General features: G+C 41.4%; 6 protein-coding genes, 1 non-coding gene and 6 pseudogenes across 8 annotated transcripts in view; 7 read left to right on the top strand and 6 right to left on the bottom strand.

The window, feature by feature from the left end:
- SLC2A3 (solute carrier family 2 member 3) overlaps window positions 1–7,667 on the top strand; it is a 12,556-nt gene extending 4,889 nt beyond the window's left edge. Inside the window, exons 4-10 of the mRNA XM_016221870.2 lie at window positions 93–333; window positions 1,028–1,190; window positions 1,461–1,648; window positions 2,817–2,921; window positions 3,200–3,301; window positions 4,264–4,467; window positions 5,221–7,667. Coding sequence (XP_016077356.1) covers window positions 93–333; window positions 1,028–1,190; window positions 1,461–1,648; window positions 2,817–2,921; window positions 3,200–3,301; window positions 4,264–4,467; window positions 5,221–5,439 — 1,222 coding nt within the window. The 3' untranslated portion in view covers window positions 5,440–7,667. The remainder of the gene's footprint in view (window positions 1–92; window positions 334–1,027; window positions 1,191–1,460; window positions 1,649–2,816; window positions 2,922–3,199; window positions 3,302–4,263; window positions 4,468–5,220) is intronic.
- A 5,825-nt stretch (window positions 7,668–13,492) lies between these two features.
- On the top strand, window positions 13,493–15,806 carry LOC107543979 (large ribosomal subunit protein eL6 pseudogene; annotated as a pseudogene).
- A 10,070-nt stretch (window positions 15,807–25,876) lies between these two features.
- NANOG (Nanog homeobox) lies at window positions 25,877–31,036 on the bottom strand. The gene is made up of 4 exons (XM_016221721.2): window positions 30,886–31,036; window positions 27,992–28,251; window positions 26,440–26,526; window positions 25,877–26,302 (listed from the first exon to the last, which is right to left on the bottom strand). Exons 1-4 carry the CDS (start codon window positions 31,034–31,036, stop codon window positions 25,877–25,879), a joined length of 924 nt encoding a protein of 307 aa, XP_016077207.2.
- Window positions 31,037–35,670: 4,634 nt separating this feature from the next.
- Window positions 35,671–37,159, top strand: LOC107543981 (elongation factor 1-alpha 1 pseudogene; annotated as a pseudogene).
- Window positions 37,160–43,117: 5,958 nt separating this feature from the next.
- Window positions 43,118–43,636, bottom strand: LOC107543983 (ubiquitin-conjugating enzyme E2 N pseudogene; annotated as a pseudogene).
- A 497-nt stretch (window positions 43,637–44,133) lies between these two features.
- Window positions 44,134–45,168, top strand: LOC107543984 (GA-binding protein subunit beta-1 pseudogene; annotated as a pseudogene).
- Window positions 45,169–47,332: 2,164 nt separating this feature from the next.
- Window positions 47,333–47,988, bottom strand: LOC107544032 (vesicle-associated membrane protein 7-like; annotated as a pseudogene).
- A 10,117-nt stretch (window positions 47,989–58,105) lies between these two features.
- Window positions 58,106–59,454, bottom strand: NANOGNB (NANOG neighbor homeobox). The gene is made up of 4 exons (XM_087813794.1): window positions 59,442–59,454; window positions 59,027–59,358; window positions 58,823–58,902; window positions 58,106–58,112 (listed from the first exon to the last, which is right to left on the bottom strand). Exons 1-4 carry the CDS (start codon window positions 59,452–59,454, stop codon window positions 58,106–58,108), a joined length of 432 nt encoding a protein of 143 aa, XP_087669920.1.
- Window positions 59,455–74,950: 15,496 nt separating this feature from the next.
- LOC107543985 (putative deoxyribonuclease TATDN3 pseudogene) lies at window positions 74,951–91,461 on the bottom strand (annotated as a pseudogene).
- Window positions 91,462–92,146: 685 nt separating this feature from the next.
- Window positions 92,147–98,994, bottom strand: DPPA3 (developmental pluripotency associated 3). The gene is made up of 5 exons (XM_087813793.1): window positions 98,953–98,994; window positions 95,742–95,934; window positions 93,615–93,874; window positions 93,365–93,397; window positions 92,147–92,254 (listed from the first exon to the last, which is right to left on the bottom strand). Exons 1-5 carry the CDS (start codon window positions 98,992–98,994, stop codon window positions 92,147–92,149), a joined length of 636 nt encoding a protein of 211 aa, XP_087669919.1.
- Window positions 98,995–109,137: 10,143 nt separating this feature from the next.
- Window positions 109,138–116,516, top strand: GDF3 (growth differentiation factor 3). Its single transcript, XM_016221761.2, has 2 exons — window positions 109,138–109,405; window positions 115,687–116,516. The coding sequence occupies exons 1-2, from the start codon at window positions 109,138–109,140 to the stop codon at window positions 116,514–116,516; spliced, it is 1,098 nt and encodes a 365-aa protein (XP_016077247.2).
- On the top strand, window positions 114,934–115,037 carry LOC148093912 (U6 spliceosomal RNA). The gene has a single exon (XR_015714190.1). It is a non-coding gene; the product is annotated as a U6 spliceosomal RNA (small nuclear RNA).
- Window positions 116,517–123,971: 7,455 nt separating the features above from the next.
- On the top strand, window positions 123,972–129,499 carry APOBEC1 (apolipoprotein B mRNA editing enzyme catalytic subunit 1). Of its 2 annotated transcripts, none has more exons than XM_016221724.2 (5): window positions 123,972–124,002; window positions 126,368–126,395; window positions 127,900–128,297; window positions 128,769–128,887; window positions 129,350–129,499. In XM_016221724.2, the coding sequence occupies exons 1-5, from the start codon at window positions 123,987–123,989 to the stop codon at window positions 129,497–129,499; spliced, it is 711 nt and encodes a 236-aa protein (XP_016077210.2). In that variant the 5' UTR covers window positions 123,972–123,986. The 2 variants fall into 2 exon arrangements, with proteins under 2 accessions (XP_016077210.2, XP_087670089.1); XM_087813963.1 differs by having other exon boundaries at window positions 123,987–124,023.
- Window positions 129,500–143,340: the final 13,841 nt, after the last annotated feature.

The following is a 143,340-nucleotide window of genomic DNA, read 5'->3' as shown; positions in this document are numbered from 1 at the left end:
TTTAAAGAGAGAAGATGTATGAGCTTGAGGGGACAGTATAATGGGTAAAGATAGGGATGGTTTTGCTAACTTGTCTTTGTTTACACTTTCAGACGCAACTCAATGCTTATTGTCAATCTACTGGCTATCATTGGTGGCTGCCTTATGGGATTCTGCAAATTAGCTGAGTCAGTTACAATGCTGATCCTGGGCCGGTTGGTTATTGGCATCTTCTGCGGGCTCTGCACAGGTTTTGTGCCCATGTACATTGGAGAGATCTCTCCTACTGCCTTGCGGGGAGCCTTTGGCACTCTCAACCAGCTGGGCATCGTGATCGGGATTCTGGTGGCCCAGGTACTCTAGAACTTAAACTTAATGAGTGTTAGTTTCAGGGCTCATTAAAAGAATTAATGTAGCTCAATGGTTGAGCATGGACCTATGAACCAGCAGTTTACCGATTTGGGCACATGTCTGGGTTGTGGGCTTGGTCCCCAGTGGGGGGGGGGGGGGTGCAGGAGGCAGCTGATCAACGACTCACCATTGACGTTTCTCTCTCTCTCAAATCAATTTAAAAAAAGAAATCTTTAAAAAAAGAATTAACATAGCCCTAGCTGGTGTGGCTCAGTTGGTTGGGTGTTGTCCTGTGCACCAAAAGGTTGCCAGTTCGATTCCCGGTCAGGGCATATGCCCGAGGTGTGGGCTCAGTCCCCAATAGGGGGCATGCAAGAGGTAGCTCTCACATTGATATTTCTCTATCCCTCTCCCTTCCTCTCTCTCTCTAAAAATGAATTTAAAAATAAAAATTTAGAAAAAAAAATAAAGTACTCAAAAGAATATCTGGCACATATTTGTATTCAGCTGTGTGTAAGCTTCAGGTGTTATCGCTCGCAGACAGCTGAAGAAGCTAGCAGGCAGAGTAGAGAAAGGAAAAGAAACATGTATCTTTTCCTGTGGTAAAAGAAGGGGTAATTTTCTGAACTTTTCTGTTTGTTTCACTCAACTGTGGCCTATAAAGTATGGGATTTATAATATTATCTTTGGTTTCTAGATCTTTGGTCTGAAAGTCATCTTGGGGACTGAAGAACTTTGGCCTGTGCTATTGGGCTTCACCATCCTGCCAGCTCTCCTACAAAGCATAGCCCTTCCATTTTGCCCAGAAAGTCCTAGATTCTTGCTCATTAACAAAAAAGAAGAGGACAATGCTAGGAAGAGTGAGTACCCTTCACATCCTCACTACGGGAACTGTAGGGTGTGGTTTCTTTTAGGGTGAGGATATTGGATCTGTTGTTTGTCATCTCCTCTCCCTGCTCCTCAGAACCCAAGTGAAGTGTTTTCTGACTACTATTAAGTCAGGAACTTTCAACCCCTAAAGAGCCATGTCCAGGGCTTACCTCTGGTGGCTTCTCCCTAGCTGTCCTATGAGGAAAATGGAGTTCAGACAGCACCTTATCTTTCTTCTTTCCTATTGTTCTCCTCACCAGCCCTCCAGCATTTGTGGGGCACCCAGGATGTGACTGAGGACATCCAGGAGATGAAAGATGAGAGTGCTAGGATGGCCCAAGAAAAGCAAGCCACTGTGCTGGAGCTCTTTAGATCACGGAGCTACCAGCAGCCCATCATGATTTCCATCATGCTTCAGCTCTCTCAGCAGCTCTCTGGAATCAACGCTGTGAGTATCAGCTTGGTGTCCACGGTGTCCTCCAATGTCTCATTTAAAACACCTGACCAGAGGTAAATAGCTCACCTTCCTGCACAGAGTCCCTCACAATACTTGCCATGTAGCAGCCACTCAGGAAATGTTGATTATCCAGGTTTGATTTGGTTTTGGTTTTATTTCTCAAAATTATATTTATAGTACGTTTTCCATGTGGGAAAATGAGAAAGTAAATAAAAATGAAAACTCTGTCACCCTTAGTCTTGGAACAGATGGTTAATAATTGTCCTCTTTAGACTTTTTTCAATATGTAGGACAACACAAATTTTTTGACCACTCATTTTTTATTTCCAGCCCTCTCTAACTCTCATCTAACTTCTATGATATCATCAGTGATGATGTAAGCCAAACAACCAGAGTAGATACCTGAGGATTTCTATGCCTTGGCTTTTCTCTAGGACTTGACATTCTAAAATCAGTGTAAAGCCCTGGAGAACAAGTAGGAAATCAAGAGGTCTGGGTGCACACTGGCAACTTCAGACTGAGGCGGCCTTACCATTGTATATACTTTTTACAACTAGGATAGAGACTGTGATAGTTGAGAATGGGGGCACGAAATGGGAAGCTAGTGATTGGCAGGTGGCCCTTATATTCTATGGCAATAGCTTCCTGCTTTTGAGTCTTGGTTGTGGGAAGAGAGTATATTATTATACCTTCTATCCATTTGCAAATAAAGCATTTGGATGGGAAGAACGCCCCGTCCTACCTCTTTATTTTTCTTTTTTATTTTTCTTTATTGATTTCAGAGAGAGGAAGGGAGGGGGGAGAGAGACAGAAACATCAATGATGAGTCGTCGCCGATCGGCTGCCTCCTGCACGCCCCCGACTGGGGATGGAGTCCGAAACCCAGGCATGTGCCCTGATGGAATAAAACTGCGATCTCCTGGATCCTAGGTCGATGCTCAACCACTGAGCCATGCCTGGCCAGGCTGTCCTCCCTCTCTAAATACTGATTCATTCCCTGACAGTTTCTCATCAGTCTTTGATTGATATGATGAAATCATTTTGTTGCAAAGTATTTTGCAAAACACACTGGATACTCAAAATAGTAAGTTGGTCCTGTTTTTCCACTGCCATGCACAATTGCTGTTTCAAAGTTGCATCTTCTTCTGTTTCCTCCTAGGTGTTCTATTACTCAACAGGAATCTTCCAAGATGCGGGCGTTAAGGAGCCAATCTATCCCACCATTGGTGCGGGTGTGGTTAATACCATCTTTACTGTAGTGTCTGTAAGTTGGATGGTTTGATCATTTTGTGGGGACAGAAGTTAGGGGGAAGAGATATTGAATGGTGGGTATAAGTGGTTTTCACTTTTTTCAAAAATATGGAATAGATGGGAGAGAGGGAGGTTATAGAAGGGCTTATATAGGATATATTAAACTTCGAACTGGAGAAGGGGAAGTGTGACTGTAACAAGTACCCTGCTGTTTTAGGGCAGATTCAGCTAGCTCATGCAGTGTTTTCATGAAAAGGAAAGCAGAAGTGTCATGTTATATTCTTCTTTTAGCTGTTTCTGGTGGAAAGGGCTGGAAGGAGGACTCTACATATGATTGGCCTTGGAGGGATGGCATTTTGTTCCATCCTCATGACTATTTCCTTGTTATTAAAGGTGAGTGCTCTTTGATTGAAGAAAAGGGAGGGGAGAGGGGAGGAGACATTAGAGTTGATGCTCTGTGACGGGTGAATAGTTGAGACTGGAGATTGCGTAAGTCAGATTTGGGAGAAGCAGCATGCCCAGAGTTTTAAGAAAAGTAGATCACTATAGATGGGTAATTAAATTGCTATAATCCTTACATCTATATAACATATAGCTTGTAAAATACATTATGTAATTTAATTCTTTTTGTTTGTTTGTTTTTGCTTTGTTTTTATTGATTTCAGAGAGAGGAAGGGAGAGAGGGAGAGAGAGATAGAAACATCAATGATGAGAGAGAATCATTGACCAACTGCCTCCTTCACATCCTGTATTGGGGACTGAGCCCGCAACCCTGACATGTGCCCTGACCCGGAATCGAACCATGACCTTCAAGTTCATGGGTTGATCAACCACTGAGCCACACCAGTCAGGTTGTAGTTTAATTCTCAAAATAATATTGAGACAATTATTTCCATTTTACAATGGATGAAATGATCTCAGTAAAAATGATATGTATGTAATCACATAGCTAGCATTAAAAAAACCCAACATTTTTTACTCTAAATCCAGTAACTCCATTATACCCCAAGACAGAAGAAGCCTTTCCGTTCAGTCAGTACTCATCTCTGAGAAGCTGGGTCCTGCCTAGGTCATGCTGTCTTTAATATAGGTCATGCTGTGCCCCGCTGGCATTGCTCAGCTGTTGAGCATCAACCTATGATCCAGGAAATTGCAGTTCGATTGCCAGTCAGGGCACATGCCCGGGTTGCGGGCTCCATCCCCAGTAGGGGGTGTGCAGGAGGCAGCTGATCAATGACGACTCTCTCATCATTGATGTTTCTGTCTCTCTCTCCCTTTCCCTTCCTCTCTCTGAAATCAATAAAGACATATATATATATTTTAAATTAACTTTCCTCTGTTCCTCCCTCATATAGGATGAGTATAGCTGGATGACCTATGTTTGCATTGGGGCTATCATGGTGTTTGTGGCCTTCTTTGAAATTGGCCCAGGCCCCATTCCCTGGTTTATTGTGGCCGAACTCTTCAGCCAGGGACCCCGCCCAGCTGCAATGGCAGTGGCTGGTTGTTCCAACTGGACCTCCAACTTTTTGGTTGGACTGCTCTTCCCTTCAGCTGCAGTAAGTATATTAAAGCAAAACTCACCTAGCCCATCTTGAAACCAGCCCACTTAAGCCTAATGTTTACAATATGATTACTGACACCACGAAGGATTATATCTCAAGAGGTTTAAACTAGATATTTTCCCGCTCTTTTCTAATGACATATAGAAAAAGAATGATAGCAGAAAAGACTGAAGTGGGAGTGTAAAACTGGGAACTTTTAAAAGACCACTGGTCTGAAATGATATTGGCACATTTCCGACTAGGAACAGAATGATAGTGACAGGCCAAGCCTCAAAGGTTTTCAAACCAGTACTTAAAGTCCATCATTTGAACTAGCATTTTGACTGCATGATCGTAAAGGCTCACTAAGCATAGGATGTTAAGGAATGAGGTGGGCTCTATTATAAAATGACCTGGAGCTGATTTGGATAAAGGAACTTGGAGTGGACATCTGCCATGCCTTTCCTATTTCTGTGAGTCTTTCATAAACCTAGATTCTAACAGTGATCACCAAAAATCCTAAAATACTCAGTAGGTACTTAGAAGCAGCTTACTTCAGTGAACAGGGAGAGGAGTGACACAAAATTGCAGAGAAATACAATAAGTTAGCAATGGAATTGTAAACGAGTCTCTGAGGAAACTTTACTATTTTCAGTACCTTTGGAGGTGTTATGGCTTGAAGTCTGTTGGGAATATGGATTTGAAGGAAACGAGTTTATCAGTGATCAGATTTTTATATCAACCCTCCTTTTTTTGTATCCTTTGTAGTTCTATTTAGGAGCCTACGTTTTCATTGTCTTCACCGGCTTCCTCGTGATCTTCTTGGTCTTCACCTTCTTTAAAGTCCCTGAGACCCGGGGCAGGACTTTTGAGGATATTACACGAGCCTTCGAAGGGAAGGCACAGGGGGCTGCTAGAGCTGAGAAAGGCCCTGCCGTGGAGATGAACAGTATCCAGCCTGACAAGGAGGCCACCACCAACGTCTAAGCCATGCTTCTTCCCACCTCCCTCCCGACATGAAAAAGCCACCTCTCCCCGAGCGGGAGAGACCTCATCAGGTTGTAACCCAGGACTGTTCTGAATGCTGCTGCTCGCTCGACTCCTTTCTCAGCCCACACTCCACGAGCACTCAGAGGCCCCCAGTGCTGGGCTTAGTTGTATCTTCAGTGGCTTTTTAACATTTCATTTCTTGGACATTCTCTTCCGATTAGGAGAGACCAAGTGAACCTACCTTCAGTTCAGGAGGGATTGGCTACTTGGCATTTGACAATTCTGCCCGCCCTTCCTCCTTTAAGTTCTAATATTGCGTCCTGAGGGCACGTAGGGGAGAGAGTTCCCCCCACCTCAGTCTCACCAGGGAGCAGATATACGTGAGAGTGTGGAGGGCAGAGAGGATTACACACGAGCACCTTCCTTGCCCCCATACCGCTCTGCAGAGCAAATTAATTTGAGTTTTATTTATTTTATCTTCTGGTTTTATTGCATAAATATTTATTTTTTTAAGTGTAATTTTACCAAATAATGAAAACATAAGGAAATTGAGGTTAGAGGGAGGTACTGAAAGAGTTTATAGGGTGGAAGATTTGATACTAGAGAGGTTTATAGTTTAATAAAGGAAGATTTAGGCAGAAATGTAGTGTGTTATTGGAGGGTATATGATGTGGTGTGTGAGGTTTGTAGGTTGCCTCTTAACAATTTCTGTCTTTCAGATGGAAATTCTCAAGTTCAATTTCTCAGAAAAGTCATGTGCCTGTATAAAGAAGCTACTGGTTTCCTTAGGAACTTTTTTCTTTAAGATTACATGTAGTATTACTTGAAATCTAGGATTATTACTAAGATGGGCATTGTAGTTAATGGTGATTGATGGGTTCTGATTTTGGATGGAGTCCAGAGAAGGGAAGGTTGTTTGTAGAAATTGATTCTTTTTTCCTCCGCACTGGACCAAACAACTTCTTCCTCTTATAGTGGACTCGTGGTTTTTTTGTGGTTTTCTTTTTTTTTTTTAAGTGCTCCTACCACTGGTGGGAGAGCAACCTAAAAGATTGGTTCTTGGTAAAGTTTTGTTTTTTCTCCATTTTGTTCTTTAGGATATTTTAGATGTTTAGATTTTTTAAATTTTGGTTTAAGCCATAGCTTTAAAAGAATTTAGAGGAGAGTGTGCATAGCTAACTTGGAATTTGTAACCTCAGTACTGGGAGAGGATTTTTCCTGAATGACTGTTACCTAGTTGAAGTATGTTATTGCTTTAGGGTCAGCCCATGCCTGTTTTTGTCTGTTTCCATGTCAAGTTACTCCTGTTATCATGTTACCATAGTATTATGTCAAGTGCCCTAAGGGCACCTGACTCTTTCCCATAGACCACTTTGAGATAGTATGAGTAAATGTGCAGTGTAGCCCACACTTGAGAGTATGAATGTATGTGCACTGTCACTTTGCTCTGGGTGGAAGTAGTTTATTGGTAACTTGTTTCCTCTATGATCCTACGGTGCCGCCTTTTGGATTGGAATGTGTTAAAACTCATCTCTGTATATAAGTAACACTGCCTCTGCTGGGTGGGATTCGCATCTGTGGCTTTCTTCCTAACCGTGTAGAGGACTCTGCCTCCCTCTAGACTCAGACAGTGGGAGTAGGAGAGTGTGAAATCAGGACATGGGGCCTCCTAGGGGAGCTGGAGGGAATTCATGGGGGAGAGGGAGGCATTCTTTTCAGGGGGATAAGAAACACACCGAAGACTTGTAACTGGAAAGTTTCCAAGAGTTAGATGAGATGGAGGTATTTACACTTGCCGTAAGTCACAGACACCTCCACCATCTAGTTTCCCAGTATTTGTATAAATGGAGATAAAACCCCAGTGACACCCTCTCCCTTTTTCATACGTTGCTTGACCTCCCTTCCCTCCTTGGTGCTTATACATTTGAGGCCCTTTAGCCAAATCCTTGCCTATGACAATATTTTAGTTCTCAGTTCTTACCATTCCCTCTGGTTGTTGAGCCTATGGATAAAAACTCAGAGCTATGACATGGGGCTTTGCTGGGACAGGTGACTTTCTTCCAACTGCACCTCCACTTCTGGCTCCTCAAAAACTGTGGGTTGGCAGTAACAGTGTGGAAGTTTTCCCTTTTCTCAGTGACCAGATTGTGAATATTTCCAAATAGGTTTTATATTATTAATGTTTCTGTGGTTCTCTTTGTTTTGAAATAAAAATTCTGAATGTACATATGATTTCACCGGGTTGTTTTTTGTTTTGTTTTGTTTTTGTCCTTCCTCTAACAAGATCGCTTTAAATCCTGGTTTGGCCATTCAGTACCTGTTGTAACCTTGAGTTAGTTTCTTATAAGACCGTCTTTGATATATGAAAAGAGCAATCCTGGTTTGTTATGCATTTGAAATGAAAACATCTTAGTGCATTGCTTTGCATAGTTAACAAATTATGTTGCTTTCTTTCCCCAGTGAATTCTTCTGTTTTTCTCTCTCATGCTCTTTCCCACTTTCTTTTTCCTTCAGTCTTTGATTACTAAAAGTCATCCTACACTGATGTCAGGGCATCCATATAATATATCACTATCCTACATAAAATCCTTCAGTAGCTCCCGATCAACTACGGGGGGAAAACTGAAGCCCATAGTGGGCACAATGACTCCAGCGCAAGGTCCCTGCTGCCTTTCTGTTTGTTTGATCATTTCCTAGCTCCCAGTTATATAAGAAACACCTCACACCCACTACAGCACCATTAACATCTCCATGCCTTCGTTTATGTAGTCTGGACACTCCCCTGTTTTCATTCACTTACTAGAGATATTTGAATGGCTTTTTATTTTATTTCCGCTCAGCCCAAGCATGAGCTCCACATAGCCTTCCTTACCCCCAACATAACCCTGACGCTGCGGTACTCCATGTTAGAGGGAATGAAGAAATGAACTGCCCCACTGTCCGGAAGAGCCTCGGTGAGGATGCCATAGTCTTTGTAACTGTGGCTGTCTTCACTCTCTTTTCACACCTTTGTTTCCTTATAGCTCATTCTCTAGATAACCAGAGAACTTCTAAAAATCAGAACACGCCACTCCGCTTAAAGCCTTCCACTTATATCTTGTCACACTTAAATAGTATACAGACTCCAAAATAGTATCCAGACTCCCTTTACTGTGGCTTGTAAATTGGGTGATTGTAAGCCCCAGTTTACTCCTATCACCCTGGTGTAACTTTTAGTATACTGCATTTATTTGTTCTCAAAACTGCCCTGGCAGCAAGATATGGTTACCTGCCTATAAGGTTTGCTGCTTCAACTCCATCTCTTGTTCTCTTTGCTCACTGAAGTCTAGCCCCACTGATCTTTCTAGTTCTCATACACATCAAGTTCATTATCACTTAAGGTCTTCACACTTGTCCCTTTATGCTTGGAATATTCTGCCTCAAAATTTTGCATGGCTGAGTCTATCCCGTGAGTTAGGGCTTAGTTAACAACCTCTGTAGAATGCAAGCTCCATAAAGGCAAGTACCTTGTCTGTCTTGTTCATGCCTACAACACTGCCTGACATATATCTGATGTTTATTAAGTGTATCAGTCTGGCTCCTATCTGAAGACAGAAATCACACATTGATTTAAACAGAACATTTACTCTAAAGAATATCAAGCTCTAATAAGAGTAAGTAAAATATAAAAGATGTAAGAGAACTCAATATGGCACCCAGGAACTGGGGAGAGTATCCACCTAAGGACAAGCTTGGAAAGGAAGGTCACTTCCCAAATGCAGAGGTTCAGATCTTATTAGAAAAGGCATAGTTGCAGTCCACTAGACAGCAGAGACATTGGCTGGATTGCACAAGCCAGAGCTGGTGAGCATACCCCAGGCAAGCAGAAGGCAATGCCTCAGGGGAGCCACAACTGGTAGTCAAATATGTGTTCAGAAGTCAGGACACCAATATGGGTGGGAGGCCTGGGGCCTTGCGGAAGTGATGGCCAGACCTGGGCTGGGGCTGTGTGAGGTGTCTGGGAGAGCTTGCTTTCTGGGTGTATGGCTGGGGCAGGGGACCACCCACGGTCCTGTGGTATAGCCACTGGAACCAGCAGGAGAAATCTTCCTCCTCCAACGTCCAGTACCATACGCAGCGAAAACTTAACTGTGCTTAACATGCTAAATACGAAATGACTTAAAGGAATTCTATTACCACCAAGCAGGTACTGAAAGATAAATTTGGAGCTGAGAGGCAACAGATAACTAGGGCAATAATTGTTAGCTGGCTGGCTGCATGAAGTGGTCCTTGGTTGAAAGACTTCCTCCTTCCACACCTCCCAAAGCCACCTGGATTTGAAATAAAATTTCAGTTGAAACGTCTCACTTTTTTTTCTTTTTTTTGCACCAAAAGTGTTTGCTGCAAAAATTTGGCCAAAGTTCCAGCTAGGTGGCTCCAGCAGCTGAGGCTGGGCAGCGGGTCCGCTCAGAGCTAGCCGGGGGGACAGGGAAAGGCAGGGGACGGCGTCAGCCTGGAGCAGGCCGCCCGCGAGCCCGAGCTCACCGGCTCCGGCCCTGCGCGGTCCCCACCGCCGTCCCCCTGTCGCGTGGACAACCTCTCGGGGTCTGCTCCCGAAGAGCCGCACCAGTGAGTCACCCAGCATCACATCTGCGTCCCGGATGCGGGCCGCGGTTGCAGCAGCGGCGCGGGACACGAGTCCTGCCGAGTCGCAGCCGCAGCCGGGGCGGCGGCCGAGGGGGAGCGGAGCGCGCAGGGCGACCCGGGCGCGCCCCCCGCCTTCCCCGCCCCGCAGCCCCCGGCGCCCCCCCCCGGGCGCCCCCGCCCCGGCGCCGCCCCGCTCGCCGCGCCCGCCGCCCTCACCGCGCAGGCGCGAGAGCGGGGCCCGGCGTCCTGCTTGCCCCGACCGCGAGCTGAAACCCCCCCGCCGTCGCGCACCTTCGCCGGCGGGCGCCTCCTGCGCTTCTCGGTCTGAGCTGCGCCTACCCTCCCCGGCTGCTCCGGGCTGTGCGGCTTGATTGATTGGGCGGAAGCCATCGCCTGAGCTAAAATAGATTTCAGAGATTACATTCAAATCGCTTAAAATATATATATATATCTTTATTGATTTTAGAGAGAGGAAAGGAGAGGGAGAGAGAGAGAGAGAGAGAAACATCAGTGATGAGAGAGTCACCGACGGAGCCCGCAGCCCGGGCATGTGCCCCGACCGGGAACCGAACCCGCATCGCCTCCATCACTAGGTGGAGGCTCAACCGCTGAGCCGCGCCGGCCGGGCCATACCGCTTTTTTAAAAAATGAGATTGAGCCCAGTGAATGAATTGGCGAAATTGGAACTGGCACCCTTGTCTTTAAACCTTCAAGGACAGAAATCAAGTCAAGTAGCCAACAAGCTATAAGGGTGCTGGCTTCTGCACACCTTTACCAAAATGTTTTATCATCAAACGTTTAATCCGTATCAAGCTAAAGTGAGAAAGGGACCCTGTACTTTACGTTTGCATTTTTTATTGAGATTGCGTTTCTTCCACAAGCCTAGAAACTATTTGTATTTCTTTATCTGTGAACTATTTGTATAAATCAGCTGAGGAATATTTTGAAAAGGGTATGTCTTGGACAAGAAACAAGACGAAATAGAATTTGTAAGTAAAATAGTTACTGTATGCTCCAGCAATTCTACTCCAAGTATATTATTCAAGAAAAATAAAAACATATGTCCACACAAAAACTTGTTCACAAATGTTCATGGCAGCATTATCCACAATAACCCCAGATTGGAAACAACCCAGATAGCCATTACAAATGAGTGGATAAACAAAATGCGGCACATCCATAAATGCAATGTTATTTGCCATAAAAAGGAATGAAGTACTGATGCATACTATAATGTTGATGAACTCTGAAAACATAAGTATATGAAGCCAGTCACAACAGACCACATATTATATGGCTCAGTTTATATGCAATTTCCAGAATAGGCAGCTTTCTAGAGAGAAAGAAGGTAGATTAGTGGTGGCCCAGAAACGAAGGGAGGAAATTAGAAGGGGGCTGGGGATAGGGAATGAATTCTAATGGGTACAGAGGTGTGTGTTTTTAATTTATTGATTTGAAAGAGAGAGAGAGGGGGAGAGAGAAACATTGATTTGTTGATCCACTTATTTATGCATTCATTGGTTGCTACTTGTATGTACCCTGACTGGAGATCGAACCTGAAACCTTGGTGTATCAAGATGACACCAACTGAGTTACCTGGCCAGGCCTCAAAGTTTCTTTTTGGGGTCATAGAAACACTTTAAAATTAGAATATGGTAGTGGTTCCACGACTCTGTAAAAATGATGAAAATCATTGAATTGTATACTTTAAATGGGTAACCTTATAATGTATAGATTATATAAAAATAAAACTTTAATAAAAAGATTAAAGCAAGAATGAAGATAAGAGAACTAAGAAGTGATATAAAAATCTAAATGATCTGATAGGAAACTGGTAAAAATAAATTTTGAAACATCCTATAGTGGAATATTATGCAGATATTCAACATAATTGAATTGGTAAATATTTTTGTGCTGTATGTATAGGAAGGATCTGATTTCTCAATATCCTCAACACTTGTTAATATCTTACTTTTTTATTTTATTTTATTTGTTATCGATTTTAGAGAGAGAAAAGGAGATAGAGAGGCGGGGGGCCTCCTGCACATGCTCTAACCAGGGATCAAACCCACAGCCCAGGTATGTGCCCTGATGGGAAATCAAACCAGCAACCTTTCAGTGTATGGGACGACACTCCAGCCAACTGAGCCACACCAGCCAGCGCAATAACTCTGACTTTTTGAGTGTAGTCATCCCAGAGGGTGTGAAATAGTATTTCAGTGCGGCCTTGATTTTCATTTCCCTAGTATTTAATGATGTTGCGCATCTTTTCGAGGGCTTACTGGCCATTTGTATATCTTCTTTAGTGAAATGTCTCTTCAAGTCCTTTGCCTGTGTTTAACTGGGTCGCTAGAGTTTTTACTTTTTATTTATTACTTTATTGAGTTGTAAGAGTTTTTTATACAGTCTGGATATGAATTCGTTATCAAATATATCATTTGAAAATCCCGTTCTGTAGGTTTTGTTACTTTCTTGATAGTCTGCTTTGAAGCATGAGTTTTAAATTTCGTTGTTGGGCTTGTAAAGTGGTGTAACCACTATGGAAAATAGTATAGAGGTTCCTCAAAAAGTTTTAAAAAGAAGACTATGTGATCTAGCAATCTCACTTAAGGATCTATACCCAAAAGAATCAAAAGCAGGCTCTTGAAGGGGTATTTGCATACCCTCTCTGAAAACAGCTCAAGTGTGGAGTTTCTTTGTCACCTGAAGGAAGTAAGACATCAGAGGTTTTACCATATGCACACTTGGTCAAATCCTGGAACGCCGCCTCTACTGTTCTCAGGATCTGTATTGCTCCAGATCCTTCTAAGAAAACACCTGTTTTCTGTGGAAAAAAGACCACAGAAACAAATGAGAAATAAAACATTGCCATTTATGAGAATTGCAATATAGGAGGAAAGAAAAAGTGCTTTTCAGACAGCACCCAAACTTTTTAAATTAAAATTGTAGGCTCTCCTTTATATTCATGAATATACCAAAGAGCCACCTCAAGATTTGCCTAATGGGGAGTAGAAAAAGAGGGTTTTCATGACACCGGTATGAAGATTAAACGTTTGATGCTTAACAGGTAAGGAAAAGGTGGATGTTATAACAAATTAGCAAATGCCAAAAAGGTTATTGGAAAGGTATACTGATAACAAACATGTGAAAGGGGTACTGATAACATATTAGAAACAAGGTCAAATATCCATTTAAAAACAAAAAGAGTAACACTGGTTAGAAGAACAAAGCAGAGTATAATATTGACTACCTCTGAAGGTACTATGACATTTGTCCAAGGGAGTTAAACATTAACCATATTTTCTGTTAATTGAATTTTTATCTTAAAACGTGACTTAGAGTGATCTTTATTATGTAGAAAGGCTGATTTCTTCTTTATAGTCTAGTAAGATAAGAACTGAGAAGTGCCATTGGCATTAACAATATGGAGATCATTAGTGATCTTGACAAGAGTGGTTTTGGTAGAGGGATGTTGTTGAAAATTTGATTGACATAAGTTCAAAACAGAATGGGAGGATATCAGATAAAATATACTTCAAGAAAAGGATTATTGCCCTGGCCAGATGCACCAAAGTGTTGCTGGTTCGATTCCTGGTCAGGACACATGCCTGGTTTGTGGGCTTGATCCCCAGTAGGGGGCGTGCAGGAGGCAGCCAATTGATGTTTCTCTCTCCTTTCCTCTCTCTCTAAAAATCAATAAAAACATTTTTTTTACAAAGAGAAAAGGATTATTAAAAGAGAATAATAGAAACGGGGGAAAAGGGGATAATAAGGTGATAAAATGATTTTTAAGAAATGACAAAATAAATCAATACATCAGGAAAACCTAATGCCTTGACCTTGGATCAAAACTATTTTGAGAATACATGAAGTAAACATGGACAGAACTAAATAGATAAATAAATAATATTTGGCATTTAACCACCACCTCTCAATAATGAATGAGCAACTACTAAAAAATCATCAAGTATATAGAAGACGTGAACAACATTACCAACCACCTTTACCTAAATTATAATTATAGAACGTTGCACCCGATGACTGAAGAAGGCATGTTATTTTCTAGTGCACATGTAACATTCACCAAGATAAACAACATACTGGGCCATTAACAAGTCTAGATGAATTTCAAAACACCGAGATCTTACACAGGGTGTTTCTGGCCACAACAGAATTTAACTAGAAATCAATAATAATATTATGACTGGAAAACCTCAAAATACTTGGGAATTAAAAACAGATTTAGAAGTAAGAAATCTATGGATCAAAAAATAAAAATAAATCAGAAAATATTGCTAAATAAATGATTATATAATTCCATATATCAGAATTTATGGGATACAGCTAAATCAGTGCTTTGAGAGAAATTTATAGCTGTAAATGATTACATTTTAAAAGATTTGAAATAAACTATATTTTCTCCTTATGAAGTTAAAAAAGAGACAAGCAAATTAAAGTCAAAGTTAGTAGAAGAAAGAAAATAAAACAACAGAAATCAATGAAATAGAAAGCGGGTAGGCTAGAGAAAATGAAGTAAAAAATTTATTTCTTTGAAGATTAAAAAATTTGATAAATCAATAACAAGACTGACCAAGAAACAAAAGGAGAAAATACAATTTACAAGTATCAAAAATTTAAGAAATGGGATATCCTACAGATATCAAAACAATAATAGTTAATATGAGTAACTTTAAACCAAATTTAACAGTTTGATAAAATAAAAAAATTCCTTGAAAGACACAAATGACCAAAATGGACATGAGATGACATAAAAATCTGACTAGCCTTTTAAATTGACTATCAGATAAATTGACCTCATTATTAAAAATTGCTCCACAAAAATCTCCAGTTCCAGATCATTCCAATAATGAATTCTACGAAATATTTAAGGAAATAATACCAATCTCACTCTTTCTCATCTTGCAAAAAACTGAGGAACTGGATACTAAGGAAAAGAAACCCAGAGCCAAGAAGGCTTGTGCTTGGTGGCAAGGTCAGGAAGGGTAACCTCAAGGCCAGGATGCTAAGAAGGGGGAGCCCCACTGCAGACGTATTTCCGAAAGGCCATGTACAAGAAGAAGCATTAAGCAGCTAAATCCAAGCTTGTAAAGAAAAAAGAGAGAGTTCTTGCTACTGTCACAAAACCAGTTGGTGGCGACAAGAATGGTGCTCCTGAGTGGTTCAACTTCACAAAATGCCTAGATATTAATTATCCAACTGAAGAGGTTCCTCGAAAGCTGTTGAGCCAGGACAAGAAACCCTTCAGCGGGCACGTGAGGAAGCTGCGGGCCAGCCACCCGGGACCATTCTGCTCATCCTCGCGGGGGCCACAGAGGGAAGAGGGTGGTTTGCCTGAAGCAGCTGAGCCGTAGCCTGCTACTTGTCACCAGGCCTCTCTCTGTCCCTTAATCGAGTTTCTCTGCAAAGAACACACCAGAGATTTGTCATCGCCACCTCCACCCAAATTGGTATCAGTGGTGTGAAAAGCCCCGCACACCTCACTGATGCTGACTTTAGGAAGAAGCTCGCGAGCCCAGGCGCCAGGAGGGTGAGGTCTTTGGCAAAAAGAGAAATATGAGATTACAGGGCAGCGCGAGGTTGACCAGAAGGCCGTGGGCCAGCACATTCTGCCCAAAATCAAAGCTGATCCTCAGCTCCGGGGCCACCTTCCCTCTGTTTGCTCCCACCAAATCGGCTTTATCCTCAAAACTGGTCTAAATTTCTTACGAAGAACCTAATTAAATAATGGATCTGTTAAAAAGGAAGAGGAGGAGGGGGAGAAGAAAGAAGAAATAATACCAACCCCACACAAGCTCTTTCAGGAAACAGAGGGGGAGGAACACCTCCCAATTCATTTTATACCAGCATAACCCTGATAAAAAAGAAAACCTAACAGAGATTACAAGAAAAAAAATTCTCAACCGGTATCCCTTATGAGCATAGATGTAAAAATCCTTAACAAAATGTTAACAAATATAATATGTAAAGTCTAATTTATTATTTTTTTATGTGGTTGCTTTTTATGATCTAAGAAAACTGCCTACCCTTAATTCACAAAGATATTCTCCTCCAAAAGCTTTATGGTTTAAGCTTTTGAGTTTAGGCCTGTAACCCATCTCAAATTAATTGTTGCGCATGGTATAAGGTAGGGGCCAAGGTTCATTTTAATTCATGATGATGAATATAGACATTGCAGTTAGGAATGTAAAATGGTACAGTCACTTTGGAAGAGAGTTTGGCAGTTTCTTTCAAAACTAAAAATGGACTTGCCACATGACCCAGTATTTGTATCCTTGAGCATTCATCCCAGAGAAATGTACAGGAATGTTTCCATGACCCAATATTTGGGTCAAATGACCCAATATTTGTATCCTTGAGCACATGACCCAATATTTGTATCCTTGAGCATTTATGCCAGAGAAATGTACAGGAATGTTCAAAGCAAATAACCAAAACCTGAAATAACCAAAACCTAGAAACCACCCAGATGTCTTCAGTGGGTGAATGGTTAAACTGTGGCCTAACCATACCATGGAATACGGCTTAACAATACAAAACAATGAACTATTGATACATGCAACAACTTGGATGAGCCTTCAGGATATTACACTGAGTAAAAAAGCCAACCTCAAAAGGATACGTGTTGCATGATTTCACTTATGCAACATTTGTAAAATAGCTAATTATACAGATGAAGAACATATGTGTGGTGCTGGGGGTTTAGAATGGGGATGGAGAGGAAATGGATATGGCTGCTGTGGGCTGCCAGGAGGGGGTCTTGTCGTGAGGATACAGCTGAGTATTTCACTGTGGTGACAGTTACACAAGTCTACATACATGATGAAATTACATGGAGCTACACACAGATGTGTGTGCATAACTTATGAAATCTAAGTTCTGTGAATTGTGCTGAGATCAGTTTCCTGGTTTTGATATTGTACTATGGTTCTGTAAGGGGTTATTATTGGGGAGAGGCTGGGAGAAGGTTGCACTGGACTTCCTTATACATTTTTTTACAACTTTGTGTTTATTATTTCAAAATTAAAGTTCAAAAATCTTTTTTAATATATATATGTGTTTCTATTGATTTTAGAGAGAGAGGGAGAAAGAGAGAGAAACATCGATGTGAGAGAGAAACATCGACTGGCTGCCTCCTGCACACACCCTGACCAAGGGTTGAACCTGGAACCTGGGCACGGGCCCCAATCAGGATCGAACTGGCCGCCCTGCAGTGTACTGATGATGCTCAACCAACTGAGCCACGTTGGCCAGTGCTCAAATTTGTTTTTGTTTTTAAGGATTTTTGGGGGGGGGTGTTGTTTGTTTTTTAATCCTCACCAGAGGATATGTTTTTATTGATTTTTTTAGAGAGAGAAAGGGAGAGAGAGAGAAAAAAAACCCTGTTGATTTGTTGTTCCACTTATTTATGCATTCACTGGTTGATTCTTGTGTGTGACCTGACCCGGGATTGAACCCACAACCTTGGTGCATCGAGATGACACGCGAACCAACTGAGCTACCCGGCCAAGGCCTGAATCTAAATTTTACCATATACAACCAATACCACCTTTGACATGTCACTAAAGCTATTAGCTTCTTTTTTATTATATAAAAATGGTAATAATAATAATAATAATAATATCTCCCTAATATTAATATTCAGGAGAAGATGAAAAAACTTATTAATAATTTCTCAATACTAGTAGTGAATATGGAAACCTGTTGAAATTTCCATGAGAGTTGTGGTTACCATTTACTGAGTGCCTAATCTGGGAGGTCTTTTACAAACCTCACCGTCACGGAATAAGAAAGTTATTACTCATGTTTATTTCACAGATGAGGAAACTGAGTTGGAGAATCAAGTGAGTATACGCGCAGATAGCAAGTAGGCAGATATGTCTGGGGTACAGGTGCTGCAAACTCTTAAACTGTGGACACATATTTGGGGACAGCCAGCCCACAGGTGCGGAGGTGCTAGTGAAAGACAAGGGCCAAGCAGGAGGGCAGAGAACAGAACAGGTCTGATGACAGCATCCTGGGGAATACCAGTGTTCGGAATTAGCAGAGGAAGAGAAGCCCATAGGGAGTCTGCAAGGTAAAGACCAGAGAAGGCATTTGCATGCCAAGGAACAAAAGATTGTTTCTTTAAAAGGGTGTAGTGCAATATAAATATGGGGTGTCCCCAAAAAATGTATACACACACTTTGAATAATTATAAAGGCAGTGTTTATTACAATACATTTTATTTTCAAAATTGAGCTATCGGCTGGTAAAGTGTATATATATATTTTTGGGACACCCCGTATATTGCCCATCTTAACACCTAGCAAAACAAGTAGTTTTTGAAAGAACTAATGAAGGATGAATTTTGAGGTGATTTTAAAATGTTAGCTTGATTACAATGGCTTGTTCAGAACAGAAAATGAATTACAGTGGATTGAAGGTGGATAGAGCAGTTTCTCAATGGAGACGGGTTATAGTCAACTCAGACTGTGAAGGGAAGGTCATATAACAACACTGGATGTGTTATCTAAACTTCCCAAGGGAGGCATGGGCTGGGGGGTGGAAAACACACACAAAAAACAACTTCCTGAGCTTTAGCTTCTTTATATATAAATGATAGTTAACCTGGGACTATAGCTTATGGATCATGAGAAATAAAATTTACATTTTCTCATGTAAGAGAGGTACTGCATAAATGTACAGTTTTTGTTTTTTGTGTTTGTTTTTTTGATCCTCACCTGAGGATATATTTTTATTGATTTGAGAGAGAGACAAAGGGAGCTGGAGAGAGAAAGAGAGAGAGAGAGAGAGGTAGAAACATCGATTGGTTGCATGCACCTCAACGGGATCAAACCCACAGCCTTTTGGTGTACAGGACTACACTCCTGGCCAGGGCTATAAAGTATTCTTGCAAGTATTTTTCTCCAAGTTGAAACTCATTTTATTTTTCAGTGTTCTTTTGGAAGATGCAAGTGGCATAAGGAAAGATATAGGAAAGAGCCAGGGACAAAGTTAAGAATAATATTTCTCTAACCCTGATGAAGACTGAGGTAGCAGATCTTTAAACAAGGCCTTTTTCTTCATAGAGGGTAGAGTCTCAGTAGAGAAAAGGAACCATTTTTATTGACCTCATGAGATAGGAATTGCTCAGTGAACCAGTGGGATTTAATAGACATTTGTGGTTTTTTTGTTGTTGTTCTTTAATCTCCACCTGAGGGTATTTTTTCCATTGCTTTTCAGAGAGAGTGGAAGGGAGAGAGAGAGAGAGAGAGAGAGAGAGAACGGAACATCGATGTAGGAGAGACACATCAATTGGTTGCCTCCCGCACACCTCCTGACCGGGGCCAGGGATGGAGCCTGCAACCGAGGTAGTGGCCTTGACCGGAATCGAAACTGAGACCCTTCAGTTCGCGGGCTGACACTCTAACCACTGAGCCAAACCGGCTACAGCCACATGTGTTTAATGGTTCACTGAACAGCGCTGATGGAATCTGCAAAGCCTTACACAGTTTGAGGAATATTGAGTATGATTGTAGGATTATGTGGCTGGCGAAGGGTAAGAGACTTAAGAAGTAAGATACAGCCCTGGCCAGTGCGCTAAGTGGTTAGAGCGCTGGCCTGTGCACTGAAGGGTCTCAGGTTCGATTCCCGTCAAGGGCACAACCTCGGTTGCAGGCTCAATCCCCGGCCCCGGTCAGGAGGCGTGTGGGAGGCAACCAATCGATGGGTCTCTCTCACATGGATGTTTCTCTCCTTCCCTCCCTCCCTCCCTTCCACTCTCTCTAAAATCAATGGAAAAAAAATATCCTTGGGTGGGGATTTACAAAAAAAATTTTTTTAAAGGAAAAAATATAGAAGTAAGATGCAGGATCTCGGGGAGGCTAAGAATTAGGGAAGATTTAGAGTTGCAGAAAGGACAGAACTGTGTGGCGAATCTTGTGCAATGCGCATTTACTGTATTTCCTGAGAATACTCACTCTATGGAAGAGAAAACAAATGAAATGTATATAACACAAAGACGTATTTTAAAAAAAGAAAGAAAATTATGTAACACATAAAGCAAATTAATTGGATACATTAGTCTTCGGTAAGACCTTAGATTTAGATAAGTAGACACATGTGCACACAACACAGAAAGAGATGGAAGGAGCAAGAACCTGATCATTACTCTTACGCAGTCACACACCAGAGGTACTCAAAATCCATAACTCTGAAATTGCCCATCCAACCAGCCTCACAGGTATTCTGACCAACTAGGGAAAATAAATTCCATAGCTGCTCACCAGGCTAAGGAAGGAGAGCTACTTTTGTAGCCAGAAGTACTTGCCCTCGGTGTCTCTGATAGTGCCACTCTGTGTGACTGTGTCCAGGCACCTTCCTTCTGCAGAACCCTGGCCCTTCCTCAGCCTCAAGTTCTGGACCTCAGTCCCTGTCCTTAGTTTTGGTCACCACATCATGCGTCAGAAATTTGGGTCGTAAGAACATTGCAGCCCTTTCTCTCCCACCTGCACCCTATCCTAAGTGCCTTAGCATGACCCATCTCATTCCCCAGGCCCTGTGCTTAATTAATTTGCTTCTAGCATCTTAATTGGCTCTGTGAGATTTTTTTGTTGAATAGCATGCGTGGTAGTGAACATGGAGGCAGTGCTACTTTTGCATTCAAGTCATTTTCCAGGCATTTAACCTAAAATTCTCAAGGGCATTTCCTTCTAGGACCACAGAGTTTCTATCAACCACCCAGATACCAGGAATCGCTTAAGGAGAGACCGACCACCAGCTGCTGCTTCTTTTCAGTCAGGTTACACTTCAACCTCACCCCAAGGAACCTATTCAAATGCCTACTTTTTGGTTTCCTTGAGTCAGCCAACTTCCTGCGCCGGAAGCTTTTGTCTGCCCCAACTGGCTCCTTTATTTAACAAATTCCCTTTATCTCCCGCTTGAGGCAAAGCTCGCTTGGCCCTGGGAGCAATATTTACTTTACTAAAGGCCCTCCCCCACCCCCTGCTTCCGTCTGGCAGTTGTCTGCCTTTTCCTTGGGTTTGCAGTCGTGTCCTGACTCTTCTCCGTAGACACCAACTTTTGTAAATAGTACGATTATTCAGAACAGAATCAAACATGTCTTTTACCGCTAGAATTGGGACCTTGAAATTCACTAAGCAAAGTACATACTCCTCTCACTTCTGAGCTTTGAATCCAGACTATGAAATTCAGAAGGCCCAGCAACTCACTCCAGTGTGATTCTTTGCATCGGGCGCCAACTGAAATGGAAATGCCAGCTGAACATCAGGGCAAAGGGATTTTTAAAAGCTAAAATACAGGGTGGGGCAAAAGTAGGTTTCATTGTTTGTAGGGGAAATAATACAATGAATAACAATACAAAAATAAACTTTCACATACAACTGTAAACCTACTTTTGCCCCACCCTCTGTAATAAAGTAACTAAGATAAGACATCTGAAGCAACAACCACCTCCTGGGAGGAGAGCGGAGGGAGCAAGGTTTTGAAGGGAAGGGATGTGAAAAGATGGAGAGGCTGGCAGGTGAATTTATAATTAATTTCATTCTTACCTCATCTCCTTCTGTTATACTACTTTATATTCTTGGTAATTCTGTGACCAAAAGAGACAAGTTGAAAAGCTTTAAACTGAGTTTGTACCTCTTCTAATTCTTTTTGGCAGCCTCTTCCAGGTTTATGGTGGATTATTTATACATACGGCGAATTTGGCTCTAATATTAGCTTAATTCTCAAAGAACAACCCTGTTATTTTCTTAGGTATTAACTATACATTTTTAAGTTTTTAAAAGCATATAGCCCGGCCGGGCGTGGCTCAGCGGTTGAGCATTGACCTAGGATCCAGGCGATCAAGGGTCGATTCCCAGTCGGGGCACATGCCCGGGTTGCGGGCTCGATCCCCAGTCCAGGGCCATGCAGGAGGCAGCTGATCAGTGACTCTCTCATCATTGATGTTTCTATCTCTCCCTCTCCCTTCCTCTCTCTGAAATCAATAAAGACATATTTAAAAATAAATAAATAAAAGCATATAGACTATAACTTGTTTTTTCATCACTATTATCTAATAGTGCTTTAATTAGCCAGTTTATGAGTTCTCATTTAACCATGAAATCTGCCAGAACAAAATGGCCAATCCAAAAATAGTGTGCAATTTCAAATATAAATTTCGATTTCTATTATTTATGAAAAGTCTTTTTGTATTTTAAAACATCTGTCTTAACATGTTTAAAATGACAAAATGTAATATTAGTAGCAACAAAATTTTTGTTGACAACCAAAACAGAAACAACTTAAGTTGTATTACATCTGTGATATGATATATTCTTTATGCAAATTAAATTTTTTATAAGAATTTGAGTCAAAACTGAAGACATGTGCCGGGGAGCAAGATCACAAATGCTCAGGAGAATAAGTCTCGCAGTTTCTTTTATGCATTTGAAACTAAGGAGGGAGCGAAGGAAGATGATATGAGGGTGGGAGAAAGCAAGGCAGGGAGGAGATTACAGGACTGTGCGCTCTTGAAGATGGTCGTGCTACTGTTGTAACTAATTAGTTGATATTAATAATGGGAGGAAAGCAAAGGGGAGGCCAGACATTGTAAGCCTGGTCATCTTGGGCAGCTTCACCAGAAAGCTGCACCCTTATGCTCCCCAGGGAATCAGAGGTCCATTCCTACAGATCACTGGGGAAAGAGGTCTACAAATTAATTTTTAAAAAAATTTTTGATTTTCGAGAAAAATATAAAATTATTCCACTTATTTGTGCATTCATTGGTTAATTCTTGTGCCGACTGGGGATTGAACCCACAACTTTGGCTTATTGGGACAACACTCTTAACAAACTGAGCTAGCCAGCCAGGGTGTAATATGATATATTCTCAAGGAGAAAAAGCAGACTGCAGAACAAGATGCATATAATTCCATATCTGAATAGGGAGAAGGGTTATAATTCTATTTATGTCATGTGTATGCATGAAAATGTCTGGATGGAAAGACATCAAAGTTAACAGTGGTGTTAACAAAGTTAACTGTAATTATCTTGTTTTAATATTTTATTAATAGTTTTTTTTAAGGGAATGACAAAGTCACACTGAGGTGTCAGGAAGAACCAAAACTTAATCTTTCTCTTCATTAACTACCTGAATTCCACTCTTTTCTTCATATCACAAATGCTTTGGCTGAGAATATTCGAGAAACCACCTCAACCTTGGCTAATATATTTAGGAAAAATAGGGAATCTTACTAGTCTTAAATGTAATTATCAATTTTAAGATTCTTTCAAATAAATATATTTCTAAATTCTGACATGCAGAGATTGAAGATGTAATGAATGCCAAGTGAAAAAGCAGTTTTCAAATGAGAATGTATGGTAGTCCTGTTACAACATATCCATTAAAATTCACACGTAAAACCACCCACATACAAATAGCTGTAGGAATAGTGTTTATAACTGAATAGATGTTTTACTAGATTCACTTCATTATGCATCTCTATTGCTGAAATTTGTTTTTAATAGCAAGTTTTAGTTTTGCAATCAAAATGTCCAATTTTATAAAAAGCTAAATCAAAATGTTCTTTGGTTCCTTGGTGATTGTGGATTTTATTATCCCCTGCCTTAGTTTTTTTCACCTTTAATATCCACCTGTTGGTTATAAGAAGCAATAACTGAATGGCATTTCCATAAATGGCTAATTTCCAAAAGCAAACAATGAACATTGGAATTTAATCTTTTTTCCACTTTTCGATCTTTCTTTCCTTTTTCTCCTTCAGTACCTAGTATGATGCTTTGAAGGTAATAGGTGCTCCTGTCCTTTTTGCCATTCTAAATCTTAATTCTTAGCTACTTCTTGCCTATTCCCAAAGTCTTCTAAGCCACTTAATCCAAAGCAAACAAGCAGCAATGGGTGTATGTGTGTGTAAAAAATTGTCCCATGGCACAAGCTAAACTTGGAGTTTCCCGGGCTCTAACACTATAATAAAAACTATATTCCCAAGTTTCTAGACTGTGGTTCACCATTCACTATTTCCTCAAATTTGTTGTCTATTATGTGCATTTAGCTAGAGCCAAGAATTTTGTAGAAATGTTAGTGACAAATTATCTTTTAAAAAATGCTCTAGTTTAATCTAAATTTTTCCTTCACTCATACATTCAAAATGTAAGTGAAAAAGGCAGGTGGCAGGAAGGGATAAATTTTCTTCAAAGTCAGAATCAAATTGGCTTGAATTTTAAGACTGAAAAGTGGTGACCTAGAGCCTGGCCTCTGGTCTCAGTTCGATTCCTGGTCAGGGCACGTGCCTGGGTTGTAGGCTGGATCCCCCAGTTAGGGGGAGTGCAGGAGGCAGCCGATCACTCCCACCAGTCTTTCCTTAGACTGATAGAAACATGTCCGGCTGGCATGGTTCAGCAGTTGAGCTTTGACCTAGGATCCAGGGGATCCCAGTTTGATTCCCGGTCAGGGCACATGCCTGGGTTGCAGGTAAGCTCCATCCCCAGTGGGGGGTTCTGCAGGAGGCAGCTGATCAATGACTGTCTCAACATTGATGTTTCTATCTCCTCCTTTCCTCTCTCTGAAATAAATAGACATATTAAAAAATAATAAAAATTTTAAAATCAACAAAAACACATTTTTAAAAAAGAACCAACTAATAAATGCATAAATAAGTGGAACAAATAATTGTTATTTCTCTCTCTAATATCATTAGTTAATTAATTAAGCTGGTTTTAAAAATTGTGATTTATAGTTGGTCTACAAATTTAATAGTGTCAAAAAATCATTTTTTAAAAGTTTAAAAATAAACTTATTTCAACATAGTTCTTTCTGGCAGGGTAGAATTACACTAAAGAGCAGTCACAGAACTTTTCATATATTACAAGGTGAGATTCCAGTATTTGCACCCCCCACCCCCAGCCTGCCTTTCAGATTCAGCCTCTTTGCAAACCCAAGAGCTCTGCTTATCACTTTCCAAATCTTCCAGATGTGCCACTCTTCTTTAACTGAAAATAACCACAAATTGTACTGTTTCAATATTTCACACACAAAGAGGGAACAAGTTTGTTCAGGCCTAATTAATTACTCCCCTAGCATCGTATCCTTGGTGACTTTTACTTTACTCACGTCTAAGATAGCAATCTACCCAATGGTTAGAGATTTCCGTTAATTCCCCTCACCCCATCAAAAATGCAATACCCATGTTCAGCATTTTTACTCATTAGACCACTGGCTGAAATCAGGGCAGAGACAACTAATGGTAAAATAGACGGTTTATTTCTTTGTATTTAAACTTAAAAACCAACCAGCCCAACTGGTATTATCATGATACAGCAAAATATAAAACATCTTTTACAAATACTTGAGTAATAAACAAATTAAGGGTCTCAGTAAAACAGCAAAAGGGGCAGAGGAAATCAGTGAAGCATATTATAGCTTAACCATTTACCTGAAGTGAAGTTTTTAGCAAGCCTCCCAATCCCAGAAAACAGAAATAATCCTTTATCACACACCTTTGTATTTTTACTTTCTATTCTTGAGGCTAAGATTCTAGAGAGTTATCCAAAATAGTATTATATCTAATTATAGCCAGAGACATCTTTTATCCTTTGTCTAAGCAGCAAGGCTACAGAAACCTCTTCAGTTAGACTCCAGCCATGCCCCAGCCCCCTCCCTCCAAATTGGCAGTGGGCACTATGAGAAGCAGCATATCAAGGCAGAGATACAGAGAAAACTCCTAGGAGAGGTAACACAGCCCCTGCCCAGACGGAGACTGAATGATATACCCATCGGCACAGCGGGTGTTCATGGCTGTATGTTTGTGGAGTCAGGCTGCATGTTCATGGAGTAGTCCGGGAATAAATCCGCGGTTTGCTGGGTATTACAATACTTAGCAGTTTGCAGTATTGCATCGTAGGTTTCCCCAGCAGTTTCCAAGGTGGCCTCCAGTTCGCTGACAGGGTTTTGCTGGAACTGGATCTGGGGCTGCAGGGATTCCTCTCCGTAACTATAGAACTGGTTGTTCCAGGCCTGGTTGTTCCAGGCTTGGGGGCACCAGGTCTGGCTATTCCAGGAATGGTAGTTCCAAGATGGGCTGTTCCAGGAATGGTTGCTCCAAGGTAGGTTACCGCAGGTCTGGTTGCTCCACACTGAAAGGTTTCCAGAAGCGTTCACCAGGCATCCCTGGTGACAGGAAGAGAGGCCCAGGTACTCTGTAGTTGCTGAGCTCATCTGAAAGAGAAGGGCTGGTTAACTGAAAGGGTACAGGAAAATCAGAATCGTCTGTGGGTGGGGTTTAATGCTTCAGCAATAGACAAAACTAAAAAGTCATTGAAAGGAAAGAGCAGAATAAATAAGTTTCCTGTTACCTGGGGCATACGGTTGCTATTCTTTGGCCAGTTGTATTTCTGCCACCTCTTGCATTTCATTCTCTGGTTCTGGAACCAGGTCTTAATCTGCAGGGAAAAGGTGACAGAAAAACTTAAAATAGTAGTAATGCAGATGTGCTAGGAATTAAAGAATATTGTTAACATTTCCCCCCGACAATTACAACTGTCTAAAGCTCAGGAACAAGATTTGGATTTCTAGAGTCTTTAAAATTCGTGAACCAATATTCTATCAACAGATTTCTAAGCCCCTCAAGTCAGTTGGCTGCTTTTTGTATAATAAACCTAACTAGTTAAGACAGACTGCATATCTACTCACCAGCAAGTGCAATGCACATGTAAACATCTATTCACCTCCCTTTAATTTACCCATGCCATTAGTCAGTTAACGGTAATCTGTTTGCAATAAAAAGTGCCTCCCATGCTCGGCCAGCGTGGCTCACAGGTTGAGCATCGACCTATGATCCAAAAGACTGTGGTTCAATTTCCCTATCAGGGCACATGCCCGAGTTGCAGGCTCGATCCTCAGCAAGGGGAGTGCAGGAGGCAGCCAATCAATGACTCTCATCATTGATGTTTCTATCTCTCTCCCTTCCTCTCTTTGAAATCAATATATATGTTTTTTAAAAGTGCCCCCCATATAAGCACATTACATATTTCATGATCATAGTGGTATTTAATTCAAGAATTATGAAATATACATCTAGGACAATTATTTAGAAATTATCAAGTTAGAAAATGAGATCACAAAAGGATGTATGTATACACACTTTGAATGTTTATAAAGTCACTGTTTATTAACATACAGTACATTTTCAAAATTTAAAAGAACCTACAGAAATGAATAATTTTCTTGTCAATCCCCGTTTTCACACTGATGGCCTTTCTGTTCCAGGCACTGCTGATAACTCAAAGCAACAGAATCACAAACATCAGGAGTCATTTCACCCTCAATTTGTTAACCATTGCCAGTTTTGTATAGTGAACTTTGTGTACATTTTTTTGGGGACACCCTGTATAATAAAATCATGTAATAGACGTTTCAAATATGTAATTTGGTTTCAAATATAGAACCAATGATAGGAAACCATAAAATATTTTACTGAATAAAATGCCAATAAATGTGTGAAAAAAAGAAATGTATGAAAAATTATTAACCTCATTAGTAACTGAACGCACACAGATTAAAAAACAAAAGATGCATTTTTTACTTTAACGAGAGCCAGTGTTGGTTAGGGACTCTGCTAACCTGGAAGGTGGGAATATATGCCTTGTTTGATTAAGGCAAAATTGGAGACATTCTCATAATTTTGGTTTGTGCAACAGGGAAAAATGTTAAATAAATTAAGACACATTCACACAACAGGCTGATTAATGAAAGAAAGATGGTTATGAAACATGTTACAAAACATTCCGTTTTCATATTAAATTATTTGTAGGGGGTGTTGCATAGAAAGATGTTAGCAATGCTTACCTGCAAATTAGCTGTATTTCTTAAAAATTTCTTATTGCAAAGACAACGAAACAGCCTTACCTGTTTGTAGCTAAGGTTCAGGATGGTGGAAAGTTCTTGCATCTGCTGGAGGCTGAGGTATTTCTGTCTCTGGAATCTCTCGTTGAGGACGCAGAGCTGGGTCTGTGAGAACACGGTTCGGATCTTCTGCTTCTTGGCCTGGGCCTTCTCCCCCTTCCCTGCGCTGCTCTCCCCAGAGGCGGGCAGTATTACCCTGGGACTAGTGGAAGAGTCAGGGCTGTTCTGAATAAGCAGATCCGTGGAGGAAGGAAGAGGAGAGACTGTTGGGAACAAAAACACCACCTTTCTCTAAAGCTTTTTAAGCATTACATTCGCAAATTTACTATTTTCAAAGTCCTCACAACCTCAGAGCTAGGTAGTAAGTAACAATTTCTAAGCAACCTGAATAACAATTTGCCCACCTTTGTACAATCCAGTAAGAGTACCGGTGTGACCCTTTTACATACGATAGACGTGACTAATGCTGCTGGGGAACAGTGGGACTCAGACCTCACTGACCACACCCTTCCTGTTCATAAAGGTCAAAGCGGATTACTTGACTCTCACCTACTGTGTCCCTTTGTAACTTCCTTTTCTTTTTGGTAACTTCCTTTTGTAATCTTAATCATTACCTTCATAATTTTTTCAACTGATGATCAGCTCTTTGAAGCTAGCACCAAGCCATGGGCATCATTGGGGACAACTGGCACAAGCGCCCCGAGACCAGGGGACAGAGAAAGAAAGCCCCACATGAAGTGAAAATATGAGTTGAGACACCCTGCTGCCAACACTAAGATTGGCCCCTGCGGCACCCACGCAGTCTGAGTGCGGGGAGGCAGCAGGAAGTGCCCGGCCTTGAGGTTAGACGTGGGCAACCTCCCCTGGGCCTCGGGGTGTTGGCGCGAAGCGAGGATTATTGACCGGCCTGCAACGCATCCGACAACGAACTGGTCGCAGCGACCCTACGAAAGAGCTGCCTCGTGCTCATGGATAGCACAGCGTGCGGACAGTGGCAGGGGTCCCTGGGGCCGCAAGAAGGGGCCAAGCTGACTCCAGAGGAGGAAGAGAATTTAAAGAAGAAAAAAAAATCAAAGAGAATTCAGATGAAATATGATGAAAGGAAAAAGAATGCCGGAGTCAGCAGTCTTCTAGAGAGCAGTGCAGCAGGGCCAGCTTCTTGCTTGCATCGTTCCAAGACCAGGCCCGGGTGGCCACGCAGGTGGCTCTGCGCTGGAGAGCAAGGCGCTGGGGTTCCAGCTGAGGAAAATCAACGCCCGGAACAGCAAATAAATCTTCCTCCCTCCTATCTTAGCTCATGTGATAAAGGTGTTTATTTTTAAAAAGTAAAATAAAAATATAAACTGCTGGTCAGATTTTAGCAATCTTATAAAATCAGCAGATTACTTACTGCCCATTTCTGAACACCAGCACTAACAGGACATGGGGATTTCGATAGGCTTCTGTTTCAATCCAGGCTTGACTTTGCCTTTATTCGCTCTGGAACCTCATCTCCAAAATTATTCCTCCCTCACTCAGTTTCTTCATTGATTAAAAGGAGGTAATAGATAAACATTGTCTAGCACAAGACCCAAGTATATTGACTTTGTAACTGAAAATTAATTTCCTGCATTATCTAGATTTAGTACGCACTTTGCTTCTTGTTTGCACTGAGGAATTCCCAGTTCTTAACTCCAATTCTACACCCTAGTCATGGCATAAATGCACAAGCTTTAAAAGGCAAAAAGTCACAATCCCATGCTTCCTGCAAGTAGATCTAAGAAGGAAAGTGCTCAATTAATGACTAGAAGTGGGGCGTGTTTTAAAAATCAACCACCTATACAAACTTGTACTTAGCTTGCTACAGAGGACATGCCACCTCCTCATTCTCAAGCTATTTCTCTCACGATCCAGTATTTCCAATGTTTGAAATTATCAAAGGACATTAACACAAAGTTTAGGAAAACAAGATAACATTAAAATCTAACAAAATAAATAAATAAAATCTAACAAACATAGAAGTAACTCCTCCACAAGTTAGTTTTTCAGTTGTATTAATAATGTAAATAGTTCTTAAGCCATTATTTTATACTATGTTAAAAATGGCATTCTTGGGTAAAAGTTGGTTTACCCTTTTTTTTAACAAACCGATTTCCAAAAAAGTGGTATTGGCTATAAGTATCCCAAGATCCCCTACCCCCCACAGTTATCATTTAGAAGCCTAAGTGCTAGAGTACAGGTTTTGAAGCCAAACTGGATTTCAATGACAAACTCTAGTCACTTTGTCAGCAGATTAAACCTTCTGGAATTATCGGCCATAAAGTGGAATGAACACTTGGGATTTAAGAGATTTGAGCATAACATGCTCATAGAGCTTTCCATTAACACCCATACACCCAAAGGATGGGAGAAAAGCCAACTGCTAGTTGTAGAAAGATAAAACATTTCAACAAGGTGAGATTCATGTAATTAGCCATGCCATTCCTGGCATTCCTGGCATTGACGGCCTGGAAGGTGATGGTCACCACCGACACCCTGCCCCCACCCCCCGGGCGGTGGTGTTACCACTTCTGGCTCAGCAATATTTACTGTTACTGTGTGCCAGGCACGGTGTTAAGGTTTATATATCAGCTTATTTATCACAACGCATTTGTCTCCACAGTGTCTACACACAGAAGCTCTCGAACATACAGGATGCAGTTGAACTGCTGTGTCCCAAGTCCCTAGTCTCAGCACACAATTCCTGACACCCGACGTGCAGGTGAAAGGGCACGTGCCACTAAGCTACAATTGAAAGAGAGGTGTCACAAGGATTAATAGATAATGACACCTGCTTCTATAAATGGGCTGTAATTGCTCAAGAGGAAAAATGATGACCCTTTCCCCCTTTCCTTTTCTAAGATTCAAGTTTTTCTTACCAGTCTCTGTGTGGAGTGTCTCAGCAGATGACATTTGCAAGGATGCGTAGCTTTCTTCAGGCTCATAAATCTCGGGCACTGGTGAAGGCTCCCTAGAATTGGATAATTCAGAACAGGGCAGACTTTGGGGACAAGCCGAATCGACACTCATCTTGCTGAGTTGAAGGAGGGAGGAAAGCACCACCAAAGAGCTAGATTGTAAGAAAGGCCCAGGCTTATGTATCTAGACAGAAGAGTTTAGAGATAATACAAAGATCTTTAGATGTGAAAGTATCAAAAAGATGGGAGGAAAAGAGTCAGCTTTGCAGTAACAGGAGCCAACCAGCCAATTTTGAGAAAGGTGAAAAAGTTGGAGGCTGAGATTTATAAGGGAGGCTCAACCAAATTTAGACCCGCCCCTCCTGGCAGCCCCACACCCACACACACCCTAGCGAATTCTCAGTTAATCCCGTCTGCCAGTCTCACCAAGGCCATTGTGATGCAAAAGGTAGCTGCGGAATCACCCAGACTGGGTGGGGAATGAGAAAACTGGGGCCTCGGACAAAATAAAGCCAGCAATGAAATACTGCCACCATCACATTTCCACCTTTTAAAATCAAGGATGCACCTCCAGTTCCTGAAGCTACCTCAGGTGAATGAAACTCCCACTAGGACAATTAATTTCTTGATCTCTAGACCCCTAGAAATCGGGCTAGATTTTTCAGCTCGCTCCATTTTCCTCTTTGATTCACCCTGAGGTCACAATAAAACACACATTGTGTGTTGCTAAGGCTTCAATTGAGGTTAAAAATAGTATGTACTTGTTTTTAACTTCCATAGAAGTTGCTTCTTGCTTTTGAGTTTTCAGAAAGACAGGCTAGTCTTACTAAGAGGAGTGTTGTCTTGTTTTCAACTAAAGCCAGAGACCAGAAGCTGTGATGTGCTAAGATGCTTTGGTGCCGTTAGTAATTAGTTATGCACATACCATTACCATGGAAGATTTTTAGTTTCTTTACACATGTTACTGGATAGAATCTTGGTTCAGGCACTTTTAAAAAGTCTGTTCCCTCATCCATAAATAGGGACAAAAGTACCTTCCCTGTGTTGTAAGAATTAAAGAAAATAAAGTGCTAAATGCATTATTCGATGCTTCAGTGACCTACAAACGGGACTGTTAGTAGAAATTCTATCAGGATCTTATGCCCATGACCTTCAAGTTTGAAATTACCTTTTGCTGTGATTTTTATTTTAATCTAGTGGACAACGTGATAGAATGAAAACACACCTTTTAATTTTACCTGAGCAATCACTAGATGTAAAATAATGAAATGTATTGACCAACCCAAGGGAAAGGAGGAAGTTAAAGAAGAACAACCTCTAGGCAAATGATATTCCTATAATGGACCTTACGAAAGCATTTGTGATAGGTTCCTTTTAGAGCCAATTCTTGCCCTCCCATCTATCCCTCTTTCCCAAGCGGTCTTCATTTTCTGCCCCACCCCCACCTCCTCTGTCGCTTTTTTTTAATCAGCTTTTTCTTCTCTGGCCTGGCAATTCGGTCAAGTCCTTCAACCCGACTCCATCCCCAATGCTGTTCTTTTTTGGTATGTCTTCCAAAGGGACAGTCTTTAGAGTTGGGTTCCAGCACTAACATATTTATGACAAAGATGACAGTGTACAGCTTTCAATTCTCCTCCCCATTTCCAAACTCAACATTCAAGAAATTTAAGATTTCCTCCTCCTTTTCAGTCTCCCACTCCTAAAAGTAAAGCCTTTGCAAATCCCAATCATATAGTTTTCTAAAATACAACTCTTGTAATCCCTCCATGCCCTCTGCTACATGGGCCTCCACCGAGAGCTGCTGGCTTTGCGCCCGTGCAAGCTGGTTTTTGTTCACAATGCAAAGATGCCAAACTTGTGAGTGTACGAACAGCGCCAGGTCCAAGCAAGGGGATGAAATTCTATGTAAAATTTTCTCTGTCTTCGCAGACCATCATTCTGGAGGGGAAGGGTCAGGAATAGGGGAGTCAAGTACAGGGTGGGTGAAAGGGTGGGTGGAAAGGCATTGTGCTTCAGGCAGATAGTCTCGGTCTCATTAGAAATAGGATATGATTTCTTTAAAACAGGGAATGTGAGGTGATGGACATTAACTGAACTTATTATGGTAATCATTTTGTGTCATGTACATATATAAAATTATTATATTGTAAACCTTAAACTAATACAATGTTATATGTCAATTTACATCTCAATAAAACTTGGGGGGCAATAAATGAAGGGGCGCACTTGACTTCCTGGCTCTCAATTAGCAGTCTGGTCAATGAGAGCAGCCAAAGCCACAGGGCTTGGTTTTCCTGCAGCTCTCCAAACTGCAGGTACCAGGAGCTTTGTTCTCTGCTGAGGAGGGTCTTTGCATGAAAGCCTGGGACAAATTCACCCCATCCCCCTGACCCGTGTCCCATTGTATCTAGTCTGAGAGCCTCCGGAATGAAAGGTTAAGAGGCAGGGGGTGGTAGCTAGAAGGCAGACTTCCCACATTCTTGGCCCAGGACAGCCATTTGAATAAGGCTGGGAATGCTTCAGAAGCTGTCGGAGACCTTGGGTTTGTTTGGGTAGGTTGTGCGGGTGGAGGAGGGGTGCGTTAGAATGTGCCCCAGTCCAGGGCTGCCCATGTGAGGGATTCAATGAAACCCTTATTTTAGGTTTTACGGGTGTACCTTGGAGATCCTGGGGGTTCCATCCCAGACCACCACAATGAAACAAATACCATCATAAGTAGAGTTAGACAAATTTTTTTGGCTACTCAGTGCATATAAATGTTATGTTTACTCCACTGTCACCTATTAAGTGCAATAGTATTATGTCTAAAATGCAGCGTACATACATTAATAAAAAAACATACATTTTGCTAAAAATGTTAACCATCTTAGTGTTCAGTGAGTCATAATCTTTTTTAAAAAAATTATTTTAAAGTTTTTTTTTTTATTGAGGGAATATTGGTTTATAACATTATAGAAGTTTCAGGTGTTCAACATTATAATTCAACATCTGTGTGTCCAACATCATGCACACCACCAAAAGTCTAGTTTCCATCCATCCCCATACAGTTGAGCCCCTTTATCCTAATTCTATCTTCGTTACATCGTTTCACTCTATCTAATAAGCTCATTCAATAAGGAACTGTTCCCTGTCAACATATGCACAAGCATGTGTGTATATATATATTTAGTGATTTAACAAACATGTATTGGCCAGGAAATATTTGTGTATTTATTGCTCATTTGTTGAAATTATAGTAGAGAGATCCCAGAGGTAAAGAAGTGACAACGGGTAGTAAAAAAAATACCTGTAAGTTTTTAATTAAATCTCCTCTTGTCATTAGTTACACTGTCCTAGTGTTCTTCCTACTAACCTGGTGGTTCTGTCTGCTTTCTGGTTCTTCCCTATTCCCTGTATAACTAAAAGAGTACCAAAGCTTAGTGCTCAAACCTCTTTTCTACTTGCACTCACTACCTTGGTGATCTCATCCTGTCATAGGACTTTAAATACCATCTATATGCTTTTGACTTTCAAATGTATATCTTTATCCCAGAACTAGTTTCCTATCTCAAGTCTCATATATCCAACTCTTTACTTAACAGCTCCACTTGAATTTCTAACAGGCAGCACACAATCAATATTTCCAAACAAAACTTCCAATATTCCTCCCTACACAAGTTCTTCCTATATCTTCTCCATCAGTGTGTGACAGTCCCCCCTGTTTAGTTGCTTAGGCCAAAACTGTAAAACCATCTTTGTTTACTAGGCCATCAAAATATATCCAGAATCCAGTTGCTTCTTTTTAAAATTATTTTTCCTCCACATGTTTCCTTTTTTCACTGTTTAAGTTTTATATATATATATATATTATTTTGTTGTTGTTGTTGATCCTCACAGGAGGATATTTTTTCTACTGCTTTTTTTTTTTGTTGTTGTTGTTGTTAGAGAGATAGTGGAAGGGAAAGAAGGAGAGAGAGACATTGGTTGACTCCTGCCACCCCTGCCAGGGCTTGAGTGAGTTTGTGATCATCACATGAACTAGGGCTCAGAGAACCAGCAGAATAGCAAGAAATGGTTATTTTTTTAATTTTTATTTATTTATTTATTTTAAAGAGCATGTATTTATTTTGTTATTGCCTGAATCACAGAAGAGCTGGGGCTTAAAATGACCTGTGTCCTCTGGCAAAAGAGCAAGCTCACCTTGGCAAGTGTTCCAAACAAGCTGCACTTAAACCTTTGCTAAGTATCTCTAAGGCTACCACCCTACCCAAACTACCATCTGTTGCTTGGATTATTCCAAAAGCCTCCCAACTGATCTCCTTGTTTGCACTCTCACCTTCCTGTAATGTAGTCTCTACTTATTGGCCAAAATGAAATTTTTAAAATGTGTATTTATTGATTTGAGAGAGAGAGGGAGAGAGAGAGAGAGAAGTCCATTTGTTGTGCCACTTATTTATGCACTCATTGGTTGATTCTTGTGTGTGCTCTGACTGGCATCAAACCTGAAACCTTGGCATATGGGGATGATGCTCTTACCAACTGAGCTACCTGGACAGGACTTGTTTAGCTCTTTCAGCTGGGAGTGGAACCCAGGAATCTTGTCTTTTAAGAATCTCTAATTCTTTCTTTTTCACAACAGGTTTGCTGCCAGAACACAGGTGTCATGAAAACGATGACTAACCCAAACCCAAAATAGGAAAGGAAAAGACTCAAATCATCATTGTCATCATTGAACACATAGGATCCAGCCATCTGACCTACAAATGCTGTGGGATGGACAAAAGAACCATCAGAAAATTCAAGAAGGAGGCTGCTGAGATGGGGGAGGGCTCCTTCAAGTATGCCTGGGTCTTGGATAAATGAAAAGCTGGACATGCCCTGGCTAATGTGGCTCAGTTGGTTGAAGTACTGTCCCATGTACAGAAAGGTCGCAGGTCTGATCCTGTCAGGGCACATACCTAGGTTGTGGGTTTGATCCCCAGTCCCAGTTGGGATACATGTGGGAGGCAGGTGATCAATGTTTCTCTCTCTCTCTCTCTCTCTCTCTCTCTCTCTCTCTCTCTCTCTCCTCTCCCCATCCCCTTCTCTCTAAAAATCAATGAATGTCTTCAGGTAAGGATTAAAAATAAATAAATAAGTAGATAGTTAAATAGGTAGAAGCTGAATGTGAGTGTGGTAGCACCACTGATATCTCCCTGTGGAAATTCAAGACCAGCAAGTAACCATCATTGATGCCCCAGGACACAGAGACTTCACCAAAAACATGATTACAGGCGCATCTCAGGCTGACTGTGCCATCCTCACTGTTGCTGCTGGCGGTGGTGAATTTGGGGTGGGCATCTCCAAGAAGGGGCAGACCCACGAGCATGCCCTTCTGGCTTACACAATGAGTGTGAAACAACTGACTGTTGGTGTTAACAGAATGGATTGCACTGAGCTGCCCTACAGCCAGAAGAGATACGAGGACATTGTTAAACAAGTCAGCACCTACAGTAAGAGAACTGGCTACAACCCTGACCCGGTAGCATTTGTTCCAGTTTCTAGTTGGAATGGCAACAACATGCTGGACCCAAATGCTAGCATGCCTTGGTTCAGGGGATGGAAAGTCGCCTGTAAAGATGGCAATGCCAGTGGAACCATGCTGCTTGAAGCTCTGAATTGCCTCCTACCACCAACTCATCCAACTGACAAGCCCCTGTGTCTGCTCCTCCAGGATGTCTACAAAATTGGTGGTATTGGTGCTGTCCCTGTGGGCTGAGTGGAGACTGGTGCTCTCAAATCCAGCATGGTGGTCACCTTTGCTCCAGTCAGTGTTACAACATGTGGGTTTCAATGTCAAGAACGTGTCTGTCAAAGAAGTTCATTGTGGCAGTGTGGCTGGTGACCGCAAAAATGACTCACCAATGGAAGCAGCTGGCTTCACAGCTCAGGTGATTATCCTGAACCACCCAGGCCAGGTCAGCGCTGGGCATGCACCTATGCTGTGTCGTCACACAGCTCATATTGCTTTCAAATGTGGGAAAAAGCTGGAAGATGGCCAGAAGTTCTTGAAGTCTGGTGATGCTGCCATCATTAATATGGTTCTTGGCAAGCCCATGTGTGTTGGGACCTTCCCCGACTATCTCCCTCTGGGCTGTTTGCTGTTTGTGAACATGAGACACACAGTTGCTGTGGGTGTCATCAAAGCAGTGGACAAGAAGGTGCTTGAGTTGACAAAGTCACCACATCTGCCCAGAAAGCTCAGAAGGCTAAATGAATATTATCCCCAATTCCTGCCACCCCAGTCTGAATCAGTGGTGGAAGAACAGTCTCAGAACTATTTGTCTCAATTGGCCATTTAAGTTTAATAGTAGACTGGTTAATGATTACAATGCATCGTAAAACCTTCAGAAGTAAAGGAGAATGTTTTATGGGTCATTTGGTTTTTTCATGGGTGTGGTGGTTTTTAAGTTATTAGTTTTTAAAGTCAGTATACTTTTTTTTTTTTTTAAATATATCTTTATTTCAGAGAGAGGAAGGGAGACGGAGAGAGAGAGATAGAAACATCAATGATGAGAGTCACTGATCGGCCGCCTCCTGCATGCCCCTGGCTGGGGATCGAGCTCCCAACCCAGTCATGTGCCCCGACCGGGAATTGAACCAGGATCGCCTGGATCCTAGGTCGATGGTCAACCGCTGAGCCACGCCTGGCTGGACAAAGTCAGTATACTTTTTAATGGAAGCAACTTGACCAAAAGTCTGCCACAGAATTTTGAGACCCATTAAAGCCAAGTTTAATGAGAAAAAGAAAAGAAATAAAAAGAATCTTTAATTCTTTGCACTCTCTCTCTCAGGAGCACACCCTCACCTTTCTTGCCTCAAGACTTGTAACCAGGGGAGCAATGGGAAGCGGCAGCTCATCTCTGGCTAACCCCCTGAGCCTGGCTTCTCTGACTTTCTAATGAGCCAAAGCAGCCCCACCTAGGCTCTGTCTTGCTGCTCCTTCTAGCTTAAGCCCTTCCTTATTTCGCTGTCCCCAGCTTTAATCTTTAATGAATGGATTCTAAAAAAAAAAATAAAAATCTCTAATTCTTGTGCATCCTAAATTTTGAGAAGCACTGCTCTGGAATACAACATTAGGCAGTAGGAAAAATATTCACAGCTTCAGTGGTCAAAACACTGATATTCACAATATTGGAGAATTACAAGAACTCTCAAAAACACAAATTTCTTCCTTGAAGTTCAGGTTTAGATTTGTCAGATCTTACTCTAACTAAAGGTGTATAATATTCAAGGACTAAATTATTATGTGTCTCAAAATTCTAAGTTCTAGTGGGGAGTTCCAAAGGGTAAACCATCAAACTGAATTGTCAGCCTTGACCCTGAGCAACACTAAAGACATTAGGGCTTCCCTCCCTCTTTTCCACCCTACCCTCAGGGCATCTTTGACCCAATGTAAAAAAGGATTTCTTTCCCCACTGTATGGTCTAGCCCCTAGGGAAGGGAAGAACATCTGGAAAAGTCTACCAAAGCCGAGCAAATGTTCAAAATTGCTCTGGAAGGAGGTGATATTATTGGCCTAGAAGTGAATGGGCTTCTCAGTTTCTCAGTAGGTGTTTGAAAATGAGGAAGAACTTAGGAAAGTAGGTGGTTATGGGAGTTGAGTAAGGTGAAGTGATGGTGGTTGTGGTGAGAAGAAAGGAGAAAATCTAGCACCGTAGTTGCTCTAATTTGCTGGTAGTGGGATGAAATAAAGCTGTTAATACTAATAATAATGCATCTAAGTACTGTACTTAAAATATTTCAGGATGCCAAGGTATTTTAATGTTATAAAGGGATTAGAGAAAGAAAAAGATAGAGGTTCCTATCTCCCAGGAGTAAATAAATGTATATTTAAAAAAAAATTTATTGATTGATTTGAGAGAGAGAGAGAAAGAGAGAAACATTGACTGATTTGTTGTCCCGTCTATTTATGCTTTCATTCATTGGTTGATTCTTGTATGTGCCCTGACCAAAGATCGAACCCACAACCTTGGTATATCGGGATAATATACCAACTAAGTACCCAGACAGGGCTAATAAGTTTAATCATGTAGAAGCAAAAGTTCAAACGTAAGTCAAATAACGTAATGTTGAAAAAGGAATTTAAATTTGCAGAAACATTTGTTGAAGGTGCTAGAAAGGGTCACGGCAAGAAGATGAGGTAACATGGCAAAGCTTTTTTTTTTTTTTAATTAAAATTGAGAAACAGGGTACAGTCAGTGAAGTGAACAAATCTCAAGTTGTACAGCGTCATGAATTTTTACTTACACATACCTCTCACGTAGCAGCCACCCAGATCAAGCCAGAAGGCATTTCCAGCACCTCAAAGGCCGGCGTGCATTTTTAGTGAAGTCAAGAATCTCAAAATCCAAGTTCTTTAGACCTTTGTCAACTTCTTTTGTGTTTCAGACACGGATCATACAGCCTGAATTTGAATTCCCTTTGCAACCACTAGTTATGTGACAAGTAGTTTGGCGTTTCTGTTGCTCAGTTTTCTTTGTGTAAGGAACAGGTGATTGAGGTAGTGCCCACGAGCCCATCAGAAAGATGTTAGCCATTACCTTTTCCGTGCGGGCTGTATTTTGGGGAATCCATCAATTCATTCACTCAACAAATATTTATTAATCATACCTGAAGTGTTAGGTGCTAGGAGAAATAAGTGAACTCTGCGTGTTTCATATACCAAAGTACTTTATAGTATAGTATGGAGAAGCCATGCAAACAAATGAGTGCGTTAAAGTGTTACTGAGGCTGTGGTATAAATACATGTGAGATACAGCACGAGGACATACGAGGGACTTCTGTCTTGGAAGGAAATGAGTTAGGAATATTGTCATTAAAAGATGGACTTGCAGCCCAGCTGGTGTGGTCCAGTGGTTGAGTGGGGGAACCTGTGAACCAGGAGGTCGTGGTTCGATTCCCCGTTGGGGTACCTGCGGGAGGCAGCCGACTGATGATTCTCTCTCGTCACTGATGTTTCTCTCTCTCTCTTCATCTCCTTTCCTCTCTCTGAAATCAATAAAAACATATTTTAAAAAATTTAAAAGATGGACTTGCATTCAGTCTTGAAAGGTGGTCAGGCAGCAGGAGGGAAAGTAAGCATGGGGAAGCCTGACATCTATTTCAGAGTACGCAGAGTTTGGTGCAAGTATGGATAGAGATGAGGCTAACACTGGTAGGTGGATTATACAGGTCTATGCCATGTTAAAGATTTTGGGTATTATATTAAAGGCAGTGGAGCCACCGAAAGGTTTTTAAGTGGAGAATGATCTGATCAGCCTTCTAAGAACCTAGAGAGAAACTGAGAAAAATGATGGGGCAGGCCCCACTGAGACACTAAGGCAATAATCTAGACCAGGGGTGAGCAAGCTGGTTGGTTGCTTGTTCTGTATGGCCCATGAAATAAGAATGATTTTTACATTTTTAAATGGTTAGGGGGGGAAAACCAAAAGGTTAATATTTTCTGACTTGTGAAAAGTGTATGAAATTCAAAGTTCAGTGTCCTTAACGTTTTATTGGAATACAGCCATGCTCATTTGTTTATGTTTTGTCTATGGCTACTTTCATCCTAGAACAGCAGAGTTTAGTAGTTGTCACAGAGACCACATAGTTTGTAAAACCTGAAAGATTTATTACTTGGCCCTTTGCAGACAAAGTTTGCCAACTCTGGATCTAGACAAAAGTGATAAGAGTCTCTATGAAAGTGGGAGCCATGCAGAGAGGAGTCCTAGTGAATGTATATGAACTACTTTAATAGGCTGAATTGCTAGGGCTTGGCTACTAATTTGGTGCAGGAAGCAAGATAAATGGAGAGCTGTAGGGCAACTTGCTGGCTAGAGTGTCCGAATGGACAGTTGCCAGTCACTCAGTTTTCCATTACAAGCAGAGAAATGATTTTGGAGAAGATAATTAAATTTCCAGTGTTTTTAGATTGATGTTTCTGAGATACACCCAGATTCTTTTGGGGTAACGGACAAAACTGTTGAGAGAGGTCTCATGGAGATTAGTGTGTTCATAGTATATTGCTGGTAGTTGCAGTTGTGAAATCAGCGAGAGTGAACAGGTAGAGCTGGGTTGCAAATGCAAACATCTTAGGTACATGAGTGTAAGAAAAAAATCTGATAGAGACATGTATGTAAAAAAAATAACTCACTTTCACCTTAATTTTCATCTAAGGGCATAATAAACATTTCAGTAACAAAGATATTTGGCAAGTCTCACTCAGATTGAAGGAATGCAAGGAATCCAGGAGATAAGAGGGTGTAGTGGGGACTAAGATGAGGCTGAGTGTCCCATCTGCTAGCAGCAAAAAACTATATATGTCCCTGATATGGCACCATTCTCCAGGGTGGCTGATTAGCCATCTACTTAGTGGCAGGTTAATTGCTTAGGGCCACTTCCATCTTGGAAGAAGCAGTACTTTGTTATTATTGGAACAGGCACTTATTCTGGATACAGATTTGCATTTCCTGCATGCAGTGCTTCTGCCCAAACTGTCACCTGTGGACTTACAGAATGTGAAATCTACCTTCATGGTGTTTCACACAGCATTACTTCTGATTGATAAGCTCACTTTATTGAAAATGAAGTGTCACAATGAGCTCATACTTATGGAATTCATTGGTCTCTCAGTGTTTCCCATCATCCTGAAGAAGTCTGCTTGATAGAATGGTGAAAAGGCCTTTGGAAGACACATTTATAGTGTCAGCTAGGTGGCAGTACCTTTCAGGGCTGGGGCATTGTCCCGCAGGAGCTGTGTATGCTCTAAATCAGCGTTCAATACGTGGTGTTGTTTCTCTCATAGCCAAGTTTTACAAGTCCCGGAATCCAAGGGGTGGCATCACCTACGATTATCCCTAGTGACCTACTAGCAACATTTTTGCTTTGAGTCCTCAAGTCCTTATGCTCTGCTGGTCTGCGATTAAGGTCAATGAAAAACTACAACGATCCAGTGTAGGCAGGACTGTTAATGGCCAGACCCTTCAGGATGAGGTTTGGGTCACCCCACCAGGCTGAATCACTACCAGCTGAAGTGCTTTCTGAGGATAAAGTGAGTATGTTCTTAGCAAGTTTGATGGTGATAATGCACATTGATGCCCATATTTACTATACTGCGCGTTAGATCTCTAGGGCTTATTTACTACTCACTGCGTGCAAAGGGAACATGGCATGAGCAGGGGAAGAAGGCAGGTACAAATACCGCTTATGACCATGTGATCAGTTGCAGAAACAAAGACTGTAATTGTAGTGAGTATTTCTTGCCTTTTTCGTTATTGTATTAGTCTGCTCAAGCTGCCATAATAGACCACCACACACTCGGTGGCTTAAACACCAGAAATTAATTTTCTCACAGTGCTGGAGGCTGGAATACAAGATTGAGGCGCTGGTAGGGTTGGTTTCTGGTGAGAACTGTCTTCTGGGCTCGCAGATGAGTGCCTTCTTGGTGTGTTCTCACACGGCCTTTCCTTTGTGGGTATGCACTCCTGGTGTCTTTTTTTTTTTTTTTTAAATAACAAAAAAAATTTTTACTAAAACATAAGATTTACAGAAGTTTTCAGAAAAGCCATAGAAAATGGTCACAAGCTTTTTCTTGAAGGGAGGAGTCTACATTTGACAGCAAAGTCACAATGTTATTAGTGAGGGCCATGGCGTTTGTTTAATGTTCCCATTTTGGCTCAAACAATCAAGCTTGTCCAGCTACAGTGTCTAAGTAAAGTTAGACTTGGCTGGAGAGCACCTTCTAAAGAACTGGCTAGCTGCTCTTGACCGATGCAATTAGATCACCATAAAGGGGGAAAGGAGCCCATAAAATTAAACTACCTCCCTCCTCAAAAAAATAAATAAAATAAAATAAAGAAAAATAGCCACTCCCCTGCAGCTAACCCTGACAACTACCTTCATTCACAGTGCTTTATACTTGAACCATGATGGTAGACATGAACAAAAGCAGAAAGGAGGCTTTTAAACCTTTCACAACAATCCAGATGGTACTTCTAGCCTCTGCTCATGCTTTATAACAGTGAATCAGGACAAGACATAGATTTGCTAATGTGCATTTATTCACCAAAGGACTGAAGATGTCTGGGCTTTTATTCTGTAATGTTTCTAAGACTGTGTCCATTAAATGCAAACAAAAAGGGAAGAAGTCTTGGCAGAACAGGAGAAGTGATGCCCAGTTGATGATCAGATCGATTTAAATATTACTCCTGGCATCTAGCCTAGTCCTTGCTGGGGCTGTTTCTGTGGCTTGGGCCTCGCTAGTCTTCCACTGCTCCTTGGCATCGTTTGCTAATGGATCCTCTGGATTGGGAGCACTTAACAAAGCCTGGATCGATAGCAGAACTGTGCGAATCTGCAGTGCTGGCGACCACTTACCTTTCAAAATATCTAAACATATTCTTCCCAAGTCGTCTACATTAAGATGGTAAATTTTGGTCATGAAACGTAGTTTAGGTGCTGCCCTCGGGTCTTCCTCTGGAAGAAACAGTTCGAGTTTCAAAGTCCCTCCCTCAAAGGGGGAATCCTGGGGGCCAGCACCGACCACATGAAAATAAGGGGCGTTGCTCTCCTCTGGTTCTGCTTTTATGCCGGGAACTGGTTCTGCCAGCAAACGCGGGGTTTCCCTGGTCATCCTGCGGGGCAGCGGGGCCACCTTGTCAGACCCCAGTTCGGCCTCGGGTCTAGTCCCGTCTTTCTCTTTCCGTAAGGACATCGGTCCTAGTGGAGCAGCCCTCCCCCGTGTGACTTCCTTTACCCGTAATTACCCCCTTAGGGCCCTGCCTGCAAACACAGTCGCATTGGGGGGTAAGGCTCGGCGCACGAATTTGAGGCCGTGCTTCAGTCTGTAACAGTTACAATCATGTGTGTCTATGTGTCCGGCGAGTATTTTTGTTCGGGGCCGTGTCCTGTCCGTGTATCAGCCAACAAACACTAAGACGCGCGGGAGGGGGGCTCTCACCGCACACGACGTGCTCCCGCGCGGCACCGGGCGCTCTGCGGTGGGGATTTGGGGCGCCCACCGGACACGGCATTTGGGGCGTTTGGGGCATTTGGGGAAAACAGCGCCTGGTGCGGCGAAGCGCTCTGTGCGGGGCCCGCGTCAGCGCCTCGGGGGCCCGCACCTCCTCCCGCTCCCGCTCCCCAAGCCTTTCCAGATGCGCCTGGTAGATCTGGGAAAGCAGCTTTTAGAAGCAGCACGAGCAGGTCGAGATGACGAAGTTCGTATTTCGACGGCAAATGCCGCTCCTTTTGCTACAGGCTGGCCGGGAGCTGCTGATTCCCCGCAGGGCTGCCCTGAGCGCGCGCAAGAAGGGGCGCGGGGCGCAGAGGGGGCCCTGCGGGGGCAGCGCGGAGGGCCTCGGCGGGGAGAGGCTGTGCTTCGCCCGGTGCCGACGCCAGTGCACAGGGCAAGTTAAAGACGACAGCGCTGCCCTGGGCCACGCCACGCAACCGTCCAGGTGCGGCGGAGCCTTTGATCAGCTGCGGTGCTGATGGGCACGCGAAAGTAAGTGGTGTAGGACTGCATTTGATATGTCTGTAGGCAAGGGGAACGAAGACCTAGCAGAGATGTTACAGGTTGCTGTGCAGAACCAAGTGAGCACAACCCGGAGTCCTGGCGCCGTGACGGTGCATGCAGCGCCCCAGCTGATCGTGGGACCTGGGGGAGTGGCGAACCTAACAGATGAACCGGGTGTGGCCGCCCTTGAGTTTGGAAACCCAGACTCTACACCAGTATTAGCTACACCAGCTGCCTTGGCTGAAGCATCTGCTCCCGTGTCCAAGTCTTCGGAACTCCAGCGGTTGCTACTGAGGAAGGAGTTACCGCAGAATCGGTGGATGGTGCAGTTCAGCAGAGGTTAGCTCAGGGGCTCAGCAAGTCATCGCAATGGTTACAGGTGGAATCCAGCCTGAGATTTGTACTGTTCCAGCCGGTGGAATAGGTCAGCCCGTCACTGTGGCCATGCCAGATGGACAACAGGTATTAACAGCACCAGCAATGGACATTGCTGAAGAAACTGTTAGAGTGAAGAACCGTCAGCTAAGAGACAAGGTATGGAAATCACTGAAAACTGGGTGGGATCTGCAGAAGCAGAAGAGAGAGAAGCTCTGCAGAAACAGCTGGACAACGCAAATCCAGAAGCACAAAACTGTCCACAGCAGCTGCTGAAGAAAGAAAGGAAGCCGAGGCCTATAGACAAATTAGAAGCTGTGACTCATCTTCAGACTAATAAAGCACCTGTTTAATTGAAACAAACATGTAGTTTGAGTTTACTTTTGGTCAAGAAAAAATGCAGTCTTGAACTGTACACAGTAAAGTGCAGTCGTGGGAAGACAGGATAATAGAAGAGACGACAGGTTAATAATTGGACTACAGCCATGTGGTCTGAATGCCTGTAACATAAAACTTTTGAAGTTGTCAAATGTATTTAAAACTGAATTCTGTAAATAGTTTTTTTTACAGTTCTAAATGAGTTGATAAAATAATGTTGAAGAGATCCAAAAACACAATAAGCCACTGTTTTTTGTGAATTCTTTTTGATTTTAGTACAAACCTTAATTTCTCAGAAACAGAACAGTTTTAAGGGTGATCGTTGATTAGACCAAATGTTGTGTAATAATTAAGTGGTGGACGGATGCTGGATTTACTCCTGTAGGTGTAAACTTCTATACGAAGAGAAGATTTCTGCCAGGAAATCTTCGTACAGCTTTAAGCTCTCAGATTCTCTGAAAACATTTTTTAGAAAACAAATTTTTATATTTGAACTTCACCTATACCCAAGTAGATTTACATGTATATGAAGCAAATATTTTTTAAACTTTGTGTTTGTACGTATCCTGCATGTTTTACAATTTCAAAATGCATCACTTGCATAGGTCTTTTCCCCACAAAGATGGTGAAAGTTACTAGGGAAAAAACACCAACCTTTTATTCTGTAGGTCATCTTAACTAATAAACTAGCAGCTGGTTTTATTGGAATGATAGTGTTCTTGGAAGGAGCAGCTTACAAGATAACTTGAATTTGCAAACTACAAAATCTGTGGTTTTTTGAGAACTTCATAGTGGATGTGAAACTGTATCCTGTGCCTTCCATCATGATTCCCACATGAAAGCACTTTAAGGCAGTACATTTTAAAATAATGTTTTTGGAAAACTCAAAGCATATGGGTTTCTGAAATATTTCATGGACTCATTCCCCTCCCTCCCCCAGGAAATTATCCTTATGGGGGGAAAGAAGCTTTTGTATGTAGAACAAGAACTTTTTGTACTATAGTGATGCTATAGATATGTCTACCATAACTTTTACTTTTCCCTGTGAAGGCTCCATGTCTGTGCCATGACTTGCTCATCACAAGATTGTCGAATTCCACAATGTGTGGACATTACTCTCTGACATACTGTTCATTCTTTTTTTTTTTTTTGTAAAATGTAACTTCAAACCTTTTGTCTTGTTTTATTTCTTGCATTGTTTTATCACTTTATGAAAATGTTTAACCCTAAGGCCCTTCTAGATTATCTATACTGTATAAAGAAGCAATTACCCTTAAAACTACACTTAAACAATTACCCTTAAAACTACTTTTCTGTTTTATAATTAAATATCTTTTCCACATTAAAAAAAAAAAAGAAGATGTATTTAGAATAGTTAACTTTAGCCCTGGTCAGTGTGGCTCAGTTGGTTGAGTGTCTTTACCATGCATCAAAAAGTTGCTGGTTCGATTCCCAGTCATGGCACATGCCCAGGTTATGGCTCTATCCTTGGTAGGGGGCGTGCAGGAGGCAGCTGATAGATGTTGTGCTCTCACATCAGTGTTTCTCTCTTCTCCCTCCCCCTCTCTCTAAAAATCAATAAACTATTCTTTAAAAAAAGAAAAAGAATAGTTAACTTTACATCATAGTATTTATGTTACAGAATATCAAGGAGAAGAGTGAACATCACCCAAAGACTTTGCATCATCTTGTTGGGAAAGAGCACATTTAAAAATATATATATATATCGTTATTGATTTTGGAGAGAGGAAAGGAGAGGGAGAGAGAGAGAGACAGAAACATCAATGATGAGAGTCATTGATCGAGCCCGCAACCCGGGCATGTGCCCTGACCGGGAATCGAACCCCGATTGCCTGGATCCTAGGTCGACGCTCAACCGCTGACAGTAGTTAACCAAAGAAACAAACAAAAAGCCCATTAAGGCTACTGCTACAATAAATGGTTCAATCTGAAGTATATTGGAACAAATTGGTTGACAGGACAAAAGTCAATCTGGATGCAGAGAACAAGATTATAAACAGAAAAAGAGGAGGGTTGGAGAGGCTGGCAGACACCGTCTGTCAGTATTAAAAGGCTTAAATCTTGTGCAGCTTTTAACTTCTTGTTCTCGCATATCCTTGGTTGATGATAACTTTTTCCTCATTTCTTCACACAGCGTGGCCATGTCAATCCACCACAGAGAGGTGACATGATGGTACAGATGAACGCAGTTGATACGATGATGGTGATAACGGTGAGCTTGAGATTCTTCATACACGTGGCTCGGGCAAGATTTCTGCTGGTTGTTTTGAAGGTGACAGACGAATCCACGGGATTTTCTGTTTTATCTGTCAATAATTCCAATCTTTCTCCTCACTGAGCTACCTGATCTGTTTCTGACCATGGTTCCTGTCAGTTCATCCACTTGGGCTTGAGCGTCCATCTCTTTGTCTGGGCCCTTATTTTCAGAGTGATGATTCGGCCGGGCAGCCGAGACACTTGAGAGCTCACTCTTCAGGGCGTGTGGGAGTGCAGTCTGTGCTCTCGAACATATGTAGCCTGGAGCCTCTTCTTTATCTCATTCAGAACGTTAAAGGCTCGGGAACCTTCCAAATCATCATCAGTGATACAAAGGTATACAGTCCAGTCTTGGTGGATGTAATGAAACAAATAACTGCCATGTGAGTACATTAGTTTGTTATTTTCAGAAGGTATCTTGCCAGAATCTGCTCCGTCACCTCCAGGGAGTTTCCGCCACACCAAGCATATTTGGCAAAGACAGTGGTTCCCTTGGCAACAGCAAAAAGAACAGCCATGGCTCCAATCTGTCCGGGCACTCTCAGAGAGCGCAGGCCTCGGGACAGAGGGGCACGGTTCAGTGGAGAGTCGTTAACTCTGTAAAACGATTTTATAAATGTAGTTCACACCTACCATCAGCTGGCTTTTTTTTTTTTTTTTTAAATGGCTTCCACTTCCATCAAGCCACTGAAACTACTCTTTTTTTTTTTTTTTAATATATCTTTATTGATTTCAGAGAGAGGAAAGGAGAGGGAGGGAGAGAGATAGAAACATCAATGATGAGAGAGTCATTGATCGGCTGCCTCCTGCACGCCCCTGACTGGGGATTGAGTCGGCAACCCGGGCATGTGCCCCGACCAGGAATCGAACCCCGATCGCCTGGATCCCAGGTCGATGCTCAACCACTGAGCCACGCCTGGCCGGGCTCATCAGCTGACTTTAAGTAAAGGACTTTATCCTTAATAATCTGGGTGGGCCTCATTCAATCCAGTTGAAAGGCCTTGAGTAAAACTGAGGTTTTCCTTCTCTGAGAAAGAAGAAATCCCGCCTGTGGACTGCAGCTTTAGCTTGAGCCTGAGAGTTTCTAGCCAGCTAGCCTGCCCTATGGATTTTGGATTTGCTAGTTCCCACACTCACATATGCCAATTCCTTGAAATAAATGTCTATATAAAAATAAATATATCTTTATCTATTTATCTCCTACTGGCTCTGTTTTGATGGTAGAACCCTGACTGATTCAACTGTTAGGCATATTACCAATAAACAAAAGAAAGAGTTAACACCTAGGCATTGACAGTGGCATTTGATTTATTTGGTTGGTTGAATTTGGCACTTGTTAACAAAGTTCTTTTTATTTGGCTTTATCAGTTTTTCTTGATCTTTAAAAACCCATTAAAAGCTTATTCACCTTTGGTATTAATCAATATTAGCAAACATATATTTAGCAAACAAATAATATTGTAGGTCTATTTTATTTATTTATTTATTGGTAATTTAAAAAATAAACTCTATTTTAGATTAGTTTAAGATATACAGAAAAATTGAAAAGATAGTACACAGAGTTCTCATATACTCCATACCTAGTTCCCCTTATTTTTAAAAATATATATTTTATTAATTTCAGAAAGAGGAAGGGAGAGGGAGAGGGAGAGAGAGATAGAAACATCAATGATGAGAGAGAGTCATTGATCGGCTGCCTCTTGCACACCCCCTGCTGGGGATCGAGTGTACAACCTGGGCATGAGCCCTGACTGGGAATCGAACCAAGATCTCCTGGATCCTAGGTCAATGCTCAACCTCTGAGCCAGGCCTAGTTACCTTTATTAATATTTTACTTTTGTATGGTACAATTATCACAATTAATGAACCAATATTGATATACTGCTATTAACTAATGTCCATACTTTATTCATATTTTCTAAGTTTTATTGATTTAAAGAAATTTTAAACATTTTTATTATAAAAATAATACAAAGAAACACAAATATTGAAGAAAGACAAAGTCATCTATTCACTACCCTGAAAATGTCCCCCACTACTTCTCTTGTAATATCCTAGCTATGATAAAATAAAGGTGGTGGTAATACAAATGGAAAGGAAGGCCCAGGATTCTTACAGTTAGTACTTCTCTGTTCCCTATTAATCTAGACATGTAAGTTTACACTGTGAATGAGCATGTTTTTAGCTTAGATTTAAAGTCAACCAAAGAGAGAGGTAACAGTAATTGCAACATGAAAACCAATAGAAAGAAAACGTTTACTTTTTACTGGCATTGAAATAGCAGACTCAAGTAAACTGTCTGGGTGTTAAGGTGTAAATGCCATTCCAGGCCAGCCGAGAGGGTTGAGTAAGGGCAAGAGAGAGGGGGCAGTCTCAACGCTGAGCTAGCAGTGGCAACAATGCACAAAGAGGCAGCTATGAATGTGGGTTGACAGAAGAAATCTATGTATTCCACCCCTCTGAACACATCCTAGGCATAAACTTGTATATAACTGTAATTAAACTGTCTCCAGATGAGAACGTTCTAGATCAACTAATGAATATTTTTAAATAGCAACAAAAAAATCTATCTGGGAAGGTTTTATTCTTCAGAAAGAAAACTTATGGAATAGGGCTATCTCTGAGGTAAAAGATGAAGCAGGTTGATGGATCTCAAATACAATTTTGTATGAATAAAATTGTTAAGTTTAGGGGTCATTCTCTAGGGGAAATGTTCTCTTACGAGGCTGAGGGAAGCACTGATGGGTGAAGGCACCACAGCCTGCAACCCTTCTCCTTCTGCCTCGGTACTGACAAGGCCAATGAGCCGGAGTCCTGGTAATCCACACACTTTACTCCATGCCAGTGGTTACTCTGCATGAGGCTCGGGCAAACCAAGAATGCTGTGTAAACTTGCATTCTTACCTAACTCCATCATTTCTAAATACCTAGGGTGGGTGCCCATTCTGGCACCCTGGGGGCCCAGGAGTAGGCACTGCTCACTGCAAACGCTGCGTTCAGGCCACTGCAGCCCACCTGGGCTCAGAATGCAGATGACCCTCCCTGGCGGCCAGCTCCACATGCCGGTGGTGCACCGCAGGCCGGAAGGAGGGCAAGGGCGTGTCTGAGTTCTGCTTTCCTGAGTTCTGCTTTCCTGCCTTTTGCTGCCTCTGGGTAGAAGGGCTCACATTTCTATTTTCTTTTTTCTGTTCCAGAGCCTCATCAAGGACCCCACCATACATTTAGTCATTGAGTCTCCTAAGACTCCTCTTGGCTGTGAAATTTGTCTATTTATTTTAAGGACTCCCATTTCAGCCATGCCATCATCTGTTCTAGCATTCTCTCTCTCATTTCTCCACCCCTTTTCTTTACTTGTATTTATTGCCTACTCCCTAAACATAGAATTTGTTTCATACTCACTGTTTTTAAAGGCATTGTCTTTCCTTAAGATCTTTATGCCCAAGATATCCAGAAGAGGAATTTTGAAACCTATAGACAGAAAAGTATAAAACCCCTTGAACCCCACCAGGTTCACTCCTCAGATTAGCTGTGAGCCGATCTGTGCTTTATGTCAGATGTATTTTGATAGATTTTGTCTTGTTTCTTTAATAAATTTGCTTGCTTTACTTCTTTAATAAATTTGCTTTACTACAACGCCGCTGTCTGTCACTCATTTGAATTCTTTCTCCTGAGACTGACAAGAACCGAGAAGGGGATAGTCCTCTCCCTTGGACTCAGGGGTCTATCTGATAACACCTTTTCTGGTGTTTCAGGTGCCTATAATAGCACTACATGATTTAAAAATGTTCCACATTTGTAGTTTATTTAAAAGGAAAGAAACAAATGATTCATATAATATGAACCTAATTCGTTTGAACTCTGCACCAAAAATAACCTAGAAGGAAATACAACCAAACTTTAATAGGATCATCTCTAGGTGATAAACTCGCAGGCCCACAGGTGGGTTTTATATTCCTTTGTTTGTCTCCCCCCCTCCACCCCTGCCAAAGGATAATGTCCTTTACTTTTATATTTAGGAAACAAAAAGATAAAAAAGGAAAAGGTTATATGATAATGGAAGAAGTTAGAGGTGGAGAAAATCATCAAGAGGATTATAATTGTTGGTTGACCCTCAAGCTGGACACACTCAATCAGAGGCTCCTCACCTCCTCCCCTGTCCTGGGAATGTACATTCTGCTCACCATTCCCACAGTAGGGGCATTTTCAAGGACACAGCCCTGAAAGAGAAAACTGTTGATACCACCTACAGTACATGTGACTAAACCCAGTTAAAGCCTCTCTGTAAGTTTTTAAGATTCTGATGGATGGATATGGAGATCTCCTTATCTTACGGCCCTCAAGACAAGGCTTGTATGTAAATTCTCTTGCTTATTAAAGCTGCCTTTTTCTATGGTCTCTCCTTAACCTCCATGTATGGGGGCCACTTTCAGGTTTCATGGGGGAAATTCCTAAGTTTGAGAACTAACAATTGGCTAGACAGCCAGGAGACCAAAGAAAGGGTCTTGGGAAAGAGGCTTCCTGGGGTAAATTCCAAGTTGTTCATTGATGTAGGTGTGGTGAGGAGTGGCTCATATGTTACATACTTATGAACTGCCTCATGAGTAAGGAGATGCCCTGAAAAGGTCAGCTGGTCTAATAAAGTTGTTTGAAGAACAGCACATAGTGCACTGTGACTAAAAAGGGAAGGAATGGCTGCCGAAGTGGGCTGGCCTCTATTGCAAGCAGTTCAACTGGTCACTGATGCCTAACTAGAGGATGAAGCTTGAGTCAGAAAGTTGGAAAAAGTGCTGAGTTAGAAAAGGGTGTGCAGGGACCCACTACGTGCTCACACTGGGGCTAGCAGACGAGACGGCAGAACAAGGTCATTAGTTGGAGACCTTAATGTGCCATTTGACAGAGCTAGGAGGGCACAAAATACCTTAGATTAAGGTCTGACCTTGTGACAAGGCCTGATTTGGACACTAAGAGGTAGATTTCTTGGGACAGTGAGGAGAGCAAAGCAAAGGATTTTGTGGTGACTGACAGTGAAACAGAGGAGATAGCCTCTGCCCTCCCACCCCTAACAGAAAGGAAAGCAAAAGCACAGCACCAGCCCCAGCCAATGGGGCAGCCCCTGATTCAGGTAACATTCATGATAAGAGAATATACTCCCACTAAGCTTAATGATATAGCTGCCAAATTCCAGCCAAAGCCCAGGGCAAGCATCCAGGCATGGTTAGCACAGTTATGGGATATGGGAGAAGGGAGGGTGATGGCATGTCTTGACTGGGCAGGAGACAGAGAAAATGAGCAGCATTGCTACACAGACAGCCTTCTGGCAGTACCTGCATGGGACTCAGGAATTCAAGGTACTTCCTTACAGATTGGATTATTCTAGCTTGCAGGGAGGCTTGGCCCAGTGAGGGTATTTTCCCTGGGCATGAAGAATACAGGAATCTATAAAGGACAAATTCTTGGGGAGTTGGGAATGAGATGGGCCATCTAAACCCCTGTCTTTGAAGGTCCTTATTGAGCCAGCTTCATGGCAGGAAAAAAAAGCCAAGATACTCAAGTCAGCCCCAGCACCTATGGGATACTGATATCTATGCTGAGCCCTGGTGTGGGATAAGACGTTTATGAGGTTAGGCAATTCATTGTTGATCTGGGAAGAATGATAAATCCTGGGAATGGATACAGACTTTGGGAAAGACCAGAGACAGAGGGAGCTCAGAAAGCCAAAAGACTATCCCAGTTGGCTATTAAGGGTCTGGTAAAAGTAACCCAGAAGAATATATGGTTTGGTCTCATTGCTGCAGGGTCCTCACTTGAAAGGCTAGGCCAACAACCCAACACTGTGTTTGGCATGTGGAAAGCCTTAAAACCTTAAAGCCTTCAACTGCTCTATCTGCCCTACCATCCTTGTTGCTTCACTTGCTCCAGCAGAGGCCACAGGGATAGAGTCCTATTGGGGTGGGGTCCCTTCCATACCCTGGGTATAAGATGCAGGCCCAGATTGCCTCTAGGTGAGGGCCACTGGAGGTGATCAGAGGCCTCAAGATGAACTCACCCTCATTGGTCCCCCAGAAATAAAAGGTGATGGCTCACCCAACTGGGCATGGCTCAGCGGTTGAGAATCGACCTAAGATCCAGGAGACCGCAGTTCAATTCCCAGTCAGGGCACCTGCCTGGGTTGTGGGCTCTGTCTCTAGTCGGGGGCGTGCAGGAGGCAGCCGATCAATGATTCTCTCATCATTGATGTTTCTATTTCTCTCTCTCCCTCTCTCTTTCTCTCTCTGAAATCAATAAAGATATATGCCCTGCCAGGCGTGGCTCAGAGGTTGAGCATCAACCTAGGATCCAGGTGATCGGGGTTCGATTCCCAGTCAGGGCACATGCCCGGGTTGCGGGCTGCAGCCAATCAATGACTCTCTTGTCATTGATGTTTCTCTCTCTCTCTCTCCCTCTCCTTTCCTCTCTCTGAAATCAATAAAAAGATATATTTTTAAGATATATATTAAAAAAAAAAAAAAGTGATGGCTCTAGTGAATACTGGGGCCAAATGTACTGTAATACATAATTACCCTGAGAAGTTTTCTGGCCCCCTCGGTGACATTGTTGGTCACAGAGGACAGACAGTTATAATCAGGAAGTTCCCTTTAACACTGAAAATTGGGCATTCTACTCCTCCTCCCTGAGAAGATAAAGTTTTTTATCTCTCCAATATCAAAGAACATATGGGGCATTAATACCCTATAAAGTCAAACTCTACAAACCTCTATCAGTGGCTTCCACCTCTGAGTTAGAATAAGCAAAGCAGCGCCGAGGGGAAACACCAACTGGAAACCACTAAGCCTATTGCCCAAGAACAGTGGTAACTGCCAAATTATATACACCTCCTGGGGAAAAGCAAATAAAAAGCAAGATAAAACAAAGCAGAGAGAACTACATTGAGTGGGTACTGTACACCCTGACACAGTGTTTTTGACAACCTGATATGGTTAGTAAAAAAGCCAGAGCCATTGCTTTTCAGAGAAAGTGGAAGAGAGAGAGAGAGACATCGATATGAGAGAGACACATAGATTGGTTGCCTCTCACACATGCCACAACAAGGGCCAAGGGCTGGGGATTGACCCTGCAACCTAGGTAAGTGCCGTTGGTCAGAATTGAACCCAGGACCCTTCAATCTGCAGGCAAGCCCATGCTCTAACCACTGAGCCAAACCAGCCAGGGCAATAATGAACTTTTAATTTATTTTTCATTTATTTATTTTTAAAAAATATGTCTTTATTGATTTCAGAGAGAGGAAAGGAGAGGGAGAGAGATAGAAACATCAATGATGAGAGTCATTGATCAGCTGCCTCCTGCAGGCCCCTGACTGGAGACCGAGCCTGCAACCCAGCATGTGCCCTGACCGAGAATCGAACCCCGATCGCCTGGATCCTAGGTTGATTCTCAACTGCTGAGCCACGCCCAGCCGGGCTGAACTTTTTAAGTACTTCCCCAAGGCTACCTGCACTTGTCCATTCTCCTCCATGTCAGTAAAACGAGCCTGTTGCATTAATGACATAATGTTAACATAGGAAGACTTGCCTCTGCTGCAGGACACTCTGCAGACTTTCCGGGAACATCTTCAACAGAGACAATGGGAGAGGAACCCATGGAAAATACAAGGTCCAGGCATGGCCGTAAAGTCTGAGGAATCATTTGGTTAGGTAAGATGAGTGTTGTCCCAGAAGCTGTGGTTGATAAAGTGCAAACCTACCCAACTCCTTAGAACATGAAAGAGGTGCTGGCCATTATAGGAAACTGGGACTTTTGGAGAGTTTTTTTCCCCACCTGGCACAGTGACTCTGTCCTTTACGCCTCCTGGTAAAGAAAGGGCAGGTGTGGGACTGGGGAGCTGAGCAGCAAGCCGCCTTTGAGAAGACAAAAATACTAGTGAATCAGATTAAAGCTCTGGGCATCTCCCAAGCAGGGCTACCATTTGAACTAGATGTATCTGTGACCCAGGAAGGTATGGGTCAGGCACTGTGGCAGAGACGACAGAAGGAGAGTACCCCTAGGATTTTGGTCCCAGCTCTGGAAGGGGACAATATACCCCCATAAAGGAACAGCTCCTAGCAGTGTACACAGGGGGCCTCCAGGTAGAGCCTCTCATGAAGGAACAGCATATTACGTAAGAACTTCCTTCCTATCAAGGAGTGGGTTTGGAATATGTTTTATTGGACTCATCTCTGCCATGGCTTGAATCCCCACTTTGACTAAGTGGCAGGCCTATTTACAGCAGAGGATCTCTAAAGATGTGAGTGTTCCTAGGCCCTGTAGAGTATGTAGACCCTCCAGGTGCCCTCACCCTTATTGCTGTGGCAGCCCCCGAAGCCTTTAGAGAGAGGGGCAGGAAAATCCCCACCGATGCCTGGTATATAGATGGGTGTAGCTGGGGCAAAACATCCACAAGGACTGTATGTAGTCAGCCCAACACTGACACCGTCTGGATGGAAACAGTAACAAACCACAGCCGCCTGTGGGCTGAATTCAGAAGGGTTTTCCTGGTGAGCCCTGTCCATTAAACTGTGCACTCACAATGTGGGCTGTTCTAAAGGGATTAACTCCATCGCTTAGACAGTGGGAAGCTCAGGGGTGGATGATTATGAGGAGGCCCTTGTGTGGTCAAGATGTATGGACGACATTTGTGTTCACCTGCAAAAGCCTGAGATACTCCTCTCTGTTTTCCACATCCTGGCTCATATCATAAGGCGCTGGCACCCTCTGGCAACCAGGAAGCTGATGCCCTACTTCAGGTATGAGCAGTAGCAACAGGCCCTTCAGTAGATGTGGCAGATTGGGTGCTTAGGAAGAGACCCTGCAGTAGTGCCTGGGTGGGAGGGTGCATTGCCAAGGATGCTAGATGGCTCTTGAAATACAGTGACTTGGTTAATGCAGTAACAGTATATCCTGTGTTTTCTAAACAACGCCCAAGGCAACAGTCAAAGGAGTTTGGGGTCATCCACTGGAGTCCCCAACTGGTGAGGGACTGACAAATTGATTTTATTGCCCCCCCCCCCCAGGGTTCTAAATATGCCCTGGTTTTTGTTGACACTTCTTCTGGCCTAACCCAAGCTTTCCCGTCACCATGCAAACCAGGCTGCCACCATCAGGCGATTAGAGAAACTGAGTATCGTGTACAGATACCCTTGTTGAATGGACAATGAACAGTAGTCACATTACAGAAGTCACAATATGCAAAACTGAGCAAAAGAAGACACTGAATAGAGGTTCTATCTCTCTTATAACCACAGGCAACAGGGATAGTAGAAAGGAAAAAATGGAGTATTAAGGCAGCAGATCAAATTACTAACAGGTGAAAACACCTTGGCCGGGAGGACTAAAGTACTGTCCTGGGCTTCGATACATTTGAATGATCAACAAGTATGGCCCGCTGCCCATATGCCAGACTGGGGACTCTTGCCGAGGCATCTTCCATAAAGGAATGGAAGTTGAGGGAAGCAGCCATTGCCCCAGATCCCACCAAGGATCAACGTGCTGTGCTGCTGAGAACACTGAGCCCCATCAACCTTGGGAAAGGCATTATCTACTGGAATTTGCAATGGGACCTCCCCCCAAAATGGGTGGGTTTCTTTGCAATCTCCACTGGGATCCAATTGTCCATTGTCCTGCTGCAAGCTGGACCTGTTGAAACGTCCTATACCTAAGATGAAATGTGTACCATTGAAAGAGGGGAAAAGGTGAGGATCTTCTCATTAAGTCACAGACACAGACAAAAATCACCTTTCAGGAGCACAGCCAGGTTTGTAGACAAAAGGCAGAAGGGGCTGTTAGAGATCTACTGACAGACTGCAGGATGCACTGAGCCCATTAGATTCTACAGTGGATTTCCCTTTCACTCTCTGAATATTTCCACAGAAGTTAATAATTTTTCATTGTTTTTTTTCTTAAATAAAATCAATGAATTTACATTATAAAACTTCAAATTCATAGCAATGTTCACACAAAATGTTTAGAAACTCCTTTGCACTCCCTTCATTCAGTTCTCAGCAGAATTAACAATTGTTAATATATTCTTGTTTATCTTTCCAGAACTCCATTTATACATGAGAATGATGTCATACAAACTGTTCCACAGCACAACCCATGCACTTAATATATATCAAAATGCTAAATTTGAAAAACCATTCCCACTGAAGAACAGGGGATCTTCCTAAAACACATTTTAAAATTTCAAAGAGGTAAAGAGTTTACGAGGGTGGAAAAGGCACAAGAAATTTGAAATATTTTCTCATAAGAATTTTAATAGAGGAAATTAGGAGTACATAAACATTATTTATGAAACACAAATTGACATAGCCTGGAATGAAAACACCTGAGAAATCAAAGTACAAATTCAAGCTTAGACATTTAGGAACTGGCACTTGTTGATGAAATCACATTACTTCCCAGCAATTCAATTTCCTCATTTATGGTTTAGAGTGATGAAGTGAGGCAATAAATAAATATATGTATATAAGCATACATAAATAATATATAAAAATTCTATAAAGCACTCAGTGCTATTAAAAATACTGATGTTCTTTTCTTAATTTATTTCAATTGAGTGACGTTCTGCCTAAAGAAAGAAAAGATAAATGTCAAATATATTCAGTATCTAAGGAATGAAAAAGAGAAAATTATTATTTTAATTTTTTTAAATGTTTTTTATTGATTTTATTTTATATTTTTAAAATTTTAATATTTAAAAAAATTGATTTCAGAGAGAAGAAGGGAGGAGAGATAGAAACATCATTGATGAGAGTCATTGATCAGCTGCCTTCTGCATGCCCCCAATAGCGATTGAGGCCAAAACTCAGGCATGTGCCCTGACCAGGAATCAAACCATGGACCTCTTGATTCATAGGTTGACACTCAACCACTGAGCCACACCAGCTGGGCAAAAGATAAAATTTTTAATTCTATACTGCAATCAATAAAAATGTAATAGCTGTAGTTGTATATTTGCTAATATGGCTACATGGTAAATAGTGGCATGTCTATGTGTGCATATGCATTTTTGAGGGTTGAGCAGAGTGAAAAACAGGGCAGTGAATGGCTCTTTGCCACTGGTTAGAAACACGAAAATATTTACAGGATATCCAATAACTATGTGAATACAATCTGTCCCCAAAAGTTAATACGCAGAGTGGGGCAAAAGTAGGTTTACAGTTGTGAGTACACAAAACACAGAATTTATTCTTGTACTATTGTTTATTAATTATTGTATCATTTTCCATATGAACAACTGTAAACCTACTTTTGCCCAACCTGTGTTCCTTTTTTAATTCCTTACAACTTAATGTTCTACATATGAAACACTCTTACCTCTTGAGCTTTCTCTTGTATTTTTGCTTATACATTTCTTTATTGAATTTCTTTCTCTTTCTTAAAAACCATTGATTCACCTGCAAAAAAAAAAAAAGGGGGGGGTGTATGTGGGAGATAATTCATCCAAAAGAGAGAGTATTGATTTATATGGGTAATAGCACTATACAGTGACTCTGCCCATAAAGAAATGTGTTCTCCTACCTGCTTTTCTGTCATGTTAAATTCAAATGCAAGCGACAGGCTATGTCCTCTTGTAGGGCATTTGTTTGACTTGAACTTTGCCCAGAGTGTGTCCATGAGCGGTTTGCTGACTAATCTTTCCTCTGGATATCCTTCCTCGTTTTCCGCTTTTCCTTCCTTTTTCCTTTCCTCTTGTTCCTCTCCCAGTTTCTCCTCTACACCCTTTTCCTTTTCTCCTCCTTTTTCTCCTCTCCATTTTTTATTTCTGCTTCTTTCATCTTCACTATGACTCCCATCGGATTGCTCTGGATGTTGATCACAAGGCAGCACTGGCTGTTTCTGTAGAGCAAGACCTGTGGGGGGAAATCCAGCTGCTGCTAAAGTTGACTTTCAGGTCACAGTCAACATTCTTTAGGGTGACATTCTCATAAAGTACCAACGTTGTACATTGTGGAAAGCAGAGAGGAGAGGAAAAGCACAGTTGATCAAAATCAAAGAAGATTTGCCCTGGCCAGTGTGGCTCAGTGGTGAGAGCACTGGCCTGCACACCGAAGGGTTGCTGGTTCAGTTCCCAGTCAAGGGCACGTACCTGGGTTGCAGGGAGTTTTAATCTGGGTTGTGATCAGGCAAATTTTAAATTGGAGACTTGATTAGAGCTGTTCTAGACTGGAGATCAGTCAGAAGGCCGAAGTCTTTCCCAACTCAGGCTAATGGTTTTGTACTAAATATTTAAGACTATTAGACCCCACGGAAGGGTTGTAAGTGATGAGATAAACTGTAGAGAATAAATAGGATTAAAGAAATTTAGAGACAGACCAATGATTCCCTGGTAGTGGAAGTTACGGAGATGATGGTGGCAAGAACTAAGGTAGATGTCATCTATATCTTGGATGTCAATGAGCCACGAAAATGAGCACCCAGTGATTGAGTGGGCAAACAACATAAACAAGTTCACAAAAATAACCTATTTCCAAAAGGCATATGAAAAATGTTTAATTTAATCAAGAGGCAAAGCAACTAAATCTTCTTCAATGAGATATATGTATACTAATATAAAAAATATTATTAGCAATATGGTGCAATTTTAATAAATAAATTAATTCAATAAATACTTATTGGCCACTTACCGTGTAAATGGAAAAGAGCAGACTGAAAGAGCAGACTGGTAGAAAAGGCCATTAGATTTCCAAAATGTATTTCTTTCTATCACTCTTAAAGGTAATGAAGAGACAAACTATGAGTCAAAGTAAACAGTATGTCAGGAGCCAGTCTTCTGAGAAGGCCCTACTGGCACAACTCTGCCTCCTGTTCTAACAGACCACGTGGTAAATGGGGCTTTTACTTGCTTCTGCTCAAGGGAGCCAGACACCTTTGCTATTTGATGCTCTGGTTTCACAGAAAACTATGTGTAATATTGTGACTTATAATAAGAAATATGTATTTGGTCTGTATCGCATTCCTGGCCCAGAGTTCCTAAAATCCTTGGAATTTCCTGAGAGTGTTAAGGCATCTTTTATTATGTTAATGAGCGACTGGAATGCTTTTAGGTAATTGGAAGGTAGACTGGTTGCCAGGGAAACTAACCAGGTGATTAGAGGATTAGAATTTTCAGTCCCACTCTAGACTTCCACCTCCGGGAGGGGAGAGGGACTGAAGATTGAGTTCAATCACCAATAGCCAATGATTTAGTCAATTATGCCCATGTGATTGAAGCCTCCATATAAATCCAAAAGGATAACTTTCAGAGAGTTTCCAGGTTAGGAAACCAGAACATATCCATGTGCAGGACCCTAAACTCCACAGGGACAGAAGCTCCTTTGTTCTGGGCAGTTCCTCTATCTCTTCTGCTGTTGACTGTTTTGTTTTGAATATATCTTTATTGATTTCAGAGAGAGGAAAGGAGAGGGAGAGAGAGAGACAGACAGAAACATCAATGATGAGAGAGTCATTGGGGATCGAGCCCGCAGCCCAGGCATGTGCCCTGACCAGGAATCGAACCTCGATCTCCTGGATCCTAGGTCAATGATCAACTGCTGAGCCACGCCCGGCTGGGCTGACTGGTATTCTTTAATATCCTTGTAATAAACTAGGAGTCTAGTAAGTAAGCCGATTTCCTGAGTGCTGTGAGCCACTCTAGCAAATTAACCAAACCAAGGAGGGGGTCATGGAAACCTCTGACCCCCTTTGTAGCTGGTTCATCGGAAGCACAGGGAACAACCTGGATTTGTGATTGGCATCTGAACTGGTGGTCAGTGTTGTAGGAATGAGATCTTAACTCATGGAATCTGATGCTATTTTCAAGTTGATAGTGTCAGAAGTGAGTTGTAGGACACCCAGCTGGTGTCAGAGAATTGTTTGATGGGGCAAAAAAACACATAGTGGAATTGGTGTCAGAATTGTACTATGTATACATTGTTAGTGTTTAATGTTAATTCTACCTACTCATTTGCACACATGTAATTGGAGGGAATTCAAGCTTATAGAATGTGGGACAGATTTTGTAAGAACATTTTCAGGTGACAACTTCAAAAGTATAAACTAAATATGTTGTAATCAAATGCAAATTTAACTTTTACATTTGTGTTTTGGAGTTTTATCAGAGGCTTCCAAAACTCTGAACAGGAGGGGACAGATGCTCTATGTAAGACATGTTGAGAGATTATGAAACAGGTTTTGTTATTATTAGCTTACTACCTACCTAAAGTGTCTATAAGCAGCAAGGAGAGTGACTAAGAAAGTACTAGAATTTCTTTAAAGAGAGGTTGGTGGTGGGCTCTGCTTTCTTTCTCTGTTGCACACACCATCCTCACTCTTGTGGGAGTAAATGTTGCCACTTTGTCAATCTCAGCCAAGTGCAGAGTGTTTCTCAGAATCACACATAGAGCAGGGACTGGTGCCTGACTCAAGTTTGACAATGGATACTGTCGGAGACAGTCGGGAGCTGTCCATGGTAGTTAAATGTGGACGGAAGGTCTTACTGGTGGTAGCTTCACTAGCAAGCGCATCAGGTTAGATAAATGTAGGGCTTTGACCTTTTTCTTTCATCTGCCTATCATCTCCCTGAGTCAGACCCTGGCAGGATGGGGAGGCACCAGCGCTCTCATAATTTTTTTAATGCATTCCCTGTGATATTTAAAAATTTTCTTTTTTATAAAAAGAATTTCTCCCCGTGGCTGACCAATTATTTGAAGAACATGTTAAAACTTAGACCAAGAATTCTCTTGAAAACCTTAATAAGCCACTAGTCTAAAAAATTCCTTAAAAGTCTGAACCTTAAGGTCCAACATCTTTGGGAACACAAGTAGACAACACATTCAGGCGCCATTCCCTTCTTCAAGTCTGCCCATATCCCTGCAGTCTTACAATGCCAGCCACCTCTGCTGCATAGTAAGAGTAAAGAATCAACTAATTTCACATATTTTACCCTTTATTAATTAAGCTGAGATTTGTCTTTTGAAAAACATGTAAAGCCAACAGAAATTCTGGAGTTTTGAGTTACTTCACCTTGACCTGTGGCCAACGTTTTCCTTTTTTGTTTTAAATTTAAAAAAAAAAAAAAAAATCCCCCTATGCTGTTATTTTCTTTGAATATATTTTCAAGTCAAAAATTTTCCCCACCAAACCCCATGTAAACCTGACAAAAACTGAACTGCTGTAACTGAAGTGTGAAAGTTGGCTAGAGACCCTTGGAACTCCTAGGTGTTCTAGAAGTGCAGTTACATCACAGAACTGAGGTGTCCAACAAACTAATGTTTATTTTTTGTTCTTATGTTGAGAGGGAGCATCAAGCAGTCTGGAGCATGAATGTTCTTTTATAAATTTAATTTGAAATATCTTATTGTGATTTTCCAGCAACTGTCTTAGCCCTCAGGTAGAGACACTAAATAAATGCAGTTCTAGTTAATGGTTTGCCATATCTAAGAACTTACATAGAAAGTGGGGCATAGGGTTGCCTCTATTCTCTTATCTCTTAAGAGAATATTTATCTCAGCCTGACTGGGTGTGGCTCAGCCGTTGAGCATCGACCTAGGATCCAGGAGACTGAGGTTCAATTCCTGGTCAGAGCACACACCCGGGTTGTGGGCTCAATCCCCAGTGGGGGGTGCAGGAGGCAGCTGATTAATAACTCATCACTGATGTTTCTCTCTCTCCCTCTCCCTCTCCCTCCCTCTCTCCCTTCCTGTCTCTGAAATCTATAAAGGCATATTTAAACAACAACAACAACAAAAGTATTTATCTCATATACCCAGATCTTGGATTTTATCTGCTATAGAGTCAAGATACAAGGTCTCCTTCACTCACATTATACTCTTATACTCTTGATAGGGTTCAGGACATGCTACCCCAAAATATGGCACCTTGGCATATTAAATGCTTTACACTGAAGGAGTTTGAGAAAACAACAGAAACAAAGGTCACTCTGACCTGCCCTCCACCCTCCCTTTTCTTTCCTGAAACAGGTTATAAACCCTCATGTGACAGGTATCCTCCCTGTACCTGGAGGAAAGGAACATGCTTACCTCTAAAGGCAAAGAGATGCCAAAAAGAATCTGAACAAACCGGCCTTGCTCAGTTTCCTCCAGTTAACTACAATTACCTCATACTCCCTAACCCATAATATTCCTCCAGGACTGTCCACTCCTCATCCAACCTACCCTAAAACACATTTTTCTGGTTCTTTGGGTCTTCGTGTACTTATGAAGGCTCCCATGTCACACAAAACTTATATTAAACAAATTTGGATGCTTTTCTCCAGTTAATCTGTCTTTGCAAGTTTAATCTTCAGAGCCATCCAGAGACCACCAGAGAGCTGAGGAAACTTTCTTCTTCCCTGCACTCTCTTAGACTCCAAACTGCTTCCCCGTATCAGAATGGTCTTTGATCTACGTGCAATGGAGAAGAGGAGTGGGGCACGGTTAGTTCTGCTTAATTATATCTCATTTAAAATCTTTTGTCTCCTAAACCAGATTGCACATTGTGGACTGAGGAGCCAAAAATGTGAACATTTTTATTCTCTGGTTTTGCCATGGAGAAAGGCTTTTTCCAAGTAAACACATTGGTGCTGAAAGGGCACACAGGGAGGGGACACAGCTCTTAATTCTTTGTGTACTGTCCTATGTCAGTGGGGCTAATGATGGAATTCTGATTTCTAGCTTGATGCATGGTGATTCCACTAATGGAAATGGAAAAATTTAGAGGAGGAAAAGGTGGGTGTGCGAATTTGTTTCAGACATGAGTTTGCAGGTACAAAATAAGACGTATCACCATCAGTTGCAGATGAGTTTTAAAATGTCAGGAAAGGTTGGAGCTACACAATAAACTTGGAAGTCATCGACATGGTACTGAACTCATTAGTTTGGATGAGAAACATCCACTGGCACTGCTTAGAATGAGAAGACCGGTGATCAGAAGGTGCATCTTTGGGGAGCAATTCCATTAAAGGGGAAAACCAATTTGTGTGAAGATAATCACTGGTAATTTTAACATAAACATTTTATATTGCATTAGGGAAAAATTGACCAAAAAATATAGGTAACTCTTTCAGTAGTTTGAATGTAAAGAGGAGGAAATGGATGGGTGGAGCTTTTGTTAGTACAAACTTGAACAAGTTTATTTATTTACTTATTCATTTATTTGTTTATTTAAAATATGTCTTTATTGATTTCAGAGAGAGGAAGGGAGAGGAAGAGAGATAGAAACATCAGTGATGAGAGAGTCATTGATCGGCTGCCTCCTGCACGCCCCCTACTGGGGATCGAGCCCGCAACCCGGGCATGTGCCCCCACCAGGAATCAAACCGTGATCTGGATCCTAGGTCGACGCTCAACCGCTGAGCCACGCCAGCCGGGCAGGCTTGAATAAGTTTAAAGGAAAGGAAGGAATGAAGGAGAGAAAGGAAGAAAGTCTCTGGACCAGGCAGAAGGGAAAGAGTTCAGGCTCAAGTGAATGGCTGGCCTTGAACAAAGGAAAGAAAAGCAGGACTCCCTCAGCCTTTCCATCAGACCCCAACAAGTAGGGATGCAAGTAGACAAGGTGACTTTGGGGGGGGGGGGTGAGGAAAATAACACATAATGGCTTTGGTTACATCAAGAATATTTTCCTATTACTAAATATTTTTCAAAATATATGAGTCTTGCCCTAGCCGGTTTGGCTCAGTGAGTAGAGCACCAGCCTTCGGAGTGAAGGGTCTCAGGTTTGATTCCTGCCAAGGGCATGTACCTCGGTTGCAGGCTCGATCCCCAGCACAGGTAGGGGCCTGTGGGGGAGGCAACCAATCAGTATATAAATCAGCATATATATGGTTTTCACAATTTTATGTATATGGCACATTTAAAGAAGTGGATACATATTAAAAATAATGAAAAGAAAGAAGCCTCCAAATAAATACTTTTGTATCTGACCGGTGGGGCAAAGGTGATTCTGATTTGCTTTTCTATGTTCTCTCCATTTCCAAACTTCATTTCCTTCCATACTCTTTTTTTTAAGTGAGAAATATGTTTGGTCTCCAGATAAAGAGCTTTGGGCTCACATGACATCTTGTCAGATGTGCAGATTTTTGAGCCTCAACTCTGAACTAAGGACTCAGACACTTAGGGGTGGGGCCTAGGAACCTCAGTCATAACAGGGCGACAGGGATTCTTGGGCATGACAACGTTTAAGAATCACTGGTTCCTTGCACTGTAATAAGATGAAGGTAATGGTTTAGGAGCAACAATTTTCACGGGCCTGACTATAATGATATAATAAATCTTAATCCAGTTTTCATATTTGGTGTGACTCTCAAAATCCTTAGCACAAAGGCCAAGGCTTGGGGCTGTCAGGACCCAGGGCAGGCCACCCCAAGACAGGGCACAGTGGATACTGATTACTCTGAATTAGTTACTTAAGAAGCTGCCTGTGCAGGAAGAAAACGCTGATCTGTCTCCCTAAAAGCAGGAGATAAATCTCCATCTGATAGGTGCTCCCTGCTCCTAAGGGCCAAGAGACACCCTTATCACAAGAACTAAAAGCATCCAAAGTCAAATCGTGTATCAACAAGCCTTGTAAACCTTTACTTATTTACTACAGAAGCCCAACTTTTGCTTAGATTCCTTTCTAATGAGCACTTGTCTTTGTTCTGTCAATGTCTCAAACATTTACTGTTTCTTTCTCTAAAAAGCATAAAAAGGTGCCTGGTTTGATCATTTCTTTGAACTGCATTTTATGATCTGGGTATCATGTTGTGATTCTCCTGTGTGCACATATTAAATTGGTCTTTCTCCTGTTAATCTAGTCTTGTGTCAATTTTATTATTAGTTCAGTTGTAAGATCTAAAGAAGAGTGTGTGTGTGTGGGGGGGGAGGGGGCGGAGTAAATTCTCCTTCCCCAAAGGGCCAGATTACATGTTTTATTATATATTTGGGCTATTTTGTTCTTCTCAAATTGTCTTTACATCGGGGATAAAAATGATAGTGCAAAAAAATTATCATATAGTAAAACTTACAGAGCTGTTACTCTGAGACATTTTCTTCTACCCTAGGTCTGAAAAAAGGCAGTCTCCAGTGAGAAATTATTAAGCTGTTTCTTTTTATTATTAAATATGTTTTTATTGATTTCAGAGAGAGGAAGGGAGAGGGAAAGAGAGAGGAACTTCAATGATGAGGGAGAGTCATTGATCGGCTGCCTCCTGCAGGCCCCTGCTGGGAATCGAGCCTGCAACCTGGGCATGTGCCCAGACCTGGAATCAAACCAAGATCTCTTGGATCCTAGGCTGATGCTTAACCACTGAGCCACGCCAGCTGGGCTGGAGCGGTTTCTTTTTAACTACAGTACTTTCCCCCTTATTGACTGTTTTGCTTTCCGTGGTTTCGGTTACCTGAGCTCAACGGTGGTCTGAAAATATTAAATGGAAATTCCAGAAATAAACAATTCATAAGTTTTAAATTGTGCGTTGTTCTGAGTTGTGTGATAAAATCTCTTTCTGTCCCTCGATGTTCTGCCCTGGAGTCAATCATCCTTTTGTCCTGGGTATCTACACTGTATCTGCTCCCTGCCTGTTAGTAGTGTAGGTTTGCTGTTGAACTGTGCCTTTAATTATTATTTAAATAGAGAATTGTCCCTGCTTTTAAAAGTTAATTAAGGACATCAAACATTGAAACCAAAATAATTATCAAGTAATCATCAAAAACTTTAAAATTTTGCACCAGATTTAAAATGGAACAAATTTTGTAGGTCCACATTTTATAACATGTTCTAGGGCCTTGAGAATCAATTCATAAAAGAAATTTCATTTGCGTGAAAACATTTTTTTATTGATCTTAGAGAAGGAGGGGGAGAGAGAGAAACATCAATTTGTTGTTCCACTTAATTTATGCATTGGTTGATTCTTGTATGTGCCCTGACCAGGGGTTGAACCCACAACCTTGGTGTATCAGGATGATGCTCTAACCAGCTGAGCTACTCAGCAAGGACTCATTTGTCTTTTGATATTTACTTTATATTTTGGTATCACCCAACACCCTTAACAATAACCTTCATATATTTTTGGTCCATCCCCAGAGGTTTTACTTCACACATAATTAGGTGAGGATCTATTATGTTATAAAATATGTCATAGCTATAAAAGGATTCAGTCTTCTAAATTATATTCTCTGATATCTGCTTTATCAACACAAAAAAGAAACATAAAGTCAATTTTTTGGAGCTTTCTGGTAAGTAGAGTATTATAAAATTAGCAGGAGTATAAGATAAGCTTCTGCCAAAATTCAGTCTGTCTAAACATTTTGTTTTCTTGTGGACCTGACTAGGATCAGTAGTTATTTTTTCCCTGCCTGGGGTTTGCCAGTATAGAAACAACCTAATGGGATTCCCAGAAATTTAACTGATGTATATCACTTTGAGGCAGGTGTAATACTAAATGTTCTCATTTTACATGTCTAATTAGCACCTTTTTTAAAGGGAAAACACACCACTACCTGAGGATGCTGTGTAGATGCACCCTTAGATTTTGCTGGCAAATTTGGGAAGGGCTGCTGACCTCCCCAGGTCAGGAGGTCAGGAGGCCAGGACACCCTGGACTTGCTCTTAGGGGGTGGAGGGGCAGAGTTTAGCGCCACAGCCATGGGGCTCCCCTTCTGTGCTTGCTGCACCCACTCCTATTCTTGGGCACAGCTTGTTTCACACTCATCTCTGACATTGTCCCCATCTCTCTAGTGGTCCTTTCAGATGTGACCGGCTCTGAGCTGTGCACCACAGGGACAAGGACACTGAGTGGGCCTGGGCACTGGACTCTGTCAGCTCCGAGACAGCGCTGATCCTATCATCTGCTCCTCCCGGTGACTAAGGTCCTGGTGATGAGCTGGTTTTAATAATAGATTCCCTTTGTGATTAACACTCTCCTATGTCTTTTACAGAAAAAGGGGCGGGAAGCTATATCTCTTGCCTTTCCCAGCTTTGAAGTCACAGCCCAGATCCTAAACTGACTTAATCCCCCTATGCTACTCCCCCGATATGATGTGAAATCCTTGACAAAGTCTGAAATAAGACCATATTCTCTCAATTACAATTTATGAAGGCCAATCTTATGTAAACAACATTAAGTCTAAAGTAAGAGCTACTTAACGTACTAACTGTATTATTTCAATGCCACTTTTATTTATTACTTTAGATATATTCAATATTTAGAGTACATATTTTTATTTAGTATAAAAATCTTAAAACTTATAGTTATGACTTTTCATATACATGTACATACATTCATTTGATCAAAAATTGTGTATAAATTGACAAAAGAAAAGATGCATATATTTTGCTTATACACAAAAACATCTGCTTTTGCTTATTTTTTCTGACCAGGTAAAACATGCGAGCAGGTTATTTCATGTCTCATATTCTTTTCAGTGCCAGATTTCTCAGACATATTGCCCTTGAGCACCTGTCAAAGTTTACTCCTCCATGAGGAACCTAGCAAGGAGATAACAGAGTGTGCCCACTCTCAGTGATTTGGGAAATTAGAAGGTTTCTATACTTTCAGTAAGGAGTTAATATATACAGCTTCTCCACTGAGCACAAACTGTTATTGACTACTGCTGTTTTATTTTTCATAGTCACAAAAATGTCATGTTTTTGTTAATCGACCTGAATTCAACTTAGGACATGTCAATCTGGAGCTGTCTTCCCAGAAATACTATTAATAGAAAGAATAAGTAATGAATCTGAGAAGCAAACTGTAAGCAGATTGCTCTGTGGGTGATGATCAGTTCCAAGCAGCAGGCTGTGATCCCCGGCCAGGCGCCTATTTTAGCAGAGACACCACGGTGTCTAGCAGAGTTCTGTTCACAGAGGCGCAGGACCCTAGCTTCTTTTTCAAGCAATTACCTACCAGTCTCCTCAGCCTTCAGTACAAAATGTGTGATCACCATTTGCCCATTGCTCAGTTGAAGGACTAAAATTTTCTTTCTCAATTTCAGTTGTTAAAAAACCCCTCTCTTTGATTTTAATGGTTTCATATTGCTAGTTTTGAGCTTCTCAGAACTGCTGCTTTGTCTGTGTTCAGCTTTGCGATGGCAGGCCTTCCTAACAAAGGCTCTTAGTAAAAGAGTCTTGGAAATATTGGGAGATACGCTTCCTCCCTTGAAACTGCAAAAAAGGTTCATACGGTTCGGCATTGTAAACAGTCCTTGCATGATTTATGCAGATTCCTTTCTAAGGTCAATACCTCCTGTTTTGTACTTGATCTTAGCCTCTCGAGCTGCTCAAGGACATACTCCTGGAATTCTCACTGACCCCTCTATCAAATCATCAATATTTCCTTCAGTACTTGATCTTCCCTGTCAGCACACAAACATGCTATTACTGCAGAATTCTAAAGCTGTCTGAGCATATCTCATAGTAGGCCATTAAAACTCCTTAATCTATTATTAAAACATTTCCAACTTGGCTCTAGAAAAATGAGACTATTGAAGTTTTTGATGTAATTGTATTAATCTGAGACTCAGTCTCAAAATCGGGTCCCACCTGACACCTACTGAATCAACATTTGCATTTTAACAAGATCCCTAGGTACTTTATAAAAGTTTGAAAACCACTGGACTAGACAAGTGGCTCTCAACAACTGGATTCATTTGAGGAGTTAAAAAAAACAAATCTTGATGTCCAGGGCACACCCCAGGTCAATAAAATCAGAATCTCTGGGAGTGGAGCCCAGGGTCCAATATTTTTTAAAGCTCCTTCCAGTGACACCAATGTGTAGCTAAATTTGAGAACCACTGTAGTGGACAGACTTCCCCTTTTCTGGGTGGTTGACTGTTGGTACAATTTCCTTAAAGAGAGAATAATTCCAGGAAAAGACAGGCCTTGCTGATATCTTACAGGACATCAGCATTAGCTAGACAAGATCTATTTCTGACTTCCAGAGACATGTCTTAAGATTGGCCCATGGGAGGGGCCAATATGACTCAACCTCAAGAATGAGAAGCTGAAGAACCAGACAAAATTAATGGTTATATGCTGTCATAAAACCTAAGTACACAACAGCAAGAAGGAAGATATATTCAGGAATAGAGATGACTCTATGAGGGAATAAAAGACCTCGGGGCAGATGGTGGCTAGGGAGATGATGCGGGGGGGGGGGGGGGGGGTAAGTACCTAATCTCCTATGGTAGTTTGTAAGGGTTAATTTAATAGATGGCTATTCTGCTTATATCTGTTTCAGTTGACCAAGAAGCGCAGTGCTTCCTGGAAGCTGCAGGAGTCCACTGGTTTTTCAATAACTATTCTAGTTACTGCTCTGAAGTCATCTGAAATACTGTTTTATCATCAAGAATAAATGAGAAACCAGACTGCTCCTCCTCAATCTTGAATAATGTTGTTCGCTTCTAACCCATTTCTCAGAGCTTAGTCGTGCTTAGAATCCCTGGTCCAGCAGCTCCATTACCCAATCCAGTATCCAAGTTAAAACCATGCATTACATTTGTTTGTGACATCCTTAAGTCTCTTTTAATCTCAAACAGTCTTCTTGTCATGACACTGACATGCTAAAGAGACTGGATTCTTTAGGATGTCTCAGATTTTTCTGATTACTTACTCTTGATGTCACGTAGCTTATTTCTCATATTTTCCCTCTGTTTTCTGTGAACTGAAAGTTAAATAATCTTGGTAATAATATAAAGTCATATTATTGGCAACAATATAAATAACTGATGTCAGTTTTATATAGCTTCACGTCAGGACAAACCTAATTTCTGGTTGTCCCACAATAACTGGTTAAGATTGACCCCTGGGTTGGTGGGATCACAGCCTGAGAATGGATGGAGGGCTTTTTATGTAGTGGACATGACTGGAAGAGCAAAGCCAGGAGATTTAAGTATTTGGAAGAGTGACTGTAATTACGGACAACAGTTAAGGAAGGAAGGGCAGCAAGAGGGCATTGAAGGACGGGAAATGAGGGAGCAGAGGGTTAGAGACTGTGCACAAGTACAGAAAGTTGTTGCTAAGGAAAGGATCTTGCTTTTTTTAAAGAAGCCTGGATAAAGGAGATAAGCCTGTTGCTAATATTCACCAGTATCTGTGTTTTCTTCTTCCTTTGGGGCACAAGCTACACTGCATTTGCCAGCCTTTCCCGCAATAAAGGGTGACTGTGGGCCTGAATTCTGGCCAGTAAAATGTGAGTGGAAGTGACGGGCACCATTGTCAGTCTGGCTTTAAAACTCTTTCCATACACAATCCTTTCTCTCCTTTTCAGGCCTGTCTGCGGAGTGGAGAAGGCTCTGGAGATGAAACGGCAGCACGCATGGTGGGAGGAGGGTAGGCTCGGGTCCCTGGGAAAGCCGCCTAACCAAGAATGTTCCTCTGGGACTGTGACCGGAGCAAGAAATCCTGTCCCTCTCCGAGGAATACGCTGCGCCCGGGAGCAACGGCAGGCCAGTTGCCGAGAGTGAGAGTAGCTCAAAGAGAAGGTTCATTCAGAATGGGGAAAATGAGGACAATCTTGATGCTCGTGGGGGTGACCACACCGAGGGAAGCCCTGCTGAAGGAGAGAGGGGAGGATGGCTGGAGGGACGTAGGCGACAAGTGGGAGGTGGCATCGGCTGCACAGATGCCCGGCCCAGCACTGCTTAGGGCGCCGCCGCAGGAGAAAATGCAGAGCCAGCCATGGGCCGCGATTTTCAACCGGGGTGCCGCAGGGGGGTTATTATTTATTTATTTATTTATTTTATTATTTTTAAAAAATATATCTTTATTGATTTCAGAGAGAGGAAAGGAGAGGGAGAGACAGAGGTAGAAACATCAATGATGAGAGAGTCATTGATCCGCCGCCTCCTGCACGGCCCCTGTTGGGGACGGAGCCCGCAACCCGGTCAGGTGCCCTGACCAGGAATCGAACCCCGATCGCCTGGATCCTAGGTCGACGCTCAACCGCTGAGCCAAGACCGGCTGGGCGCCGTAGGAGTTTTTAAAACATGCAGTGCCGACTGTTTAGCCAAGGGCACTGACCTCTCTTCCCTTAGATTGTCACATAAAAAAATGACAACAGCCGACACAACAACAGTGGTCCAGTGTGAATGAATAAAAATTACACCTAAAAAAAAAAAATTAAAAAAAATTACACCTATTTTTTTTGTCAGATTGGGAAAAAATAGAATATATTTGGTGTGCCACAGAATTTTAGTAATGAGTTTATGTGCCATGAGATGAAAAAGGTTAATAATTGCTGAATTAGAGGCAAAATTTTATGTCAGTTTGATTTATTTTTAAAAAGCATTTATATATAACTTAAAAAAATAGAAATACGGACTGGCCAGGTGTGGCTCAGTGGTTGAGCATTGACCTAGGATCCAGGAGATCGAGGTTCGATTCCTGGTCAGGGCACATGCCCTGGTTGCGGGCTCGATCCCCAGCAGGGGGACATGCTGGAGGCAGCTGATCAATGACTCATCATGGATGTTTCTCTCTCTCCCTTCCTCCCTCTGAAATCAAAGATATATTAAAAAAAGAAAAGAAATACAAATGTATGAATACCCTTCCCAGTGAGTTCTCAAAAGTCTAAAAATTATTTCTACAAGGTCAGAAGGCAATTCCATAATATAGAAATACTTTAATACTAAAATAGTCATGTTTTAATATTCCTATTACAAATTATGCCAAAATGCTTGAAACAAAAATCCTTTTGCACATGTTTAAGATAGTTTTCGGAAAGTAACATTGCTTCCTCAAGTGGCATGCATGTTTTACATTTTGATAGGTACAGCTGTCCTCCAAAATAGTTTTATTTGAAGAGTAACCACCACTCAAAGGGTGCATAGCAGCTGCCCAAGGTGTTTGGTTCTGATGGGGTTGTGTTGAGAAAATGTTAGAGTAGGCGTCAGGTTTGACCCCAAAGTAAAAATGACTAGAGAATTAGTTATGGGTTATTGGTGGGTGCTGAACATGAGTGGATCGTGGTAACCTTCCCAGAGTAAGCTTGGAGTGCAGTTGATTCTGAGTGCCTTTCTGATGTTTCTGTTTTTGTCCTTTGATATATCTGTTTGCATAATCAACAGCCAAGTGCTTTCCCATTAGTATCCTAATAGGTTTCTTCCTTTGTTTCTCGTCTTCTTTTGTTTCTCGTCAGTTCTTCATTCCACCAACAAAGCTTTCAGCTCAAGCCTCTGTATTATTTATCTACTTATGATCAGGGAAGCTCCAAGTCCTACAGCTCAGAATATGATGAGCATAAATTGCCGTGGAATTTAAATTTTCCTTGTGGAATCTATGTTTGCCAAGACATGAGGGTCTTAAAAAAATTAAATGTATCTGATGTTTAACTTTAATGTTTAATCCTTTATTTATAATCATTTAGTTTGTACTGATAAAAACAAGATGGTGAGAAACATCTTGACTCTGTGTTTTGATGTCATTCCTCAGTTTGGGAAAATTCTTGGCCATTTTCAAAAATTACTATTACTTCATTGTCTTTCAGTTCTCTTTCTGGGACTCAGTTACATATGTTAGACCTTTCACAGAGGCCTTTTGTCTCTGTGTTCTTCAGGATAGGTATTTTCTTCTCACCTTTCAGTTAACTGATTTCCTATTCAACTGTGTTTACTCTGCCATGAAACTCATCTGTTGAGTTCTTAATTTGTCATTTTATTTTTCAATTCTAAATATCTAATTTTTTACAGTTTCTAGTTCTGTGCTGCAATTCTCTTATCTTCTTACTTATTTTCTTAAACAATTAATCATAGGTATTTAAAGCTGGTTCTCATAGCGCTAACTTCTGGACCCAGATTTTATTTTTTGTTTTAGTTCAATTCTTGTCTTTTTTGTATGTCCAATTATTTTTCCCCCCCAGTTTATTAACTAAACTTTGGGGCTTAGTATTTAATGGTGATTGTATAAACATTGGCCTCATACATCAAAATCTAAGCTCAATATAAAAACCTTGTACATTTTTCTCTTAAAAAGACATAATTCAAAGCATAAAATTTCAATTTTACAAACCCAGAAAAAAGATGATTTCTGATAGTATAAGAAACAAGCTCTCCTTCCACTAAACAAATCCTGGGAAGACAGGTGGTAAAAGATGAAACTTGCGCCTGTTCCGTGTCACCCCCGTAGCACTTATTTCGTACCTGTGGGAGCCACCCTTGCCAGACCCTTGCCAGAAGAAATGGTTTCAGCTCAGGCGGTGGTTCTGTTTAACCAGGCAAGGTAAGAAGTGGCAGTATTTCTCAATCTCCTGCTAGGACTCGGTTAATTGAAAAGCAGTGCAAGGCAGAATTAGAACCCAGGGTTTCAGGATCCAAGCCCAGTTTTATTTCTATGACAAATATTTCTCTAAAATTATAATCTTCTCTATCCCTATTGAATGGTTTCTTCAGCTCCCACTATTAAGCAAATGCTGCCCCCTGCAGTTGGTCTGGTTTCGAAGCTATTTCTGGAGCAGGTGCTGGAGCTTGGGGAGCAGTTTCAATGCATTCTGTGTTGTCATTTCCATAACTTCTTCCACTGAGATTCCTTTCCCCTGGGCAATATATTTTGCTGAAATGGAAATGTTTTGGGGTTCATTCCTTACCTGTTTTTCTGGTCCTAAGGCAGGTGAATCTGTTTCCAAGAAAATTGAGGTTAAAGGCAACTGTTTCACAAGTTTCTGCTTCTGTCCACTCCTTACAATAGAAGGAGGAACTGAGAAGAAATACCCAGCTTTTATTCCTTCCATGGCTGCAGATGGCCGACCGTCAAATGCAGGTAGCAGCACTTTGTCAGCACCTTGCTCATTTAAGAGGCTGATGGCGGGTCTTCCAGCTGAGCGTGAGTGAACATTTAAAGGCAAATTTAGTCTTTTTGGCTAATTGGACCTGTCTGATGAGGACTTGTCTCTGCTCTTCCTTCTGTTCATCAGTGCGGGCAAATCTGGGGGAGAAATCTAGTCCCACCTCTCCAAAGGCCAACAATCCATCCTTATAATTCTCGATTATGGGCAAAGCTACATCCAAATCCTTCAATGTGACACTTCTTTGGTCTTCGGGTGAAAGACCTTGAACTGGATGAACACCCAAGCATGGCACGACAAATCCGTTATACCTTTCTGAAAGCTGCATAATCTTTTCAAATTCTCCTGAATGTTCAGCGACCACCACAAGAGCCATAACACTGGCTTTCTTGGCTTTTTCCCACACATTATGCAGATCTCGCCTGTCCCCTGCAAACCACCTCAGTCTTGCATCATGCCTCTCTCTCTCCCAATTATTTTTGATTGAATACCAGATAATGTGTCTGAAACTTAAGGTGGAGCATGAAAGAGCCTGCTTTTTAAATGTGGGCTTTGCGTAGTAACTTCCTTCCAAAGAGGAGAGTACAAAGGAGGAAAAAAGAGTAACTTTATGGTGGAGAAACCTGATAAACCGAACCTCAGCCAGGTGATCATTATTAACAGCACTGAGCATGTGGATAATATGTACCCTACATATGATGTGATGAAAATGGCACTTTATCTCTGGTTTTCCTCCCCAAAACCCATACTCAAACTGATCAGGAGAAAAATATCAAACAAATTTCAATAGAACGATATTCTATTGACCCCCCTCAACATTTAGCAGTTACTGGTCCTGTCTTTATTTAAATTTTGATATTTTGTCTCTCATGGATTTTTTGCATTAATTTTCATTTTTAAAAATAACACTTTAAAACATTTATCTTGAGTCCTGGGTTTTTTAAGTTTTTAATTTGCATTTGTCTTGCTTGCCCCATCCTAGTCCCTGTCCTTCCTCTACCCACTACATTCCAGTAACACCCTCCCACACCCCACATAACTACCCCAAGAGTCTCCAGACAACGCCAAATGTCTCCTGGGGGAAAACTGCTCCTGGTTGAGAGCCACAGCTCTAATGGTATTAATTATTACTTTCCTGGCTAATGATGTACCCGGTCTCTGTCAGGAATTCTGATTCCCTCAACAATCTCCTCTACTCCTTTTTATCTAGATCAATTAGGCTTTTAACATTTATGATCTGCTTCTCTATTTGGTACCACAATTAGAAAAGGTGGATACATTTTTTTCAGCTGGTGAAAGGTGGCAGCTTCAGAACAGAAAAACCCTTCTCATCTCTAAAAAAAGAGGATTCTTCTAAGGGCCTAATCATCACAGGAACAGCTGAGATGAGATCTGGTGGTATCAACACACACCCTACGTCCTGACTTTCATACACATATTTTAGAGGTTGACCCAGAGAATGAGTCTGTATTGCATAATTTTTTAATAGATCTGGTTTAGTTTCACCAGTTCCTACTATGTGAGTCAAATAATTAGTTTTTCTAAAACTTAATTTCCACATCTGTATAATGGGATTGACAATATTTAATGCATTTAAAGTTGTGAAAAGATCATATACTTTAAAAAAAAGAGAGAGGATTCCAAGGTGGTGATGGACTGAGTGGAAGCTACACTGACACTCTCCCGGGATGAAACTGGAATTACAACTAAACTATTGAAAAATCATCCTGAACAATCAACTGAAGACTGGCTGGAGAGCACCCTCATAATCAAGGACCTAAAGTGGAGACCAGAAAAAGACTGGTAGGAAGTACAGAGGCACAAGAGGGCTGGTTGTGCTCCCACAGGCAGCAGCTGAAGGCCCAGAGGGATATCTCAGCTGCGGGGGTTCCCACTGAGAATTCTGGGGCCTAAACTCCAAGCTGGGCTTCCCAGCCCAGAGCCCCAGACTGAGAAAGTTGCCCACATAACATCTGGCTGTGAAAAGCAGCAGGATTTCTGTCTGCCATGGAGAGACGGCTGGAAAAGCAGGCCAATGCACAAAGTTTCGTCTACAGCCACTTACCTTGGGCTTCGGCAGAGGGCGGGCAGAGTGGACTGGAGCTGTGTGAGGAGAATCCAGGGGTGCTAGCTGGAGGATAGAGCTCAGCCACCTGGAATCCTGTGCTGAGTCATTCCCCCATACTGCAGAGGACATCTTTCTCAGGCAGACATTTACCATCCAAGCAGCTTTTGCCTTGGGGGGAAGCAACTGCAAACCTCTCACCCCAACCTGTGGAGTTTCTACAGCCTGAGGCTCATTAAGAGACTGAATAACAGCCTCTGGCTGCTTTGAGTCTTTGCCTGATTTGCTTCTGAACACAGGGCTTGGAAAAGCAGACCTTGGTGTGCATCTTGGTCCTGTCCAAACACACCCAACCTCAGCAGAGGGAATCACAAGCTGTGGAGTGTGGAAAGCTTCCAACAGGGCACTCAAGGCCAGTCACAAACAGCATCTGACATTGGCCTGCACCAGAGACCATCCAAAAGACTTGGAGTCCTAGCAGACCTACCTAATACATAGAAACAAACCCAGACAGGCAGTCAAAATGGGGAGGCAAAAAAAAGTCACAAATGAAAGAACAAGAGAATTCTCCAGAATAAGAGATAAATGAAATGGAGATAAGCAATCTATCAGATATAGAGTTCAGAATACTGATCATAAGGATGCTCAATAGCATGAGAAAAGATATGGAAACTATAAAGGAAATTAAGAATGACATAGTAGAAATAAAAAATACATTGGAAGGAATAAACAGCAGATTAGGATCAGATCAGCAAATTAGAAGACGGTAGAAAAAAATCACTCAGAGAACCAAAAAGGAAAAAAAAAAATTAAAAAACAGGAGAACATGTCCTGGCTAGTTTTGCTCAGTGGTTAGAGCATTGGCCCATGGACTGAAGGGTCCTGGGTTTGATCTCAGCCAAGGGCTTGTACCTTGGTTGCAGGCTCTGCCCCAGTCGGGGTGTGAGTGGGAGGCAACCAGTCTATGTGTCTCTCTCACATTGATGTTTCTCTCTCCCTCCTTCCCTTCCACTATCTCTGAAAAAGCAATGGAAAAATATCCTCAAGTGAGGATTAAAAATAACACACAAAAAAAACCCCACCAAAAAAAAACCCACACACACAGAAAACAACAACAGGAGGACAGTTTAAGGGAGCTGTGGGACATCATGAACTGTAACAATATTCTCATCATAGGAGAATATGACAGCAAGTAAGCAGGGGTTAGAGAACCTGTTTGAAGAAATAATGGCAGAAAACTTTCCTAACCTGGTCAAGGAAAAAGTCACATAAGTTCAGGAGGCACAGAGAGTCCCAAGCAAGAAGAACCCAGAGGCCCACACCAAGACACATCATAATCAAAATGGCAAAAATTTAAGACAAAGAGAGAATCTTAAAGGCAGCAAGAGAAAAGCAATCTGTTACCTACAAAGCAGCTCCCATAAGGCTGTCAGCTGATTTCTCACCAGAAACTACAGGCCAGAAGGGAACGGCATGAAGTATTCAAGGTAATGGAAAACACGGATCTGAAACCAAGACTATATCCAGCAAAGCTATAAACCAAAACTATATTCAAAATAGATGGTGAAATAAAGAGCTTTCCAGACAAAAAAGACTAAAGGAATTTATCACCACCAAACCAGCATTGCAAGAAATGTTAAAGGGGCCACTGTAATAAGAAGTTGAGCCCGGCCAGGCGTGGCTCAGCGGTTGAGCATCGACCTAGGATCCAGGCAATTGGAGTTCGATTCCCGGTCAGGGCACATGCCCAGGTTGTGGGCTTGATCAATGACTCTCTCATCATTGATGTTCCTATCTCTCTCTCTCCCTCTCCTTTCCTCTCTCTGAAATCAATAAAGATATATTAAAAAAAAAAAAAAAAGAAGTTGAATTAGAGAGAAAGAGAAACATAGGCATAAAGAAATAAAATGGCAATAGATAAGAACCTATCAACAACAACCTTAAATATAAATGGATTAAATGCTCCAATCAAACGTCGGAGGGTAGCTAAATGGATAAGAAAACATGACTCAGATATATGCTGTCTATAAGAAACCCACCGCAGAACAAAAGACTCGCTCAGGCTGGAAAAACTTTAAGGTAGAGATCGAAAGCGATACAGTCATAGTAGGGGACTTTTAACACCCCACTGATTTTACTGGATAGGTCTTCCAGACAAAAAATTAACAAGGAAACAGTGACTCTAAATGACACACTAAGTCAGATGGATTTAATTAACATTTACAGAACTTTTCACCCCAAAGCTGCAGAATATGCATTCTCCTGAAGTGCACATGGGACAGTCTGAAAGATAAACCACATGTTAGGACACAAAACAAGTCTCTACAAGTTCAAGAAGATTGAAGTCATATCAAGAATCTTCTTGGACATTTATGCCATGGAATACTATGCAGCTGTAAAAAAGAAGGCTCCCTTTAAGACAGCATGGTGGGGCCTGGAGAGCATTACGTTAAGTGAAATAAATCAGTCAGAGAAAGACAAGTATCACATGATCTTACTCATGTGGAATCTAATGAACAAAATAAACTGATGAACAGAATAGATCCAGAGACATAGAAGCATGGAACAGACTGACATATCTCAGAGGGAAGGCAGGGGTGGGTGGGTGCAGAGAGATTAACCCAAGAATTTATATGCACATATGCATAACCCATGGACGCAGACAATAGTGTGATGAAGGCCTGGAGGGAGAGTGCAGGGTGGAAGGGATCAATGGGGGGGAAAGGGGGACATTTGTAATACTTAATACATTTGTAATAAAGATAAATTAAAACATTAAAAGAAAAAAGAAAAAACTTTTCCAGAAATCACCACTAGAAAGTGTTCAATATCAAATGACTCTTTAACTTAAAAAAAAAAAGGCTATGGATACTGTGTTTCCAGATAGTCAGTACCAGAGAACTATGACTACCACCCAAGGCCATCACTTTGTGCTTAACTTTTTTTAAATCCTCATGGAGGATATGTTTTTATTGCTTTTTTAAAGAGAGAGAGGAAGGGAGAGAAAGAGAGAGAAACATTGACGTGAGAGAGAAGCGTTGATCTGTTGCCCCCTGTATGCTCCCCAACCGAGGATCGGATCCACAACCTAGGTATGTGCTCTGACCGGGAATTGAACCCACAACCTTTTCGTGTACAGGCGACACTCCAGCCAACCAAGCTACCTGCCTCGCTGTACTCAGCTTCTATCAGTGTGTGTGTGTGTGTGTGTGTGTGTGTGTGTGTGTGTTGGGTGAGAGTGTTCCTATAATCGGATCACACACCATTAACTGTTAATAATGAATGAAGTGACAAAATGTTACATAAAAAAGAGAAATAACAACAGAACAATAACAAACCCGAATATTTCCTTTAGATACACATAGAGGGTGTGGGCAGAAGTGGGCTTCCAGTTGTAATACAAATAAAGAACACAATAATTAATAAATAATACTACAAGAATAAACTCTGCATCTCACACACTACAACTGTAAACCTCCTTCTGCCAGCCTGTATTTGAATTCTTACCCAGCTCTAACGCAGGTGTTTTGAGCAGAAGATGATTTTCCTTCTCGTAAAGCAAATATCTCCATTCTCTTCTGCACAGTGTAGCCCTCATTCCGTGTTTTGCAGCACTGGTGGAGACAGTGAAACAGACATGGGAACATTTCTCCTGAATTAAAAATTATATTTTCACGTGGCCATTTGAGCCTCTCTGTAGACAGTATTTCTCCTGGGTAGGAGTGAAAGATGGTTTCTAGTCATGGATGCCACAGGCACAAAGAAAGCTTCACTTTTAAGTTTTCTCTGGGTTTGGATCCTGAAACCTAAATGGAATTCCTGTTTCTCCGCGGTATGCACAAGTTACCTTAGCTTTGGTTTTCCTGGGAGCTCCACCTACCAGGACTTAAATTTTTTACCAGGTTAAACTCATTAGAGAAACTTCGCCAATTTCTACCATGAAGGACCCCTTGTAATCATCTTTTAAAACAATTGTAGAAGACTCCCTTAAGATTCACTGAGGTGCTCTTCCTCTGGGGGCACAGCCTCACTTTTCCCCGTCCCCTCCTCCTTTCTGCAGGAGTTTTACCTTTACCCTTCTCTCTCCTAAGTTCCAAGGGCCCTTCTTTTGCCTCTGTAACTTGTTTCCTGAACCCATTTCTTCTACTGCTCACTTTTCCTACCTCTGTGACTTCCTAAATTAACTTCCTCTTATTTAAAAAAAAAATAAAAAAATTTCCGTCTAGTAAAGCCTCCGTGTCCCAATGGCTCCATCTGCTGTCAGGAAGAGGAACAGCACCCCACCCTTCACATTTTAGTAAGACAGAGCAGTCAGGGGAACGACTGGCCTGAGGACACTGTTTAATTAGAATCCTCCTGGTCTGAGGACTGAATGTGTAGCATTTATGGCTCAGTGTTTGTATGTTTATATTTTAAGTCTGAAGCTACTCTTTTCTTTAATCCTCACTAGAGGATATTTTTTCCACTGCTTTTTAGAGAGAGTGGAAGAGAGAGAGAGAAACATCAGTGTGAGAGAGACACATAGATTGGTTGCCTCCTGCTCAAGCACCGACCAGGGCCCCGGATTGAGCCTGCAACCAAGTACGTGCCCTTGGCCAGAACTGAACCTGGGACCCTTCAGTCCCAGGGCGGACGCTCTAACCACTGAGCAAACTGGCTAGGGCAGCTACTATTATAGTAATAATGCACCAAACTATTTTTTTCCTTTGAAACAAAGTTTCACTCATTTAAACCTTCTTACATACTATACAACACTTCAGGTTTTTTCCTTCTTCAGACATATTGGTATGTTATGATTTTGTAGGAATTTTTTCATTTTTATATTTTCAAAGTTATCAGGGTAAGGTTTTACATAAAATTCTTTTTTCAGCTTTATTGAGATATGATTGACATATAACATTGTGTCAGCTTAAGGTATACAATGTGATGATTTGATACATATATATATTGCAAAATGTTTACCACAATAAGGTGAGTTACATCCTTCACCTCACATAACTACCATTTTGTTGTTACATTGAGAACAATTAAGTTCTACACTCTTACCAACTTTTGAATATACAATACAGTATTAACTATAGTCACCATGTTGTACATTAGATCTTCATAATTTATTCACCTTATAAGTGAAAGTTTGTAGCCTTGGACCAGCAACTTCCCTTTTCTTCTACCCTCCAGTCCCTGGCAACCACCATTGTTCTCTGTTTCTATGAGCTCTCTGTTGTTAGAGTCTACATATAAGTGAGATAATACAGCATTTGTCTCTCTCTCTCTGACATATTTTACTTGACATAATGGTCTCAAGGTCCACCTGTGTTATTGCAAATGGCAAATGGCAGGATTTTCTTTTTTTTAATGGCTGAATAATATCCATTATATATATATATATATAATTTTCTTTATCCAGTCATCTGTCAATGGACTTAGGTTGTTTTTATGTCTTGGCTATTGCAGATAATGCTGCAATTAACATGGAGTGCAGCTATCTTTTGGGGAGTGTGATTATATTTCCTTCGGTTATATACCTAGAAGTGGGATTCCTGGATCACATGGTAGTTCTAGTTTTAATTTCTTGAGGAACTTCCATGCTGTTTTCCATTTTCCGTAGTGGTCATACCAATTTACATTCTCACCAACAGAGCAGGAGGGTTCCCTTTTCCCACATCCTCACCAGAATGTTATCTCTTGTTCTTTTGATAATAGTCATTCTAACAGGTGAGAAGTTTTCTTTTATATTTTTTAAGATTGTAAAATGAATAGGAATGCCCTGTGTTTTCATTCTTAAAATCAGAATTTGTGCCTTATCTTTTATGTATTTAACAGCCTTTCTGGAATTTTACCAATTTTATCCCTTTAAAAAAACAAATTTTGACTCTTTGGTTTTATTTATTGTGTTGTCACCTCATTAATTTCCTTTTTAAAATTAAAAAAAAAAAAAAAGCCCTGGCCAGTGTGGCTCAGTTGGCGGAGCGTCATCCCATGCACTGAGAGGCCACCAGTTCGATTCTGGTGCACGGCGCTTGCCCAGGTTTCAGGCTCCATCCCCAGTGGGGGATGTGCAGGAGGCAGCCAAGTAATATTTCTCTCTCACCCTTTCTCTCCCTCTAAAAAACAATAAAAACATTCTTCAGGTGAGGATTTTAAAAAATATTTACCATCTTAATGATTTTTAATTATTCAGTCCAGTGTTGTTAAGTACATTCACAGTATTGTGATTCTAACCTATATTATTTAATCATAATATCAAAGTAGGCAACTAGTACATATTCTCTTTGGTTCAATGCAGTCTTTGCAGTGGTCTAAGTCATCAGAATTATTACAAAAGTGTAAGTTGATTTATTCGTAAGATGATGAAGTAATTGTTACAGTGACATGAATTAGTGAGTTCATGGACACTGATGTCAGTTCCTCCTGTCCCAGTCACATCGACTGCGCTGCATTTGTTTGCATTGTTTTTATTTTTCACTGTGGTAAGAACACTCCATCGTTTTTACTTTGTAATTTTTATTAATTTTTATTTTTTAAATGTCTTTTATTTCAACATACGTTTATTGATTTCAGAGAGAGGAAGAGAGAGAGAGATAGAAACATTAATGATGAGTCATTGATCAGCTGCCTCCTGCACACCCCACACTGGGGATCGAGCCCACAACACGGGCATGTACCCTGACCGGGAATCGAACCTTGATCTCCTAGATGCTAGGTCGATGCTCAACCACTGAGCCACACTGGCCAGGCCACTCCATTGTTTTTAAATATACTTTCACTCAGGAGCAAAAAACTTGTCGTCTCTTAGGCTGGGTATTTCCTAGGAGTGATAGCTTATTTAAATCAATGTGTAATCAAATTCTTTTATCATGAAGTCTGCATTCCTCTTAAAGTAAATATATTTTATTTCATTGCGGAAAGTTTGAAAAATAGAAAATGAAGAAAGTAAAGATAAATATTAAAATAAAAATCCAACCACATGACAGGAGCTACCATGAATGTTTTCTTTTCCTCTAGCCTTTTAAAATATTCTCTCCTGCCATGGTGACCACTGGTGATGGGAAATCAGGGGTCAACAGGAGAGAGGGAGCCTGAGAAATGGCTATGACACCTGAGCAAGAAAGCTCAAACTGCCTACTCCCAAGACAGGGGGGTGAGGGGGGTGTCGGAAAGAGAGGTCAGGGCAGGGACAGAGTGATGAAAAAATGACAGCAGGGCTCCTGAGTGTGTCCCCTTTAGGTCCCCCACCCCCACCCCACCAGGAACAGTACCATTAGCTTCCTCAGTCCTAAGCTCCAAAGGCCCTTTCCTTCGCCTTTATAACTTGTTTCCTAAGCCCATTTCTTCTAGGAATTACTTCTTCCACCTCAGTAATTTTACCAAATAACTGTTCTCTTGCAGTTTGAGCCTTGGCTCTGAATTCTTTCCTAGCCAGAACCCAAGTACCAAGGTTGCTGAAGCCAGGTCGGGCCTGATCCCACCGGATAAACATCCAGCGTCGTTCCCGCCACCTACAAGGGCACATACCCAGGTTTTGGGTTCCATCCCCGGTCCGAGTTTCTCTCTCTTTCGCCCTCTCCTTTCCCCTCTCTCTAAAATCAATTAAAAGAAGTTTATTTTTTAAAAAGTAAAAAAACCAAAAAAACACACTTACTAGATTGGTAATGAGCAGATTAGTTCTTTGCATCAATGTGCTCCTGAGAAAATTTAGAAAATTGGGCATTAGCATTTTGGCAAGATTTTTCTTTGATGCTAAATTGGTTCAGAGACACCTCTTTTTTGTATTACTCATCAGTATTTTTTAAAAAATATCTATTGATTTCAGAGAGAGGAAGGGAGATGGAGAGGAGATAGAAACATCAGTGATGGGTCATTGATCAGCTGCCTCCTGCACAACTCCTACTGGGGATGGAGCCCCCAACCTGGGCGTGTGCCCTGCCCAGGAAGCAAACCTTGATCTCCTGGATCACAGGCCGATACTCAACTGCTGAGCCACACTTGCCAGGCTACTCATCAGTATTTTTTAAAATTATGTTTGTTGATTCTAAGGCTCTCACTAGCCAGAGAGAAAATAGATCTATCCTTCCCATGTAGATGGCTGTTATCTTCAAATATCTGCATAGATGAACACAGAAATGACATGCTTCAGGAATCTGAACCCTGGAATTGAGCCACCTCCAAATTCACGTTGAGTGATCCTTAGCTGTCGCCCTCAATCTCATGCCACCTTTAGTTCTTTATCACTTTCATGTCCTTATTTCCTTAACTGGTCTGGATCAGAGTTGAACATCTGAAACACCTTTTACTAGTATCATCGGCCTTTCCATTCCACCTACCTAGCAAACCTCACACCCTGGACACATGAATGCTACAACCTACAGTATCTACCACTACTCTTGTTTAGAACTGATAGAGAAAATCATGTCACACTGAAGAATTATTTTATTATTAGTTCATGGCTTTCAACTTCTAGATTCTCAGTCCCTCTAGTCCTATAGTGTCTAATGTGATAGCTATTAGCCCTATGTGGCTACTGAGCACTTGAGATGTGACTCATCTAAATTCAGATACACCACAAGGACTTCTGGCCAAGATGGAGTAACTGAGACCAGATTTATCCTCTTACCTGAAACAATAAAAAATAAAACAGTACAAAATATCTAGAATAACACAGTTCAACACACTGGATATCAGGCAATGAAGGACAGTGATCCCTGACACATAGAAACAAATAAGGGCAGCCTTACAATTATCCTAGCCTATGATCTAAACAGTTTCCAAGCCACAGCACAGATAAGAGAAACCCAGCAGTGCCCAGCAGCCTCTCTGAGATGGGAGACTCTGCTGGGAGTCCAGGGAGGCTAAGCTGGGTAGAATTTGCAGGGCAGAATGCCAGAGCAGGGGAAGGTATGCAGAGAGAAGAGCTCTGGAAAGCTGCAGAGGGTCCCCCTGTGTGACCAGTTTGTTAGGAATCTTCCAAGGGCTGGAGAAAGGACCACCGTAGCTAAGCTAAGCGTAAGAGAGAACATACACAGTGCTCACACAAGGCCAGGAATAGTGCCTGTTCCCACTGGCCAGAATGAAAAACCATATAACACATGGGTAGAGCACTCAGGAAGGCTTTGTCTCAGCTGTGGGGAATAATTAGCCCTAGACCAGAAGCTGCTGTGATCCTACCTAAAAAAACCTACAGGATCAAACTCAATCAGAGCTCAGGTGTCCACATCCTTAACCACTGCCGAATACTGCCCTTTAATAAAATACCAACTCTTACCCTTTGTGGCAGCATGGATGGCCCTGGAGAGTATTATGCTAAGCGAAATAAGCCAGTCAGAGAAAGACAAATATCACATGATCTCACGTGTATGTGGAATCTAATAAACAAAATAAACTGTCACACAAAATAGGACCAGAGGCATGGATACATGGAACGGACTGACAGACCTCAGAGAGGAGGGGGTTGGAGGGCACTGGGAGAAATTAACCAAAGAACATATATGCAAATATGCATAGCCCATGGACACAGACGATAATATAGTGAAGGGCTGGGGGGGCTGGGTGAGGGGGGAAAGGGGGGGAATGAGGGGCATCTGTAATAGTGTCAACAACAAAAATATACCAACTGATTTTTAAGTAAGGAAAGGATGGAGAACACAAAATAAAAGTGTCACCAAAGAGTCAAAAAAATTATGCAAAACTATGAAGGACCACTAACTAAAGAAATCAAATGCCGGAACCAAGGGGAGACACAGCAAGAGCACAGGAATTAAGGAAATGTGAGTTGCAAAACTCAGAGGAAGACAGAAGACAAAAATGGGAAGGACAAGGGAGAAACTATAGAAAAGTCAGTAAATAGAAGGAAGTAGAATAACAAAGAAAATTTAAGTGGAAACAATTAAAGGATTAGAGAATAAGAACTATAAAGACAAGCAAAAGCAATTCTAAGTATACATTAGACACACCAAAGGAAGCAAAAACAATGAAACAGAACAATTCTGAAGATACCATTCAAGAAAAATGACTATGAGAGACCGAAATAACACTCTGTGCTCCAAGCAGCCAGAATAAAGAGCTGTTCCAGCCAACCTGATGGTCTTCAAAGATAAAGCTGCTTTTGAGCCGTCAGGCAAAACACAGACGAGGGGGGTGTAGGCAAGCTGGCTTCAGATCTCATTAATATTAAACGTAATATTAGAGCAGGAGTTACAATATCCTTGAGGAAAAGAAGTGAGACAAGCGGTTGATCAAGAAAAAAGAGCAGTTTTGGACATGAAAGAACTCCGGGAATACTGAGCCCTTTCTGGAGAAAGCACTAGGGAACAAACGCACCCACCGGGAGGTGATGAGGTTGATTAACTACAGCAAGAGATGGCAATGAGCGTTAAATATATTTAACTATAGGGGGGAAGGCTCTTTAAGAAGCACTCGCACAGTTACAGAACCAGTAGTGCCCGCTGGGCGTGGCTCAGCGGTTAAGCATCGACCTGGGATCCAGGTGATCGGGGTTCGATTCCCGGTCAGGGGACATGCCCGGGTTGCGGGCTGCAGCTGATCAATGACTCTCATCATTGATGTTTCTATCTCTCTCTCCCTCTCCTTTCCTCTCTCTGGAATCAATAAAGATATATTAAAAAAAAAAAAAAGAACCAGTAGTGTTAATGTATAGCTGGGGAATAAAAGATATCATTCAAACCTGACAATTACACTCAAACTTCAGGTTAGCCCCACAAAGTTGAACACCAAAAGACAATTTGATTCACATTAAGTGGCAGAGGAAACTGAAGGATGAGGGGAAGAGGGAAAAATCATTATTATTATTCACATTAGGATAATAAGTACTAGAGAAAGTAAAGATATTATGAAGTTTAAATTATAAAAGTAACCACTTGGAAGACAATGTGAATCTTCCTGACTTCCTGAAGAACTGCGTATATATATATACACAGACAGCTGACATGATGAAATTAGATAAAAGTCACCCATGAAAAGCAAACATTTTCAGATTGTATCACACAAAACTCAGCTCAGTCTTTGCTGAGTCACACATAGTGTTTCAGAAAGGTTGAATATAAACGGGTAGAGGTATACAATTTCTTTATAAATTTCTTGAAATGGATCCTTCTGTGGTTATATATATAAGAGAATGTTCTAAGAAGAGATAAGCAAGTATTTGGGGAGGAAGGGTTAAATATCTGAAACATCTCAGTTAAAAAAATAAAGTAAATGTGGCTAATATTAACAATTGGTTTATCTAGGTGAGGTACATACAGAAGCTCATTGGCCTAATCTTAAAAATTAGAGTTGCTCTTCCCGAAAGCGGCCAGAGGTGACCTCTGAAAATGGTTCGCTATTCACTTGACCCAGAAAACCCCACAAAATCATGCAAGTCAAGAGGTTCAAATCTTCGTGTTCACTTTAAGAACACTCGTGAAACTGCCCAGGCCATCAAGGGTATGCATATTCGAAAAGCCACCAAGTATCTGAAGGATGTCACTTTACAGAAGCAATGTGTGCCATTCTGTCGTTACAATGGTGGAGCTGGTAGGTGTGCCCAGGCGAAACAGTGGGGCTGGACACAGGGTCGGTGGCCCAAAAAGAGTGCTGGATTTTTGCTGCACATGCTTAAAAATGCAGAGAGCAATGCTGAACTTAAGGGTTTAGAGGTAGATTCTCTGGTCATTGAGCACATCCAGGTGAACAAAGCTCCCAAGATGCGACGTAGAATTTACAGAGCTCATGGGCGGATTAACCCATACATGAGTTCTCCCTGCCACATTGAGATGATCCTTACTGAAAAAGAGCAGATTGTTCCTAAACCAGAAGAGGAGGTTGCACAGAAGAAAACATATCCCAGAAGAAACTGAAGAAACAAAAGCTTATGGCCCGGGAGTAAATTCAACATAAAATAAATACTAATAAAAGTAAAAAAAAAAAAAAAAAAAAAAAATTAGAGTTAAGCCCGGCAGAGCATGGCTCAGAGATTGAGCATCTACCTATGATCCAAGAGATCAAGGTTCCTTCCTGGTCAGGGCACATGCCCAGTTTCAGGGCTCGATCCCCAGTGGGGGGCATGCAGGAGGAAGCCAATTAATAACTGCCTCACCATTGATATTTCTATCTCTCTCCCTTCCTCTCTCTGAAATCAATAAAGACATATTTAAAAAAAAACAAAACACACAGAAAACAAAAAAACTAGTCTGGCCTCTTAGTTGGTTAGAGCATTATTCTGATTCACCAATGTTGTGGGTTCAATCCCTGGTCAGGGCACATACAAGAATCAATCAACGAGTACATAAATAAGTGGAACAATTGACCAAGGAATGCATAAATAAATGAAACAACAAACTGATATTTCTCTCCCTCCCTCCCTCTATAAAATCAATTAAAAAAACAAAAAAACTAGTCTGATTTTCTAATTCATACAGAACATAAGTCAAGATGGCTGTGGTATTAGGAACTTGCAAGTTTAACTGTTACCAGGGAGATGAGACTTGACCTCGGTTCTCATCTTCTTTGGTTCTTGTCTTCTTGAGGGAAAGATTTCAATCAAGTGGAGCCCAGCTATTATATCTCAGTGGTTGATCGGTGACCCATTATCCAGGTCACCTTTCAATTGTCAGGGCACATGCCCTGGGTTGTGGGCTCAACCCCCAGTAAGGGGTGTGCTGGGGGCGGCTGATCAATGACTCTCTTTCATTGATGTTTCTATCTCTCCCTCTACCTTCCTCTCTGAAATCAATCTAAACATTTTTAAGAGACAAAGTGTAGAAAAGCAAGCAAGAATTTGACCACAGCAAAAACGTACGTAAGACAGTGAAACAAGGACCATTGCTCTCTTGGTTGCAATTCTCATGGAGTTCCTGAGAGGCTAGGGGACACATGCCTGTGGAGTGAGAATATGGGGAAAGGGATGGCACGGGTGTGCTCCCTGGAGGGAGAGTGCAGCTGGGACCTTCATTTTCAGGGGTTTTATAGGGCTTTGAAGGCTAGGCGTTTAGGAGAGGTCTTAGGGGTGGATCAATAGAATATTTATCAGCTTTATGATGATACGCCAAAAAATGAGATTTCTCTTCTGCAAGCCATTTACTCTTTAACTGTCCTTGGTTTAGGTAAGATAGATTTACTAGGTGGCTGCAAACTGGTGTTTAACTATCCATCTGAGTTACCCTACTCAGCTTGTACTGTCCTGAAATTTTCCTAGCTTTTTTTTTTTTAATATATCTTTGACTTCAGAGAGAGGAAAGGAGAGGGAGAGAGAGAAACATCAATGATGAGTCAAGCCCACAACCCGGGCATGTGCCCGGACCGGGAATCGAACCCCGATTGCCTGGATCCCAGGTCGATGCTCAACCACTGAGCCATGCCCGGCCGGGCGCTAGCTTCTTACTATAACATAAAAGACCATCCCACATATACCCATACTGATAGATCATGGTTTGAGTAAAGTAGAATAATTTCTGAAGATCTAACTCGGCAGTGCATGTTAATATTTAACATCCTTTTAGAACACATCACTGGTTCAACTTCTTTGCCATTTCTGATGCAACCAGTCTTCCAGGTTTGTGGTTTGTTTCCACTCCATTATGAGGACAAACAGGTTATTGTTCTTACCTATCTACATTATCAGCATGGCATTTATTTCTTCACTCCAGGTCTCCAGCTGCTTTTCTCTTAAAAAAAAATTTAACAATCAAATGAATCTGGGCCCAGGAGAAAAGAAAAAAATATCAGCCGGGCCCGCATGGCTCAGTGGTAGGGCCTCGACCTATGATCCAGGAGATGGAGGCTTGATTTCCTGAGGGCACATGCCCGGTTTGTGGGCTCTTGGCCCAGTAGGGGGCCTGCAGGAGGCAGACAGTCAATGACTCTCATCGTTGATGTTTCTTTCTCTCCCTCTGAAATCAAGACATTTTTAAAAAAAGATTGGTTATCTAACAAAACACTAGATACATGACAGTGGGAGGGTAGATGACAAATTTTATGTCTTTTTCCCCCCAAAATTCAGGTCTGTGTAGATGACGGGTCTTGAAAAAAAGGAAAATAACCTAAATACTATTAGATGGCACCTTCCCTTATCATATACTATTATAATTTCCTATCAAAAATCTCTACTTCCCTTCTACCTCCCCCCCATTTTTTGTTTTAATCCTTACCTGAAGGTATTCTTGCCATTGCCCTTCAGAGAAACGTCGATGTGAGACGCACTGACAGGGGCCAGGGGTCAAGCCCGCAACTGAGGCACATGCCCAACCAGACTCGAACCAGAGACCCTTTAGTCCATGGACAGACACCCCAACCACTGAGTCAACCAGCTAGGGCTACACCCCCTCATCTTCCCAGTGTGTGTGTGGAATCACAAAATATTAGAATGCCAGATGAACACACAATATACAGGTGATTATTATAGAACTGTATACCTGAAGCCTATAATTTTATAACCAATGTCACCCCAATAAATTCAATAAGAGCAATGAGAGAAAGAATCTTTATTTTTATTTTTTTTAATATATCTTTATTGATTTCAGAGAGAGGAAAGGAGAGGGAGAGAGACAGAAACATCAATGAGAGAGTCACTGATCGGCTGCAGCCCACAACCCAGGCACGTGCCCTGACTGGGAATCGAACCCCTAGATCCTAAGTCGACGCTCAACCGCTGAGCCATGACCGGCCAGGCTAAAGAATTTTTAAAAGGTCTCAAATGCTTCAAATTTTATTAAGATGCTCATACACACATTTGCTACTAAAAATTGAAATATCGCATCAAAAAATTTGTTACAGCTCAAATTTTCCTTAACTTATCTATGGTGCTGCATAATGACTACCAGCAAGAAAAAAAAAAGTACAATAAGGTTTATAGCTAAATCAACCCCATGCCATATTTCTCTAGGATAATATCATCAGCAGGATCTCCATGAAATAGGCAATAACGACAGCTACATCTAAATCTTCTGGCTCTTTCTTCAAGCTGGAAAAAGAAATCAATTGGATTAATAAAAATAAGTAATCAATCACACGATCAAATCTAACATTGTTAGAATAGCCTTTGGAATATGGTACACTAAAAATGTAAAAAGCAAAACCTTTGGGGGTGGCTGGGAAGAGGCAGGATTGAAATGTATGGGCACCGTAGAATGGCAGTGTGGGCCATTTTGGTTTGTTGCTTTTAATCTTCATCCAAGGATATATATATGTATTTTTTTAAGAGAGTGGAAGGGAGAAATATGATACAGGCTGGCTGCCTCCAGCTCATGTACCCGGACCTGGGCTGGGGGTTGAAACCACACCCCAAGTATGTGCCTTTGACCAGGAATAGAACCTGAGACCCTTTGGTGGGTGGGCTGATGCTGATGCTCTGATCACTGAGCTACACTGGCCATGGTGAGTATGGGTCCTTTTATATTTTTATTAATATATCTTTATTGATTTCAGAGAGAGGAAAGGAGAGGGAGAGAGAGAGAGAGATAGAAACAACAACCAGACAGTCATTGATTGAGCCCACAACCAGGGCATGTGCCCTGACCAGGAATCGAACCCCGATCGCCGGATCCCAGGTCGATGCTCAACCGCTGAGCCACGCCCGGCCGGGCTGGGGTCATTTTATAATGGTAACACCTGATTGTCAATCAGTAAAAATATACTCTATTGTCAGTTTTCTGAATGCTTTAAATGTGAGGAAGTCACTGCTGCTGGACACCGTGCTCAGCTGTTTGTCCAACACCACACAGTATTATCATTAGCACCTGGTTTGTGACTACATATAGAAGAGCAAACATACACCAAGAGTGAACCTTAATGTAAACTGAAGAATTTCAGGTAATAATGATATGTCAATGTAGATTCATCACCTACAACTGTGCCACCCTGGTGTGGGGTGTGGATAGTGGAGTGTGTGGGGTCAGGAGGTACATGGGAACTCTCTGCTCAATTTTGCTGTGAGCCTAAAAAGACTTAATATTTAAAAGACTATTTTAAACTACAAACATGAACCGATTTTAGAAAGCCCAAGTCAATCAATTCCCTTTTACCCCTCTGCAAAAAACAAGAAAACATATATAGTAAGAAAATTTCTATTTACCTCACGTTTCCTCTCCTCTGGGTCTTTTTTAAGCTTAACGGGAAGAAAAGAATGTATTTATTGGAAAATATTGAGAAAAAGTTGGATTATTAATGTTAAACATCTGCCAGAGAAAAGAAGTTGAAGAAATAAGTTATTCACATCCTGCACTCGGCAGTGCAGTTGATAAGTGACTGCTGATCATCACTGTCTACACCATCCCCACCCTCCCAGTTGGGCAGAGCTGTCTGCCCAGATCACACCAACTCACCAGAGACTGGGTGCGGTATCTAACAAGTTGTAAGGTCCTTAGCAGCCTCTCTTTCCGGACAGATGCCACTGTCTTCACTCCACGTCGCCTCCTGTAGAGCAGGCCTTGACCCAGCCCCAGTCCAAGCCCCTGTGACTTTTTTTCCTCATCCTGCAGTTGGGGTGAAGGTTTTGGTGGAAGGGAAGGGAACTTGGGACTAGGGTTCAGAGTCAAGCTGCTAAGGTTGTTTGCTAGTACTTCTGAGACAGCTTGAGTGCCAGCTGAAAGAAAAGTGAAATTTAAGATCCATTAAGGTAAACTGCATTATTCCAAAGTTACTAGTCTCAGGCTCAAACTAGGTCTGCTCTTCAGCAGGTGAAGATGGACAACAGGAGGTTGCTCAGGTGGAGGTTCCCATGTACCCCCTGCGTTACCCACTGTGCTGTCTAGCACGCTGCACAGTTGAAAGCAGAATTGAGAACATGTTTAAGAATGGGAAACATTTCACTCTCAAAACTTTTTTCTTTTTCATGTTGTTGGTTCTGAATGTTATATTTTCTCATGGAGTCAAAAGTAGCCAAGTATACAATACCAAGTGGAAAAACATGGGACAGAAACCAGGTATTGGCAGTTACTCCATTCTGACTTGCGAGTTTTTTTAATACAAGTGAGGAGACATAAAGCATTAACACAAGTCAAAATGTTTCAGTTAACAACTTTCAGCAGATCATCATAACTGCAAATAAACCTGCTAAATTTTTCTGGGAAAAGAACCACACCAGTGAAATAGCCAAAGAAACCAATTAAAACAGTCATCCCATCCTTAAGTTGAAATGGCTGTTACCCTCTCATCATACCCAGGCTTTTTATTTCCTTATTTTTGGTTAAGCCAAGTGGAAAAACATGGGACAGAAACCTGAGGATACTTTTTCCATTGACTTTGCGAGAGTGGAAAGGAGGGACAGGAGGAGAGAAACATGGTTGTTGCCTCCCTCACATGCCTGGGCCAGGCCGGGATCGAACCTGCAACCCAGGTACGAGCCCTTGCCCGGGAATTGAACCCTCCACTCTTTGGTGCCCAGGGGACACTCTAACCACTGACCCACATCGGCCAGGGCTACCCCAGCTTTTTCATGGTAGTAAGCCTTTCTACTCAAACCCAATATGATGGGAAATCAACCACTTAATCTTGCCTCTTCCCATCCAAACCATGATGCGTATCTCGTACACATGCCTGTGTCATACAGTAAGGCCGAGCATGCTGAATGATATAATAAATTAGGACTTTCTTAGAAGCAGTGCTCCAGGACACCAATTGGGTCCCACCTTTCTGCATTCTTTCTTCAGTCTTTACCCAAGGATATTTTTCCATTGCTTTTCCTAGAGGGGAAGGGAGAGGCACATCAGATTGGCTGCCTCCCACACCTGCTCCTATGCGGGAGGACCCCGCCTGCAACTGAGGCGCGTGGCCCTGGCGGGAATCCAGACCTGGACCCTTCAGTCCACAGGCCGAGGCTCTCACCACTGAACTAACCGGCGAGGGCCCTGCATTCCTTCTGTGGCGCAATTTTTCTGGGAGTCGCAGCCACTCCCAGGCCTGGCCACATTGACACACTCCTTTGAAAGCTTACTGTCCTAATGACGGGCTGAACGGGGTCGGCGGTGACACTGGTGACCTGCAACACCTTCACTGGCTTTTATAAGCCCGCGCCTTCAGCCATTTCCCTGCTTATTAACATTGCCCGAAGGACAGATTTAGCTCAAAGCCAATCCTGAAAATGCAGGTAAGATTAAAAAACACCCTTTAGGTTAAATTGAAGTTTCGGTTTCTTGTATTTTGTTCCTTTTTACCATTCCTGACATGCGTTGCTGATGGGAATACTGACTGCAAGGAGCTATGAGCCGTTCTAGCAGGATTTTGGTTGCTCTTCCCCGGAAAGTGGACTTAACAGACTTTAGTATCCTGAGCACAGTAACCAAGCAAGACAGTTGATATCCTTCCCCCCTTTTCCTTTGTCCTGCCCCCCCACTGGAAGGACCTACTTATCTGTACTCTTTAAAACACTGAGATCAATATAAGAAAGGAGGGGTGCCTCTTCACCTCCCCAACCCCTTATAGTCAAGAAAGGCCCTTGCCCTTTGGCTTACCTGAATTTTCCTCATGGGGCTTCGGAGAAGACTCTGGGGTCGAGGGTGGGCTGAGCTTCTTTGGTGAGTCCATTGGAAGGTCCAGGCACAGCCTGACGCTCCTCCTAAGGTTCTGGCAGGCGATGCTCAAAACTCTCAAATAGCCACAGAGCAGCCCAGCAACAGCAAGAAAATTGCTAAATGCAGACAAGGTCTGTCGAAAGAGGGTATTTAAAAAAAACAAAAAAAAACCCAGGTAAACCAATCAGCCAGCCTATTGTAATGTAAATGATGATGATTAAAGGTGAATGGGAGTAGCCCTGTTAGTGGACTAATGGATAATTCTGTACCTGCTCTGCATTAAGAAAATCACACCCTGTGTCTCGTAGGCTGGAAAATTTATCCTAAGCCTCTCTGGTTGTCTCCCTAAGGCTGCCTGAAAACTTAGATTTTTTTCAAATTCTACGTCTGGAGATGTCTACTGGTTTGTGAACTGGACGTTAATTGTTCTAGAGAGAGCAGAAAAGGGCAGTTTCCCTCCAGTTTCAGATTAACTCCCAATTAACTGAGAAAATTTCCTTAAAGTTTTTCTTGCCTGACTCATCCTAAATCTTTGGATGCTTGTAAGGGGAAGTCTGCTAGTGAGCGAAAGCAGAGAAGTGTCTGTTCAAACAGCTTATTAGCTTGATGTTTTAAGGATGTGTATTTTAGATCTGTAGTTTTAGTTTGTTTTATAAACTACACATTTAAATGCATTTAACATATGTAAGCAACTGAAATTAATTAAAAATTTAAATTCTGCCCTCCCCACCCCCTACCCCCACCCCCCTGCCATACTTGTATTGAATTCTAGCAAAGAGTACTGACATTAACTGCTGATTTCCCACAGGAGGTAGAACAATTCCCCAGCTGCCCCAATCTTCTTTTTCTCATCTATTCAGTGTGCAACCTCCCCCATCCCCCTTTTAGCTGGAAATTATGAGAAAATACTCAAAAGCAATCTTGTTTGTTTTTAGTAAAAAGCAAGAGTTGAAATTATGATCATGAAATATTTTTGCAGGGAACAAAAGGAGTAGCCATAAACATGTGATGTCACAACACTTTATTCCAGTGGTTCTCAAAAGTGTGGCCCCCAAATAGATCCAGAGACACAGAAGCATGGAACAGACTGGGGGATCTCAGAGGGAAGGCGGGGGTGGAGGAGTGGGTGGGGAGAGATTAATCAAAGATTTTATATGCTTATATATATAACCTATGGACACAGCCATTGGTATGGGGGAGGCCTAGGGGTGGGGTGGAGGGGATCAATGGAGGAAAAAAGAGGATATCTGTAATACTTTCAACAATAAAGATAAATTTTTACAAAATTTTTAAATAGGAAGTGTGGCCTCCAGATAGGCATCATCAACAACCAGTGGTAATTTGTTACATAGGATTAGATATAATTAGCTCCAACCCAGACCTACCCAATCGTTTTAACATTCCCAGGTGATTCCAGTGTGTATTAAAGTTTAAGAAGCGCGGCCTTATGGCTCCCTGAAGTTTATACCGTTGTTCATCTTTCAGCTGTTCTCCTTTTTGCCCTGGGACCCTCACCTACAAGTCTCTGAGGCTTCCACTGGAGAAGTGAGGGCAAAACTCCGGTTGCAGGAGATTTAAGAAGAGGAGGTGGAACGTTGACAAGCACTCTCACGCAAGAAATGCAGGTTTAAGAAAAAGGTGAGGGAAGCGCAGCCATAGGGAGGCGTGGGGTGTAGACGGTGGAGTTTCAGTTTACTCAAACATCACAGAAGCTGAGAGAAAAGCAACAAAAGGTAAAAATGCTGAGAGGATAGTTCAGAAGCACACTCCCTAAATATGCTTAAAAAGATCAGATGGAAAAATCTTAAAAATATATAACACCTTTCTAGTTAATGTGTTTTTCCTTTATAGTTGGAAAGATGACATTAAAAAGCCAAACAAAATAAAGAAACTTCTTGCTAAAGAATTTGAAGCCACTGTAGTTCCTGATCTCAGATTCTCATTTTCTTATATTTTCTCTCTTATTTTACACGTTTGTGGTTTTGCTTTACTTCTTAAGGGAATATCTTTGATTTTTTTTTTTCAAACCCTTCTCTCTCTCTCTTTTTTGTTTCATATATCAAACTTCTAATTTCCAGGTACCCTTTTCTTGTTCTCCAAGTTTTCATTTTTTAAAAAAGCATCCTAGCCCTGGTGTCCCAGAGTCTAATACACACACAAATCTATTTCTATAACACCTGGTTAGTGTGGTTCAGTGGTTAGAGCGTCAGCCCGAGCACCTACGGGTCGAAGGTTCAATTACCAGTCAAGGGCAAGTGTCTGGGTTGCAGGTTCGATCCTGGGTCCCAGTTGGGCACATGCCAGGGGAAAACAATCGCTATGTCTCTCACATCGATGTTTCTCTCTCTTCCCTTCTCCCTCCCTTTCACTCTCTCTAAAAAGTAAAAATAAAAAAGAGCAACCTGTTCATTTCAAAAACATATATAATTTTTTAATTTCTTGAGAAATAGTTTTCTTGACATGTTTTTTTAGTCTTGGCTCTGAATTCTTTCCTAGCCAGAACTCAAGTACCGCGGTTACTGAACCCAGGTCCGGTCTGACCCCACTGGACTAACACCCAGTGCCGTTCCTGCCGCCTGCAACAGACTCACCACAGGAGTTTACCCAACCTTGAAACCAAGTATTCCCAGGTGACTGTGGAAGAAAATTTCTAGGAAGACACAGGTAGGCCAGACAACCCCCTTCCTGACAAGGTGTGGATGGAAAGGGGCCACATGCTAACCTGACAAGCTCTGGAGGCCTGCTTGGTGGCCTTGCAAACTCAGAGACCTAAAGCGACCACAAAGGACGGTCTGAAATTAAACTTTTTAACTAAAAGCAGTTTATGGCAGGTAATCGCCTCCTAGGCTAGAATCTTCCCTAACAAAAGGCAGTCTTTACTTTAGCTAAGCCTGTCTATTGTCTTTTGCATCTACGATATTCCTTTGTAATCAGGGTAACTCCCTCTTTTCCAGACTCCTCAGGGTACAACCAATGCACCAGGGCCGAGACCATAAATCCTCATTGTTATTGTTATCATGTTAATTGCTGACTGTTAACTATCCTGTACCCTCCTAGGTAAAAGACATGAGTCTGCCATTTTACTTTTCATCTAATCCCAGAGGTTTCTCCCACCTCCTAGTCTATCACCAATGGATTTCACAGAACTCACTTGTGTCCTCTCTTTTTGTATAACTGCCAATCTCTGGGTCATTATCTCAAAGTGTTGAGATCCTGCTTCCCGGCAATTGTAGACAGGTTGGCTCAAACAAACTCACAGAAATTCTTCACAGGTTTGGATGTTTCTTACAGTGACAAAGGGAAATCCAGGTTATTTGTATTAATTTCCAGCCCTTGAAGGAGGAATAATATTAAGTAAACCCCCTCAAACCAGAAGAGAAAGGATCATAGGTCCCTCCAGTGACAAGGAAGGCAGAGAAAAGTCTGTATGAGAACTGGCAGCTACGCACAGAACGTGGAGCCCCCAGACTCATTTCTGGTAAGGGGCAGTTAGAATCCATTGGGGATGGGCTGGACTAGGAGCCTGCACTGGTTTTCTATCAACTTTTCCCCATCAAAAAATGTCATCAGGGATGTCACTGAGGCTATTTTGTTCATCAGTATATTGTATTTTTTAAGTGAGATCATGTGATATTTGTCTTCCTCTTCCTGGCTTATTTCACTTAGCACAGAAAGACTCAGTGACATAGAAACATGGAACAGACTGAGGAATCTCAGGGAAGGCAGGGGTGGGTGGCTGGGTGGGGAGAGATTAACCAAGGAATTTATATGCATATATGTGTAACCCAAGGACACAGACAATAGTGTGCTGAAGGCCTGAAGGCCTGGGCTGGGGGTTGGTAGAGGGGTCAATGGGGAACAAAGGGCACATCTGTAATACTTTCAACAATAAAGATATATATTTTTAAAAAGGTCAGGGATGGAAGAAAAGAACAATACAGGGAAGTTTTAAAACTTTGGTTGAAGCTAGAAGTCTTAGCTTTTCACTAACCTCTGTGGGAATGACTTTCTAGCCAAATTTACCCTTTAGGAACGTTAAACACTGAGATGGCTTCATCTGCCTGAGGCTGAGGGCAGGGTAAAGGTTTTAAGCCACTGAATGTACTTTTAAAATTCTAATGACCTCCGGAATCTTGGCTCCAGTTTCTCATCTGCTGACCCCACCTTTTCTCTCCAGGTGTTTTCTTTAGACCAGAAATCTTTTCATTCCTCTGTGCTTGTCTGGCTTCAGGTCAGGCAGATAGAGCCGCAGGCAAAAACCCAAGCTTTGATCTCAAGGAAGCACATTCTGGGGGGGGGGGGGACGGGACAGAAGACAGCGAATCATCCCTCCAAAATATAGGGTCTGTTAATGAAAAGTGTTCCAGAGAGAGGTACAGCCTGGGAAGGGAGACAGGAGAGCTGCTGTTTTGGAGCATTGCCCCAGATACTGGGTTAAGGAATCACTCGAGGACCCTCCATTGCTCTCTGACCGTGTCTGGCGGGGTGGTCTTCGCGGGGGCCTGGGTCCCTCCGCCCCTGGGTGCCCATCCTGCCCCTGGGTTCCCTTCGCACTGTGTGTGCGCCGGCGCCCGATGCTGTTCCAGGGGGACGTTTCCCCCGGGCTTAGTGGCAAACATTGAATGCCGACTTTGCAATAGGACAGCCCCTGGAGAGCAGCGTGCTGGACAGGATTCTGACGGGATGAGGCAAGTGTGGGTGACAGATTTCCCAGTTTGCGCTTTGAATAAAGCTGGCTGGAGTCACAAAGGAACTGGTTAACTAGTCGATTAGGTTCATCAGAACAGAGTAGCAAGTACTGTCAGCACTCCGAGTTTGGCTTAAGGATGAGATTTCAGGAAAGACTGCTTTCTTCGTCTAGTTATAGGTTCCACAGAGCCCACCTCATGCTGTTGGCTCTGGGAATCCTGTCCAAGATCAAAGCAATGCTGGTGCCTGGTGCTTTTCTCACTGACTGCCCTGGCTTTGCTTTTAAAGAAGAATCTCCAGTGGATGAAAAAAGGCGTTGTATGGAAAGTGACGTCAGAGTGTGATCCTGAATGCCTAACTGGGCAGGTCATAGTGGGCAGTCAGTCAGGCACCCTGAAGGTACCTTTTTTAGTGAAGGGTTTGAAGCCGGCCCTGCCCATTACTCTTCTGCATCTATGTTAACACACCTTTAAAACTGCAAAAGTCATCCCCCTCAAAAGGGCATTAACCCTGGGAGAGCACATAATCTCATTAACTACCCTGTAATCAGTCCCCACCTCCCTGCAATCTTCCTGAGGTTCCCTCCATTCAAAGACCTACAAAGAAGAAGCTACAAAACTGCTATTCTCTGGAGCATTTCAGATCTTACTCCAGGGCATATGTTGTCAGTTTGGCTCAAATAAACTTTTTTTTAAAACCATTTTAATTAATTTATTAAATTTTTTAAAAAATTAGTTTACTGCCCAGCCGGTGTGGCTCAGCAGTTGAGCATCGATCTATGATCCAGAAGATTGAGGTTTGATTCTTGGTCAGGGCACATGTCCAGGTTGTGGGCTTGTTCCCCAGTGGGGGGTGTGCAAGGGGCAGCCGATCAATGATTCTCTCTCATCATTGATGTTTCTATCTCTCCCTCTTCCTTCCTCTCTCTGAAATCAAAGATATTTTTTAAAATAATAAATAAAAATAAAATTTTTATACAGTTTACTTTGAGTATTATTTTATATTAGTTTCAGGTATACATCATATACTTTACAAAGTGTTCCCCTGATATTCCCAGCCCACCTGTCACCCTACATAGTTATTACAATACTATTGACTATATTCCCTATGCTGTATTTACATTAAATAAACATTTTTTTTTAATCTTCACCTGAGGATATTTTTTTCATTGCTTTTTCAGAGAGAGTGAAAGGGAGAGAGAAACATCGATGTGAGAGACACATTAAGTGGTTGCCTCCTGCTCGCAGCCCAACAGGGGCCAAGCCTGCAACCGAGGTATGTGCCCTTGGCTGCAATCGAACCTGGGACCCTTTGGTCCATGGGCCGACACTCTAACCACTGAGAAAACCAGCCAGGGCTACATTAAATAAACTTTAAAAAATTCTCTTGATTTAGCCCTGGCCAGTGTGGCTCAGTTGGTTGGAGTGTAGCCCCCTGTACTGGAAGGTCTCAGGTTCGATTCCTGGTCAGGGCACATACCTAGGTTGAGGGTTCCATCCCCAGTCGGGGCATGTCCCAGAGGCAACTCATAGATGTATCTCTCTTCTCTCCTCTCTCTTTTTAAAAAAAATACATCTTTATTGATTTCAGAGAGAGGAAAGGAGAGGGGGGGAGAGATAGAAACATCGATGATGAGAGAGTCACTGATCGGCCGCCTTCCACACGCCTCCAACTGGGGATCGAGCCCACAACCCGGGCATGTGCCCTGACCAGGAATCGAATCCCAATCGCCTGGATCCCAGGTCGACACTCAACCACTGAGCCACACCCAGCCAGGCTCTCTCTCTTTCTTTCTCCTTTCTCTCTCCCTTCCTCCCTCTCTAAAATCAGTTTTAAAATAATTCTCTTGGTTTGGATGTTTCTTACACTGACAAGCCCATTGTTCATTTGTTAGAGAGGATATCTGACTTGAGAGGGGCAGATGATGTCCACATGCTACATAACAGTTCTTATTTACTTGTCTTCTTTTAGCAGCCTCTTATGACCCTCAGAAATGCCAACAGAGGGCCTCAGCCCTGGTACCAACCCCCCAGCCCCTCTGCCAGAAGAACAGGGCAGTATAATGCTTTTAAACTTCCCCGGAGTATGGTTTCCATTATCCCAGTTGTCTTTGTCTCTCCAGATCTGCCTTTCCTCTGTCATTATCCTCATTTTATAAGCTAGCTATATAATTTGAATGTCTTCCTGATTTCAATTAACTTTAATTCCATTCTATTTATTGGCCCCAAGTAAAAAGCACTCAGCTTTATGGAATGTAAGTGTAGGATTCTAATGTCAACAATGGAGATGAAATATTAAGAATTTGAAACAAAAGACTGAAAAAGGGAGGTAAAAGTATAGCTTGGAGGTATATTGCATTGCATAATAATTGAACGCATTAACTCATGAGGACTCTAAGCCAGCTTTAAATACCTGGCTATAGATCAGAGCAGTGCCATGTGCCCCTGTACAGATTGTTCAGCTTCAGTTGACATTCTGCTCAGTTTGTTTTTAGAAAGGTAATCCAGGAACCAAGCATTGTTTTTCCTCTGGTTTATTCCTCCCCCACCCCCCAGAAAACCTTCTATGCACCCAACTGAAGAATAAAAAGACATATAATAACTCAATTTAAAAAAATTATGTATAGCCCAGCCAGCATGGCTCAGTGGTTGAGCACTGACCTATGATCCAGGGGATTGAGGTTTGATTCCTGGTCAGGGCACATGCCCAGGTTGTGGGCTTGATCCCCAGTAGAGGGCATGTTGGAGGCAGCAGATCAATGACTGTCTCATCATTGATGTTTTTATCTCTCTCTCTCTCCCTCTCCTTTCCTCTCTCTGAAATCAATATTTAAAAAAAATTATGTAGCCCGGCCGGGCGTGGCTCAGCGGTTGAGCATCAACCTAGGATCCAGGTGATCGGGGTTCGATTCCCGGTCAGGGCACATGCCCGGGTTATGGGCTCAATCAATGACTCTCTCATCATTGATGTTTCTATCTCTCTCTTCCTGTCCTTTCCTCTCTCTGAAATCAATAAAGATATATTTAAAATAATAATAATAATAAAAAATTAAAAAATTATGTATATATGCATGTATTAGTATGAACACATATTTTGTGCTGTTACTTGAAAGGGCATAAAAAAAATGACACCCCAGTGGCAATGAGCATGCCTCACACCTCATGGATTCTGGTTTCTAAAACTGTTCTCTGGTAAAAGAAACAAGGGTTCTTTGGGGAAATGGCTGATTCTAGAACTGGGGCAGGGAATGTACAAGATATGCCAGTGCTCATTGTAGTGCCAGAAAGTAAGTGTTTAAAAAGCCGCAACACACACAATGTTAGGGGAATATAAAAGGAGTACAGGAGCCAACTGAAAGAGCTAGAACAATTTGAGTAACAATGAATAAAGTAGTGTTGGATTATAACCCAAAGTATAAAATAAATATCCATGAGTCCCTACTGATATAAATAAATGACTAAGTTAATTAAATGGAAGAGAAGAGACAAATTTCTCATGCAGATTTCCAAGTAATGTATTTAAGCATTCTTCCCTCGAGAAGGTGAACGTAACTCCCCACTCCTTAGGTATGGGCTGCATGTAGTGACTTCATTTTAAAGTGTACAGCCCTGGCCGGTTTGTTCAGTGGTTAGAGCACTGGCCTGTGGACTGAAGGGTCCCGGGATCCATTCCTGCCAAGGGCACGTACCTCAGTTGCAGACTCCATCCTGGGCCCTGGTCAGGGCGCGTGAGGGAGGCAACCAATTGATGTGTCGCTCTCATATCTCTCTCTTTCTTTTTCTCTCTCCCTCCCTTCCACTCTCTCTAAAAACCAATGGAAAAAATATATATCCTTGGGTGAGGGTAAAAATAAATAAAATTAAGTGTACAGTATGGAAAGCAAGGAAAAAGGGATAACTTCACAGTGGAGAAACCTAACAGACATGACATGACCTCAGTCAGGTGATCAATCCCAACATCAACAGTGATCAATCATGTTGATAATAGGTACTTGATATGATATGAAATGGCACTTTACCTCTATGGTCTTCCATTTAATAACCCATAATAGGGGTCTGCCAAATAGTAAATGCTCAATAAGTTGATATTAATTATCATTATTATTTATTAAAGTGGAGTTTGATCAAGGGAAAGAAGGCAATAATTGAGAGTGTGCTATCACCTAATATAGCAGAAAAAGCACCAAATCAGGAGTCAGGGCATTTCCATACTGTAATTAGGCTCTACCAATGGCCATGTAATCTTGGGCAATTCACTCAGTCTTTTATGATACATACCAAGGCATGGAAATTTTATATGTTTGTAATTAATTTTTTTATTGATTTGAGAGAGAGAGAAAAAAATATATCGATTTGTTGTTCCATTTATTTATACATTCATTAGTTGATTCTTGTATGTGCCCTGACCAGGGGGGAAGGGGAGGGAGAGAGAGAGAAACATCGATGTTTCCAATTGATTTGATAAATGTGGTTTGAGTATCTTAATTTAGTTTGTGAGCCTTTCTTATCCTAGGACTTCTTGGATAGCATGACTGGAGGCTACTGTCACCTCAAGTTAATATACCACACACAGGACGTAAATTGTAGAACTTTTTAGAAGAGCATTTTAGATTATATGTCAAAATATAAGCTTTATATAAGATTTATAAAACAAGCGCAAATCTTTCTATAAACATCCTACTCCTAGGCATTTACCTAAGGTCAAACATATGAAATGATGCGTATAAGGTGGTTTACTCCAGCATTGTTTGTAGTTGTGAAAATTGTAAAAAGTAAAAATAAAAATCTAAATGTCAGCCAATAATTACTATTTAGTGTCTGCTGGTCCTTGAAAAAGAAAAACTTCAGATGAAAAAGGATCACAATGAATGGAGAGTTTAATACTAAGGGTAGAGATGACTCTTGGTAGCTTCATCAGGGAGAAGTTGAATTGTGTGGATATCCAAAGTATAGCATTGGATACAGAGTTGTCTTGCTAATGATAACAAAAGGTAGTAGCTGATAAAACACAAAAAGTTGCCTTTAATAATTGACACACACACGCACACACAAAACTCCTTGAAATGCTGATAAAATTTGCCAAATTCTGATGGAGCTCCACAACTCTTTGACTTTGGATTACATGGTGGTGGTGCAATATCTTCCTATAGTATTATTCATCAACTTTTTCCAGACAGGCAAATAGATAAAGTGATTTTAGATGATTTGCTGGGTAGCACCTGAGACAGCTAAAACTCATGAAAACCAACAGAGATTTTCTATTTGTTTATTTACATCCAGGACCAAATTATTTAATTCCTTATCACTTGGACCATGGTCTGACATGTGTATTTGTGGAAAACAAGTCTGTCTGGTGTAACCAGGAGCCCTTATTGTTCTCTGAAGGAGAGTTTAAGAATGCGGCTTCAGAGGCTGAAACTAGTAAGCTTAAAGTGGTAGGCCGAATAGCATCCCCAAAGATGTCCACATGCTAAACCCCAAAATGTGTGGATGTGTTACCTTACATGGCAAAGGGACTTTATTGGTGTGATTAAGATGAGGGCCTTGAGATGGGAAGGTTACCCTGTATTGAAGTAATGTAATCACAATGTCCTTACAAGTGGAAGACGGAGATCAGAGTCAGAAATATTTTAAGATTCTACCCTGCTGGCTTTGAAAATGGAGGAAGAGGTCACTAGTAGAAGAATTCAGGCATCCACTAGAATCTGGAAAAGGCAAAGAAACAGATTCTCCCTAGAACCTCCAGAAAGAACATAGCTCTACCTATGCCTGGATTTTAACCTATAAGACCTATTTTGAATTTCTGACCTTCAGAACTATAAGATAATAATTTGTGTTGTTTTAAGGCACTAAGTTTATGGTAAGTTTTTTCAGCAGCAATTGAAAACTAATACACTCAGTCAAAAAATATTTTAGAATAGTGCTTCTCAACCTGTATATGGCAAAGGCTCAACTTGTTTTAATCTCCAATTATGAACCAAACCATTTATAAGATATACTTTTAAAAATATATATATATCTTTATTGATTTCAGAGAGGAGGGGAGAAGGGGAGAGAGAGATAGAAACATCACTGATGAGAGAGTCATTGATCAGCTGCCTCCTGCACGCCCCCGACTGGGGATGGAGCCCGCAACCCGGGCATGTGCCCCCACCAGGAATTGAACCTCCATCTCCTGGATCCCAGGTCGATGCTGAACTGCTGAGCCACGCCTGGCTGGGCCATTCATATCTTTCTATTTAAAAAATAATTTCCAGCCCTGTCTGGGTAGCTCAGTTGGTTAGAGTATTATCCTGATATGCCAAGGTTTAGGGTTTGATCCCTGGTCAGGGCACATACAAGAATCAACTAATGAATGCATAAATAAGTGGAACAGCAAATCGATGTTTCTCTCTCTCTCTTTCTCTCAAATCAGTTAAAAATAATTAAAACTATATAAAATGTCCATGCCTATCATTAAAGACTGTGTGAATTGTCCAAGATTACATTAAGCCCATTGGAGGAGCTTAATTAACTCAGATGTCACAACTCCTGATTTGGTGTTATTTTTGCTGTATTAGGTGACTATATACTCTCAATTATTGCTTTCTTTCCCTTGATCAAACTCCACTTTAATAAATAATAATGATAATAATTAATAGCAGCTAACTTTTATCGGGTGCTTACTATTTGGCAGACATTGTCCTGAGTCTTGCATATGCATTATTTCATCAGATCCCCTCAGCACCTTAGCAAAGAATGTTTTGTTCTCACTTTACAGTTGAGTGACTTGTCTGTGATCACACAACTACTAAGTGGTGGGACCAGTTACTCTGATTTCTGATTTTAAGTCAGGAAAGTTAAAGAAAATACAACCCACAGTTATTGTTGAAAACAGGTGGGGATTATAGATTAAAAGTGTTGTCTAGGATGCAAATAGGAAGAGATAGGAGAATGGGAATGGAAAAAACTTGGCTTTCTAGAAGAGTGAGACCTCTGGAAATAGCACCATTCATTCATTCACTTATTTATTACATATATGTTTATTGAATGAATGTTTACTACCTGTCAGACACTTTCCTCGGCAGTGGAGTCAGTGAGAGGAAAAGATTGAGATACTTAGCGGAAAAAACATGATTCCAGTCCCCATGACTATATTGTCTGGGAGGGAAATAGGCAAAACACAGTGAAATGTACTGTGATAAGTGCTATAATGGATGCCCACTCAAGGCTCAGTGGTAGAAAGAAGAAATCTAAATCTATTTTAGAGACTCAGGTAAATCTTTGCAGAAGTGACCTTTGAACTTGGTCTGTGCAAAGGTTCTGAGATGAAATGAACTCATAGGAGAACGACAAATATGTTATTATCATTAGAGCATTAACACTGATGATGGTGGAAGGTAGGAAATGAGGCTGGCTAGGAATATGGGTGCCCAACCAAGAAAGTCCTTAAACGACAAGCCAAGGAGTTTAGATTTATCCTGTAGATGATGGGAAATGACTACATATTAGATACAATGTTCTTCCTTTGGGAGAAACAAGTTTTTATAATAGGTGGTATAAAGTAATATAAAATAATAAAGTCTCTGCTCTCAAAAAGTTCAAAAATTATTTTGGCAACAGACAAGCTAATTGGAAATAGCATCAATTCATTTGTTCACTTATTTATCGCACTTATGTTTATTGTCAGATTGTTCCCTCAGTAGTGAAGTCAGAGGAAAATATCCAGTATTTGAAAATATCACAGTACTTTGTCAAAATAACAAAAGAAAAACAAATATTGATATATGCTGCCCTACTTAAAGTCCTCAATAACCTTCATGTCTTTTCACATGTAGTTCCTTCAGCCCTGAATGCCTGATTGTCTTACTGAAAAATATCTACTTAAACTTTGAAGCATCTCCTCTAGAACACTTTGTGTGTACTCACCATTTGGCAGGCATTGTGCCAAGCACGTTAAACATAGCATCTTATCAGATTCCTATGGCAAATTAGAAGGTCAATTTTTATTTCCAATTGAGAAAAAAATAATTAGGAACATGCCCAATGTGAGATAGCTAAATAATGGAATCAGAATGAACTCAGTTAATCTGACTTTTGACTTTTAATCGGGACTGGCAAAGTTAGATGAACAAAATTCAGCCCCCCTTAGAGCTGACAACTGACAAAGAGTGTAGAACAGTTTCCTTAGGAGGATTTCTCGTTCCCTGGTTTAATTTCCCACCTGTCTGTGGATATAGTCTAATAGAAATCTACCTATGTATTTCTCTTATTAGACTATGAATGACAAGGCTTTCAATTACTTATTACTGTGTTCCTAGCACCTATCTCAGCACCTTGCACATAATAGATGCGTAATAAATGTTTGTGAAATGAATAAATGCATGTTTCCTTTCCACTCTGTCTACTGCTAGCAGACCTCAGACCGTTGCAGAGTTAGGCCCACGCACTCATCTTTGCTCTGAGTACTTATTTTCTGGAACAGTAGAGGTAGAGAAGAGAAAAAAATTCTGTCTTTTTACATCCAATTGCCTTTGAGGAGCTGGGAAGAGAGCAGTTCACACTTGATTATCTTACATCAGATAAATTAGCAGCGCCTGAATTGCGGGGGAGTCAGGAGCTAGAGCTCCCTCAGCCTCACTAGCCAGCTTTGTCTCAGCTCAGGGGACATGCTTCCCTCCCTGCCAGTCTTGGCTCTCAGCCTCTTCTTAACTCTGGCCATGGGCCAGACATTCCAATTTCAAGAACACGTCTTTCTCCAATTTCTGGGCTTAGACAAGGTGCCTTCACCCCAGAAATTCCAACCCGTGCCTTATATTTTGAAGAAAATTTTCCACGGCCAAGAGGCAGCAGCCACCACTGGAGTCTCAAGAGACTTATGCTACGTGAAGGAGCTGGGAGTCCGGGGGAATACAGTTCGGCTTCTCCCAGATCAAGGTAAGGGCATCCGAGTGTTTCCTAGAGGAAAAACCTGGCATTGGGGGTGTGAAGAAAGGAAAGGAGGAGATGTAATCGTTACTGAGGGGCTCATAGAAGGCCTTGTGCTGGTATTTTACTTATTTTATCTCATTTAATCTCAACAACAATCCTGAGAGGTAGGCTCAGACAGTAGATAACCAGTAATCTACTCGAGATCATGCAGCTAGTGTGTAAAGAAAGTCAGGATTCAAAATACGTTGTTGGTTTGTTTTTTTAATCAACAGCTTTGTACTGCAGTTTAGGTGAGAGGGGTGAGGGTGCAATTGGGGCTCAGTCTTCCACCCTTTAGCCCACAATTTACACATCCTGGTGCCTTTGATATGGCAAGCAGGGGACAAAAATTTTGAGCTCAGTTTGCCCATAGACCTAGCTTCTCTTCTCCATTCCTCCCACTACTTTTGTTGGGTGGAAAAGACTATTCTTGACTTACGAATACAGAGCATAACATATGCCATTGTCATACTCTATATAAGGATATGAGTCAGTGCCATTTAATAAATTGCCAAATTAACCATCCACCAAAATGACCCAGATCAATTGTTAAAAGTTTATTCTCCTGCCCAGTTCCTGCCCTTCATTTTCCCACCCAATTCTTATTCAAAGTCAGAGATGAGTGTTGTAATCTGCATTTCTATATGGCCTCCCAAGTAGTTCAGAGGTGGCATTGAGAGGCCTATCGGTTACTTTTACAGCAACTGGAGATTGAGATTTGAATATTTATTTGTCCAAGGAGCATTTGTTTGATACCGTGTGCCGGGAACAGTGTATCGCCATGAGAACACAGATATGAAAGTTTCTGGAGGGTTAGTAGGTAAGAGAAACTGGTTTGAAGGATTTTTTGTGGAGAGAGTAGAAAACAGCTGAGGTTATTCCTTCCCTCCCCAATGGAAAAAAACTTTGATTTTTGTGATAATAATCCTATTAAATAATGGTGGTGGGGAGAACGTAATCTCACCATCATCCCTCCCTAACCCTTCCCCTAGTGAAAACCACTATTAGTAGTTGTGTATTCTTCCAGGCTTTTCTTTTTTGCATAATATATAGTATAAACTTATAACTTAAAAAATGGGGTCACACCATACATAACTTTAGTATTATGAACATCTCATACAAGTCAAAACATATCATCAACTTATTTTCATTTTAATGGTTGCATGATATTCCATTGTATAGATATGCTATAATTTATGTAACTGATGCCCTGTTGATGGGATTTCGACGTATAATGAATAATGCAGCCTTATATCTACTTTTTGTGTGTGTGTACACTTTTTCTATTATTTCCCTAGAATGAATTCTTAGAAGGGAATTGTTGGATCAAAGAGCAGGTACATTTATATTTTCAATATATAGCAAATGTCCTCCAAAATTTATATTCCACCATGAGTGTAAGAGAATTCTCACTTCCCTACAATTGACAGCAATCTTTTTAAAAACAGGAACTTAGCCCGACCAGCTTGGCTCAATGCTTGAGCACCGACCCATGAATCAGGAGGTCATGGTTCGATTCCTGGTCAGGGCACATGCCTGGGTTGCGGGCTCGATGCCCAGTAGGGGGTGTGCAAGAGGCAGCTCATTTTTCACCCTCACATCCATGTTTCTCTCTCTCCTCTTAAAAAATAAATAAATAAATAAAAAAAGCCTAAAAATAAATAAATAAATAAATAAATAAATAAATAAATAAATAAATAAATAAATAAATAAATAAATAAAAAATAAAAATAGGGACTTACTGAAGTATAACATACATTCAGAACAGCTCAAAGAATTTTCACAGAAAACCAGCACCTAGATCAAGAAACAGAATATGACCAGCACCCCAGAGGATCCTTCATGCTCCCTTCTGGTTAATCACTATCCTCTATAAGGGTAATGTCTGTCCTGATATCTAACATTACATTTTAGTTTTGCCTGTTTTTGAACTTCATATAAATGGAAATGTGGAATGTATCCTTTTTTGTGTTTGCCTCTTTCACTCAACATAATATTTGTGAGGTTTATCCATGCTGTGTGTATTTGTAGTTCATTCTCATTGCTGTATAGCATTTCATTCTAGTAATATATAATGATGTATTTATCTATGCTACACTGAATGCCCACTAGGTAACAACACTTTTAACTTTTAACTTTTGTTAACCTGGGAGCAAAACATAATCTCATTGTTTTAATTTTAAGTTTTTAATAAGGTAGAATGATGCCTTTTCATTTTTATTTGTTATTGATTTTTTCCCCCCTTTGCTTTTCTGAGAGAGTGGAAGGGAGAGAGAGAGAGAGAGAAAGAAACATCGATTTGAGAGACACATTGATTGGTTGCCTCCTGCACAGACCCCCACTGGGGCCAGGGATTGAGCTTGCAAATGAGGGGAATGTGCCCTTGGCCAGAATCGAACCTGGGTCCCTTCAGTCTGTGGGCAGACACTCTAACCACTGAGCAAAACCAGCTAGGGCTATTATTGATGTTTAGAAAGAGGAAGGGTGAGAAAGAAACATCGATTGGCCGCCTCCTGCATGAGCCTTGACCAGGGATGGAACCTGCAAGCCCGGTGTGTGCCCTGAACAGAAATCAAACCACCATCTTTTGGGGTACAGGACAATGCTCCAACCATCTGAGCCACACTGGCGAGGGCAATGATGTCTTTTCAAATGAACAATGAACCATTCCTTTTTATTTTTTCAATAGTTGCTATATATAGATTATGACCCTTTTCCTATAAAGATTCTTCATTTTTCTTAATGATTTGTAAAGACTCTTAATCATTTGAAAAGTTCTTTATAGTCATGAGTTTTAGCTAGTCATATATATTACAAGTATTCTTGGTTGTTCTTTGTGTTATTAATGTTATTAATGGTATCTTTTGAATATAGAAGTTTTTCATTTTCATCTTTTCAAATCTGTTCATCTTTTCCATTTTGGCTTTTTGTTTTTTCATGCCTAAGGAATGTGATTTAGTGATATGAGTAAAAAGGGAGATCAATATATTAGAGTCATAATCAGGTGAGATCAACTATTCAGAGAGGTTGAGAAGGATAAGTACTGTGAAAAGACTCCTGCATCTGATGTTTAAAAACCTTTAAGAAAGATGTTTCACTGGAGTAGTAAAGGTAAAAGAATTGGAAAGTAACAGAAGGGTATGAGTAAGAAGTAGAGACAGCAAGAGTAGACTCATCTTTTTAAAAGATGATCAGTGAACCGGCCAGGCATGGCTCAGCAGTTGAGCATCGACCTAAGAACCAGGTGATCGGGGTTCGATTCCCGGTCAGGGCATATGCCCGGGTTGCGGGCTCCATCCCCAGTCAGGGGCATGCAGGAGGCAGCTGATCAATGACTCTCTCATCATTGATGTTTCTATCTCTCTCTCTCTCCCTCTCCTTTCCTCTCTCTGAAATCAATAAAGATATATTTAAAAAAAAAAAAAAAAAAAAGATTTAAAAGAAAAAGGTGATCAATGAAAAGAAAGGGGGGAAAAAGGGAAAAATAAAGAAAAGAAAGGGAAAGATGGTACATTGATCTTGAAGAGAAAACTGGGTATTTTAAATGCATTTTAATTTTGTTATTTTTCTAAATGAGACTGAAGAGTAAAGAGTCATTGTTGTAATTTTTCCACAAAAACTGAATGACCTTAGAAAATCCTTACTTAGGATGGAGCCACCCAGCCAAGCAAAATGTTGGCATTAGGCCAAAGAAATAGTTTGTGGGGGAGGAGAAATTGAGAATGCAAAAAAGTTAAAAATAATAATAAAGATAAAAGTATATTCTATCAGGCCTTTTCCTGGAGGAATAGGTGAAATTTGAAAATCTGGGCAGAGAAGTTGGCTTTGAAAATAGGGAAAATAGCCCTGGCTGGGTAACTCAGTTGGTTAGAGGAAACCCTTTTCCTCCCGGTACACCAATGTTGTGGGTTCCATTCCCAGTCAGGGCACATACAAGAATCAACCAATGAATGCATAAATAAGTGGAACAACAAATTGACGTTTCCCTCTCCCTCTCTCTCTCTCTCTCATTCTCTCAAAAATCAATTTAAAAAAAAATAGGAAAATACACCTACAACTTCAAAAGATACAGAGAAGGGGGTCCATGTGGAGAAACTGAAGAATCACATAGCGGGTCAGTGTTCAGTGAGGTGGGAGACAAACTCTTCAGAGATATAGGACTAGACGTTGTTGACATTGATGGCTGTGGGCTTTAGATAAGGGATTGCCTAAGGATAAATCATAAGGGATTTCTGGAGGGCCAGTCTTTGCTGGATGAGAGGATTTTTAAAAAAATCTTTATTGTATTTTTTTTTAATTTTTATTTTTTTATTTTTAATTTATCTTTATTGTTGAAAGTATTACAGGTGTCCCCCCCAACCCCTTCCACCCAGCATCCGAGCCCCCCTTCACCCCCCACACTGTGGTCTGTGTCCATGGGTTGTGCATATATGCAGATAAGTTCTTAGGTTGATCTCTCCCCACCCACCCACTCCCTCATCCCACCTTCCCCCTGAGATCCCTCAGTCTCTTCCATGTTTCCATGTCTCTGGATCTATTTTGTTCCTCAGTTGGTTCTGTTCCTTAGATTCCACACATGAGTGAGATCCTGTGACACTTGTCTTTCTCTGCCTGGCTTATTTCACTCAGCATAATTCAGGGCGTGGTGTCAGGCCCGCTTGGTCTTTGCCGGAGGGGCCATCCGTGGCCTCCGGGTGCTGAGTTGAAGCCCCCCCCCAAGGAGGACCCTGAGGAGCCTCCAAGTGGCTCGCTCTCCTCTCTCAGTGAGAGAACCACCGGCTGAGCAGCCCCCGGCAGCAGCCGCCAGCTCCTCCACAGGCTCCCAACCTCCGGAAGCTCCCTCCCTGGCTGGCAGGTGCCCCCACGCTCACACCCGCTCACACTCAGCCCCTCAGTTAGGTCCTGTCTGCCACCACCTTCCTTCGTTGGACAGGGCTTTGTTTGGAAGTCAATCGAAATGGTTCGATTTTGGCCAGCAACTGAGCCTAGGATGTTCTTAAACATTTTTGTGCTGTGGGTCCCTTTGCAGTTCTGACAAAGCAAATGGACTCCTTTTCAGACTAATGGTTTACATGTCTCAAATAAAATATTTAGAATTTCAAAAGAAATCGATTAAATATTGAAATACATTTACAAAGATATTTTAAAAGCAAATGTGTATATAATAACATATGATGCATTATTAACGTAACAAATAATAAGACCTACAGATGGGACTATAATTACCATCATTTCAAAGTAGTGCGAGTGTATTATTTTAAGATACATGCAACAGCTTAATGTGTGAACACACCTATGTTTTTTATTGGGCCCTAAAAATGTTATTGGGATTTGTTGCCTATTTTCATAATTGAAAGAAATGCTAAATTTCATTTAGAGTTTAGTAAAGATAAAGATGTAATTCTTTTTCCCATCCATGGTCATGGACCTTGTAGATTCTCTACAGGACCCCCTGGGGACCTGTGCACGTGAAGATAAGAACCTCTGGCCTTAACTTGCTTTGTTAGCACATATACTAAAAGTTGAAATGATACAGAGAAGATTAGCATGGCTCCTGTGCAAGGAGGACATGCAAATTTGTGAAGTGTACCATATTTTTAAGGGGATTAAGAAGTACAAACTGCCAGTTATAAAATTAGTCATGGGAATCTAATGTACAGCATAGGGAATATAGTGATTAATATTATAATAACTATGTATGGTGCCAGATGGGTCTAGACTTATGGTGATTGCTCCATAAGGTATATAAATATCTAATTGCTATGTTGTGCACTTAAAACTAATATAATACTGTATGTCAACTATAGTTAAAAATAAATTAAAAATGAGTAGTGAAAGAAAGAAATACTCCCAAATGGTAGGGTGTGAGTATAGCTCATTATTTCCTGCCCTTTGTTTTTGTGTGCGTGTGTGTGTGTGTGTGTGTTTTAAATATGTCTTTATTGATTTTTTTCAGAGAGAGGGAAAGAGAGATAGAAACATCAATGATGAGAGAGTCATTGATCAGCTGTCTCCTGCACACCCCCAACTGGGGATTGAGCCCGCAACCCGGGCATGGGCCTTGAGTGGGAATTGAACCTCAATCTCCTGGATCCTAGGTCGATGCTCAACTGCTGAGCCATGCCTGGCTGGGTTCCTGCCCTTACCTTGTATATGTGATATACATATAACATTTGACATTTATATCATAGGTGGATATAAAGTAAAATATATTACGGTGACACTCACATCTCTCTGTTCCTATCTAGGTTTCTTTCTTTACCCCAAGAACCTTCCAGAAGCCTCCTCTTGCCTACAGAAGCTCCTCTACTTCAACCTGTCTGCAGTTAAAGCCAAGGAGGAGTTAACAATGGCCCAGCTGGGCCTGGACTTGGGGCCCAACACTTACTATAACCTGGGGCCAGAACTGGAATTGGTCTTGTCGCTGGTTCAAGAGCCTCATGTGCGGGGCCAGTCCATCCCTAAGCCAGGTAAAATGTTTGTACTGCAGTCGGTACCATGGCCTCAAGGTGTCCTTCACTTCAACCTGCTGGATGTGGCTAAAGATTGGAGTAAGAACCCTCAGAGGAACTTAGGTTTGTTCCTAGATATACTGGTCAAAGGACACAGAGACTCTGGGATGAATTTTCAGCTTGAGGACACCTGTGCCAGACTGAGATGTTCTCTTCATGCTTCCCTGCTCGTTGTGACCTTCGACCCTAAGCAGTGCCATCATTCTTCCCGGAAAAGGAGGGCAGCCATCCCTGCCCCTAACGCTTCTTGCAAGAACCTCTGTCATCGTCATCAGCTATTCATTAACTTCCGGGACCTGGGTTGGCACAAGTGGATCATTGCCCCCAAGGGGTTCATGGCAAATTACTGCCATGGAGATTGTCCTTTCTCATTGACCACTTCCCTCAATAGCTCCAATTATGCTTTCATGCAAGCGCTGATGCATGTGGTTGACCCAGTGATTCCCCAGGCTGTCTGTATTCCCACCAAGCTGTCCCCCATTTCCATGCTTTACCAGGACAATGATGACAATGTCATTCTACGACATTATGAAGACATGGTAGTTGATGAGTGTGGGTGTGGGTAGGTTGTCAGAAATAGGAACTGAAGGAGTGTTCTTAAGGTAAAGCTTTTAATAAAACTACCTATCTGGTTTATTACTCGTTGGATCTGAAATATCAATATGTTTATGTTTACAGTTTGTCTTTCTGGGAAATCCATCATGATTGATGATGTTCCAAATTACACACATATACACACATACACTCACACACAGCCTTAATGATAATAGCAATACATTTTATTGATTTTTTTTTTTAGAGAGGTAGAGGAAGAAGGGGAAGAGAGAGAGATTTGTTGTTCCATTTATTTATGCATTTATTGATTGCTTGCTGTATGCGCCCTGCCTGGAGATTGAACCCTCAACCTTGGCATATTGGGATGACTCTCTAACCAACTGAGCTACCTGGCCAGGGCTATAGGAATTTTTTTTTTAAAATATGTCTTTATTGATTTCAGAGAGAGGAAGAGAGAGCACATGCGTGAGAGAGATAGAAATATCAATGATGAGAGAGTCATTGATCTGCTGCCTCCTGCATGCCCCCAACTGGGAATTAAGCCTGCAACTGGGCATGTGCCCTGACCAGGAATCGAACTGCGATCTCCCGGATCCTAGGTTGATGCTCAACCCCTGAGCCACTCCCAGCCGGGCAGGAATTATTATTTTTTTAAAATCACCAATATCTACATAGTTAATTTAATGGCTGTATTATATATGATTATTTAGATACATATTTTATTTACAAAATGTTTATCATTGGACATCGTGTTTGCAATTTTCGTGGTGGAATAGTGTAATGAGTCTTTGTTCACGTATCATTTTTCACATCTTAGAAAAATTTCAGAGTTAAAAGTATGTTGACAGTTAAAATAATATAAAAGGTATTGATATTAAAACAAACATGCACCCTGGCTAGTTTGGCTCAGTGGTTAGAGCATTGGCGCTCGGACTGAAGGGTTCCAGGTTCAATTCTGGCCAAGAGCATGCACCTCGGTTGCAGGCTCAATCCCTGGCCCTGGTTGGGGTGTGTGCAGGAGACACCCAATCAATGTGTTTCTCTCACATCAATGTTTCTCTCTCTCTTTCTGTCTCTCCCCCCCCCCCCCCACCTTCTACTCTCTCTGAAAAGCAATGGAAAAAATATCTTCAGGTGAAGATTAAAACACAACAAAAACCCCAAACAAACATGCATGTGTTATGGGGTAAAGTACAAAATTCACATGGACTTCAAATATAAAACTCTACACATAGGAGGATACTTTGGGTTATATCAGGAAGTATGAAGCTACTTACCTCTCTTGTTAGGAGAACTAAAGTGGGAAAGTTTGTGCATCACGGCATTATTTAAGCTCTAATTCCAGTTGTTACCACCTTAAATCAACCTCCCCATTATCCCTGGATTATTGCTACAACTTTTATCTTTCAATTTTATTTTTGAGTTTTTAAAAATGTAGATTATGGCCCAGCCGGCGTGGCTCAGTGGTTGAGCATCAACCTGGGATCCAAGAGATCATGGTTCAATTCCTGGTCAGGGCACATGCCCGGGTTGCAGGCTGGGCAGCCGATCAGTGGCTCTCTCATCATTGATGTTTCTATCTCTCTCTCTTCCTCTCCCTTTCTCCCTCTGAAATCAATAAAGATATGTTTTAAAAAATAAAAATTAAAATGTAGATTATGCCCTGTTTGAGTGGTTCCATTGGTTGGAGCACCTTCCGTACACCAAAAGGTTACAGGTTTGATTCCCTGTGAAGGCCCATACGTAAGTTGCAGGTTCGATCCCTGGTTGGGATGCATACGGGAGGCAACTGGTCAATGTCTTTCCCTCCCTTCCCCTCTCTCTAAAATCATTTTAAAAAATATAGATTATTATAATTTAACTATATTACAAATACATGTGAAGATCCCTGCATAACCCTCCCAGTCTCTTTTCCCATTCTTCTAATAAGATCATGTTGAATTTGTTTTCCATCTTTCCCATTCATTTCTTTATAATTTTACTACATATGCTTGGATCCATAAATAATATAAAGCATTGCTTAATAAATATGTAAACTTGCCCGGCCACTGTGGCTCAGTGGATGAACATCGACCTATGATCCAGAAGACTGTAGTTCCATTCCCGCTCAGGACACATGCTAAGGTTGCAGCCTCCATCCCCAGCAGGGGGTTTGCAGGAGGCAGCCGATCAATGACTCATCATTGATGTTTCTATCTCTCTCCCCCTCCCTTCCTCTCTCTGAAATCAATAAAAATATAAAAAGCCCCCAAACCAACCAAACAACCCCCCACCAAAACAAATATGTAAACTTTATAGAAACAATATTGAAGCTTATTTTTTTTTAAAATCATTTTCCTCTCAATTTATTATTGCAGAGATTATTACAGGCTGATACATGTATGGATATAATTGATTTTTTTACTGCTGAATAGTAACGCATTACAAGCATATTACACCACTGATGTATCCATTATGCTATTATTGAACACTGAGGACATTCAAACTGCTAGAATCATTTCTGCAGAATGGACACAAAATCTCTTAACAATCTGTTTCTCTAGCTAGGACTTCCAAGTAGGGCAGCAGTGAAGATGGGCAATTTGTAAGAACAAAGAGGCTACAGAGATTAGAGTGCACATTCTTGAACACAATCTAAACTGATCTTTAAAAAGCACCCACAGGACTACTTTCAGGGATCATTTCCATAGTTTGTTAAAAAGCACTCGCCTTGTCAAATGCATCATTTGAATCAGAAACACTTCTCTGACAGGTATCAGTGGGAGGCTGACTTTGGACAAATCATTATTTAAAACAAGTTAGGGGAATAATCAGGATGATGCCAACAATAGTAAACTATATCAATGTGTTTACAAAGCACTTTCAGGTTATATTTGTTAAAGAAAGAGCTAAGGAATGTAAAAGCCCAGCCAGCATGGCTCAGCGGTTGAGCATCAACCTATGATCTAGGAGATCTCTGTTCGATTCCCTGTCAGGGCACATGCCCAAGTTTTGGGCTCAATCCCCAGTCAGGGATGTGCAGGAAGCAGCCAATCAATGACTCATCATTGATGTTTCTCTCTCTCTCTCTCTCTCTCCCTCTCCCTTTTTCTCTCTGAAATCAATAAAAACATTTAAAAAAATAAAAAGAAAAAGAAATTAATGTAACAGAAGATAGATAGTTGCTTTGGTAAAGGTGGTGGTGCTTTGGTCAGGCTATTGTAGCCCCAGCTCTGTCCTCTGTTTGGTGGGCCTTTCTTACCTTACCTTAATGTAAAATCTATCTTTCTGAGAAAGATGCATATAGATCTTAGAGAAGTTTACTTAATAATCATCGTTTTGGCCACAATCTATTATTTTTGTCCTTAACACCCTCCTTCACACATAATAATAATTATGTGGTGACTTTTTAAAGCTTTATTGATTTTAGCAAGAGACATTGATTTGTTGTCCCACTTATTTATGCATTCATTGATTGATTCTTGTATGTGCCCTGACCGGAGATCGAACCCACGACCTTGGTGTATTGTGACGATGCTCTAACTAACTGAGCCACTTTAACCAGGGCTCTTTTTTGTTCTTGATCACGTCCTTTGTAGCACAAAAGTTTTTAATTTTGATGAAGCTTAATTTATCTATCTTTTGTTGCTGTTTGTGCTTCAGGTATCAGATTTAAGAAACTGTTGCCAAACCCAAAGTCATGAAGATGTACATCTATGTTTTCTTCTAAAAGTTTGATAATTTTAGCACTTACATTTAGATTTTTGGTTCCTATTGAGTTCATTTTTATCCAGTGTTTGAGGTAGGGATCCAAATCCATTCTTTTGCATATTGATGTCCAGCTATCACAGCACCATTTGTTAAAAAGACTATTCTTTCCCATCGAATGATCTTACACCCTTCTTAAAAATCAGTTGACCACATACCTATTAGGAGGTCTACTATTTAAGAAAAAAACACAAAAACCACCCAGAAGACAAGTGTTGGTGAATTTGTGAGGAAACTGGAACCCTTGCAGGTGCAGCTGATAGGGGTATAGGGTGGAACAAAAATATATTTTATTTTTCTCTTCTTGCCCCCCCCCCATTCCCTCCCTCTTACTAACAGAATGTGTAATCGATTAATCAACTCTGTATATGTTTCACCTTATGTGCTGGCTAACATTGTTGCAGTGCTCAGTTGACCAGGCAGCCAAGCCCTGAGCTTATATCCTGGCCACCAGGAATGTGGGGGCTGGTCAGTTTGGCCTCAGAAACGCTGGAACGATGCCCACCTGATCACCGCTTGGCCAGGTCAGAACACTGACCATCCCATCCTGGGGGCCAGTAATGAAGACATGCATCAAGGCCCAGGACTCAAATTCCAGGGCTGCAAATCACCAGAACCCCAGTTTGTACTCCCTACCCACATTCCCTTTCCCTGATTCCTCTAGATAAGCTTTCTCCTAACAAGCTTTAGGGGAAGGTGGGTGTTAGCGTTTTTATCCATCGCCTTCCCAGATTTCCGGCATCTGATGTTGTTAAATGTGCACTTATAATACAAGCCCTGTCCCTGCTTTTTGTCTGGTAGTGACAAGCAGTACGAACGCCAGACTCAGCTGAACTCCAGTTTCACAGCTGCTATGGAAAACAGTATTGAGATTCCTCAAAATATTTAAAATAGAGTTATCAGATGATCCAGCCATCCCACTCTGGGTGTATGTGCAAAAGAATTAAAAGCAGAGGTGGGACTGAAAGATATTTTTGCACACCCATGTCCATATCAGCACTATTCACAATGGTCGAAAAGTGGAAGAACCAACTCGTCCATCAATGGGCGAATGGGTCAGCAAAATGTAGTCGATATATACAGTGGAAGGCCATTTAGCCTTAAAAAGGAAGGAATTCCTGCCACATGCTGCAACTTAAATGAACCTTGAGGATATGATACTAAGTAAAGTAAGTCAGTTACAAAAGACAAATAAAAAGATGTTCAGCATCATTAATCATCAGGAATGTGCAAATTAAAATCACAGTTAGATGCTACCACATACCCCCCAAAATAACTGCAACTAGAAAGGTTAACATTATCAAGTGTTGAGCAGCCGGAACTCCTATACTCCTGGTGAGACCATAAACTGGCATAACAATTGGGCATTTCCTTAAATGTTAAATATACAGCCTTGGTCAGTGTGCCTCAGTTGGTTGGGCACCGTCCCAGGCACCAAAATATTGCCAGTTCGGTTCCTGGTCAGGGCACATGCCGGGGTTGTGGGTTTGACCCCTGGTAGGGGGTGTGCAGAAGGCAGCCACTCGATGTTTTACTCTTATATTGCTGTTTCACTCTTTCTCTCCCCCCTCACTTCCTCTCTCTCTAAAAAAATCAGTTAAAAAAAATCTTTAAAAAAAGTTTTTAGAAGATTAAAAAAAAAAAATTTAAATATACACTTAGCAGTTTGATCCAGCTATTCCACTCCCAGGTTCTTTACTCAAGAAAATGAAAATGAAACATTTATATAAATAAGTGTACACAGTGTTCACATCTTCCTTATGCATAATAACCTAAAATTGGAAATAACCCAAAGTCCATCAGTGGGTGAGTGATTAAACAAATTGTTATATCCATAAAATAAAATTTACCCAGCAATAAAAAGAGATGTTCCTCTGGCACACCTAATCACATAGATCAGTTTTACAGAGAAACTGAGCAAAAACATTGTATGATTCCATTTGTATGAAATTATAGAACAGTCAAAACTAATCTATAGTTTATCAGTGGTTGTCTGGGACTGAGAGGAGCAGGATTGACAGAGAACTTTTTTGGGTGACAAGAATCTTAAATATCTTGATTGTAGAATGGTTATAATAAGTATATGTAACATTTAAAAAAACCCATAAATTTCCAAGAATGGGACACTGACCTATCTTTGGTCTCTTTTCCAAATAATGAAAGCCATGACGGTCTATCATATCTGATAGTTCTGAGTTTTCTAAAACAAAACAGATGGTGGGTCAAACATTCAACAGGAATTCTAGCAGAAACAAATTTAAATTTTATACTGCCTTAACTTTTGCTTATGTGCCCCCTGTGAGTGTGTCTTACTATATTAGTTTCCTATAGCTGCTGTAATAAATTTTCACGAACTTGGTGGCATAAAGCAACATAAATTATCTTACAATTCTGATGGTCAGGAGTACAAAACAGGGTCTCACCGGGCTAAAATCAAGATGTTATCGGGGCAGATCTGCTTCACGAGGCTCTAGGGGAGAATCCATTTCCTCACTTTTTCCAGCATCTAGATGCTGTTCCCATTCCTTGGTCTCCTTCCATCCAGTTATCACATCACTCACATCTCTGCTTCCATCTTCACATGTCCTTCTCTGACTGGCTCTTTTGTCTCCCTCGTTTAAGGGTCTGTGTGATTGGATGGGGACTACCCAGACAATCCCAGGTCATCTCCCCACCCCAATATCTGTACCCTAATCACATCTTCAAAGTTACTTTTGCCTTTATAAAGTAACATACTTATAGGTTCTAGGGATTAGGAGGTGACAATTTTTTTTTGGGGGGGGGGTCATCATTCTACTTACCATGAAATCCTTGGCTTCTAAAGGGCCTTCATTGGAGATGTGGCCCTTCTGCTCCTTCCCCAGCTCTCACCTGCCACTTCAAACAGCTGCTTCGTTTTGTGGAGGCTCCAGCTTGACTTTCACAGTTAAGGAAAGTCCTACATTTAGGGCTCAGGTGTTTCGTTTGTAGGATTTGAGATTCAAAGTTCAAGGGTTCCACATTTGAGACCCCAGAGGGAGCCTTAGATCTTGAGTGACCTCAATTCTGGGAGCATGTACTTAAATTCAGAGGAGCTTGACCCAGGTTTGGGGCAACAAGGGCAATGGCATTCGGGACTATGGATAGCATGACTTTTTAGAGGAGGGTAACAAAACAGAAGTGGACTTGACATTACATTTAGCTTTAGCTTCAAGAAGGAAGAGAGATCACCTAAGACTTGTCACCTAATTACCTGACTCAGAGGTCGAAGTCCTTCTGATTTTGCACCTATCAGTGCCCCTCCCCTTTCCAACAAGATTTGGGGCAAAGAGCAAAATAAGAGGAAGTTATAAATAAACTACCTCTCCTAGTTGTTCTTTCTCTGTTCTCTTCAAGAAAGAATGATGTGTCAGTCTTGCCTTAACCTTAATTTAAAGGAAAGTTTTTAAAATTCAGATATTACCAAAGAACTTTGTAATTTGCTTATCCTCAGGGATTTATTCTACAGGGATAATTATTTGCGTCATTAGCTTTCTTGTGAACCCATTGATGCTAACCCCACACCAGATTCTCTCTTAATCTGCTACCTGTTTGTACAGTCTAGACACTCAGTGCCTGAGACTCAGGAATGAGTCATTCTTTGCTCAAGCCCATGGCAGTGGTTACACCTGAAGAAACAATGTTAAGTCATGTTGCTGACAGGAGCAATCAGGACAATATATAACTCCAGGGGGAAAATCCAGTGACACAGCACCATGGCTTCTGACAAAGGTAAAATGGATCCAAGTCCTGGTAAGTGTCATAGTCTTGAAAAGTGCAGAAACTCTGTGTGTGTGTGTGTCTTGTTTGTGTCCTTGGGCATTTTCCAACTTTCCTATTTATTACTATATTAATACTATTCTCTTTAAAATATAATTTTACTTTATTTAAGAATTGTTTGCCTCCCTGTAGGTGTTATTTTTTGAAGGGGGTTAATCTGCTGAAGTTTTGCCAGAATGTGACTGGCTGTGCTTGGTTAAATAAGATTTGTTATAATTATTAATACTATTAACATCCACAAACAATTTTGATCAAATGACACTAAGCCAATACTTGTTTCACCACAATAAAAGATTAAAGAAAATATACAACTGTTAAATAACAATTTAAGATGACAACAGAAGTGATGCCACAGGGGCATGTTAATTATTTAAGGTTTAGTTAACTCTAGAACAATTCATGGGGGAAGGAGAACACTTCAGGCTGTATAAGGAAATAATTTTCAGGTGAGGTGGGATTTTAGCTGGATTCTAAAAGGGTAGAATTTAGATTGGAAAAGAGAAGGCAATTCCAGGTTGTTTGACACAAAAACTTTGAGAGAATTTACAAAGATTATCCTTGGAATATACTGGTTAGGCTAGAGAAGAGTTTATGGAAATAATCTACAGTGAAATTAGAAGGCAAATTTGAAGTGATACTATAGAGGGCTTTGAATGCCAGGCTAAAGAAATTAAGGTTGATCTTTTTGGTAAGAGAAAATCTCTGGAGAACTCGTGAATAGCATAGAAATGACTGAAATATTGCTTTAGGCACATTTACTGTCATGTGATGCCTTTTGGACTGGAAGCAGAAAAGATCGGAAGTGCCTTGGCTGGTGTTGTTCAGTGGTTAGACCATCCACCTGCACACCAAAGGGTCGCCGGTTCGATTCCTGGCCCCAGTTGGGGCACTTGCAGGAAGCAACCGATTGAAGTGTCTCTCTCACATCCATGTTTTTCTCTGTCTCTCTTTCCCCTCCCTCCCCTTCCACTCTCCCTAAAAATCAATGGAAAAAATATGCTCAGTTGAGGATTAACAAAAATGAATAAATAAATAATAAATAGAAAAGACCAGAAGCAAGGAGACCGGTTAGAAGACTATTGTAAGAGTGTGAGCATGATGTGATTAGAGATAAAACAGATATCAGTGTTGGGTTTTAAGAAACAATATTCTTCAAACCTTGGGCCTGTTGAATGCAAAGATGAGGATTGCCACCTCTGATTCTTGCCATCCTAAACTGAGAGCAGGATTTTGCTGTCAATGCCTTCCGTAACCTCTGGGCTCCAGCGGAAGTCTGATTCTGTTTCACTGGTTCAATCATATCTTTCTACATGCTCTTTGTAGATGTCTTTTCTCCTTCCTCTTGAGTTGTTGTTTAAAGAATATGTGTGTATTAAGCCAAAGGTGTTCCAGCTCTCTCCACATTACCAATTACTCTTTCTGTAAATTGTAATTTTTTTTGATCCCCATCTGAGGATATTTTTTCCATTGCTTTTTAGAGAGAGTGGAAAGGAGAGAGAGACATCGATTGGTTGCCTCCCGCACATGCCCCAACGGGCTGGGGATCGAGCCTGCAACCAAGGTACATGCCCTTGGCTGGAATCAAACCCAGGACCCTTCACTCCGCGGGCCGACGCTCTAACCACTGAGCAAACGGGCTAGGGTTGTAAATTGTAATTTTAATTGAGATCATGGTAGCTTAAAACATGTAGCTTTAAGAAATAATACACGCCCAGCCGGGCATGGCTCAGGGGTTGAGCATCGGCCTAGGATCCAGGCGATCAGGGTTCGATTCCCGGTCAGGGCACATGCCCGGGTTGCAACCTAGGCAGCTGATCGATGACTCTCTCATCATTGATGTTTCTATCTCTCTCTCTCCCTCTCCCTTCCTCTGAAATCAATAAAGATATATTAAAAAAAAAAAAAAAGAAAGAATACAGACAGACTACTTGGACATTTTGCTGTTTCCCCCAATAGTTACATTTTGCAAAACTACAGAATAACATCAGAACCAGGATACTAGCATTGACACACTCCACCAATTTTATTCAGATTTCCCTAGTTTCACCTGTACTCGTTTGTGTGTGTGCGTGCGCAGTTTTATGCAGTTTTGCCGCCTGTACAGGTTTGTGTCTCTGCCACCACAGTCAGAGCTCAGCAGTTGCGGCAGTACAGATCTGTTTTATTGCCCTTTATAACCAGACCCTCCTCCCTCCTGCTTCACCCCTTTCCTAACCCTTGATAACTATTGATCTGTTCTTACTTCTACACTTTTGTCGTTTTAAAATGCAATTCAATTTGTTTCTGGGTGTTATTTGACGTATTCATCTCTCAGCAGGTCCTTCAGCTGTGGATCCCACCCTGAGGTAAGAATAATACTGTTAGCCCTGGCCCAGTAGCTCAGTTGGTTAGAGCCTTGTCCCAATACCCCAAAGTTGTGGGTTTGATTTTTGGTCAGGGCACATGCAAGAATGAACCAAGTAGCCCTGGCCAGTGTAGCTCAGTGGGCTGAGCTTTGTCCCATTCAAGGACAGGTCACTTGTTCAATTCCCAGTCAAGGCAGATACCCAGGCTGTGGGTTTGATCCCCTGCTGGGGGTGCATACTGGAGGCAACTGATCAATGTTGCTCTCTCACATCAATGTTTCTCTCTCTCTCCCTTTCCCTTCCTCTGTCTCTAAAAATCAATAAAAACATTAAAAAAGAGAATGAACCAATTAATGAGTTGAATTGCATATATAAGTGGAACCACAAATCAATGTTTCTCTCTCCGTTCTTTTCTCTCTCTCAAAATCAATAAAAAACTTTTAAAAAGAGTAAACTGTTATATTGTGCGTTTAATGGAACCAAGAGGACTATAGCTTTCCTTATTGTTCCTTTCCCTTTTACCACTTTCCCATTCTTTTTTTATTTCCCTTTTCCAACTTCATTCTCTATGATTATTGCTTTCTATGTATTTGCTCTTGTCTTTTGGTTTCTGTTTAAATAAATTACCTTCCAGCTTTGTTCTGTTATTGTCTTACTAATACTCTTCTCTCTTTAGATCACATATTTTTATAGCCATTAGTGAAAGGTCAAGGAACTGATTTGTCACTTTGATTTCATCTTTCTATTTTATGTTACATGCCCATTTTCCAGACATATCATTGTAGCAGGGGGACTTTCATCAAGGAATATATTATCTCATGATTGTGGGAAGACTTATTTATGTAATAAATGAATGTGATACTTTATGTAATAAATGTTAGTGAGAAATATTAGAATGTAACAAGCTTATGGCTCAACCATGTTGGAAAGGAGAGTCCTCATTGGAAAGGAAGCTCAGCACAATCCTGAGTTTCCCGAGTCACAGCTTTGACACATGGAGAGTTTACTTCTAACGATGCCATTGAGAGCAAGTTGAATTTCTTTCTTATGAGGTATACACAATTTAATGTGGAGGAATCCTGAGGCTAAATTATTCTCTTCTTAGGCTCGGCAATAGAATTTGGTTGGTAATTTGAGGCTTCTACACCTGAGAAAATCTAGTTAGGGTCCACTGAAGGATAGCAAATATTAACAATTGGGACATGGCACTTCTAAGAGTGAGACAGAAAGATTAGAATATAACGAGAAAAAGAACACAGTTATACCTGAGTTCAAGACTAACAACAATGGTGTAAGGAGAGTGGTGACCAAATAACATGAATTGAAAAAATTCTTTATTGTGTTTGTGAGAGAAACCCTGATAATTCAAGTGGACCTCCCGGGATAACTATAAGACACAGGAAAAAAAGTTTCCCAAGATTCATATTTTAGATCTGCCTTATAAATGAAGGGAGCACTAAATGATTTTTAAAGTTCCTCTAACAATTGCATGACAATATTTTAGGAGAAGAATTGAACCCTGGGAATTTGAAGCAATCTTTGACCCCAGGGAACTCCGTAAAGAGGCCTGTCTGCTCTATGAAATCAAGTGGGGCACATGTCACAAGATCTGGCGACACTCAGGCAAAAACACCACCAAGCACGTTGAAGTCAATTTTATAGAAAAAATTACTTCAGAAAGACAATTTTGCTCATCCATCAGCTGCTCCATCATCTGGTTCATGTCCTGGAGTCCCTGTTGGGAATGCTCCAAGGCTATTACAGAATTTTTGCATCAACGACCTAAGGTGACTTTAGTTATTTATGTAGCACGGCTTTATCACCACATGGATGAACAAAACCGACAAGGACTCAGGGACCTCATTAAGAGTGGTGTGACTATCCAGATCATGACGACCCCAGGTAAAAATAAATCTGAAGTGTTCATGAGAGGCTGTGGTGGTGGTCAGGAGATTGATTATCCCAGAATGGAAGTCTCAGAAGTAAAAGTTCAAAATAATATGAGAAAGCACCAGGTCTGAAATTCATAGCAGGGAAAGTATAAAAAAATACAACTCCTTCAAATGAACTGCTTTGTTCTTTTTAGGGGTTCTGGGAGAGTCTAGCCCATCTGCAGTAGCAAATATGCCAGAGGGCTTTATATATGGTGTATATGTGTGTGTGTGTATATATATGATGTCCCCCCAAAATGTATACACACTTAACAGCTGGTAGCTCAATTGATGTTTCTTGCTTTTCAGATTTAATCCATTGTAATTAATAATTACCCAAAGTGTGTATACATTTTTTGGGACACCCTGTATTTAAGTTTGGCTTTCTTTAAGTAACTTTCTGTTGCATTTATTGAATGAACCAAGATTTGTGTTTCCTTAGAGTATGATTACTGCTGGAGGAATTTTGTCAACTACCCACCTGGAAAAGAGGCTTACTGTCCAAGATACCCCCCTCTGTGGATGAACCTGTATGTACTGGAACTCCACTGCATAATTTTAGTAAGTTATTTTAAGAGACAAAGATTCTTATGCAAAAAAAAAAAAAAAAATAGCATCCTTCTTCAAATTTCTTTTCTGATAATTTTGACACATGCTCTCCTCACCATTTGTCATTTATATTGAGCCTTAGTTATTTAACTACTTGATCTTAAGAAAACGTAAGACAGTCTATTTGTGGGAAATAAGTGGGAAAGGGGAATGAATAAACTGTTCTAAGGTATATGTGGACCCCCTATTAATTAGTGTTATTATTATTATAACACCTACTCACTCTACAGAATTGCAGATATTCTCATTTCCCATATTGGTGGTATCATTCTATTGAAGAAATGTAGGTGTTCCATTTGTATTCTCTTGAGAGTAGTTCAGTCATCTTTTAACTGATGTTATGAAATGATTGTGGTAAAATAGAATTAAGAAAATATTATCTTAACTTTTTTTTTTTTTTTTAATAAATTTCAGAGTCTTCCTCCCTGTTTAATGATTTCAAGAAGATATCAAAAACAACTTACATGGTTCAGGCTTAGTCTTCAAAATTGCCACTACCAAAAGATTCCATACCATATCCTTTTAGCTACAGGGTTGATACAATTTCCTGTGATTTGGAGGTGAATAGAATGATTCTTTGCTGGCAATGATGATTTGCTAAAGATTGAGTGCCATTAGAATCTAGAAATTTTCAGTTTCTGTAACTATAAGTCATCTTAAAAAATAAAGAAGACTATGACATTTACAATAACATCAAAAACAAAACAACAAACAACAACAACATAGGAATAAATTTAACTAAGGAGGTAAAAGGCTGAAAACTAAGATATTGATGAAACAAATTGAAGAAGACACAAATAAATGGAAGGGTATCCCATGTTTGTGATTTCAAAGACTATTATAAAAATGTCAATATGACTTAAAACCATCTATTGATTCAATGCAACACTATCAAGATTCCAATGGACTTTTTCACAGAAAAAATACAATTCTAAAATTCATATGGAACCACAGAAGACCTGAATAGCCAAAGCAGCACTGAAAAAGAAGAACAAAGCTGGATGAATTATAATTCCTGATTTCAAACTATATTACAAAGCTACAGTAATCAAAAGAGTATGTATTGGCATAAAAACATAGACCAGTGGAACAGAATAGAGAGCCCAGAAATAAACCTATACATATGTGGTTAACTAATATTTGGCAAGGAAATTTGGAACACTCAATGGGGAAAAGGTAGCTCCTTCAATAAATGATATTCATATTCAAAAGATGAAGTGGTACCCCTATATTACACTATTCACAGAAATTATTTTAAAATGGTTTAAAGACTTAAATGTAAGACTTGAAACCATAAAACTCCTAGATGAAAACATGGGGGAAATCTACTTGACCTTAGTCTTGGAAACAGTTTTATGGATATTACACCAAAGTACAAGCAACAAAAGCAAAAATAAGCAACTGGGACTACAGAAAATTAAAAAGTTTCTGCACAGAAAAAGAAACAATTGCCCGGCTGGTGTGGCTCAGCAGTTGAGCATCAACCTAGGATCCAGGAGATTGTAGTTTGATTCCCAGTCAGGGCACATGTCTGGGGTGCAGGCTTGATCCCCAGTTGGGGGTGTGCAGGAGGCAGCTGATCAATGAGTCTCTCATCATTGATATTTCTCTCTCTCTCTCTCCCTCTCTCCCCCCCCTTCCTCTTCCTGAAATCAATAAAGATAAAAAAAAAGAAAAGAAAAGAAACAGTTAACAAAATGAAAAGGCAACCTATGAAATGGGAAAAATATTTGTAAGCCATGTATCTGATATGGGGCAAATGTCCAAAATATGTAATGAACTCATACAACTCAATAGCAAAAAACAAAAACAACTCAAATAATCTGATTTTAAAGTGGGCAAAGGACCTACATAGACATTTTTCCAAAGAAGATATTCAATTGGCCAACAGCTACTAATGAAAAGTTGGTCAACATCGCTAATCATCAGAAAAATGCAAATCAAAACCATAGTGAAATAATACCTCACACCTCTTAGAATTTCTATCACCAGAAAGACAAGAGATGTGTTGGCTAGGCTATGGAGAAAATGAAACCCTTGTACATGGTGGGTGGGAATGTAAATATAGGTAAAGTCACTATGGAATACAATATGGAGGTTCCTCAAAAATTAAAAATAGAACTACCATATAATTCAGCTATTATACTCCTGGGTACATATCTAAAGAGAAAAAAATCACTATCTTAAAGAGAGAGTTTCACTCTCATGTTCATTGCATTATTTACAATAGCCAAGGCATGAAAATAACCTAAGTTTCCATCAATAGATGAGTGAGTAAAAAGATTTTTATATACATATATATCATGAAATATTATGTACCCACAAAAAGGGGGAAATCCTGCCATTTGCAAAAACATGAATGAATCTTGAGGGCATTACGTTATTTTAAATAAGTCAGAGAGAAAGAGATAAATACTATATGATGAAGCCCCCCCCCCCCCACACACACACGTATAAGCAGCTTAGTGGTTGCCAGGGTCAGGGTGAAGGTGGTCAAAGAGTACAAACTTCCAGCTTTACAACGAGTAAGTTCTGGCACGCAATGTGTAGCATGGTGGTTATAGTTAACAATACTGTATTGTATACTTGAAATTTGCTAAGAGAGTAGATCTTAAACATTCTTACCTCCCACCAAAACTTGTAATTGTGTGAGGTGATGAATATGTTAACTCATATCATTTTGCAGCATATACATATAGCAAATCATTATGTTGCACACCTTAAACTTACATAATATTATGTGTCAATTATGTCTCAATAAAATCTTGGGGGGGGGAGAAAATAAAACAAATGAACCTAGAAATTTTTACAAACAGCAGTATCATGGATTGTATTATCTACTGCTGTTTTGCAAATTACCCCAATACTTTGTAGATTAAAACAATAATACATATTTATTACATCACAGTTTCTCTGGGTCAGGAATTCAGAAGCAACTTAGTGTGCAAACCGTCAGCGAGGGCTGCAGTCATCTTTTTTTTTTTTTTACTTTTTAAATTTATCTTTATTGTTGAGAGTATTAAGGTATATCATTTCCCCCCACCAATTGATCCCCTCCACTTCCCTCCCATCCCTTTCCCAGGCCTTCACCCTGTTATTAACTGTGTCCATGGCTTATGCATGTAACTTCTTTGGTTAATCTCTTCCCACCCTCCACCCCCCTTCCCTCTTTCCTCTGAAATATGATCGTCTGTTGCATGCGTCAATGTCCCTTGATCTATTTAGTTCATCAGATTCTTTTGTTCATTAGCTTCTTCTTAAAGAAGACCCTTCAACTTTTCCTGTAGTGCTGGTCTGGTGCTGATGAACTCCTTTAGCTTTTTTTTTTATCTGTGAAGCTCCTTATCTGACCTTCAATTCTAAATGATAGCTTTGCTGGGTAGAGCAATCTTGGTTGTAGTTCCATGTTTTTCATCACTTTGAGTATTTCTTGCCACTCCCTTCTGGCCTGCAAAGTTTCTGTTGAGAAATCAGCTGACAGTCGTATGGGGGCTTCCTTGTAGGTAACTAATTGCTTTTCTCTTGCTTCTTTTAAGATTCTCTCTTTGTCTTTAACCTTTGGCATTTTAATTATGATGTGTTTTGCTGTGGGCCTCTTTGGGTTCCTCTTGTTTGGGACCCTCTGTGCTTCCTGGACTTGTAAGTCGATTTCTTTCCCCAGGTAGGGGAAGTTTTCTGTAATTATTTTTTCAAATAGGTTTTCAATTCCTTGGTCTCTTTCTTCCCCTTCTGGCACCCCAATAATACGAATGTTGGGCCTCTTGACATTGTCCCAGAGGCTCCGTATACTATTTTCATATTTCTGGATTCTTTTTTCTTTTTGCTCTTCTGGTTGGGTGTTTTTTGTTTCCTCATGTTCCAAATTGCTCATTTGATTCTCAGTGTCCTCTTCTCTACTGTTGATTCCATGTAAATTATTCTTCATTTCAGTTCCTGTAACCTTCATTTTAAATTGGTACTTTATTATGTTATCGATTTTCTCAGTTATTTCCCTAACAGTCTGCTTAAACATCCTTATAACCATTATTCTGAACTCTCTATCTGTTAGCTTGCTTGGGTCTATTTCATTTAGTTCCTCTTCTAGGGATTTCTTCTGTTCTTTCCTTTGTGACATGTTTCTTTGCCTCCACATTTTGGCTACTTCCAGGTGTTTGTTTCTATGTATTAGATAGAGCTGCTATGTCTCCTGGAATTTGTAGAGTGGCTTTGTGTAGTAGGTGTCTTGTGGGGTCCAGTGGCTCAGCCTCCCCAGTCACCTGAGCTGGGCCTTCTAGGTGCTCCCCTGTGTGGGCTGTGCCCACTGTCCTGTTGTAGTTGAGCCTTGGTTGCTGTTGGCGCCCCTGGGAGGAATTGACCCCCAGGCCAATTAGCTGTGAGGACCAGCTGCAACTACAGCCAAAGAGCTGCTGTGCTGGAGACACTCTTATGGATTAGGATTTACTTCAGTGGAGCTTTGGTGTTCACCACGTGTGCCCCTTGAGTGTGTCACTTGTGAATGTGGTGGGGTTGTAATCCAGTGTGGTCGAGTCTGACCACCAGGTGCACTGTCTCTGGGGCCTCCCGGGAGGTGCAAAGTCACCCTGCGCCAGTGCCTTGCCCAGGGCCACCCAGCATGAGCTACACAGCAGACCGTAGTTGGCTGCTGCTTGTGCTGGGCTTGAGGTGCCCAGGAGAGGCCAAGCTATGAGCCAATGCAGCTGCCACTAGCGCCAGGCCTGGGGCCACTTATCAAGCCCTATGGGGCCCGCTGCTGCTTGTTTGAGAGATTTTAGGAAAGTCCTAAGCTCTAGAGGCCACTTGCACAGAAAAGCCCCTGGAAATGGCCTGGATGAGCTGCAGGTGGGGAGGGGCGGGGCCTCCGGGAATCACGGGGCGGGGCCAAAGGTGCGAGTCAGGTGCTGGCGATTCAAACATGGCGCCTGCCTGCGGCTGTGTGCGGGGAGGACTCGCCAAAGGAACCAGGGCCTCCGCCAGCCCTTCTGCCTGGGAGGAAGCCGCCCCTCCACCTCTCGCCCGACTTCAGGCAGGTTAGTTCCTCCCCGAGTGTCCCGGGTCCTTTCCGGCTGCTGCCCGGCGCTGGGCTCAGAGGGAGCGTCCGAGTGAGTCCGTGCCGGGCCCTTTAGGAGGAGCTGCTGGGGCTCCCGCAGCCTCCGAGACCCTCAGGGACAGTCCCCGCTGGTTTCACAGCCCGGAGTTGTGGGGCTGTCTCCTCCCGGCCTGGAGCCCTGGGCTGGGGGCCTGCTGTGGGGCTGGGACCCCTCCCTCCTCTGGGAAACCCCCTCTGCCAAGATTCCCTTCTGGGTTTCAACAGCGGCACTGGGTGTGGGCCTGTGGCCACGTCTCCGCAATTCAGCCCCGATCCGCCCTCGTCTGCGTCCCTCTTACCGCTCTTGGTGCTCCTTCAGGTCCCTGGTTGTGGGGCTTCTGTGCAGCCGGATCTCAGGAGGCTCTGAGTGACGGTGGTTCTGTATTTTAGTTGTGATTTTGATGTGGTTGCGGGAGGCGGCGGGGGCAGCTGTGGCCTGTGCCGCCGTCTTGTTTTCTCCCTGCAGTCGCCGTAAGGCCTGGCTGATGCTGGAGAATGTGCTTGCAGATGGCACATCACATGGCTGGCAAGTGGGGGGAGGTCTCAGTGTCTTGCCAGGTAGTATTCTCCACTGGGCTGCTGAAATATTTCATGACATTGCAACTAGTTTCCTAAGGAGCAAATGGTCTAAGAGAGACCAAGGCAGAACTTGCCATGTCTTTAATGACTTAGTGTTGGAACCATCCATTATTTATTCTGCAATATTCTATTGGTCACACCAGCCAGCCAGGATTCAGTGTGGGAGGGGCTACACAACGACTTGGATCCCAGGAGACCGCAAGCATTGGAGGGCATCTTGGATTTTACATGTAGGAACTGCCACTGTTTTCTGGACAAATAATTACATGCAGCCAATTTCTAAGAAGAAGCTAAAGGGCAACAAAGAACAAAGTAGCATCTATTTTTATTTGTTTCTGAATCAGAACATCATAAGATTTAATAGATGATTTATTATTCAGAATTTATAGGATGATTTATTGTTGTAATTAACAACACCCCAAACTTGAGTAGCTAAACACACAAAAAAGGTTATGTTTTTGCTCACACTGCAGTCTAACACAAGTTGAGTGGGAATGTCATTGCTGTGTACAGTTATTCAGGGACCCAAATTCCTTTCATCTGATGACTCTACCTTTCCTATAGCCTTGGAGTCCTTGACTGAATTCTCTACATTTCAGTTATCCAGCACACAGAAGAGGGAGAGAGAGGGGAGAGAAAGAGAGAGGGGAGGGGAGGGGAGGGGAGGGGAGGAGAGGGGAGGGGAGGGGAGAGGGGAGAGGGGAGAGGGGAGAGGGGAGAGGGGAGGGGAGGGGAGAGGGAGAGGGAGAGGGAGAGAAAAGGCATTAAGAAATCTTTTTAGAATTAAGAACTGGCTGGCTATGGCAAACATTACTTCTGTACCCATTCCACTAACCAAAAATCAGGCATGGAGGCCGAGAAACTCAGTCCAGCTCTCTGCCCAAGAAGAAATGAAAATGGGGTTTGATGAACAGATAAAGTGCCTGTCACAGTGAGGAAACTAGGACACTGAGGCATTATGCAACTTAACCAAGGTCAGAAAGAAAATGTCATGGCAGAAATGGAACTAAAAATCAGTGTGTCTTTTTTTGTTTCTCTGAGGCATTCAGGATATGTCAGTTATCAGCATATTACTGACTTTCATGGAGTCAGGCTGGCCCAGTGATTTGCCTGGCTTGCCTTCCTGGGTTGGCATAGGCATAAGGCAGTCTCTTTCTGGGGCATAAATGCAAGCTGGAAAATTTATTAGATGTCTATATGAAGAGTATCTCTGTCTTTTTTTAACTGTTGTGAAAGATGGCATTTATTAATTGTTCCTATAAAAAGATTTATGTTAGAAAAAACTGTTAAAGATAGGAGACAGTTTCTCACATGACCTTACAATACTTGTTTCCTTTTATTATACAAGAAAACTTGTGGAAAAGCACTCTTTCTTTCTTTCTTTCTTTCTTTCTTTCTTTCTTTCTTTCTTTCTTTCTTTCTTTCTTTCTTTCTTTCTTTCTTCTTTCTTTCTTTCTTTCTTTCTTTGTAATAGAACATTTATTTGGTAAATCATAGAAGTAGAAAAAGTAATTCCTAGAAGAAATGGGCTTAAGAAACAAGTTACAGAGGTAAAGGAAGGGCCCTTGGAGCTTGGGAGTGAGGAAGCTAACGGGAAGGAGCTGTGGGGGAGACAGTGGGGGTAGGGAAAGGGAAAGAGAAAGGGAAAGGCATAGGCAGGCTCCCAGGCTCCTGGGAGGGAGAGCGCACTGGGTCCCCTGTCCTAAGGGTTTTAAGGGTGGAGATTTTAGGGGAGGCCCCAGGAGATCTGAATAGAATATCCAGCAGCTATTCAGGTGTGTCCTATCAAGGTCTAGGTCTCCACAGATTGATTGCTCAGAGCCAGAGCAAGGGTTCATTGGTTGATGCAGCAGGTCCTGAGGTCAGCCTTAGTGTCACTTGTCTGGTTTTGCTGCTTTTCTGGGCCTGGAGGTGAAATACCACTGAGGCCTGAATGTTATCTCTAGGGAGGAAAGGTCAGGAGGTCCAAACCGCAAGACCAGCCATATGCTAGGGGAGGAAAGGCCACCCTGGTGGGGAGGTCCCACCCTGCAATTGTCCGTTGCTAGGCACTGGGACTTTCCACGGTGGTGACCTTCTGTATCTAACCCATCATTGAAATCACTCGTTTTTGAAAGTCTCATTTGTTTCAGTTTTCAGGAAGTTGAGAGCTAAGTTTTATAAAGAACCATCTATTGCTTTGACTTATATGCTCAACATTTTCCTCCATTCTCCACACTCCAATTACTTAACCTCCAGTCCTTTTATTCTTGCTTTAAAGGTTTTTGTTAATTTGGATACTTATATTCATAATTTGAGAAGTTAGTATAAATAAGTCTTAAAATTTTAAGGCTAGCAATTAAAAACCATGTGATAAAGTTATGAAATAATATAGGAAGGACCTAAACATTTAAATAAATAGATAACATATTAAATAGTTATATGCCAATGATCACCATATTTCTAGAAGGATAAGTCTGAGTTGACTCTTTTTTAAAAAAATATATTTTTTTATTGACTTCAGAGAGGGGAAGGGAGAGGGAGAGAGATAATAACATCAATGATGAGAGAGTCATTGATCGGCTGCCTCCTGCACACCCCCTAGTGGGGATCGAGCCTGCAACTCGGGCATGTGCCCTGACCAGGGTTGGAACCTTGATCTCCTGGATCCTAGGTCGATGCTCAACAGCTGAGCCATGCCGGCCCAGCTGAGTTGACTCTTGACTAATCTCTGGGGTAGATATAAATTTTCTCAATCTCGAAAGGTCCTTTTTGCCAAAATATACTTATTCTGATGCTTTTACTTTCTGACATTTTGTATCTGAACCTTCTCACATCCACTACTCCCATCAAACCCATCCCTCCAATATTCCATCATCCCACAGTTCTGTTTTTCCACTTGATTTTCCCCACTCATCTTTATATCCTCAGTGCTTAGGTGAATGGCTACTATAGGACCTGCAGCCACTTAATTATGAAAAAATAAATTATTTAGAATTATTAAAAACAACATGACGTATACACAGTATAAGAAATGCTGTGTATATGTCAGAAAACCTAAAAATGTTCATCACTCTATCACACTGTTACCTTGGATAAGTAAATTAACTTGTCTAGGCCTTAATTTACTCATCTATCATCAAAATTTTGATAACTATGGCTTAAAGAAAGGGAAAAGATTAAAATGATAGATGGCTTATGGAAAGGGAAAATAGGAGCCAGAAACTTCTATTTCTCTCTATTGTATGAGTTATCTATTGTGGTATGACAAATTACCCCAAAATTTAGTGGCTGAGTCATGACCCATTTATTATCTCAGTTTCCGTGTTAGGAATTTGTGAGTGGCTTAGCTGGGTGGTTGCTCTGCGTCTCTCATGTGGTTTCAGTCCCAAGAGGGGCTTCAGAGGGGCTGTGCTCATCTGAAGGCTGAACTGGGGCCAGAGGATCTGCTTCCGAGATGGCTCACTCACATGGCCGTTGGCAAGAGGACCCAGTTCCTTGCCCTGCGGGCCTCTTTATAGGTTGCTTACATGTCATCATAACATGGCAGCTAATTTCAGTATAAATATTAGATATTTGCTTACATATTCATGAAACCTCTCTAAAAGACAATACTCGTGTTTTAAAAAAATAATATATAATAGTGGTTTCTTGTGGGAAGGGCAACTTGGGTGGCTAGAGAAAGTTCAGACTTAACTCCCTGTTTTCCTTGGTTTCTTTGCGCTCCTCTTCCTCTCCTTGTCCCTTAAATGAGGTAGTCTCTGAGTTGTATCCATGGGCTTTTTTCTGGCTTTTCTCCCTCTCTTCTCCTTCTAGAATTTCCATAATGCCAATGTTAGTGCACTTGATGTGTTCCCAGAAGTCTGTTAATCACTTCTCACTTTTTAAAATTCTTTTTTTCTTTTTGCTCCTTCAATTGGTTAGTTTCTACTACCTTGTCTTCCATATCGCTGATCCATTCTTTTGCCTTTGACTCCTTCAGTGTATTTTTTATTTGGTTTATTATATTCTTCAGTTTTAATTTTTATTTATTTTGGCTTTTTAAATGTTTTTGAATTTTAATAAAAATTTGAGTCAGCCCTGACCGGTGTTGCTCAGTGGTTAGAGTGTCAGCCTGCTCACTGAAAGGTCACAGATTTGATTCCAGGTCAAGGGCATGTACCTGGGTTGCAGATTTGATCCCCACCCCATCAGGGCCCATGAGGGAGGCAACCACTTAGTGGTGTGACTCTCTCACATTGATGTTTCTCTCTCTCTCTCCTTTCCACTTTCTCTAAAAAAATTGGAAAAAATATCCTCCAGTGAGGATTAACAAAAAAACAAACAACAAAAAATATATTTGAGCCAAACAGAGAATACCTCTGAAGCACAATCTCAACAGACTGAGAAAAACGCTTTCTTTAGTTTTGATTTTTAAAAAATATTTTCTGTCTTTTTGCTAAACTTCTCACTTTGTTCATTCACACTTCTCTTGAGTTTGGTAAGTATCCTTATGACCGTTACTTAGTTCTTTTACTGGGTTTTTGCCTCATTCTTTCATTTGAAACATATTTCCACATCCCCTTATTTTGCCTAAGACTGTTATTTTTTATGTATTAGGTAGATCAACTACATCTAATGGTATTGAAAGAATGGTCTTATACAGAAGGTGTCCAGTGGGACCCACTAGCACAATCTTCACTGGTCACCAGGATCAAATGCTCCAGGGATGGCCCCAGTGTGGGTTGCATATGCTCTCTTGTAGCAATTGGGTTGAGACTGTTGTGAGCACACTATTGGGCTTGGCTGGCCCCTGTCCTAGCTGGCAGTAAGGCCTGGCTGCCACTATGGTAGGTGTACTAGTAGAGGGGGGGCTGGTCCTTCAAAGCCCCTTTGAGGGCACTCTGATGCCACCCACTGGGTGCTGGGGGGCAGGTTGTCACTTTGCAGGCCTGTAGGGGTACCCATGGAGTGCTGGGAGGTGAGATGCCACTTTGAAGGACCACCAGCTTGCCTGCTGAGTGCTTAGAGGTGGAGAGCAGCTTTGAAAGTTAACACTGGACTGGGAAGGTCTTCAGGGAAACACTAAGCAGGCAAATAACTAGCAGGTTAATGGAGATTGTCAGATCTGGCGCCTGCCAGTTTGGGTCATCTGGGTGGAGGCAGGGCAAACAAAGAAAACAAAGAAAAATTGCTGAAGAAAGCCTCAACAGGTTCTTCTGGCACCTGGCCTAAAATCAGCGAATATATCTTCCTCACGTATGACCCAGGTGCCTTTCAAACTCTGCTCTGTGCTGGGACTCAGAGTGAGTGAGTGAGTGTGTGGGACCTTTAAGGGAGGATTCTCGGTTTCCCATAGCCCCTCAGCCCTTTGGGATGTAAGCCTCACTGGTTTCCACAGCCAGATGTTATGGGAGCTCCTCTTCCTGATGCAGGTTTCCCAGGCAGGAGAGCTTGAGTTGGATCTCCAAGATCTAGTTCTCTAGGGGGGTCCCCCTGCAGTTGTGATATCCTTCCCATTTGTGGGCTGCCACATCTCTGCTCCTCTTATCTGTCTTGATATGCCTTTTTCTTTATATCCTTAGTTGTGGAGATTCTGTTCTGCTAGACTTCAAGTCATTCTCAGAAATAACTGCTTTATATTTAATTGTAATTTTGGTGTGTCTGAGGGAAGAGGGAAGCTCAAGTTTTTCCCACTTCACCATCTTGATCCACCTGCAATTTTTGGAATGTTTCTAAGTCACCTAAGGATGGGGGCTGCTTGTGGGGGAACCAACCTTGTGATTGGAGAATTGGAACTTTTAGTCTCATTCTTCAACCTCCTGAGAGACAAGATAGGCTGGAGTTTGAATCAATTGCCAATGGCCAATGATTTAATCACTATGCCTATGTAATGAAATCTCCATAAAAACCCCAAATGACACGGTTCAGAGGGCTTCTGGGTGGTGAATGCGTGGAGATGCTGAGAGAGTGGTATACCTGGAGAGGGCATAAAAGCTTCGTGCCTTTTCCTCATACTTTGCCCTGTGCATCTCTTCCCCCTGTTTATACCTCAGTTACATCTTTTTATAATAAACCAGTGATCTAGTAAGTAAAATGTTTCTCAGTTCTGTGAGCTGCTCTAGCAAATTAATTGATCTCCAGGAGGTGGCCATGGGAACCCCTGATTTATAGCCAATTGGTCAGAAGTGCAGGTTACAACATGGGCTTGCATTTGGCATCTTAGGTTGGAGGGGGTTGTTGGAACCTCCATTTGTTGCTGGTCCATCAAAAGCATAGGTAATGACCTGGACTTGCAACTGGCATCTGAAGGTGGAGCAGTGGGGACAGTCTTGCAGGACTGAACCCTTAACCTGCAAAATCTGATGCTATCTCCAGGTATTCAATTGTGGGACATCCAGCTGGTATCCTGAGCATTGCTTGGTGGTGTGGGAGAGAAATCTTAACACCCTTCCCACAGTGTAATTGGGTCCAGAACCTAATTCGGGGCCCACAAAGTGGAGGCCGTTCCACATCACAGTCAAAACTTAAGTCATCCTGTACTTATAGGAAATGCCTCACTGTCAAAAAAAATCTAACATGCACCAGTTAGAATCCTCCCACTCAGCTTTAGCTTACCTTGAAAGTAGGACTTGGTAGCCTTCTAGGAAATCCCAGGCCTTTTAGCCAATCATTCCCTGGTTTCATGTTGCTGCTTCTAATGTTCTATAAGACATCCTCCAGGAAGAGTGCTCCAATGATTGTAAGGCACTGTGCTCCCCAATCCATGAACTGTTTTCCCTTGAATAAAGGACATCAAAGTTGTTATTAAGTTGTCTTATTTTTGTCATTTGACAATGCTTAGACTTTTCTCTCTACCAGAGTATAAATATATTCACCCATCTCCACCTCCTCCCACTCAAGGTGGGGAGAGTGAGGTGACAAGAGAAGTTATGTAGACTCCCTATAGTGTATGGTTCTAAGGGTCTATTTGCAATGGTGGCTATAAATTTATAGTGGTCATAAGTTTATAGTCTTTAATTTGTCCTCTTGTGTGGCATTCTTTAGTTGCACTGAGGTGACAAGGTGCAGGCATGGAGAATGCTGATGGTTAGTTAGGGTTAGCCAGGTTTAGGATTTTGGCAGATGGGAGCAATAAAAAGAATGGGGGGAGGAGGGAGGAAAGCTTCAGTTTAGTATGCTTCAGAGCTGGATCAAAAAGAACATAAAAAAAGGAGAGGGCTGGTGAGTTGGGAAAAGTCAGAAAGGCAATGAACTGGAAATCTTGATAAGATCATTAAATAGGTGCAGTGGGTATATTTAAACCATCAAGCTTGAAGAATAGAATGTTATGGTCAGAAACAGAATGGATTAACTATTTTGAAAGCACAATAGCTGTAATTGATAACATCACCAAGGGTGTGACCCAGGAATCTGTGGCTGAGCTAGAGTAGACAAGTAGAAGGGAGGAAGTCAAGGAACTAAGAGGTAAGCCCCTTCATCGCTCTTCTTTTTTAGCATTTCCTTGGTGTTCTCACATGTTTCTTCTTCTAGATGAACTTTAGAATAATTTTGTGGAGAACCCTATATGCCAGATGAGAGAGGTAACCCTCCCTTTACTCTCCAATTATGTGTTAGTCTCTTGTGTCCATTTCTTTCCAGCCAAGGTTCTTAAAATAATAGTGTATAATCATTATTTTATTTCCTTATCTTCTGCTCCTCAACTCTTTTGGAAAACCTTTGCTAAAGACTCTGATGGGCTCTCTTCAACCTTTATCTTCTTTACCTACTTGTAGTATTCATGTGTTTGGCCACGTTATTCTTGGATCTCTTTGACATCGATGACGTATTTTCTCCTGGATCCTTTCTTATCAGTTTTCTTCTCAGGTTTTTCTTACTCTGTCCATTCTTAAAATATGAGTGTTTTACAAGATTATCACTTCTCAGTCATTCATTTATTCAGTAGATTGAGTAAAACTAATCTGGGGAAAGAGCAGTGAGTAAAACAGACCCTGTCTTTGCTTTCATGGTGCTCAAATACCAGTTTCCTCATACTGTATAAACACACTCCCAGGAGATCTTACCCGTTTCCGTGGCTTCAACTACCGCCTATAATCAGGAGTGATAGTCATATCAGCAACTGGTATCGCCCAAGCACCAAGGAAATCAGAACAGGGCATCAACCAATCAGAGAACAGTCTGGCCGCACTCTATTGTACTGGCTGAATATCAGTCCAACGTATACTGTACAAATATTCTATGATAATATGATTTCTGGCAGTTAAGAGAAGAGGCTGAAACCTCCAGACTTCAAATTCTACCTCTGATACTTTCTGTTTTCTGACCTGGGGCAAGTTACTTCATCTGTACTTCTGTTCCCTCCTCTACAAAATGGAGTTAATAAAGTACATTTAGCATAGGGTTGTTATGAGAATCAAATGAGATAATACATATAAACTATTTCAAACAGCTTTGATAGAATATGCTAAACATTCAATAAACAAAAACTATTATAATTCATTATTCCACAGCTATGCCTCTAATCCTGATATTTTTTTCTTTCCAAAGTTATAGATTAAGTGGTTTTTCCTCCAAATATACCATGGGAGGTTGGGAACCTACAAGGTTCAGTATAATTAGTAAGAGCAGCCTTGTAAACAAATAGGGACTATTAAGTTTTATATGTACTTGATTATATGTACTGGGTTGAATGGAGAGAAATAATAAAAACAGGAAACATATATGTGGTACTACTCATTACGTACCAGGTTCTGTAAGAAGTGGTTCACATATGTGAATTCAT

The sequence above is a fragment of the Miniopterus natalensis genome, chromosome 2, assembly GCF_054644295.1.
Source record: "Miniopterus natalensis isolate mMinNat1 chromosome 2, mMinNat1.hap1, whole genome shotgun sequence".
NCBI lineage: Eukaryota > Metazoa > Chordata > Mammalia > Chiroptera > Miniopteridae > Miniopterus > Miniopterus natalensis.
This window is presented reverse-complemented; position numbering and strand designations above follow the sequence as displayed.

Bases quoted from the DNA above. Each gene is read 5' to 3' on its own strand.
- NANOG (XM_016221721.2), bottom strand. From the start codon at position 31,036: ATGAGTGTCGATTCGGCTTGTCCCCAAAGTCTGCCCTGTTCTGAATTA. The intron at 28,252-30,885 runs GTAAGAAAAACT...TGTTCCCAACAG, and splicing joins GACACTCCACACAGAGACTG to TCTCTCCTCTTCCTTCCTCC. The intron at 26,303-26,439 runs GTAACAGGAAAC...CTTCTCTTTCAG, and splicing joins ATAGCAACCGTATGCCCCAG to ATGAGCTCAGCAACTACAGA.
- GDF3 (XM_016221761.2), top strand. From the start codon at position 109,138: ATGCTTCCCTCCCTGCCAGTCTTGGCTCTCAGCCTCTTCTTAACTCTG. The intron at 109,406-115,686 runs GTAAGGGCATCC...GTTCCTATCTAG, and splicing joins TCGGCTTCTCCCAGATCAAG to GTTTCTTTCTTTACCCCAAG.
- DPPA3 (XM_087813793.1), bottom strand. From the start codon at position 98,994: ATGACCCAGAGATTGGCAGTTATACAAAAAGAGAGGACACAA. The intron at 95,935-98,952 runs GTGAGTTCTGTG...CTCTTTCGACAG, and splicing joins TACAAAAAGAGAGGACACAA to ACCTTGTCTGCATTTAGCAA. The intron at 92,255-93,364 runs GTAAATAGAAAT...TTCTTTTTCCAG, and splicing joins CAGAGGAGAGGAAACGTGAG to CTTGAAGAAAGAGCCAGAAG.
- NANOGNB (XM_087813794.1), bottom strand. The intron at 58,903-59,026 runs GTAGGAGAACAC...TTTTTTTTGCAG, and splicing joins TTAACATGACAGAAAAGCAG to GTGAATCAATGGTTTTTAAG.
- APOBEC1 (XM_087813963.1), top strand. From the start codon at position 123,987: ATGGCTTCTGACAAAGGTAAAATGGATCCAAGTCCTG. The intron at 126,396-127,899 runs GTAAGAATAATA...ACAATATTTTAG, and splicing joins GCTGTGGATCCCACCCTGAG to GAGAAGAATTGAACCCTGGG. The intron at 128,888-129,349 runs GTAAGTTATTTT...AATAAATTTCAG, and splicing joins AACTCCACTGCATAATTTTA to AGTCTTCCTCCCTGTTTAAT.